Source organism: Xiphophorus maculatus, chromosome 9, assembly GCF_002775205.1.
Source record: "Xiphophorus maculatus strain JP 163 A chromosome 9, X_maculatus-5.0-male, whole genome shotgun sequence".
Classification (NCBI taxonomy): Eukaryota; Metazoa; Chordata; class Actinopteri; order Cyprinodontiformes; family Poeciliidae; genus Xiphophorus; species Xiphophorus maculatus.
In genome coordinates this window covers 30,303,848-30,407,426 of record NC_036451.1, presented here as the reverse complement: position 1 = coordinate 30,407,426, position 103,579 = coordinate 30,303,848, and the positions used below count along the sequence as shown (strand labels likewise).

At 44.1% G+C, this 103,579-nt stretch overlaps 5 protein-coding genes across 8 annotated transcripts; 2 read left to right on the top strand and 3 right to left on the bottom strand.

The window, feature by feature from the left end:
• Window positions 1-10,069: 10,069 nt before the first annotated feature.
• Window positions 10,070-22,969, bottom strand: mettl11b (methyltransferase like 11B). 2 transcript variants are annotated; one of them, XM_023339035.1, is made up of 4 exons: window positions 22,576-22,969; window positions 17,289-17,461; window positions 11,681-11,901; window positions 10,070-10,761 (listed from the first exon to the last, which is right to left on the bottom strand). In XM_023339035.1, exons 1-4 carry the CDS (start codon window positions 22,772-22,774, stop codon window positions 10,458-10,460), a joined length of 897 nt encoding a protein of 298 aa, XP_023194803.1. In that variant the 5' UTR covers window positions 22,775-22,969; the 3' UTR covers window positions 10,070-10,457. The 2 variants fall into 2 exon arrangements, with proteins under 2 accessions (XP_023194803.1, XP_014327755.1); XM_014472269.2 differs by having other exon boundaries at window positions 10,072-10,761; window positions 11,649-11,901; window positions 22,576-22,774.
• A 3,294-nt stretch (window positions 22,970-26,263) lies between these two features.
• Window positions 26,264-50,258, top strand: LOC102230041 (kinesin-associated protein 3). 2 transcript variants are annotated; one of them, XM_023338965.1, is made up of 20 exons: window positions 26,264-26,442; window positions 27,230-27,361; window positions 27,865-28,010; window positions 28,081-28,139; window positions 28,229-28,370; window positions 28,456-28,555; window positions 28,751-28,875; window positions 28,954-29,052; window positions 29,131-29,309; window positions 31,158-31,320; window positions 34,257-34,357; window positions 38,208-38,313; window positions 38,463-38,575; window positions 38,654-38,819; window positions 39,520-39,645; window positions 41,877-41,975; window positions 42,099-42,184; window positions 44,882-45,062; window positions 45,140-45,230; window positions 45,754-48,440. In XM_023338965.1, exons 1-20 carry the CDS (start codon window positions 26,393-26,395, stop codon window positions 45,788-45,790), a joined length of 2,301 nt encoding a protein of 766 aa, XP_023194733.1. In that variant the 5' UTR covers window positions 26,264-26,392; the 3' UTR covers window positions 45,791-48,440. The 2 variants fall into 2 exon arrangements, with proteins under 2 accessions (XP_023194733.1, XP_023194732.1); XM_023338964.1 differs by lacking the exon at window positions 45,754-48,440 and adding an exon at window positions 48,708-50,258 and having other exon boundaries at window positions 26,266-26,442.
• On the bottom strand, window positions 50,034-78,050 carry LOC102230304 (protein Niban-like). Its single transcript, XM_023338963.1, has 15 exons — window positions 77,902-78,050; window positions 66,312-66,442; window positions 64,004-64,132; window positions 63,810-63,924; window positions 61,057-61,104; window positions 59,021-59,185; window positions 58,622-58,737; window positions 55,779-55,883; window positions 55,533-55,689; window positions 55,271-55,458; window positions 53,926-54,072; window positions 53,747-53,857; window positions 52,741-52,848; window positions 52,521-52,632; window positions 50,034-52,426 (listed from the first exon to the last, which is right to left on the bottom strand). The coding sequence occupies exons 1-15, from the start codon at window positions 77,954-77,956 to the stop codon at window positions 51,282-51,284; spliced, it is 2,832 nt and encodes a 943-aa protein (XP_023194731.1). The 5' UTR covers window positions 77,957-78,050; the 3' UTR covers window positions 50,034-51,281.
• A 1,133-nt stretch (window positions 78,051-79,183) lies between these two features.
• On the bottom strand, window positions 79,184-91,946 carry trmt1l (tRNA methyltransferase 1 like). Of its 2 annotated transcripts, none has more exons than XM_023338977.1 (16): window positions 91,436-91,946; window positions 90,496-90,600; window positions 90,341-90,403; window positions 87,063-87,176; window positions 86,927-86,991; window positions 86,239-86,395; window positions 86,047-86,167; window positions 85,892-85,971; window positions 84,297-84,549; window positions 84,011-84,223; window positions 83,035-83,225; window positions 82,061-82,127; window positions 81,821-81,984; window positions 81,691-81,747; window positions 79,654-79,780; window positions 79,184-79,572 (listed from the first exon to the last, which is right to left on the bottom strand). In XM_023338977.1, the coding sequence occupies exons 1-16, from the start codon at window positions 91,494-91,496 to the stop codon at window positions 79,380-79,382; spliced, it is 2,031 nt and encodes a 676-aa protein (XP_023194745.1). In that variant the 5' UTR covers window positions 91,497-91,946; the 3' UTR covers window positions 79,184-79,379. The 2 variants fall into 2 exon arrangements, with proteins under 2 accessions (XP_023194745.1, XP_023194746.1); XM_023338978.1 differs by having other exon boundaries at window positions 87,063-87,173.
• A 505-nt stretch (window positions 91,947-92,451) lies between these two features.
• Window positions 92,452-94,965, top strand: LOC102222495 (interferon-induced protein with tetratricopeptide repeats 1-like). The gene is made up of 2 exons (XM_005816823.3): window positions 92,452-92,798; window positions 93,318-94,965. The coding sequence occupies exons 1-2, from the start codon at window positions 92,569-92,571 to the stop codon at window positions 94,609-94,611; spliced, it is 1,524 nt and encodes a 507-aa protein (XP_005816880.2). The 5' UTR covers window positions 92,452-92,568; the 3' UTR covers window positions 94,612-94,965.
• The last annotated feature ends 8,614 nt before the right edge of the window (window positions 94,966-103,579 follow it).

Genomic DNA, 103,579 nt, shown 5'->3' with positions numbered 1-103,579 from the left:
CTCTCACCATAAAAAACATGACTGTTACGGTAATTAGCCTCTCTAAGTTTGTAGGTATGAGAGTGTGTGTGTGTGTGTGTGTGTGTGTGTGTGTGTGTGTGTGTGTGTGCGTGTGTGTGTGTGTGTGTGTGTGTGTGTGCGTGTGTGTGCGTGTGTGTGTGTGTGTGTGGTTGAGTCATGTAATGCTGGACAGAAACGCAGACAGGAGCTCTGTGTTGCCATTTAAGGCATCAATTTTAGAGCCAGCATGTTAACTCGATAGTTAACTTCGAAAAATTATGTCAATTGTCATAATTGACATAATTGTCAATTATGACATAATCAATGTCATAATCAATTAATTATGACATTGATTTGAATGCGTTAAAAATTTTCAATCAGTTTTTTAAACAAACAAATTTCTGGAACTTATTTATTCACACGTTTCTGGTACGGCCCTAAATCTGATGCACAAGCAGATCTGCAAAAAGCACAAATAGACGACAAAACTGATTCTCTTGGCCCAAATCAGACTCCTCACAAAATTTAAAAAAAATCTGATCTGATCCTATTCCAGATGTGGAAGTAAATCGTATCCAATAGTTTTCAAAGAATTGTGTCTCATTTTATCAGAGTTTTACATCGTTGATGTGAGACAAGCGTCATAATTCATAAAGCCAGACGGTAAATCTGGATGTAAACAATAATGAGATGAAAGCAGCCCGAGTCAGTGAACGCATCACGATGCAACCCTACCACTACTGGTCCGACTCCATGTCCAAACAGAACTGGGTCAGAGCCGGCTCAGAAGCTGCAGTCAATGCTCCTCTAATGCTGTTAGCTAGTCTGAAGCTCTGAATCTGATAGTTATCAGAATATAGGTAGTGCTGCCCTGCTGTTGGAGCTGCTTCAGGCATCTGGTTTGCTGAGGTGAAACTTAATCTGTGCAGACAGAGTGTCTGCATAGCACGACATGAGAGTAATTAACGTTATTAAGATCGTTGCTGCAGCATTAAATATTCTGTCATTTACTTCTGATTATCTGGAATTTTCTGACGTACTTTGGACCAGACAGAAACTGCTTTCCTCTCAGAAACTTTTTGATCTTCTTCCTGTGAAGAATGTCTGGAAAAGTCCTGATCCTGCAAATTAAATCGATCGATCGATCGATCGATCCGGCAGGTCAGTCAGCCGGCCGGTCGGTCGGTCCGTCCAACACCTTCGCTTTTAAAGTCACCTGGTTTCCTGAGGGATTTTCTCTTTTTATGGTAATTTAGCAAACAGCCAAAGATCTGGAATTGGTTCTGTGGGTCGGTGTGATGGGCCGTCCCAGATGTCAGGGTTAGCATGTGGTTCCATGTTTCCATCAGATGATCAGTCAGTCCAACCCGCCCAGTAGGAAAAGTCAGGCGTTTTTATGTGAAAAGGGTCTTGAACAAATCTGACTGGAGGTGTAAACAGAGAAAATAATAAAGAAACCTCATCAATCAAAGTCGACTGTAAAGTGTTAGAACTAATTTAAACCTGATCGTTAAATTCACAATTAGCGCCAGGTATTATTTTAGCTGCACTCAAATTACCTCCAAATCTCCTCCTGCCCCTGAACGCCACATGAGGAGCAAATTACTATTAGGTTTGACTAAAAATGCCGCCCATGTGAATCCAATAAAGCTCGCCCTCAGATCCTAACCGCCCGGGTGTTTCAATGTTTCCCTTGTATACAAGGCCAGCAACACGGCTGAACAATGTGTCCCTGCATCATAAACCTCCTCAGTGCGCTCTTTAAAGTTTACATCCTGTTTTCCTCAGAATGCAAACCAGTCGGGTTTGAGGAGGGAAGAGAAAACATTTGGAGTGGCTGCAGTGATTTGGGTTAAGAGAAGCGATTACCGTCTCTCCAAAAACACTGAACTGATTGTTCAAAGCTCCAAAACCTGTTCATGCTTTTCCAAAAAGCGACATCTTGTGGTTTGGTGAATCAAGACTTCAAAATGAAAGAAATAAGAAGAAACAGAGGGAAACGTGAGATGTGACAGCTAATAATCGCCCACAGCCATCAGCGAATTTAGACTGTCACAACCAGAGAAAAGTTATGAAACACAGAAGAGAATCCTGCAGTGCTGGGATGAAGAAAAGCAGATTTTCATCATTTCATATTCAAATTTACTCAGTTTCTGTTCCCTGTTGACTCCCCTTGACTCTGGATAGAGACGCTGCTGCAACGTTGGTGGACTTAAGGTTAAATTAAAACTGCTTCACATTAATTATGATGAGCAGTGGAGGCCTTAGAACTCCCTGATGATGTTCATATATATATACAGTATATATACAGTATATATATATATATATATATATATATATATATATATATATATATATATATATATATTTTTTTTTTGTTTGTTTGTTTTTTCTAAAACTGAAGGCAGCAGTTTCTTGTGCTATAAAATTGAACAATATGCCTGGAAAACACATGATACTGCCCCTTTAAATCATGAATATAAATTGATCATTTTTCAGATTGATTCAGATGTTTACAGCAAAAGTTTGGAAAATAATATTTTAATTTTAACAGGTTAATGGAATGAAATGAAACCCAATCCTGCACTCTGCACCTGAACCTGGCACTTTTCTTAATGGTTCCTGCTTCTCCTCTTCCTCCTCTCACTCCTCTTCCTCCTCCTGTCCCTCATTTGAAACTCTGTCCTCATCTGCTAGTTAACAGCAACAATGATTAACTCTTCAGCACAGCTGTATCAAATACAATATAAAAATCAACTGAAGAAAATGATAAACACGTCAAATGAATTAGCTGTATTTTTCTTGAGATGGTAAAATTAAAAAACAGGACAACTATAGATGTCTACTCTGTATATTCAGACATTATTTCACATGAACAGAAGAAAAATATGGTAGGATATTGGTAATATAGTATGTATTTGTTGACACTTTGCTCTCTGTACTTCTGTCCAGGTTCAGTAACTCAGTTATATTCTCATTGTAACAAGCTGAACTCTCCAACATGCATGAAGAAAGAAATACTGCCAAGTCTCAGCCGTGCGTAAAATGATACCCAGCTTTATAAAAATAACACTCCATCTGAACGTTTCTGTGGTTTTAACACTGCTGTGAGCACAAGTTCATCTCCAGGTACCCTGGCACAGATTTATGAGGAAAAGTTGCAAAAATCTAAATATTAAACTGATACACTGACCCAAATGATGCAGCATTGACTCCATATTACTACACTATGCTGGTGCTCAGTCAGCGCTGCTGAAGAATCACTTACACATTCTGAGCTGACTAACAGATTAGGTCGGCTGATAATTATCTGACCACTAGGAGGCACTGATGGAACATTGAACTTTATTTGCCACAACATCAGCTGATCATTAGAAGAAGAAGGAGGAGAAGAAGACGCCACAATAAAACTACATGATTTTCATCCTACATCCATACATGAATTGTGTTTCAAAGATATTAAGAAATTTCAGGATTCACAAAATACGTTTTATTTCCTGACACCAAATGTTTTTATTGCTAATATTTAAGAAGCTTTAATTTGAAAATAATTAGATTTTCAACGACTAAATTCATCTGTAGCTCTGAATCAGACTGAAAAAACTCAAGAGGTTGGATGAAAACATCAGTTAAGCAACACTTCATTTTCTCCCAACTGAAGTTACCACCCTCTCTCACACTAAACTCTTTACTGCCCCCTAGCTTTAGGAGTCTGCATTGCTGCTGCAGTTTGTGACATTTTTTAAACTTTTACTCCAGTTTCTATCCAATGTTTGATGTAAGATGTGGTGTCTCCATGTTGATTTAATTTTAAAAAGCAAATATTTCTACAAATTGAAACAGTTCTGGTGCATAGCTGCAGACAGAACCATGCTAGATCTGATCCAGCAAATCGTGTTGCTGCAAAACGTCTTGTTGCAAGTAGATCAGCAGGACTCTGCAGCTTTCCTGTGCTGCTAAAAGCAAATCTGGCAGCAGAAGTTATTGGTTATCCCTGCTTCACCGAACACACCTCCAGGGATTCAGAAACAGATGTTTTACATGACATACATAGCTGTCTAAAACTAGACCTGAGCCAGCCCTGAACTAGAATTGAACCAGAACTAGAAACAATTTGATCAAATGAAAACAAAACAAAACAAAAAACAAAGACAAAACAAATCCGGGGATGGAAAACTAAACTCTCGGATTTAATGTGAAACATTTATTTTTTGGATTAAAAGCCAGTTAGAGCAGCTTTTTATTGACAATTACCAAATTATGCTGTGGTTGTTTTGTTGGACCATTCATTTTTTAGAACCGGTTGTAAATTAAGAAGCATTTTGCAGTTTTTCTCATGTGTCGTTTAATAAACTAACCCAGTTACAGGAGCTGGCTGCACACACTTCCCCCCCAAACACCACAACACTTCACTGGGATCCACAAAATGTAGCCGAATAATAAACTGCTGGCATCAAACCTCTACTTATTATGCCGGCCGAACCCCCGCCGGCAAGAAACGAGCTCTGCCTCCCGAGATCAAGAGGCAGGAAATACCTGCAGCCGAAAGGCCGAGGCGCTCCGGTCCCTGCAGATTTACTGCAGAGGCTAATGGCTCCGAGCGGGGCCCTTTCCCCTGGCCTCCTCCTCATGAATGCATCACATGTCACTCACAGAGGGCCCAGACACACACACACACACACACACACACACACATTCCTGCCTCACTATCCTTGTATGGACTTGCATTGACTTTCATTAATTTCTGTAACAAAACCCTGACTTTTTCCCTAAACCTATAGCCACCTCGTGTATATACCTAACCCTACCACAAAAGTTGTTTTGTTTTTACTTTGGTGGACATGGCAAAATGTCCGCACAACAAACATTGTCCATATAATACTGGTTGATAGAAACATAGGAGCTTATTTTAAGTAAATAATATTTAAATAATGATTTTAAAAAGTACAAGTTCCACTTATAGTGTGACATTTTTCCTATGTAAAGTTATGTGTCTACATTGTGTGGACATGGCAAAATATGCTGAAAACAAGTAATGTTCAAAAAATGCTAGTCGTTAGCTTTTTGGCAAAGCACTATGAGTAAGTAATTCATACATATTGATTTAAACAAGTACTACTTCCACTTATAAGAAGTCATTTTCCCATGTAAAGTTATGTTTTAAAAATCCTAACAACATGTCTGGTTGTACAGTGTGTGATGTGGAGCCACACGGCAAAGCTAACACACGAACAGGTTTCACTCACCAACATCCAGACGTCAGGCGGCAAATCTCGCAAAGCCTCTCGAGATCAACCGCGAGTTCAGAGTGCGAAGAAGAAGCGATGGCGACTGAGACAAAAACGATACAGAGACGTCTCCTTTCTGGTAGGCCATGACGGTTTTCTGTCTTTTGTGTATTTTAGATTTTCCGTCACCTCGCTTTCTGATTGGCTACCAGTGGCGGCGTCAGAAGCAACGCGTTGGTATTTCTGCTTAAGTGTTGGTTTTGTTAACTATCTACCATACTTTTGGGGTAAACCCATTTTTGAATTCAACACTCTTGTTCTCCATGGCATCATGACCGCTCCAAAAGCTGGAAGTGGACTACGGCGCGGGGCATTCTGGGTAAATTCAACCAAAACAAACATGCTAGTCTGGCGCTAGCAGAAGAAATGGCTCCATTTTTGGCCCGGTCCGAAAGCTCAGTGGCCAGCCCACGGCCCTCCATGAAGTGTGGATTAAGTCACTGAAGGGTTCAAGTGCGCAGGTTATAAACGGGAAATATGTGAGAATTGGGACAGTACGCCGATGTGTTGTAACTTAGACATTCAAAATGGCGGGACTAGTCACTGTTTAGGTATTTGTGCTACTAACAAAGTACTACAACAAAAAATATTTTAAGTGCACAGTAAGGGTATTTTTGCTTTCCTACACCATCGCTGGAGATATTTGGCTGTTCAAGTGTGTTTTGTTATAACTTGTTGAATACAGAAAATTCAATGTAATCATTCATGTTCAGTTAAACAAAAAAAATTTCAATACTTTACTTTTGAAAAACTGGTTTTATTCTATTTTTTTGCAACAACCTAAAGGAACATTTTCTCCATCTTTTTGCTTCCCGTGGAGAAAACAACCCGAGGTGATCTTGTCTAAACATGAGCAGAACCAGTCCTGTGATGAGAACTCACATCTCAGGACCGTTTATTTTTGGATATTTATTGGGATCCAAATGTGCAGCAGCTCTGATCAAACTCATCTGAGGTGAAAACATAAATTTATGAACTCGCTCTGTGTCTGTGTGGAGATCTCCTCTGATACCATGATTTATATTCACATGGAGGCAAGTAAATCAGATGCTGAATAAAAAAGGAGCAGCGATGAAGATCAACAGCTTTCTCCATTAAGACGCTGCTGGGAATTGTTGGATTCTTGGAAAGCTGAAGGACACAGTGGGAATAAACAGACTCAGAACGAGACAGAGAGGAGATCACAGGGACAGTCAGGATTTAAAAATGTTCACGTTTTCCTCAAGAAGTGCAACAGAACAGCCTAAAGTTCTGACTTTGACTGGGCCACTGTAACAGCTTGGTTACGGATTAAAGCTTTAGTTGCTGGGCAGATGTTCATACTTTAACTTAAGGTTCTCTGGAGGAGGAGCTCATGCAGCTGCAAATCAATCCCGCATCACCATCCCTCCACCACCGTGCTTCACAGTCAGAATGCTGATCTTTATTTGTCTCCAAACACAGTTCTGCTTCTGTTCGTTTGGGTCAAACATCTCCACATTGGTCTCATCTGGCCCATCCATCCAGCCTGTCCACCGGGCCTCCAGATGGGAAGGATTTCCTCCATCTTGTGTTGTGGTGAGCGGATTATCCGTCAGCCGCTGCTCAGCGGGAAGGTTGGAGTTTGAAGCCCAAGTTTTTCTTCTTTTCTTCGGTTTTCATTTTTCATGCGGGTTCTGCTTGAACATTGGTCTGTGAGCTGTATCGCCGTACGTCATGGTTTTTATTCAGCTCGCAGATTAAAACCTCCGCAGTCAGCAGCACCTGATCCCGGCTCAAAGCTGCGCTCACCGGATGAAATATTACATGTTCAAAACCGAACCGGGTCAGGGGAAAGAAAGTCGAATCCGTGCCTGGAGGCCTGAGCGGAGCTGAGAAGAAACGGCGCAGAAAAGCACTTTGAGAGGCTTGACAACATGCTGGGAGAATGAAGAGGCAGCCAGTTCATCATCATCTGATCTACTTCTCTGCATTGACATGATTTACTGTGAGAACTGAGGAGAAAGCGCATTCCTCCAGCGGAACCTCCTTGGAAACGCCGCTGCTCGCCTCGCTGGAAGCTTCCCAGCTCCGGAGTCGGACCGACCGAGTTCCTCCTCACTCCGGATCCCAGAGAGAATCCAGCTGATCCCCCGCTGCTTTCTCCCGGAGGTGTTTACTGTCCCCACGGGACGCAGCGAGCCGCAACACGGAGGCAGGCCGTCGGCCTGCAGGGCTGCTAGCGGCCTCTGGAGGCCGAGTGGGGCATTACAACCCGAGAGCTCACTGCAACATCAGAGCTTTAAGGAAAGACCTCAAAAAAATTAAAATAAAGACAAATAATTTACAAATACACCATGAAATAATACATTTCTATAAAATATAATTCGATATTAAGATGGCAATATTAATGTAGAATTAATATGGCAATATAATTCTTATATATATATTATATAAAATATATATTTATTTATATACATCTATATGTGTGTGTAATAAAATAAATAGCGCCATAGACATGGCAAATTATAATACAAATGCTGAATAAATTTATAATAAAATACCAAATATTATATTTACATAATAATAAAATGAATTTAAAAGATTTTAAACAAAAGACTTCAATAAAATGTATGTTAATATTTTTTTTTAATTATTTAGAATATGCAGATGATGCCTGTATCTTAAAATAACATACTTTTCATAATATCAAATAGAACGTAGGAAGCACAAAAATTCTAGAACATAACGAAAGGAAAGATGCAAATGGAAATAATCCACTGATGACTTGAACTGGTAAAACTTATTCATATTTAATTTTTTTCTTTTAAAACAAATTTATTCCCAAACTAACAGCAAATTGTGTAGTCTTGTCCAATCAGATCGTTTAGAAGCAAGAATTAAAACCCAGTGGGCTGAGAGGAGCAGCTTCATCGCTGCTGTGAGCCGACGTAATTTATGCGTCAGATTTACTGACGTACTTGAAACGCGCAAATACAAACGTTCCAGCCGGAACCTTTGAATGTAGAAAAGGAAAATGCGACTAATTGCCTTAAAATTAAAATGGATGTAATTATTTGATCAAAATTAAAGTCTCGACCCTAAGTAATAAAGCTAAATGTTTAAATAACCCTGGCAGTGTGTTAAAACACACCAACTCTGGTCAGTAGAGCAGTCGTCTTAAAATGCAAAGGTTGTGGGTTCGATTCCGGCCTCTCCTCTGTTGTTGTAGACTTCATGTGAGATTAGAAACTGATAGCAGAACCTTTTTATTCTGTCCTGTGACAACAAAATATCCAAACACAGTAAAGAAAAGTCATCCTGTTAGAATCGAAGCACCAGGATCTGCTGACAGTTCCTGGGATTCCAAGCAAAGCGGATGAAGCCCAACAGTTTTCCTGAACAGTGTCATTGAAGGAAAGCAATCATTTGTAATTTGCTGCATTTGGATATTATGTTTTATTATATTTTCATTGGGACAGTCAGCGTTTCATGTGCGAGCCGAAGCGTTCCCAGACACGAACTCTGCATTTGATACGCTCGGTGTGGGTTTGAAAGGCTGCGCGCCGCTGGCGTGACGGGACAAATTAGTGTTACTGCAGCTAATGTATTCAAGTGGCTGCAGGCCGCGCTGAGCTCTATTAGAAACGATAGCTCTGACTGTCAGCGACGCTAACCGCTCCTGAAAAGGTGACGGCACATTTGGCTGCCATTAGCCGCCGCAGCTACAAGTTTAACTTTGGGCCATTTTGATCTTTAATTCATGCTGGATGTGGAAACGCAGGGAGGGTCATCTCACGCCAGGCAGCCCGGGCCTCACAGGAGCGGGATGGATGTCCGCTGGACGGGTTTCATCCAGACAGAACCTGACAGAACCTGAAGACAAGCCAGCGCTGATATATGAAAACAGGCTCTGTTTGTTCAAACCGGGCCGGTATCTGATCCACCTCAGGCTCCAGCTGAAAACCATTAAACCAAAAACAATCTGCTGCCTCTGCTGTTTATACAAACATAATAATCCTGAGGAGAATTAGTCCCAGGAGGGGACAAGATCTTCCTCACCCCGCAGCTCGCCCACCGGGGCTTTTATGCTTAACTGTAAATAATTTGTTGCTTTTAATGATTTATTTAAACGGCTCTTCTTCCAGAGTGGAAAGGTTATAGGTTTAAACACAGCTCTGAATTTATTATGGATTTTCTCTATTCCATGCTGCGGGGCGCCGTTTGTAAAGCTACACAGACAAAACTTAACAGCAATTATTAAAATTTTTTTTAGCTTTTTATCAGAGGGAAACAATGGAGATTCAATTTTCAGTCATACATTCACCTTATTGTTAGTCTTTCATTTACAGTTAATTAAATATTGCTTAATTAGCAAGATAAATATTTATTTTGAAGCTAAACATTTGCTATATTAATCTAGCTTGCTAAGTAGCTCCAAACTAAATATTTCATACTATTTGGTAGTAACTAAATATTTAGCTCCAAACTAAATACTTAGCAAGCTAAATTAGTTTAACAACTAATTGTTTATTTTGCATACTAAATATGATGAAGCTGATGCTCCTGTGATCTGCATTTGGTTAAAAATGATTTTGTCAGCTGTCAGTGTTGGGTGATCCAAACAGAAAATTATGGCCAACATTTTAATTATCAAAATAATGTAAGACCGTCATGTTTCTGAGTTTAAACCGCAACAATAAAATATTTCAGTTTCTATAGTTTAATGTGATTAAGCTAAAGCAAATGTTTTATTCATAAGAAATGCAGAAACTGAAAGACTAACAGATAGATACTCACCAAATAAATGCAATAAAGAGTTGAAATTGTTCATTTTTTAATAAATACAGTTTATTCATAATTTTATTTGCTCAGTGTTAAGAAGCTAGCTGATTGAAGCAAAATTAAAATCCCTTTATATGACAGTATCTAATAAATTATTATAATTTTCTCAGTTACAGGATGGAGGATGAGAATAAAGTTTAATTTTCAGCAGAACTTTAAATGTCGTTAATGAGCAACATCATCCATAAAAATATAAAACAAGTTCTTCCATTCAAACAGAATATTTACATCTGATGCAGCTCTTCACTGCAGCTACAGGCGGCCCTGACGATAACATGAACGGTCCACATTCACCTTCACCTCTCAGACAAACCGGACCAGCATGGACACAGAACCAGAACCACGATCCGTGTTCTTCCCAGCACCTTAAAACCCATCTGGTGTCGACTGAAACGTTTCTGAAAGGAGGCTGTTCACTTCATGGCCATCATCCAGACGGGCATGATGACCTCTGGGAATCCTTCCTGCCGCTCCACCGCCAGGATCTCCAGGCCGGCCTTGGACACGATGACCTTCATGATGTCCAGGTGGCGGCTGATGCTGCTGTCGATGGGGTCCAGCTTGCAGCCCTGCCGCGCCATGTTGTCCTTGATGATGAGGACGCCGTTGGGGCGGAGGCTCTTCTTGCAGCGAATCAGGAAGTTCAGCAGGTCTTTGTCTGTCAGGTGGCCTGGAGGAAGAGAGGCCGAGCTGTTAGCCGGGTTATTTCTGACCCAAAATCTCTGAAGTGGTCTTGATCAGAGCCGGCCCAAGGCACATGCAAGCTAAGCAACTGTTTAGGGCCCCCAACACCACCAGGGGCCCCCCAAGAACATTATAAAAATGTATATATGCACTTTAAATAACATTTCATAATATCCACTAAATGCTGTCGCACATGGAAAAATGATTCCCATTGTTATTGTTTCACAAACTAACAGCTTCTGCCACTTTTAGGAAACTATAAGATATCAGACTTGTTATACTACTTACTGTAAATATAATGTTCATCAGCTGATGTTACTTTTAAATAGTTAAAATAATATGGCACACTTAAATACCACTCTGCCTTTCAAAATCCAAATATTTTTTATAGTTTGTTTCTTCTATCAGGCTAAAATCAGTCGCCATAATAACACTGGACCGGAGTCGGGTCACAGCGGACCGGAGTCGGGTCACAGCGGACCGGAGTCTGGTCAAAGCGGACCGGAGTCGGGTCACAGCGGACCGGAGTCTGGTCAAAGCGGACCGGAGTCGGGTCAAAGCGGACCGGAGTCGGGTCAAAGCGGACCGGAGTCGGGTCACAGCGGACCGGAGTCGGGTCACAGCGGACCGGAGTCTGGTCAAAGCGGACCGGAGTCGGGTCAAAGCGGACCGTAGTCGGGTCACAGCGAACCGGAGTCTGGTCACAGCGGACCGGAATCGGGTCACAGCGGACCGGAGTCGGGTCAAAGCGGACCGGAGTCGGGTCAAAGCGGACCGGAGTTGTGTTGGTATGAACTGCTCTTTCAGATTTCTCCGTGGATCAGTTCTAAGTTGGAATCAGGGTAATCTTAGTGAAAACCAGGAAGCACTTACACGCCACCCACTGCATCCAGATGACATCGTACTTGTTTCTGGGAGGCGTAAACTCCTGCAGGTTGAAGCAGTAGTAGGTCTCGATGCGGTCGGCGGCGTCGCCCAGATACTCCTCGTGCGCGTGGAGGAGGAAGTGCTCCATCATGTCGGCCATCTCTACTTTCTCAAACACGGGAAGAAGGACGCCCTTGGAGACGCGTCCGATCCCGGAGCCACAGTCCAGAGCGCGGTGTGTCCCGGCTTTACCCGGCCCCTGTTGGGAAAGTTGGAGACCTTACCTCAACGATGCGTCAAAATACAACTTCAAACTTTGTTTCCTAAAGGTTTTGATATTTCTGATCGTTTTATCTCCTGTTTTTGATCTTCATCTCACAAAATGTTTGAGATTTAGGAACTCAAATAGTTAAAAAAATCATCTGTTGTAAAATTCTCTTGAAACGTGCTTGAATCTGACATCAGGATGGGTGTGTAAAGTTATTTTCCATATTTCAAATCTCCAAAAAGCTCTGTGCTTGGTTGCCGAGGCGTTTGGGTTCAGAAGAGCCAACAGTTCGACTCCTCAGGGCTTCAAAGCAGTGAACTTTACCACCAGTCAAAAACTAAAAGTCAGCTCGACTTGAATCACGGCGGCTTTTCTTCCCTTTGGTTTGCTGTTCTGACCTCAGCCCAACCCTTCTGCGTCGGGGGGCCCCCGGGTGTGATCTGATGGAGGAAGGGGCCCCTGAGGAGCCCCTGGTTTCAGTGAATTACTGCCACATTTCTCTGCTTGTATTTAACATCTGCTTAACACGGACGGATTTTTCTGCCACTTCTCATGCTCATGAAGGCGTTCCTATTTCTAAATCCTGTCTAAATATAAAAATGATGGTTTTTTTCACTAACAAGTTAATTGTATTAAAGTGAACAATTAGCAATTAGCTGTACTTTCTGTGTTAAAGTGGCTTCTCAACTGCGAAAGGGAAATTTCTGCAACCACAGACTTAAAGTTTAAAAAGTGGAAAATACTGGCTGGTTTTCACATTCTCAACCATGTGGTCATAATTTAAATAGAAAATGGTCAAAGTAAACAAGTAGCTTCCTTTTTAACTGGAAATGAACATCCAGGGAATACAAGAACATTTAGAGGTTTTATGGTGTTTTAAATTAAAAAGCAAACATTATAAATCATGGCCTCTTTGGGAAGAAATCCCTTTCCTGGTTTAGAACAGAATAAAATGATCCGACATGTTAGCAGAGACAGCTAGGATTATTGTTCTCTGTTATTTATCAAATCCTAATAAAATACATGCAACATTTTTATTAATTTAGTTCATTTTTATTTATATGCTAAGGTAATTGTATTTATACAGCACATTTTGAGCAACAAGGCAGTCCAAAGTGCTTATGAAGCCACATTAGAACATCTCATCTCCAGGAACTTTACAAAACAAGTCAATTTAATCCAATTAGCAGTGGAGGCTAACAGGCTAGCTGTGCTAAACCTAAAGCGCTGATCGCAAATGTTTGTTGCTCTAGCACTGAAGCGATGCATTAACATGGCATTTAGCCGTAGCTAACGCTAAAGAACTGCATCAACTGTAGGAGCCTCAATTCAGTTTTAGTTTATTCAATTTGGGGATAAATTAAGTTTATATTCCTTATGATAATTCAGGTTTATTAGGATAAAAATGACTATTTACCAGTTAAAACTCTCATGTAAGAATGTATTACATTAGTCACTAAGGCTCTCTTGTGAATGTACATATGTACTGATTAATTATTAAGCAGTGTTTGTGTGTAGCTACGCAGGAGTCAGTTGGAATGGAGACAGTTTTCTGACCTCATTATTCTTTTACTCTTTATGGTTTTTGTGGGTAAATTACATCTGTAACATTTTTACTTTTGAAGTAAACAGTTGAAACGTATGAAGAGGATCCACTCTGGGTTTTTGTCATGAAGTGGACTGAAAGGGAAATATGGGGAGAGTCAAGTTTATGGTTTCATTAATTAGGATGCTACAGCAAGTCATGATTAGCAGGCGCTAACAGTAAAGCGTTAAATTCAACCATGTTGACAGCCAGTAGAATTAGTTCTTGGAATAAAACCCATCAGTTTGTGTTTATGTTCTGACTGTACTGCAGTGTCAGACAGTAGCAGTGCTGCTCTGTTTATATTAAAAGCTCTTTAGAGCACAAAGTGTTGCCAGTTTATAATTAGAGCAGCTGTTTAACAGATCCTGGATATAAGCAGGTCTCTGGGCCAAACATGTCCCCAGAATTAGCAACAGCATCACCCCCAGCAGCTAAAACTAACCTCCTCAGACCCGTCATGTGCCGCATGCCTGCTCCCCGCCGCATGATTATTATTTATATTCATCTAGACACATTTGCCTCTATCAAAGACAAAATAAAGGACGTTTTATCAGCTTTATTAGTTCTTATGAATCTAATTTATTACCAACAGCAGCTTTTAGTACATTAGTCATAAATGTAATATGCAGAATCTAAAAGCATTCAAATCTTTAGCTTTTAGATTCTGTAAAATCTTTGATTTTCTAGAAAAGGTGCAGAGCCTTTAAAAATACCGCCTTAAAATCTGAGACATAATGTGCATAAAGCCAGAGGACTGATGCCAGAAATAATCACCATTTATTGTTGCTTTAAGAAGCTTTAACGTTCTGGTGGTAAAACAAAGACTAGACACACGTCATCATATTAATTATTAATTATCTACCAAAATCCAAATAAAAGCATGCAGTTTTATGATCTTATTTAAAATAGATTTACTCAGAAAATTGACTCAAATCTTCCACTGACCGGTTGAAATTCATCTCAGCTGTAACATTTACGTCATCCAGATAAACATTCAAATCTTTAGTTTTTAATAAAAAATCAAATCAATAAGTCTTCCTGTAGAAGAACCGACAGTCCTCCGAACCCGACCAATCAAACCCGACCAATCAAACCCGACCAATCAAACCCAACCTATCAAACCCGACCAATCAAACCTGACTTTGATAAGAAAAATGATTGATTTTGAAAAGTTAGGTTTGACTGTCTCCGGCTCACCATGTTGTCTTTTTGAAAAGCTGCGTGTCACTTTAAAGGAAACATGTCCAGCACTGCTTACTGACTTATGAAGTCAATATGGATGATTCTATAAGATAGTCGAAGCTGCACTGCGTCCTCTGCAGTGCCTTCCCCCTGTGCCTGTTCTCCGACTCAAAAAAGGAGGAATTTACATGTGAAACACAACCAGGAGAAAAGGAAACGAGGATTGGACATCGATGACTCATTTCTCGTCGTTCCCATTGTTCTGGACATCAAAACTCTACCATAAAATAAATACTGATCAGAACCAAGTTTGGCCCAACTGACCCGGATTCTGATGAGGCCCATTTAGCAAATATGTTTAGTAAACAGAAAAAGTTTTGTCCTTGGTACAGCTTTGTTCAGGGCATTTTGGTATTTATTTTAAATTGCTGACTTGTTTCCGTCTAGTTCAAACAATAGATGGAGACTTAATGATGGATCAGCTTCAGTTGGTTTCAAACCCTTAACCAGTAAAATAAAACCCGACTCTAAAGTCCAAATGGGAGAAAGAAGAACTTGTTAGAACAGTCATGGAGCTGGCAGCTCGATCGGTCTGGATGTGTCATGATATGTGGCTTTGGTTTGGATCTTTTCTTTGTTCTTTTATTACCAGATCTTGCCATTTTACTTTATTTCTAGATGTGTCATAATATGTGGCTTTGGTTTGGATCTTTGTTGTTTTATTACCACTTTTTGCTGTTTCAGTTTATTCCGTTGTGCTAGCTCCTTTATGCGTATTCCTATCTGCATTTGGACTTTTCTTCAGATTAGTGTTCTTTCAGTTTATTACGTTACCTTCAGGTTCGCTCCGTTGCGTTTATCGCTCACCTTTCGCTCAGTCTGTTTCCCTCCTCAGCTGTTTTTCATCTGCTGATTTCCCGCTGCCTGCGCTCTGCCGCAGCTGTTTCCACTCACCTCTGATTAGCTGCACTGGTTTCTTTGTCACTAGCTGTGTTTCCATTACAGATGTGCGCAAACCTTTGTTGATATTCCGCTAATGTCGAAAAAACACAATTTCGCAATTGCGGTGTTTTTCATTAAATAAGAAATGCAATTAAAATCTGACGTAAATAAGTTAATTCACGCAATAATCCGTTTCAGCTAAAGGTTTTCTACGTTTTTCATCACGAGTTCTGGTCTGCGTTTTGGTTTTGCATCAAACTTAAACATCGTGACGGGATGTTTAGCTAATTTTATCTGCTTTTAGGAACGGTGCATGAATCTAGGTGAAATTATTTCTGCAGAGACGGGATGATGAATTTCTCTCCCAAAATAGACTCTGGTATTCAGCGGCCAGCAGCAGAGAAACTGATCCAGCAGTGGGGAGAAACCAGAAGCTGCAGCAAAGTGCAAAGCTGACGGAGAAGCAGCAGAATTATCAGGTTTACTCTGAAACCAGCCGGTAGAAACCGATGATGTCTCACAATGCAGGCGTTCACTGGTGGCTGAGGTATTTCAGTAGTTATATATTTCAGGCTGTCACCTCTTCATTCAGATAAAAACCCACAATGGAGCAATAAAAAAATATCAGATCCATCCAGAAATATGTTAAAAACAGCGATAAAGTGAATTAAACTCATTTTAATTTTTACATTTTATTTATTTTTTAACTTTTCCAAAAAAGAAAAAAAAAACCACATTGTTTTAAAACCACAAAGTAAACAATATTTAAATTCCTGCCAATGTGTGGCTCATGGCCCCTTGAGGCTGTGCAGGCTCCTGATTGGCTGCCTGGAGGAGAACAGCCACCCCATTGGCCCAGCAGAGATTTGCAAGCCAATCAGATGTTGACGAGCCTCACCTGCACCCTATAAAAGGCACCTGAAATCATTCCTCCAGTGGGGCAGCTAGCAGGAAGAGGTTTCGTGAAGCTGACCCCCATCGTTGCTGTTTGACCAGTTTGAACTATTTTGTTCTTGTTTATTCTGCTAAGGAGTTTGAATCTGCTGTAGATAAACTTTGTACAAGCCAGAAGCTCGGGTTCTGGAGGTTTGGTACTCCCTTTTGTCCTTCCTTATGGGTTGTTTTTTTCAGTTTACTTTAGACTGACTTGTTTGAACATTTTTGTAATTTAATTTGCACTTAACCATTTTGAATTTGTTAGCCCTTTTCTTTTGTTTTAATTGGGTTAAGTTGTATTGTGTTTTGCGAATCCATATTTTTTGTAATAAATCATTTTACATTCCACTTTTTCTCTGGACACAATTTTATGTTGCTGCCCCTGAACCCTTAGACCTTGGGGGCATAACAAATGGAAACAACACAAACTGTAGAAGTGAAGCTTATTTTACTTTCACTTTGTTTTAAATAAAACATCAAAATCAAACGGCAGAATCTTTCCTCTTTGGTCTTATAAAACATATTGTGGAATTTCAGATATATCTGTAGAAAAACTCAAAATAAAACAATCATCTTGATTGAATTTATTAGGAAAATTATTTTCATTCATTTTTTAATTTACGGAGTGAAAACCAGTTTTAGCTCCTCACAGCTGCAGCTGGCTGTCGTCCTGACTTGGGGCTAACTAAGGTGCATGAACAGAGTGCTGTAGTGCCGTTGAGCAACTCACCACAAACCTCTTCAGAAACTGACGGGAGCTTTCCAGATCAACGTTGGAAATCTCAACGAAGTCTCCCATCATGCCCTCCTCGGAGGCCGGAACGTCTTCGTAGAACTTCTGCGCTCGGTAGTAGAACTGCTTCTCTCCCTTGATGAACTCACAGGTGACTGGAAACAGCTTCACTGCGGAGACCGGAGAGACACCCAGGCTGAGCAGCGAGTCACTGTCAGCTTTAAACACTTTGTCTTGCCAGATTAGAGGAATATCATGAAGGGAGAGTTCAGCGCCCCTGAAGGGACGAGGGGACCACCAGAACCTCAGAATGCAACCCGGTCCGTGTTGCTGACCAGTCCAACCTGTACCATTCCCCTCCTCACCTGTGGGGGCGCTGCACCAAGAACCACTGAGGAAGACACTGAGCACAACGTCCTTCTTCACCAAACAGAAACAAAATGAAGGCATCAGATTTTAGTGATTGGAGGATTTCTCTTTTGTCTTTAGCTAACAACCACCAGCCATTTCTCCTGATAGCGCTAGGCTAACACGTTTGTTTTGGTTGTATTTACCCAGAATGCACTGCGCTGTAGTCCACTTCCTGCTTTTGGAGTGGTCTCCGGGCCGCTTGGCGTTCACATATGCATGTGGGCAGCAGCAGAGTTGTGTTGCCAGGTTGGCAGCTTTCTGCTGAACTTTTGAACACATTTGGCTGGTTGTTAAAATTTGGGCTGCTTTTCACATAATTTTTTTTAAATAAAAATTTTTTCTAAATAGTTTGCGCAAAAGCACAAAACTTCTAAAAAATGCAGAGCTACTACATTTATTTTATTAGCTAATTTATCTATGGAAATCTCAGGGTAACATCTTAATTTAAGAGAACAAAAACTCAAGTCTCATTTTGTTCAGAGATTTAAGGTCTTTGCAGTCCCAATGGGAAACGGTTCTGGTCAGAATACAGAGCAAGCAAAATGTATGTGAATCACAGTGAATTACATATGGGACTATCAACAAGAGTTTTATTTTTGGTTGAAATTTGGGCTGGTTTTTGTTTTTTGTGGGAGTTGGACGGGTTTTATGTTTTTGGCTGGAGACGTTCAGTCAGATCTGGCAACCCTGCACCAGAGTTCACTTCATCCGAACTGAAACCGGGGTTTGGAAGCGGACCAGAGTTCCATTACACATTCATACCGTCCCAAACGAACCGGACTTTCTAGACAAGAGGACTGGAGTTGGATTAAAACAGACTGGAGTTGGATTTAAAAAGCCCGATGTGAATTTATGATGGATGAATTTTCAAATTCCCGGCTGTTCTCTCGTTCTTTGAAGCAGGAAGTAAATCCTCCTCCTTGACTGTATGTCAGTATTTCTGGCCCTGGAGGCACCAACAGCAGCGTGAACCCGTTAGCCCTCGTGTTGTTGCCGTCCTTCTCCAGGGTTTATGTCCGCTCAGCAGATCAGACGCAGCAGCAGGCCGAGACAGTTTGGGAGGTCAGTTGTTGAGTTGCTTAATTTCAGATGTTTGCTTTGGATGGCTTCCTGCTTCGAATACATTTTCTCATAAAACCATCTATAAATGCTCATCACTGGTTCTAAGGACTTCTGTTATGTCATTTAACAGCTGAGGAGAGCCAGGAGGAGTCGCTCTGCGCCAAGCTAAATATAGCGCTCTGCTAATCTAATTACCATCCAACATTTCCTTTGAGGTGGAGATCAGTGGTTCAGAGCAGCCGGCTGTCATGTAGTGAATGTCTCCTCCTCAGCTGCAGCATCCAAACAGCATACTCTCATACTTTGTAGCTTCTTACACTAATCACTTGATGCCAGCTGCTCTCCAGAGGAAATCCTTCATGATTTTGTTCGTTTTTAAAGTGCAATAAAAACTTTTGTCCATGTTTTATTGGCTGAAACATTTTATCTAAAAAATGCTTTTAAAGTGATAAATGAATTAAGTTTAAAAGTTTAAAAACAGAAAAGATCTGTTGATTTTTGGGCATTCAACAATCAATTGCTCAATCTGTACCCAGAATGCATTGCTCCTGATCTCCTGCATGCTTTCCAATTGTGGCTAATAAAACAAAACCAGTAACAGAGTTATTAATATTCAACTATAAAACTGAAACTCAGGGAAAGTTCTGTTCTGAAGACCGACTTCCTGAAGTGCAGCCGTTAAAACAGATCTGTAGTAGCAACTGTGATCCTGTTGAGGGCGATATAACGCGTTGTGTCAACACACAGGGGTAGTGATATGTTTAACACCTTAGCAGAAATAATGTTTATGATTAGGGCTTGTGGGTTAGCGCAGCTAGCTTCTTAGCTAGTGGCATTTACCGCTGGATTTAGCAAAGGTTGGACAGATTATTGTGAGAACCTGGACCAATATAAATATTGTTTTTATGGATATTTACCGGTATTGCATACATTGGTTCTCTGGTTCAGTTAAACACTACAGTCAATGTCACATGACCAAACAAACACCACATGACTGACCCTAATCATAAACATTAGCCGTGCTAGCGCTAAAGCACTACACCAACAAGACATTTAGCGGAAGCTAATGCGCTAAATCCAACCCTGTTAAATGTCCTTTAAGCGCCTCACTACATGAAGACTAAACAGCTGATAACGCAGACATTGAACTTTATTCTACTGAACAAAACCTCAAAGTAAATTAGCACTTTAGAATTTTTCTAGAAAAAATAATTAAGGGAAAGCCAAGTGTGCTAGGTGTTTTCAAAGTTAGCAAAACCGCTAACTGAACAGCCACAGGCAAGAAGAAAGCGAGACACCTGCTTCACTTCTGATGTCCGTGTGTTTCCCTCTCAGGACTTGTTTCGGTTCTAAATAACTAACATCCCAGTGAAAAGATGTCCGACTTGGATCTGAACGTCCTCCAGCTCAGGAAGCACGTGTTTGTTTGGACCTCCTGTAACTTGATAATCACTCGTCATGTGATACCTCAGAGGGAGGGTAAGTATAGAAAGTTCGAGCAGGACAGAAACGAGGAGACGACAGCATGACGACACCCGTCTGCCAAGGAAGTGTCACCTCAGAGCCGCCGTCTTCATCTTCCTCCCGCGTTCAGAGCCCGGCTCATTAGGTGCTGACCTTTCAGCTTCTCAGAAAGAAGCTGTTCATCAATGAAGGAAAATATAAATGTGATGTTTCCAGTTTGAGCTTCGGTTCAGGGAGTTTAATCAGGGATATTTGGTTGAAGGTAGAAATGTTTCGTTAAGTTGTAAATAATAAGCGGGGCCCCGTTACGGTCATGTTTAGCACCAACTGACATGAGTTATTGCTTTCATGCCTGCCATGCCAGGCCATTAAAGGGCTTCACAGCGGTTAGCGGCCGAGGCGCGGATCATCTCCTGTTTCTGCAGCTTCTGATGACTGACAAGCTTTAAAGAGAGAAGAACTTTGCTTAGGGTGTCACATTTAAGGTGTGTTGCTTTGTTTTGTGGCTGAAGTTCCTCAGGGTTCTGTGCTGACTCTCCTTAATTTACTTGTGGTTGACAGTTCACTGCAGAGCTGATGATTGATTAGAGATTTAGTGCTTTAGAGCAACCACAGAAAGCGTATTTCAACCATCAGGAGGTCTGATCGCTCAGCCTGTTCACTCTGGGATGTCAGGACGGCCGATTCTCCAATTTGAGAAGTGGCTTCACCTGGTGGACCTGCTGAAGGGGGAAGGCTGTCCAGTCCGCTTCTCTTTCTCACCTCGCCCCAAAGGCATTTCCAGGGAATTGCTACAGGAATTTCTGTCATTACTCAGCAGCTGTGTTCATTTCCAGCCCAGGTTGGACTGGACCGGGACGCTCAGTGTCTCTCATCCTGTTTGTCCTTCAGCAGGACAGGAAGTTGCCTGTAGAGGTTGCCTGGTGCTCTTTTCAGATGACGTGGTTCTGTCGGCATCTTCAGCCTATAAAGTCTGTGAACTAGTGGCTCACAATCTGAAACGGTTGAAATGAGATTCAGCGGGATGAGTCTCAGCTGCAAACGTTCTTCATGACCAGGTCCGTCTTCTCATCTGATCAAGTATGAATTATGACCAAGAAAACCGATTCCTGCGCACAAGCAGCTGAGATGAGCCGCCTCTTCAAGGCGCCTGAAGCCAAAGTCACGTCTGACTCTAGGCGGTTCATGTCTAGCCAAGTTGGGTGTGTCTTCATTGGCAGTGTGTGGCTCACTGTGTGGGGGTGAATATTGACAGGAACGTGGGAGCTGCGGTCTTCCATGTGTAGCTTTGAGGGTCAGTTTCTCTGAAATCACTCCTCTGCTGTAGTAGGTAAAAAGATTTAAACCTCAAGACTAGCTACTGCAGTCTGGGATTGAAAACGGTGGTTGTGGCAATATTCAAGGAGTTTTAAAGTTCTCCGTTTGCTCATCCAGAGACGTAAATCCATGGACCAGTCAACGAATGGCGTCTGCTGCCAATCAAATCGCCTGTGCACAATTCTGTGGCTTGTACCGTCCGTAAGGCGCTTCCAAAAACCGGAGAGGATAAGGCGAGGCTCTCCTTCATCTGGGAGGAGCTGAGAGTAGAGCCGCTGCTCGTCTGCAGCCCGTTGATGAGGTTCAGCCTTAGGATCAGTTCAAAAATATCAAAAATATCGCCCTATCAAAGCCATAATTGCTGGTGCTATGACTAAAGAGCTAATGTCTTGTGTAGCATCTTAACTGAGATTAATTTTATGACGTCTAATTCAGTCAGAGAAACCGTTTCTTTTGGTTTTAGAGAATCTCTTAATGTTCTGAAAATTGTTTTACTGATATGAAGGTGATTGTAAATTATCCATTTAAAAACAAAACACAATGTACAACACAACATAAATGTCACCATTTGATGCACTTTACTAGATTATTATTATAGCAAAAGGTAATTAGCATCTGGAAAAATGGATATAAAATGGAATAATATCCATTTTTGTAATTTGTCAAGGGACTTCAGATGCAATTTAGCTTTTGCTAATTTTTGGAGATTTTAGAATCAAATTTTTAGTTCTACTTTGTCAGAAGCTTTTTAATTTGTGTAAATTTATATTTGCTTTTTGAAGGTGGATTAATTCTGCTGTTCTACAAAAATCTGAAAGTCAGAGTTTGAATTTAAGTAACACATTTAAGTAAAATATACTGTCAACATTCTCTGAGCGAGTTGCAAAGATTCAGGTGTTTCATTTAAATCTTTCTAATAGATGTGAAGGAGCGATTACACCTTCTAAATAAATGTGTTTCCTTAGACCTTGTGTGGATCTTAAAGCTTCAAAGGGAGCGAATAACCCAACCTGCGAGCGTTGCCTCTTACCCAGAGGAATCTTCTCCAGCAGGTACAGGTAGCTGGCGAAGAAGTCGCTCTGAAGTTTGTGGTGCAGGTGGAAGGACATGCTGTGGCGACACATGGTGTCGTCCGTCGCCTTCCAGCGGTCCCTGAACGCCTGATGAGCCGCCTTGAACTCAAAGTTTCCTGAAGAGTTGTTGTTTTCATTTTCAACCGTAATCTCCATGTTTCTTCCACCAGCGCTGGTCTCCAGAAACACTTCGGACTCTGCAGCTCCTGTCTGGGACGCTGCTATATCTGTCCGGCTGAGTGATCAACACGCCTGTGGTGGTGTTCAGTGATCAGCAGAGATCTTTTTCACTCTGGACGTCCTTCCAGATTTACACATCACCTGCTGGGCGGGAGGGAGGCTTAAAGCCCGGAGCTGAAACCTCTCCTGGCCAACAGGCAAGCAGGAAGACGTCACTTCAGAGCTTAGAGGTTTGAAATTCCCGTCCAGAACATGAGAATCCGACAGTTTGACCTGAGAGTCATAACTTTAATCTGGACTTAAACTTTCACACGCTGCTCTAACCAGCAGCTATCACGTCTCTCCAGTCATTAAACGGTACGGAAGGAGATGTTCCAGATTTAAATGCATCATCTTCACTCTGCAAACTGCACAAAGATCACGATACATGATACACTGTTTATATTATGCCAGAACACTTACAGTAAGTCCCAAATGTGTGAAAATCGTTTACCTTTCTGATCCAGCCTGCCCACCATGCTGAGCTCTGACTGGTTTCACTGACAGAACTGGACCAGCGCCGCAGTGGGGCTCATTTCAGCTCTGGAGTTTCATGCCTCAGATCTGCCCACCGCCTATTACTGTTAATCATGTAATGATAATCTTACATATCTATAACAGTGCACTGCTAGATAAGGTCTTTTTCTAACATATTTATGTGTTTATGTGATCAATCCACCGTCATCATGGCTCTCACAGGACAGAAATGAAAACAAAAAAAAGAAAGAGGAAACCGGCCCACCGGGAAACGTCCCAGTTCTCCCGATTGGTAAAAAGTCACCAATAAATGAAAGCACTAAAAGCCAAATAAAGCTCTTCTCCTGAGGAAATCTATTACACACAAGAGTGAATATTAGCATAAACTTTCTCAGTAGGTCAGTAAAATAAGCTGTTTATTTGTCTTTAACATTTCTAACAAATATTTTGTCTTCTGGATCAATTTGTTTCCTCTGAAGATCTGTTAGCTCAGTCCAGCCCAACCATCCCAACACATTCATATATTTTTATTGCGACTCGGGGAAACTTCAGTCTGAGGAAGTTTAAATTTGTCTGTTGAACACAGGAGCGACTCAGGGCGGTGTTCTCAGCCCGGCTTTTTATTCTCACATCTCTAGATAAATAAATTTAATAAGTATTCACAGTACATAAATAGTTGTATTGACATTTAGTGTTGAGGTTTTTACCATTATGCAGTGTGCTCACAATAAGAAAACTAGAGACTTTTATTCTTTTGCACTTTGAATCTCAAAACAAATCTGAAGCTATAAAAATTAAATCTAGAGATACTGCAGTGGGAATAAATCTGTTGTAAATCATTGTTTAAAAATTATAAATGAATTATTTTGGTGAAGAAATACCAAAACTAAACTTGAGAGATTTAAATTTCACTCTGATTTTGCAGCTTCATTAGAAAGCTCGTCTTCCCAGTTTGGGTTTAGTAGATCAGCGAAGCATCGATGTGAATTCTCTAACAAAATAACTCATTAATTACAAACTGAAGTAATTAATGAGTTTTTCTCTTTGCAGTTTATCTGCTGCTGCAGCAGCAACAGGCTGGAGCCAGAATATGAGTAGATCTGCCTGAGAAACGTTCTGCTGTGTTTCTGACCCTTCACACAGACGTCTCTGCCTCGATCCTGACAGCCAGAGGATAAAATTAGAGCGGTGACATCAGCAGCTGCTGAGACAAGCAAATGTTTTCAGGAGAGCCGATCCGCCGTGAGGCCGGACCGGTTCCACCTGGTGACCGTCTGTTTCAACAAAACACATCAATGATTCAAACTAAATTTAGTTTTATTTTGCTTGGTTGGCTTTTAATTTCGGATGTTTGTTTTTGTTTGATAGGAGATGTTTTATGTTTTAAGGTCACAGACGCCACTCTGAGAAATCACCTTGACGATTTTGCCTAGCAACAAGAGCCAACGACGTACGACCCATCCTGCACACTGGAAACAATCGAGTACAAGTGGCAGAGAAACATCCCACAGCATGATTCTGCCACCACCATGCTGGACGGTTTGATTATTTCAGTCTCAACTTGTCTCTGAACCAATAGATCAATCTTTGTTAAAAAATAAATTTTTATGGTCTTTGTTCTTTAGTTTTCAGACTTTCAGTTCATGCTGATGTGAGGCTGGTTTCCGTTTCAGGATTTTTAAGAACTCCGGTCTGAGGAGGACACTTTCGGTCAGTTTGTTTTCTCAGATATTGTCAGCAGCGACTGGTTTACTGAATCCATAAAATAGAAGTTGGGCAGCAGAAACTCCAGCCATGAGCAGCGATCCGTTTTGACCTTTCCTCAGGTCAGCCGCTGTGTTGGCTCTGGTGTTGACCTCCTGACCTCGGTCTGCAGCATCCACCATCTCTGCAGACGCATTTCAGTCTAAAAGAGGAACAGTTTTACAGAATAACATCCAGGGCCAGTTTCTGCTTTACTCTGACATCCTGCCACTGTCCTGTCGCTCATTAATCCTTCCCACAGCTCCTTAAACAGTCCATCCATCCAGAAGGCCCCACAGAGCAGATATGTATCCTTTCCTTTTTTAATATTTTCTTTTTGACCTAGACAGAAATATGGACACACTGCCCTCGAAACATCAAACTTAATTGAAAATAAACATTTGGTTTAGTTTTGGTTCGCCCTGTCAAACCTAAAGTTATATAATCTAATAATAATCAGATCTTTACCAGGAACTGAAATTATTTAATCTCAGCTTCCAGTTTACAGAAACACTAAACAGATTGCTCACCATCAGACTGTAAAGCACGGTGGTGTAGGGCTGATGATGCGGGCTTGTTGAGCTCCTCTCTGTAGCAAAGCTTTCTAGAGTCAAATATGAGACCAAGCTTCACAACAATACCTGAAAAAGAAAAGACTCAAACTGGAGCAATGGCCTAGTTAAAGTCTAAACCTCAGCCTGACCTTTAGAGACAAGAAGAGGCCAAGATTCATCTGGAGGGTGAGGTCTGTTGAGTGTTTTTATATTATCGAGATTAAATTGAAATAATTTTCGATTCTGGTAGAGACAAGATCATTTTCATGATGTCTCTTAAGTATTCTTAAAAGAGGGTGTACTTTTTTTTGAACATGGTGACGTGGGATCCAACAGCCAAATTCAGTATATCTTGCTGTGCTACATAGGAATAAAAAATGGATGATGTGAAATTACTGCTGAATGTCCTGAAGAACAGTTTCAAGCCAAGCAGAAATGTTTACTTTTGCTCTCACTAAATAAAGGTTTCCCTAAAACTTACAGGAAACTGTGAAAAACTATAATTAATCAAGTTATTTTCCCTACTTTGTAGATTTTCTCGTTTTTATGACGCTGAGTCATGTTTTTATTCTGTCTTTAGGTTTCTGACCGCTGAGGTAAAGAGGTGTTTATAACAGCCACACCAGCAGGGGGCAGCAGCGGCCACTCGCTCTGTTTCCGTTGGTAACCGTCCTGGCAACAGGCTGAGCTGACAAACAACATCCGCCCGGGCTGCGTCCTCCTGCGGCTCCTCATCACATCCAGGTGAAACTAGTGAGAGGATTTTCTCCTCCGCAGCTTGATGTCTGACATGGAGAACCCGCCGACCGGAGAGCCGCGCTTTGTGAAGAGGTGAGACCGGAAACATCACGTTACTGCTCGGCTCGGTTCGGTTCGGGTACCGCCTCACAGCAGTTAAATAAGATGTTATTATATCTCAAGCTTCACGGTTACAGGTCTCTTTAAATAAATATGATTAATTTTTTTACGTGTAAAAGTTTGTTTTGGTCCGTGACAGGCGAGAAATTGTCTGAAACATGTTGCCATGGCAACAGCAGGTGTAATCGGTGGCTGTGGTTCTTCCTGCCTTCCTGATATTTAATTGGTTCTTTTTGCTGTGTTGCTGCATCTGAGAATAATAATAATTTACTAATTTAATTTGCAAATAACTTTTCTTTAAGTTTTTTATGATCATCTCAAACTAAACCTCTTTAAAATGTTACTTTTTTTGTTTTGTCATTTATTGTAAATCTACAAATTTCCATACTTTATATATAATATATATTTTTTATTATATCTGTATCTTGTTTTATATACATTTAATTTGTTTAAATACAATAGAAAGTAATTGAAATTAATGTTGCTGCCAATTTTTTTTAACACATGGATTAAATTTAAAAAAATTTTTTTTGCAAAAATGTATTGATAGAATCAATGAAATAGGGATGAAACATTTAATAAAACCCGTGAGTACTGAATATTAGCATTCGTTTAATTGAACATATGTTGGTGTATAATATTTCTACGACAGTAAAATAATAAATACTTTTGGGGTTTCGTTTAATATTTTAACTGGCAGTTAAAATCTGAGACCTATTGGATTTTATTTTCTCCATTTTCTGTGTTTCTGGGCCTGCAGGAGGGTGAAGGGATGCTCTCTGGACGTCCACCCCACTGAGAAGGCTCTGGTGGTCCAGTATGAGGTGGAGGCGACCATACTGGGAGAACTGGGAGAACCGATGGTTGAAGAGCGAAAACACTGTCAGAAGATGTGAGGAAATTAAAGCGCTGAACTGAACTGATCCACGTATTTCACTTCTGATACTGATATCTGAGGTTTAGTATCGGCTGATCTAAAATGTTTTAAGATGAATTTACTTAAAACATTTATTTTTTTTAACTGAAACTTAAATATGCTGAATTACAAATTAATCTGATAACTCTGCACCAGTACGGCTCACTGAAACACACCAACTTTACACAACTTTAATTTGTTCAGTCAGTGAAATTAGGAGCAGAGCAGCCAAAGTAAAAGAAATAAAAAGGAAACTGAAACTGACAGAAACTGCAGATATGTAAAAATAAACAGTAACAATCTTTGTAATGATTCAAAAATCTGAATATAATCTAGAATAAATAATAAAGAATGACATTGCAAAAAGTATAGAATGAGACTGAATAGATTGGCATATTACCGATAATATCAGGACGATACAGATGTTAATATCTCATCTCTAGTTTTAATAGCTTTAATAAGTCGAGTATTTGTTCCAGGATCCGTCTGAAGAGCCTGAACGGCAACACGGACACGGCTTCTCTGGCCCAGAAGGTGGTGGAGGAATGTCAACTCATCCATCCGTCCAAGCTGGCCGAGGTGGAGCAGCTGCTCTTCTACCTGCAGAACCGGAAACAGAGCAGCGGTACCAACCCGCCTCATTTCCTGCTCCCTGTGTCTGGATCCCGCTCTCAGCTGATCCATCTTTTCCACAGACAACCAGGAGAAGAAGAACATTTTGCCTCGGGACTTCACACTGTACGCTGGAGTGGAGGTAAGAGCCGCCCGTCTGACCGCCGCCGTTCCTCTGCAGCGTCAGGGTCAACCGGGTCAGCTGGGTCAACCTGTTCCCTTCTGCTGCAGCTGGACGAGGAGGCAAGCATCGGCAGCATCGACGAGTACGTGGAGCTGCTGTACGAAGACATCCAGGAGAAGATCCGTGGCGCCTCACTCATCTTCCAGCTGGCCCGAAACCCGGACAACTTGGAGGAGCTGATGCAGCACGGTAACGGTGACGCAGCACGGAGACGCGGCACGGTGACGCGGCACGGTAGCGGTGATGCAGTCGCTGTCTGCTGTTTGTGTTACAGAGGTGGTACTGGGAGCGCTGGCCAGAGTGCTGAGAGAGGACTGGAAGCAGAGCGTTGACCTGGCAACCACCATCGTTTCCGTCTTCTTCTGTTTCTCCAGGTAAACGCAGGAAAACGTGGCGCTGCTGTCAGATATGAATAATTTTAGTAATTCTGACCGACCTGGAACAGGAGAAGTTTGGTCTGATTTCACTTTTTGAGATAAGAATGTGTCTCTTTATCTAGTGTATGTAAACTTGTGGTTTCACTGCAGCTTCCAGGTTTAGATTCCTGGATGCTTCTCCTGTCTTCCCAGCTTCTCCCAGTTTCACAGCCTGGTGACCCACTTCAAGATCGGTGCCCTCTGCATGAACATCGTGGAGCACGAGCTGAAGCGCTTCGAGTTGTGGCAGGACGAGCTGCAGAAGAAGAAGAAGGCCGATATCCTTTAGTCCCGCCCTGCAGCCGCGCAGCTGATTAACGTTCCGCCGCAGGTCTGAGCTCCTTAACGAGATTCACCTGACGAGTTCCCCGGCAACCAGAGTCTGAGGAAGGATCACGACAAGTCGCTGAGGAAGTACCAGAGTCTCCTGGCCAAGCAGGAGCAGCTCCTCAAAGGTCCAAACCTCCAGCTGTGACCTCCAGCTGTGACCCCGCCCAGCCAGGTGAACCTCTGTCTGCTCCTGGTCTCTGCAGTGTCTCTGTATCTGCTGCTGAATCTGGCTGAGGACACGCGGACGGAGCTGAAGATGAGGAACAAAAACATCGTCCAGATGCTGGTGAAGCTGCTGGAGCGCGACGACCAGGAGCTGCTGCTGGTGGCCGTGTCCTTCCTCAAGAAGCTCTCCATCTTCCTGGAGAACAAGAACGACATGGTAACAAAAACCTAAAAAACAACAAAACACAACGACATGGTAACAAAAACAGAAGGATAAACAACCACATGGTGAGACGGAGGATTTCTCTTCTTCTACTGTTTTTCTTGTTTATTTTCAGATGTAGTCTCTAGAAAACATCTGTAATCCAGACTCAGATTAAAACCGAAATATTTGACCTGAAAGTATTTCTGTATTGAACATTAAACAACGTTGTAAAAGTGAGTGAAAGTTTACAGCCTGTTGGTTAAAGTTTGTAATATTTTTATGTTTATTACACCAAATTAAAAAACGACCTCATTAAGTTCAGATTAATTATGGAGGAACTTTGATCCACTCTGATTCACAGAATTGGTTTAATTCAGTCACAATCCAGGGTTTCAATGCAGGAACGACTGTTTAGAGTCAAACTACAGAGTCTCAGACTTTGACTAGGTCACTCCATAACTGTCTTTTTTCTTCATTTTTGTGTCTTTCTGTGTTTTCTTCCTTTCATTTTCTGTCCCTTTCTTTTGGTCTGTCTTTATTTCTTTCTTTTTTGTTTTGTGCTTCTTGTCTTCTGTTCTTTGCTTCTTTTCTCTATTTCTTTCTCTTTCTGCATTTCTCTCTCTGTGCTGTTTGGATCAGACACGTTGCTTTCTGAGGCCTACTTCATGCCGTCAGACGGGTCCAGGTCTTCAGCAGGTCATCAGGGTCAGGCTCCCTCATCCTTTCTCAGGGTTAAATCTGCAGTCGGATTTATTTCCCTGGTTTCCAGCTGCTGCTGATGCCCAGCAGGTTGTTGGTTCGATTCTTCCTGGTTTCACTCGTGAACCGGCCAATCAGAACACAGATCTGCTGAGAAAGCTTCACCTGATTGGCTGTTGAAGTAATTTCTGTATTTATTTGTTCTGTCGCCTTCTGCAGTGAATGTGGATCACTCCCAGAATCCACCTGGTTCTGATCAGCTGGCGGGTTTTTATCAGAACCAGACCCGGTTAGGACCCGATTTAATCTGCATCTTTGATTCAGAGTAAATGTCCAGCAGGAAGGTTCTGGTGGGTTAACGGGTCGGGTGTCTGACCGGGTGGTTCTGCTCAGCGGTTGGACCCGGGTCGCTGCTGATGGAAGCAGAACTCCGGCTGTAATTGATCCAGGCTGCAGCTGATTAAGCAGCTCTGCTGGTTTCCCACACAGTAGCAGCAACTGGTTTAACTGGGAGCAGGTCGGGTCAGAGCGACATCTGAACTGGTGGCTCCGCTCTGATCCGTTCAGAATCCGGGTCCAATTCTGAGCCGAGACGTTCATCAGCTCAACATCTCCACCTGCAGGACAGGAGGAACAGCCCGGGTTCTAACGCCGGGTAGCTACCACAGGGACCGGTTCAGGTTCTAGTCCCTGTTCTTGTTCTGGTTTCGGTTCTGGTTCCGGTCCCGGTCCCAGTTCTTGTTCTGGTTCCGGTTTTGGTTCTGGTTCCGGTCCCGGTTCTTGTTCTGGTTCCAATTCCGGTTCCGGTTCTGGGTTAACTGGTTGAAAGGAAAAGATGCAACTAGCGACAAATCTAGATGTTTGCAGAACTGAATCCAGAACCAGGAAGCAGCCGGGTCTCTGCGGTTCTTCGGTCGTTCTGTCCACCGGGTTTTAAATCTTTATGTTTCCAGTCTGTCGGACTCCCACCCTGCAGGTATTTAAACTTTAGGCCCGTTGCCCTGACCTTCGTCCTCCTCCTCCTCGGTTCTGTGGAGCCGTTCGGTTGGCCTCCTGGTGCTGCAGAGCTGAGCTCCTCCCAGCTCTATATTTTTTTCTAATATTTTTGGTGTTTGGACCGGCCCCTGCCGTGTTCTGACCGTCGCTCCCTGTCCCCCCCAGGCGGAGGCGGCCGCCGTGGAGAAGCTGACCCGCCTGCTTCCCTGCGACCACCAGGAGCTCCAGAGCGCCACCTGTCGGCTGCTGCTCAACCTGTCCTTCGACACGGCGCTGCGCGGCCAGATGGTCCGGGCCGGCCTCGTTCCCAGGCTCTCCTCTCTGCTGGGTAAGCGGTTTCCGTGGTTACGGGCATCATGTCTGGGCGGAGGCTCTGAAGCGTCTCCGGGGGCGGATCCGATAGCAGAACATAATTAACGGAATATATTTGTTAGAATAACACGGCAGAACCTCGGCGCTCAGCTTGTTTTTGTAGCAGCGAGTCGGAGAAGCAAAGGAGTCTTCAGAGGTTCGGGGGGCTTGGGGGGTAGAGGGGGGTCCTGCAGGAAGTTCCCTGAAATATCGCGCCGCCTCATAGTTGTGACACTGTTGGGTCGGCCTGAATCAGTGAGAGTCCGCTGGGCTCCGCACGCCAACGCCGGCGTCATCAATCATCCGCCGGCTTCCCGCCTTTCATCCACCGCGCGGCGTGAAGGCCCCGCTGCTCCTGAACGGAGAGGAGAGCCTTTGTGTCCAGGCCTGACGAGAGGTCGTGACCCCTGGAGATCAGATCCCCTCCCGTCTGGTCCAAACCGCCGCCGACCTGAAGGAAGACCTGAGCTCCAGTCCTGGTTCCTCCTGCTGGATTTTTCCCGCCCTGTATGACACCGGACCGATGTCCGAGCCATCTGCTGCCGCGGCTGAGCAAGCTCTGCACCGGTGGCAGCTTCTCTCCTTCATCCACAGACACGCTTCATTCACAAGAACAGCAGTAAAACTGGCTTACATCAAGTCAAAGAGCAGGGAGTGAAACGATAACGATGATAAAATGAGCCAATCAGAGCGGAGATGTGAAGGAACGTCGATGTGACTCTTTAAAAAGAAAACAGATCATTTTTTATAAAAATATCATCTATCATGTTTCAGAGAATCATAATTCTTTTAGGTTTTATAATCAAGAGAAATATGAACATTTTTGCCATAGAATCACATTTTTCTCTACAGGATGCTGATATAAAATTATTCAGAAGAAACTTTCCCGACTGGATGAAACAAAATATTACTGGAAATAAAACCTGCTAAAACTGCATTTATTATTATATCTATATTTTAAAACACTGGTGTGACTGTGGGAACCTCCTGTAAACCATTCCAGCTGCTAACTGGGAAACAGTGAGACTGACCTTTTCTCCAACCAGACGCTGCTTTAAATCACTGGTGGAACTGGTGCTCTCCCAGTAAACCGTCCGTCAGTTTAGGCTCCCAGTTCAGTCCACTTTAACCTGACTCCAGTCTGTTTGTCTATAAACCGGTTTTGTTGGTGAGGTGTGAACGCTAATTGACCTCTGACCTCTGGTCCTCCAGACCCCAGTCTGGGTTCGGTTGAAGTGAACTCTGGTTCGGTTTGAATGTGAACGCCAAGCGGACCGGAGACCTCTCCAAAAGCAGGAAGTGGATTACAGTGCAGGGCATTCTGGGTAAATACAACCAAAGCTAACATGTTAGCCTAGCGCTAGCAGCAGAAATGGCTCCTGGTCTTCAGCCAAAGACTAAAGAGAAATCCTCCAACACTAAAATCTGACGCCTCCATCTTGTTTCCATCTGGTGAAGAAGGAAGTTGCTCTCAGTGTCTTCAGAGGTTTTTGTGTCGTTTCTTTCAGTGGTTCTTGGTGCAGCGCCCCCACAGGCCAGGAGGGGAACAGGTTGGTTTGACTCAGAACCACAGCAGCTGGAGGTGGAGCAGATGATGGAGTTCTGGTTCCAGTAGTACCGGGTCAACCGGACCATCAGGGGGAAATCACCTTAATGTGTGTTCTGGTTCTGGTTCTGGCTAATGAGAAGCAGATGTTCTGAAAACTGAGACTGAAACTTATTAAAGGCAGTAAAATTGATGCTTCCTTCTGGTTTCCCAATTAAAGTGACAGCAGAACTCACCTTCCCTCCCTGGGCTCCATCTGGTTCTGATTCTGACCCGCCATACGGACAGGGACCGGTTTAAACCGGGCCAGGCCGGTGGGCGGGGCATGGTGGGGCGCTGGTTCTGTTTCGGTGATGAACTGCTCTTAACACATCAGACTGCACTCTGAGGCCCGTTAATTCTCCGGGTCAAACCCATAAAGCTGCCGGGTTCTCTACCGGTCCGGTCCGGTCCGGTCCGGTCTCTGTCTGCCTCCCTGCAGCTGAGCTTTAAACATTAAAGATTCTGCAAATCTAATGATAAATAATCAGGCACAAACTGGATAAAACATAGTCAGAAAAAAATTCAGCAGGAATTTATAACCTGTTTGACAATCCCAGGAAAATCCTGAAAGGTTTTAAAACGTTAAATAAAATCACAGTTTATGATCAAAGCTGTAAAATAAGAAAAACGATGTTTTAGACCCTGAGGTTTAATTCTCTGCCTGTTACGTAAAAATGTTCAATACACACAGAGTTCATTTTGGGAAAGTGATCTGGCATCGCGAGTCCCATTGCTTTTTAATAAATTCATAGTATTTTTACGTTTCAGTCTAGTATTGTATATTATTATTATTGTTATCATTGTTAGACTTGTTTTTTATATTCTGTTTTTAACTTTTAGTTAAAAAAAGACGCTGCTGTTGCACCTGAATTTTCCGTTTGCAGGACAATAAAGGCTGCTTCTATTCGCCAATATTTAATTGTTAAATTGATGTTAATTTGATTATTTACCTGCATCTGTCAGATACTTGGAGCAATCTGCATCAATGAATCTAATTTATCTTTGATAATTCATGAAGAAAACAGCAACAAACATCAGACCTTTAGCACTAATGTAAAAATGACAGAAGTCCAAAGTGTAAAAACCTGTTTGTTTTGAGTCAACTCTAGTTTTCTGTTTTTCACAGGCGGCTGCAGAGCCTGAGAAGCTGCAGCCGCATGCGGTTGACCTCCGACCCCCGGCTGTTAAACAGTCCATTCAGGCCGGTGATATTTGTCCAGGAACAGTGGGCCCCTGCTGGATGTGGTCGGCGGCGTCCTGCGGCGCGTTGCGGGACAAGCGGTCATTCATGGCTGACCCGCCTCCTGCCTGTGTTTGTGTTGCAGCTGACGAGGCGCAGAGGCAGCTGGCCATGTGCGTCCTGTACCACATCAGCATGGACGACACATTCAAGCCCATGTTTGCTCACACCGACTGCATACCGCAGGTAAGACTGGCCAACGTCGAGGCGCCCGCAGTTAGAGACGATGGGAGGGAACTGAGCCTGACTTCGGTTCAGGTTCCGACTGGGTTCTGGGCCCGTTTTCCTCTTGACATGTTTGACATATCAGGTTTAAACTTAGGATTAGCCGTTTTAAGGGGGATATAAATGATTTCCAATGAATCTACAGACTCAGTGATGCACCAGTTCAACAACAGCAGTTTATATAGCAGCTTATAAAACCCAGCTTTTATTTTGATAGTCCACTTCCAAAAACAAATTGACAAATTAGCATTAATATTTAGCTCTGACCTAATATTTACAGCTAAATATTTAGCTTACGAGCTAGCTTACTAATTAAATATTTAGTTTGGCCAAAGATTTAGCTAGCTTCAAACTAAATATTTAGCTCAGTTTAAATTGAAGCACACCAAATATTTAGTTAGCAAGCTAAATATCTAGCTTGCTAACTAATTAGATAGTTTGCTAATTAGTTAACTAAATAGTTAACTAATTAGTTAGCATGCTAATTACATGCTAAGTAGTTAGTTTGAAGCTAAATAAATATTTACTTAACTAGTTAGATAATTAGCTTCAAATGTCAGTTTAAAACTAAATACTAAATTAGCAACATAGTTATTTATTTTACAAATTACATGTTTAGTTAGCAAAGTAAATATTTAACAAGCTGATTTTATTTGGTATGAAGCTAAATATTGATTTAGCTGATTATATATTTAGGTAGGAAGCTAACTATTTAGTTTCAAGTTGGATATTTAAAGTCATTCTAAATATTTACCTTGCTAAATAAAATTAATTTTAATTTGTAAAATTAACTATGTTTCTAATTAAGTTTTTAAAATCTATGACATTTACAAATGTATTAATAACATGGCAAAAGTTTGACTTTTAAAAATCAATCCCTTTTTTCCTCTTATAACCTAAATTATTTACAAACGGCCCCCACTCAGAGAGAAGGGACCCAACCTGATATTTCTCCAGGTTCTGTCTGTGGTTCTGATCCAGATCAGCCCAGAATCAGATTCCCTCTGTGGGAAAACAAAGTTTCCCCCTCAGGCTGATTTGCTCGCAGTGTTTGGAGTGTTAGCCGCTGCGTTGCGGGCGCTGCGTTGCGGGCGCTGCGTTGCGGGCGCTGCGTTGCGGGCGTTGCGTTGCGGGCGCTGCGTTGCGGGCGCTCCCTCCTGACCCAGCCGACCCGGTCGCCAGCCGACCCGGTCGCCGGCTCCTCTCCTGTCAGCCGATTGGCCGGCGCCGCGCGGCGTTAGCTTGCTGGGATTGGGTGTAAATGCTGTCCAGATGTGGATGTGAGGCTCTGCTGTTTGTTCAGAAGGCCGAGTCGGCAGCAGATCAGAACCTCGGCAGCGTGACCAGGATGTGACCTCTGACCTCGGCCCCGCCTCCCTCGCTCTCACTGATCCTGCTGAGAGACTTGGACTAAATGAAAGAGATGAATGTTTTTTCTCACATCCACAGCAGAGATCCTCAGACTTTTAGTTTTAGTCTGAAGCGGAAACACGGAGATTAAAATCAGACAGATATAAATATTCATTTAGAAATTATTGAACTGTTATAATAAAATAAACCTCCTTCATAATTAGTTTTTTTTATTATTTAGTTCTCTTCTTTGGGAAAACAGCATAAATGAAGATGAACACATTATCCTGAAGAGAGGATAGAACATGAATTTGTGATTATTGTATTTCTGTGGGTCGTTTGCAGCCCAACGGAAAAGGAAACGTGACCAGAACAGATCAGATCGCAGGACGTTAGCAGCTGATTGAGGCTCATTTACAGACGTTATGGGTTAATAAGTTAACTGTAAGTTTTAGATTCATTAAGTTTTATGACCTGAATTATTGAATTTTACGTGATTTTTTTTTCATGCCTTCAGAATCTGAGCTGTGAGAAATATGACATAAAGGAAAAATGGAGGAACTTCTATCTGGTAGTGATGATGACAGGTTTAATGTGAAGAACCAGTTTTTATTAACGTGGGAAGTAAAGCTCGGATGTGCGTTCGGCTTCCTGAATCAGTTTTCTGCAGATGTTTTCCTGCATCGGCTCTGTCGTCTGCTGAAGGTTCTGCTCCAGCGTACGTCCATCTGAAAACATCCGTTTCAACCATTTCTACTGATTCGCAGTGGGTTTCAGGTGAAAAGTGGACATTTATCATATCATTTAATTTTTTTCTAAGTATTTTGATTTATGTTTTTTTTGATAATTTTCAATTAATGATATTTAAAACACCCTTTAACTGGCCTTACTGTCGGGATTCATAGTTTCCTTTTTTTTCTTCAGTGTTTGTTTAGTAAAAGCATCAATACAATACCAATGAACGTAATACCAACTGGAAATGCAGTCATGTTGTTCAGTTTACTGATATAAACCTGACTGGTGTCCTAAAGAAACTCGTTACGGATGGGAACGTTTTTCAAGTGCGATGTTTGTGTTTGTGGGACTATAATCACTGTGACACACAGTCCTACAGTTACCTAAACTTTTATTGTAACAACAATGCCACAAAATATTGTGATAAAACTTCTGAGTCCATACCGCCCCTAATTAAGGTCTGGACTTTGACTAGGCCATTCTAATCCAGTCCATAATGTCTTTGACTGGATGTCTTGCTGGAAGGAGAGAAAGGAGGAAGGACACCCTTTTCCTTCTGTTTGTGTTTGTAATGTGAAACAAACATTGAGGTTCAAGGGTCATGAATACTTTTCAAAGCACTGTAAACATGTTTTCTGCCTGATTGTTGACTTTAGTCCCAGAAAGTCTCTGCTGACTCAGCAGGTCCGTCCGGGTGTGAAAACATCAGTAATAAACTTTTCTGTTCCCACCTTTCCTCCACCGAGGCTCCGTCACTTCTCACTGATCTGACCCCCGACCCCTTCAATGGGGTCACCGTCCAGGAGCAGCAGCGGAGGCGGAGCAGGCTGCGGCCCCCGGCGGCCGCCTGCGGTAAATGAGCAGACGCAGGTGCCAGAGAGTCTAGACGAGGCTGATTTGGGATCCGGGGCCCCCGGTATGTGATACCTAACCCCGGCCCCGCCGACGCTCCTGATGCTCAGCTCCTCACAGGGAAGAGCTGCACCTCCTCCAAACCTCCACCTCCTCCTCCACCTCTCAGCTCAAAGCCTTTCCTGTTTAATGTTAAATCAGACAGAGGAGATGGGTGGACAGATGGGAGGATTAGCATGAACTAGCAAATTGAACTAACATAAGGAAATAGCAACTTGAACTAGCAAAAGGCGCTAGCATAATAAACTAACATAAGGAAATAGCATATTGAACTAGCATAAGGCACTAGCATATTGAACTAGCATAAGGCACTAGCATATTGAACTAGCACAAGGCGCTAGCATGAACTGGCCGTCTCAGCTGCAGATCTCCAACACGTCCGGCTTTAATTATCACGTTTCTACTGAACTAGAACCAGGAACTGATTCAGTCTGACTGGTTCCTTTAGAGCTGCAGCCTAATGATTCATTAACCGGTAATTTATTAAACTGTGGAGGTTATGATCAGTTATTATTATAAATCTCTGGTATCTCCATCGTTGTTTTTTTATCGTTTGGATCAGATTACTGATGAGTCGTGAAGGAAGCCTGAACGCTGATTCCTGCTGGATTAGCGCCGCTAGCTTCAGCTGCCCTCAGCCTGGATTCATCCGTCAGACTCAGACCTGTTGGGTTTGTTCATGATGATAAAAACGAACAGAGCCGGGTTGAAACGAGGACGTCGGATACATTTAGCATTAAAGCAGATCAGATCGGGTTGGATGAAGCATCTACCTGACCTGATGATGATGATGGTGGTGGTTGTTGTCTGGCAGCTGATGAAGATGATGCTGGGCGGTGAGGAGCAGCTGGACGTGGAGCTCGTCTCGCTCTGCATCAACCTGGCCGCCAACCGGAGCAACGCTCAGGTGTTCTGTGAAGGTTTGAGCTGCACGACCATCAGAACCGACTAACCAGAACCAACCAACCAGAACCAACTGACCAGAACCGACCCATCAGAACTGACTAACCAGAACCAACTGACCAGAACTGACCCATCAGAACCGGTCCCAGCGTCTCCTCCTGCCCAGGGAACGGCCTGAAGCTGCTGATGAAGCGGGCTCTGAAGCTGAAGGACGTTCTGGTGATGAAGATGATCAGGAACCTGTCTCAACATGGCGGAGCCACCAAGAACCTGTTCCTGGTCCGTTTCCGTGTCCGTCGGCAGTGCTGCTGCGCCTGAGTCCCGGTTAGATGTTTTGTCCTCATCTGGTCTCTGCAGGACCACGTTGGCGACCTGGCAGCCCAGATCGGCGAAGACGAGGCCGAAGAGTTTGTGATCGAATGCCTGGGAACCCTGGCCAACCTGACCATCCCGGACCTGGACTGGGAGCTGGTTCTGAGGGAGTACAGCCTGGTTCCGTACCTGAAGCGGCGCCTGAAGCCAGGTTAGTGTCTCCAGACCGCCGTGACCTCCGGCTGCCATCGCTAAGGCCCGGTTATCAGCCAGGAGTCGACTGAGAAGAGGCACGACTTCCCTCCTTATCTGGAGCTTTGATGGTCGCTGACCTCTGACCCCGCCTTCATCTGTCCTGGGTTCATCTGAGCGCCTGATGGCAACCAGAGGGAAGGTCTGAAGGTCGCGCTGCGTTCGCTGTCCGGACGGTCCAGAGGATAACAAACGTTTCTCTAGTTTACTTTAACCAGAATATTAAAAAACTGAACAACCTTCTGGATTTACAAAGCTGGAAATTTTCCACACTGGAGGGAAACAGTTTCAGGTGAAAGGTCAGAGGTCAGGAGATGTGGTTCTGCTAAACCCAAAGCATCTTATCTAGAAAGAAATGTGGAGGAACGCAGTGGAGCAGAGGCTGCAGGCCTCAACCCGGCGGCTGCCAGTTCGATTTCCGGACCGTTTGCTGCATCTCTTCCTTCGTTCTCTGCTCTTCCTCCTCCATTCCTCCAAAATAAAAGCTGGAGGTTCCAAAACACTAAAAGCAAACCTGGAGTTCAGTAAATAGAAATGATTTAGATTTTGGTCTCGTTTACCAGAAAATGGAGCCGCAGCAGGAAGAATCAGACTCCAGGCGTTTAGCATCTGATGCTTAAAAATCCACAGGTTCCTGCTGACGCTGCGTTTCCCGACAGGTTCTGCTGAGGACGACCTGATCCTGGAGGTCGTCATCCTGATCGGCACTGTCTCCGTGGACGACTCCTGTGCTGCCATGTTGGCCAAATCCGGCATCATTCCTGCTCTCATCGATCTCCTCAACGGTGAGTCACTGACTCTTCTTCTTCTTCCTGTCAGGTTTCAGCTGCGTGCTGGCGCCGTGCTTACTGGCAGGAAGAGTTTAAACTCATGACATCTTTTCAGAAATTACAGTTTCCACTCAGGTTCTTACAAAGATGTATTAGAGCCAATGTAGAAAGAAAAGGAAGCAGTTCTTTGGCAGTAAATTTCTCCCAGAAAAAGAAAAATCCAGAGTTTGAAAAATCAAAAATTTGCTAGAAAAATCTCAGAAATTTTTAGAGTAATCCATCTATCCATCCATCCATCCATCCATCCATCCATCCATCCATCCATCCATCTTCTTCCGCTTATCCGGGGTCGGGTCGCGGGGGTAGCAGCTTCAGAAGGGAGGCCCAGACTTCCCTCTCCCCAGCCACTTCTTCTAGCTCCTCCGGGGGAATCCCGAGGCGTTCCCAGGCCAGCCGAGAGACATAGTCTCTCCAGCGTGTCCTGGGTCTTCCCCGGGGCCTCCTCCCGGTGGGACGTGCCCGGAACACCTCACCAGGGAGGCGTCCAGGAGGCATCCTGACCAGATGCCCGAGCCTCACCTGGCTCCTCTCGATGTGAAGGAGCAGCGGCTCTACTCTGAGTCCCTCCTGGATGACTGAGCTTCTCACCCTATGTCTAAGGGAGAGCCCAGCCACCCTACGGAGAAAACCCATTTCGGCCGCTTGTATCCGCGATCTCGTTCTTTCGGTCATGACCCAAAGCTCATGACCATAGATGAGGGTGGGAACGTAGATCGACCGGTAAATCGAGAGCTTCGCTTTTTGGCTCAGCTCTCTCTTCACCACAACGGACCGGTACAACGCCCGCTTGACGGCAGACGCTGCGCCAATCCGCCTGTCGATCTCCCGCTCCCTTCTTCCCCCATTCGTGAACAAGATCCCGAGATACTTGAACTCCTCCACCTGGGGCAGGACACCCCCCCTGACTTGGAGAAGGCACTCTACCCTTTTCCGGCTCAAGACCATGGCCTCGGATTTGGAGGCACTGATCCTCATCCCGGCCGCTTCACACTCAGCTGCGAACCAAATCGGATCCCCTCAACACCTTGGCTGCGCCTAGAAATTCTGTCCATGAAAGTGATGAACAGAATCGGTGACAAAGGGCAGCCCTGGCGGAGTCCAACTCTCACCGGAAATGAGCCCAACTTACTGCCGGCAATGCGGACCAGACTCTGACTGGTTGATACGGACCTGACAGCCCGTATCAAAGGGCCCGGTACCCCATACTCCCGGAGAACCCCCCACAGGGCTCCCCGAGGGACACGGTCGAACGCCTTCTCCAAGTCCACAAAACACATGTAGACTGGTTGGGCGAACTCCCAGAACCCTCCAGGACCCTGCTGAGGGTGTAGAGCTGGTCCAGTGTTCCACGACCAGAACCAGAACCACACTGCTCTTCCTGAATCCGAGGTTCGACTATCCGACGGACCCTCCTCTCCAGGACCCCTGAATAGACCTTGCCAGGGAGGCTTAAGAGTGTGACCCCTCTATAATTGGAGCACACCCTCCGGTCCCCCTTTTTGAACAGGGGGACCACCACCCCAGTCTGCCAATCCAGGGGAACTGCCCCCGATGTCCATGCGATATTGCAGAGTCGCGTCAGCCAACACAACCTTACAACATCCAGAACCTTAAGGAACTCCGGGTGGATCTCATCCACCCCTGGGGCCCTGCCACCGAGGAGCTTTTTAACCACCTCGGCGACCTCGTCCCCAGAAATTGGAGAGCCCAACCCAGAGTCCCCAGGCTCAGCTTCATCAATGGAAGGCATGTTGGTGGGATTGAGGAGGTCTTCGAAGTACTCCGCCCACCGGCCCACAACGTCCCGAGTAGAGGTCAGCAGCACACCATCCCCACTATAAACAGTGTTGGTGCCGTACTGCTCCCCCCCCCCCCCCCCCCCCACTCTCCGAGACGCCGGATGGTGGATTAATTTAGATTAATTTCACAAATATTTGAGAAAAAAACTTTGAAAAGTCCAAATTTTTCCATTTGTAAATGTTTTCTAGATAATTTGTGTTTTCAAACTCTGAAATGTCCAAGTTTTTCTAGAAAGTGTCTGAGATCTTTTGGCAGAAATTTGCTTTTTTTCTGTCCATCATGGTTTTGCTTCTTTGTAGAGGTGATGTGATCGTTTTTCTAGTTTTTTGGCTGGTCTAGAGAAAGTTTCCCTGGAGAGCTGAGAGTTGTTCCTGTTTTTGTTTCAGCCCAACAGGAGGACGACGAGTTTGTCTGCCAGATCCTCTACGTCTTCTACCAGATGGCGTTCCACCAGGCGACCAGAGACGTCATCATCAAAGACACGCGTATCCTTCCCGCTCCGCTGGAGTAATTCATCCTGACAGATAATCCATCCTCATCCATCCTCATTCATCCTCATTCATCCTGATGGCGTTCCAGGAAATCTTCTCCTTTACTCTCGACACCAGAGGCTCCGGCGTACTTCGTCGACCTGATGCATGACGGCAACGCGGCCATCCGCAGAGTGTGTGACAACACCCTAGACATCATAGCGGTGAGTGGCGCCTGCAGGGACGGCTCCCCCTGCTGGAGGAGGGCGGTAGTCTGTAAATGATGATCATTTAATCGTAGCTACTGTATGAGCTACTGATAGTTTCAAAGGTTCGGTTGGGTTATATCAGCGACTGGTTTCTATTAGGAGCTCATTTTCCTTCTGAAGGCTCTGAACAGAACAGAAAACATTTCATGATCTTTATTTTTCTGCTGCAAGCAGAACCAGGATGTCATCAACGAGTCCCCACCAAAATAAAAGCATGATGAACAGAGACTAAAGTAATTTCCCACAAGTCCAAGTCAAGTTTCTGAAGACTTAAACATTTTCATCCTTCTAGTCGACTTGCAGGCTGCATTACTGTAACTTCATTTAACCATTATATCTTAATCAATTTTTTCATCTAGGAATAATGAAGCTGCAGTAGAAAGAGATCGTTTTATTTTGCTCGGTTAGTAACTGCTCCTCCTGTTATAAATTCTGTAAGCTAATTCATTACAGTTTTTTATTGTGTTAATCGCAGGATCTGTAATTAATTAACTTTATTTTAATCAAAAACAATATATTGACAAAATAAGCAACATTTTAATTCAGACAATGTATGAAATAAATAGACATATTACCTGAACTACAGAGATATTTATTCTTTATAATCTGTTATTGATTATTTGACCATTCGATTTAGGCTATTATTTAGATAATTAGTGGTAAATATAAACTATTTTTATGGTTTAAATTTATGTAAACTATAAAAATATAAATATAAACTGAGGACTGACGATTCTCAGTCGTCCAGATTTTTTCGAGAGAGAAACAGGAAATCAAATTTTCTCGTCAGAAACGTCTTAAAACCTGATTTCATTTTGTTTTCTTAATAAATTCATAAATGTTAGATATTTTTAATATTTTATTGTATTCTCCTGATGTTTGACCATCCGTCCATCAGATGGCAGACCAGCTGGTGATTGACGGCTGCAGTTCGCTGCCAGCCGCAGCGTGAGCGCTGCCAGACCTCAGATCAGCGTAATTATCTGCAGATTAAAACCAGGCGGCCAATCGGACCGAAGGAAGTGTTTCATTTAAATTATCAGGGAGGCGATTTACGCTGCGCGCCACATGAGAGGCAGGCGAGGGCATCTGGAGTGTGTCAGGGGGCCGACGGCGCCGTCAGGGGGAAAAACACACACACACACACACACACACACACACACACACACACACACACACACACAGACTGCGAACACACACCGGGTCCAGGAGTCCTGAAAGACTCACCTTTGATCAGAGCAGCTGAGGACAAACGCAGATTCATGGAGAAATTTCTAGAAGCACCAAACAGGAAGTAGACGAGCTCACACTGCTGATCAATAACCGATTAGTGTCACTAACCATCGCCGCCGCCGCTGTTGGCTCAGCTCCTGATGATGAACTCTGCGTGATGAAGACTGAGGCTCGGCGTATTGAAGCTACAGGGAAACAAAATATTTCAGCAAAAATCCTTCATCTGTAGAAACAAAAACCGAACTGAGAACCGGAGGCTTTTAAAGATGGCCACCATGGCTGACAATGTTTATCACAGACGAATACTTTGAGTGTCAAATCACACGTAATAGAAGCCATAGAAATCATCCTCACAAATAATTTAGGGATTTCTCAAGATGGCTGACATGATTGTCGTGGAAAATGAATTTTCACACTAAAATCACCAATTAGATGAAAGTGTTTGGAGTCTCATCAGAGTCCAAACATTTTGAACTATAGCAATCATGTAGATTTTCTTGGTCTTGTGCTTCATTTTTCTGGTGGACATTTTTCAAAATGGCTGCCACAGTGATAATGGAGAATATATGTTTACGCTAAAATCGGCAGAAATTATTCCCAGTGGTGGGCAAAGCTAACCAAACAGTTAGCATCACTAACTGCTAACATGCTAAGGAAGAGCCTTAGCTATGCCCATGCTAACCCATTAAACATATAAAAATTAGCAGTAGCTACTGCTAAACCTCTAAGCTCATTTAAAAACTGAGCAGAAGCTAACCGCTAACCACTAACCGACTGTCACTCAGTTTCAGTTTTGACCTGTGATTTTCAAATTATTATTATTAACGTTGTATGAATAAGACGACCAAAAGTCAAAAACATATAATGTCACACAAAGTTCATCCAACACTGCAAAAACAAAGTCTTACCAAGAATCTTTGGCTTTTCGTGCAAATATCTATAAATACCTTAAAGCACTTGAAATAAGATAAAACCAACTTACAGGTACATTTTCAGGAAAATATAGGATCTTAATTTAAGCAAATAATTCCTTAATTTTGATGAAAAAGTTCTAGTTCCATTGGCAGATTATTCCTCTGATAACTGGGTAACATTTTATGGCAATAATTGGTTTAAAAGGCTCAAAGATGGTGGCCATCTTGAAAAATGGCCACCATCTTTAAATTCAAGTGGCTAATGGGAAATATCAGAAAAATATGATGATGCATATCTTCCAAGCTAAATATTTAGCTTGCTGGCTAAGCTTCAGGATACTGAGTTTATCTTTATGTGTCCAGGCAGCAGAGGAACCAAACCAGACTTCATCTGACCGAAGTGTTAAAACGGATCCTGATAGTTGAGCTTCCGTAAAGCCGTTGTCCTTCCCATAATTCCTCTGAGTTCATCTGCAGGCGTCTGTCCCGCTTCGTCTCGCCTCAGGAATACGACGAGGAGTGGGCGAAGAAGATCCAGACGGCGAAGTTCTGCTACTACAACAGCCAGTGGCTGGAGATGGTGGAGAACCGCCTGCTGGACGAGCCCTTCCTGTACGGAGACGACGGGGAGTCCTTCAGCGGGAACCGGGACCTGCTGGAGCGGCCGGACCTGTTCTACGCCGCAGGTACCCGGAGCCTTCAGAGCCCCATGTGGGAACGAACCCGATGTTCAGTTCGGGTCTGAGTGTGTCGTGTCGTTCAGACGGGATTCTCTCTGGAGACGGATCCACCAGCCCCAGTTTCTACGCAGACATCCAGAGCAGCGAGCCGGGAGAGGCTGGAAACCTGAGCAGGTATTCAACACGCCGAGCTGATGGTCCAGGACCAATACCAATACCTATATCCGATATTTATATCGCTAATCGATATTACCGATATTATAGATATTTCTCTACCGTTTAGAAACAATGAACTGTAGAGCTTCAGTTCTGCACTGCAGGGATTATATTAATGTCTATCAAACTACAGAGCTTCAAAAATCGAGTTTGAACAAATCTTGGAGTCACAGCATGGCCTAGTCAAAGTACAGAACCAGGAAGTGGAGGAGAGTAGAAGAAGTGGGTCAGGCAGGATGTGGTCGAGGAAATGCTGCATTAAAACACTTCAGGCTCACCAAGGGGGCGGGGCCAGAATGTAACTAATAAAGTAACTTGTAATCTAAATTAATTACTTTCAAAATGATCAGCAAGGAGTAATCAGTAATCAAAAGTTACTTTTTCAAGATAACTTGAAAAAGCCAGATCCAGTTGTTAATATTGGCCCAGTTTTACTTATCGGACCGGTTCCGATGTTAATGCCGATGTATCGTGTGTCCAGGCCTGAAACTCCGGGCGTGTTCGTCAGGAAGCACTAAACTCCGCCTGTTTCCCTTCATCCCGTCCTCTGACCGGCGCCGGTTCCCCTGCCGGCTGATCCGGGTTATCGGACCGGTCCCTGAAGGCATCGCTCCACCCTCTGAGAAGCTTTGAGAACAAACACTCTCCGGCCGCCTCCGCGGCTCCAGTGGATCTACCCACTCCATTCCCAATCCCTTTCCGACATTCCGGCCTGAAACTTAAAGCCGATGGCTGGGAATTAAAAACTCATTGCTGTTATCACCAGAACCGACCTTGGGTTTCCTGCGAGTCCCCAGAACCAGGCGGCAGCTGATGGGATCCACGGCTGAGTTGATGGATCGTTTGGGAAATCCAGAGTTGATTCAGAGAAATTTGTCCCATTATCGGAGCGCTGCTCGCGTGAGATGAAGCTCCTGTCGGCGGACTGTTCAGCAGGAATGTTTTCCTTGGCCGCGGCCGGGTCCAGAACCCGATCTGAGCAGACGACAGACGCTTCACCTCTGTGATGTTTGTGTTTTCCCGTTTTCCCGTCCGTCAGCCTGTCTCTGACAGCCCGGAGCGGCAGGGGAGCCGCGCGCGTTTCATTTGGACTCAGTAGAATAATCAGAGCCAGCTCGGCCGCCGGTTCTGAACCGCGTGAAACATGGTGTGAATCGGACCTCAGAGAGCCGGGCCGGAACATCAGGAACGTGTCTGAATCTCGGTCCACAGGAACACTGAGCATCTCCTGATAGAAACGATAAAATGATTTCCTGCTTTAAATAGGCCGATTTCCAGTTTCCTGAAGTTTCAGTTCAAGTATTGAAACAAAAACTGTTTAAAATGAAAAAATGAAACTATGTTCATCGTTAAAGGAGGGAGGAGCTGGTCAGGCTGGCTGTTGAAGCGTTTCACCAGGGTCTGTCATTCAGTCATTTCAATAAATAAATTAACATTTTTAATGAAAAATATGCTGCTAAATTACTGAATAGACATATAAACTGAGCAACAATATTTATTGTTTTTAATCTTTTATTTAGCTTATTACACCTGATAAACTAACTATGTTCAACACAACGGTTTTTTCCAGCATCCAATCAGATTGTTTAGAAGCAGAAATTAATACCGAAGGCCCGAGAGAAGACGCTTCGTCGCTTCAACGCTTTAATGCGTTAAAATGCATGTAACTAATCAATGCGGTTCATTTCTTAACCAGTTTTTCACTGTAAATAGAATCTGAGTCAGCCGCAGATTTAAACCGGGAAACACGTTTCACTTTTCTGAAAAATTCAGACTGCTTTCATTTCTATAAAATCCTGCATGTTCAGTTTATAACTGGGTGGATAGAAATTAAAACGACAAGAAATTTATATTGAATTCTGATTAACAATAGTAGTTTTTGTGGTTTCTCAGATTTTAATATCCTGGTAAAATGTTTGGAAGACCATGAACGACATTTATCATATCCACCACTGGGACGTTTTGACTCCATCCGCAGGAACTGCAGGCAAAATGATGGAAAATTTATTTCCTTTCTCAGATTTTCTGACAGATGAAGGTAAAACTGAGGCGATAAATTTCCTCTAATGCGGCTTCTTAAGGGGAACTGTCTCAGATTCTCCTCCTGGTCCGGTCCGGTCCGGATCAGAGCTTCACTGTTCCTCCTTTAGCCCAAATCCCAAATCCTGTCTGACAGCCATAGCGTGTGGAGAGGGAAGGGACATATTTCTGTCCCGGGACGGGGGAGGGGGTGGAAACATGGCGGAGGAGGAGAAGAGGCGCTGGAAGTGATTTAGATAAAAACTGGTCATGACTGCAGCGCGGCGGGGAAAAGCAAGCAGCTCGTATTTTAGCCGGACAGGAAGAGAAATGCTCCCACCTTCTGGAGAAATCCCAAAAGTTCTGGGTGTGATGTCACGACGATGTGAGGTCACGATGATGTGAGGTCACGATGATGTGAGGTCACGACGATGTGAGGTCACGACGATGTGAGGTCATGACGATGTGAGGTCATGTGGAGCCACAACCTCCCTCCCCCTTCTCTTCTGGGCCTCATCGTCCTCCGTTTCCACGGCGATCCCCTCCAGCCATGAACTCCTGGTTCCCACTCCCACTGTGGACGGCTGGAACGTTCCGGGCCTCTGCTGGTCCGGTTCATGACTGGAGGACGGGTTGGAAGTGGAGTGAGAGCGCCACCTAGTGGGGAGTCCTGTCTCTGCAGCTTCAATTATTCTGAACTGTGGAGGTTTAACCTGCGACAGACTGGCGACCTGTCCAGGCTGGAGAGGCACCAGCACCTCCTGACCCCACTAGGGACCAGAGTGATAGAAAATGGATGGATGGTGGAGGTTTAACCTTCAGGGTCATGAAGACGGCTCCAAGGTCGGCCTTCTGTCAGCTGAAGAACGTCCCGGGTCAGAGGACTCGTGTTCCAGAAGATCCAGAGAAACTGATCCATGTTCATCAGTAGTCAGAGTGATCGCTGCGCAGCAGGGCCGGGGCCAGCCCTCTGGGGCCCTGAGCAGACTTTCATTTTTGGCCCCCAACCAACCATAAGCTTCATCATTGCTGAGCTACAAGCTGCTAGCATTAGCATCATTTGTACTTAGCTTACATCATCCCAGTGTAATGATGGTGACTGATTTTAACTTTTACAGGAACAACAAACTGAAATAAAAATATATAAACTCTGAAACGCAGAGTGGTATTTATGTTTGCCATATTATTATAACTTTTGGAAAGTTACATCATCTCTAAACAATATAAAGTTTGATATCGTCCATTTCAACAGAGACAGAAGGAAGAGATGAAACATTTTTAATGTGGCTGTAAAAATAATAGAGAAAATATTTTTCCGTGTGTAACTAACAGCACTTAGTTTATATTATTGGATGGACGAACGGTTCTGGTTCTGGTTCTTACTCTGGTTCTGGTTCTCTCTTTGTCCTTCAACAGTTTGGACCAGTTTGTCCCGTCGGTTCCGGTTCCTGCGGACCGACCCGTCAGCGACCGGAGTTTCCGACCCGATGAGCGGTTCTTCTACAGCTACACTGCCAACGCTTCCCGGTAAACCCGGATCCTTCCCTGTGGTCTGGGACTTGGACTAGGCCTTCTGGTTTTACTTTGTGTCTCTGTAACAAACCAGAACCTGGATGGTTCTGGTTCCTTTTTAAACCTCCTGCATCAGAGGGACAGCGGTGGGTCCGGGGTCAAAGGTCATTCATGTTAAGGGTTTCTAAGTGTTTGGGTCTCATTCCCCCGGTTGGCCTCTAAGAGGCGCTGTGATCAGAATCATCTAATCTGATTCTCCAATCCCAAAAATCTCAAAGCCCACAGCACCACCGATTAAAATCGATTAAAACGTTTTAATCGATTTTAATGAACTCGATTAAAACGATTTCATCCAAACTGTTTGATCAGTTTAGACAAAATGAAAACTTTCTAATCCTGATTCTCCTTTTAGCTGAGTCTGCAGGATCTAACGGTCGGTATCCCGGGTTTACCTGATCCGTTACCATGGCAACTGCAGACAGGCAACTAAAATGCTCCTGATCAAAACAAGTAGAAGCAAAGATCAACGTTCTGAATGTTCGGCAGAACCAGAACCGGGCCAAAAGAGAACCTTTAAGTTTCCACAGGAGATGATTAAAAAAGTAGATTTTGATTTAGACAAATTGAAAATAAAATGATTTAAGGAATAAACAGCAGCTGATGTGTCAGACATAAATATATTTATTACATGTATTTAATGTTATTATTTTGGATTATTTAAATTATAAATTACATTTTGAATTAAAGAGGAAAAAACTCCAGCAGTGAAAATAAAAACTATTTTTGTTTTTTTCTTTGTTTTTATGGCTTCAATTTTTTTGACTTGTTAATATTTTGTCCAAAATGTCCCAATTGTGAGGACGATCCGGTCCACCGTCCTGTCCGGGCGGCGCCACAGGAATCCGATCCGGTCTGGACTGACCTGACCCGGCCTGATCCGGACTGACCCGGTTTAGAACTTTAATAATGTCTGGCTCATGTTTGTAACTCTTACCTTTCAGCCTCATTGGTTCTGATGTTTTATGGATGTCCAAAGTGCGGCGCGGGGGCCGTTTTGTGGACAGGTTGGTTGACAGATTCGTCACACAGGCTCTTGATGCAAGTGAAGAGTTTTTATTTTGAGTTTGGCCGACGATATTAAAACGGTTTCTGTTTAATGTGAAGCAGCTAAATGCACTTTGGCAGGAAAACACTGAAAACCACTGAGACTTAAATAAAAACGAGTCAGACTGAAACCTTCATGCTTTTATTGTTAAACTTTAATACAGATGTCTGTTGGTTCAGGAACTAGGAGGACATGTTCTGGTTCTGACCCAACCCAACAGAATCCTGCTGATTGGTCTAAACTGCACTGTTTTGCCTGCAGAGCTTCAGTTCATCTGAATGTAAAATCTGATTCATCTAGAACTGAAAAATGACTTCATGATTCCAGAAATAAAAACTCAGACATCGTCATCGTCCTGCTGCGTTTGCTTTACTGGGAGAACAGAACCGGTCCGATGCAGGCACTTTGGTGAGGAAGCTGCCCATACCCGTCTCCATGGCAACAGCCTCCCTCTAAGCCACAGGAGGGGCAGCGAAGGCACCACGTGTTTTAAATTCCCACTAAATCCAGTTTATCCACGGAGCAGAACCAGCTGGTCCCAGAATGCTGCACCTGAACCAGACGGTTCTGGTAAAACATGAATTCAGTTCCTGCTGGGATTCCTCATGTCGGATCCAATGAAACCAGCAAATCTGATCAACTTTATCCAGATCTGGAGGATTCAGTGGGAACAGCAGGAATCTGGTCCTGGAACGTCGGGAAGCAGGTGAGTGATGAACATTTCTTGGCTCCGGTCAGCTGCTGGTCCGACGGCAGTACAGGAGTACATTCCTGACAAAACTCATGTTTGGAGATTAATTTTCCAGAAAAAATGATTGAATTTGAAAATTTGCTACAAAGAAAAAGGAATTTTAAAATTAATCTCACAAATACGAGAAAAATCTCTAAATTTTCAGCAGAAATATTCTTGTTTTTTCTGGGTTTGAAAAGTCAAAATTTGATGGAAAAAACATCAGCAATTTTTGAGAGAAAAAACTGAGTTTCAGAACTCTGAAACTTTAGATTTTTGAATCAGAAATCTTTTCTTTTTTTCTTGAACGTTTCTGAGATTTTTTTCATGGAAATTTGCTTTTTTTCCCTTCTTCTTTTTTTCTATCAATGCCGTCGTATCCTGGAGTTCCGGACCCGGTTGGATAGAAAAGAATCACTGGGTTCCTGCAGAACTTCACCGGCAGGAACCCGGTGAAGTTCTGCAGAACTCTGTTTGATGAAGCCAAACAGTTTGGAAAAGTTTCCAGCATAAAAAGTCCAAAAGTTCCTAAAGTAGCTTCCAGCTAAAACCTGATAAATGATTTGTTTAAATAAGTTATTATATCTTCATGCAGGAGTTTAAGACGGTTCTGGTTCTGATTCTGGATCCCCCCACCATCAGTTCATTCCTCTTTGGGAAAGCGATCCATCGGCTCCTCCACCTCGATCACCTCCATCACCAGGTTGCGGATCTCCTTCACGCAGTCCGGCAGATGGACGTTGGGCTCGCCGGGACCGTTCCCGGCCGGCGGGGAGAACACAGCACCATCCGGTTCTGCTGGACTCTCTGCCGTGGCTCCGGCTCCGGCCTCCACTTCTCCGGTCTGAGCCTCGATGGACGGTTCTCCCTCTGAGGTTTGGTCCTCGGATGTCTCCTCTGGGCTCAGCGCCGACTGGACCTCCAGGAGCTCCGAGGTTTCTGAGATTCCTCCTGTGGACTCCGGGTCGGACCGTGGAGAGTCACTTCCCACTGAGACGGCCAGGGAGTTGGGATCCGAGGCGGTTCCTCCTTCCGCGTCCTCCGTCTTCAGCTGCAGCTTCAGGCCGACGTCTTCTTCTTCTTCACCACCAGGGGGAGCTGCTAGCATGGCTGATGGCTGCTGGCTGGCGGCTGCAGCCTGGGATTCGGGTTCTTCTGCTGGAAGATTCACGGGTTCATCGGTTTGGTCCAGAGTTGGAGCTTCTGAAACAACGGAAGGTTCTGGAGCTGGAGGCTCTACAGTTGCCAGAGGTTCTGGAGAAGAAGGTTCTGGAGCTGGAGGTTCTGCAGCAGTTGGAACTTCTGGAGGGTCAGCAGGAGGTTCTGGAGAAACAGCTAGAGGTTCTGATGAAGTGGTTTCTGCCTCTTGTTGGTCTGTTCTCTGGGTTCTGGGTTCTTCTGCTTGGACGGAGAGATTTTCCTGGATCTGTGGTTCTGATGGGTCCAGAGTCTCGGCTGACGGAGGTTTTGGGTCTGCTGAGCTGATCCCTTCTACCTTCAACGTTCGGTCGTTTTGGGTTCCTTCGCCTGCTGGCAGCTTTGCGTCCGGCCAATCCGCTGCCTGCAGGACTTCTTCTCCTACTTTCTCCCTCTTTAGCTCCGCCCCCTTTGTGGGACTGGGGGGCAGCCCGTTGGCGGCCAGGGGAGACGGAGGAGTCTGGGACTGGAATCTGACGGAGGAGGCCAAAGCCGGGGCGGGGCTGCTGGGCGTGGAGACGGAGGACAGGCTGGCGCGGCTGCTCTCTTGGAACAGGTTGTGTTTATGCAGGCTGGCGGCTTCCTTCACCACTGCAGGACCGGCAGAGAACACGAGAGGTTAGCAGGAGGAAGAGGAGGAGGTGGAGGAGGAGGAAGAGAAGGAGGGTGCAGTGCTGCTTCCTACCCTTAGAGACCTCCTTGTCCAGGATTTGCAGGAGGATGTTCTCATAGACGTTCTCCACGTGGATGAAGTTGGCGTAGTCAGTGTAGATGGTCTGTTCCAGACCCTGTAGCTCCTGTGGGCACACGGAACCGGACCGGCATGAGGACAGAACCGGACCGGCATGAGGACAGAACCGGACATCTGCGGCTCGGAGCTGCAGGTGCGTCTGGAGGAGACTTACAGGTTTGCAGGAGTCGACCAGGTTCTTCTTGATGAAGGGCAGCATGATGGAGACCAGGGCTTCCTGGAAGATCCTCTTCCTCACTGTGCTGCTGTCGTAGTCAAATTGCTGCAGGAAGAAGAGGTCAGAGGTCAAAGGAGTGTTAACTTTAGATGTGTAAGAGTGCAAGTCGTGGGTGAACAGTCTGGGCATATTAGCCAAGCCAAAGCTAACAACAGCACATCATCGCTGCTTCCAATGAATGTTAAAGGAAAAGTCGCAAATTTAACAAAATCATCATCAGGCCACACAGCTCTGTTAACACAATGCCAGGGTGGAAAAGATGGCAGCAATAAGTTCAGAGAAGTACGGTTGCTGCCCAGCAACCTGGGAAAAGTTCAAAGGTCATCTTCAAACCATCTAAAGTCCATCAAACTGATCCCCAAGAGAAGAACATCCCAGGCAGCCGCCGATCTGCATCCTGGCAGATTCAGAGAAATGACCAGAAACCCAAGACTAAAAACTTGCCAAAACTCTACAGGCCTCAGGTAGAAGGTTAAAGGTTAAAGGTTGTGACGCTGAACCAGTATGGCTGCTTGGAAGAGTTTAAGGAGAAAACCTCTTCTCTCTGGAAACAAGATGGCAGCTGCACTGAGGTTAGAAAAGCTGAATCTGGATGAAGGACAAAAAGGACAAGACCTCTGGGACAATGTCCTCTGGACAGACGAGACAAGGAAGAGATGTTGGACCATGATGGACAGAACCAGACCCACCAGGTCAGAACCAGACCCAGCAGGTCAGCCTTAAAGCACGGTGGTGGAGGGTGGATGATGTGGGCTCCTTTGGGACCCTGAAGACACTGAGTGGGCCGATGTCTTCTAGAGTTAAATGTGAGTCCATCTGTCCAACAGCTGAAGTTCTGACCCAACTGGGTCATCAACAGAAAATGAATAAATGTGTCGCAGTGATCTAGTCAAAGCCCAGACCAGATCCTGCCTGAAAACATGTGACGGTGTCCTGAACTGACCTTCAGGATCCTGTGCTTGGCCTTGTCCATGACGGCGCCGGCCGTCTCCGGGTTGTCCTCCATGGCTTTCTGCAGCATCAGCTCCAGGGTGTACGCCGCGTTCTCCATCAGCTGGAAGCAGCGAGAAGATCAGACCTCCAGCAGAACTCACCTTAAAACACGGCAGCTCAGCGTCGCACCTGCTGCAGGTCGATCTGAGCGCCGTGGGTCACCGCCGTCATGGTGCTGAACCCAAAGCGCTCCTGCAGGTGCTTCAGTTTGTCCTGCAGGGAGCTGATCTTCAGGCAGCAGTCCAGCAGGTTCGGTCTCGCCATCTCACCCAAAGCCTGGGAGGCGGAACAACAGAAGAACGGATTTAGACAGGAGGACTCTGCATGGTTCAGCCGATGTGCTGAAATCGATTCTCATTGTTGTGTGACGACGATAGGGACGTTTTGTTCTCAGCCTCACGTCGTCTGCCTCTTCTAGTCCAACCGCCTGGGGAAAGTTTGGCCCCCTCTGAAAGTTAAGCTGTCGTGTGATTGGTCTGAATTTTCAGGGTGTTTAAGCAGAAACAGCGATACTCGACTGTTGAATGGAGCGACTTCCATTGTTTTCCCAAGTTGTTTTTGCCGGTTTAGCTGCTACTTGTTCAAGTTGAGCTAATATGTCTGTAGCTAGCCTAGAGACAGCGGTTGTAGCTAGCTCAGAGACAGCGGTTGTAGCTAGCCCAGAGACAGCGGTTGTAGCTAGCTCAGAGACAGCGGTTGTAGCTAGCCCAGAGACAGCGGTTGTAGCTAGCTCAGAGACAGCGGTTGTAGCTAGCTCAGAGACAGCGGTTGTAGCTAGCTCAGAGACAGCGGTTGTAGCTAGCTCAGAGACAGCGGTTGTAGCTAGCTCAGAACCGCCTCCCTCCTGATGCGTTTGTTGATTCATCAGTTAATCACCATCAGGTCGTTTCTGTCATAAACGCCGTTTCCACTTACACTGAAGCAGACTTAAATGTCTCGATGCTAACCAGCTACATGGTAGGCTACATGATGGTGGAGCATTGTCTCCATGGTTACTAATGATTATACCTTCTCCATTATGTGCTTATGGATTTAATGACGTTAACTTGAACTGCCAGTCCTTATGATTGATGGCTGCTGTCCTCTGCCGTCTTCCTCCCTCATCAAAAGATTTACGATGAAACGACGCCGACCTTACGACTAAATAAAAGCGATATTAGGCTACCAACTGTCTGTTTTTTGGAAAGCTTCAGAGGAGTGCATTATTTTGAAGTTTAAGGCTCAGTGGGCCGTTTTCTGAAGGTTCAGCGGCAGCAGGAGATCGACTCGGCGCGTCTCATGGACCATGAAGGGTCTGAGTGAAAATGAACGTCCTGAAACCAGGTTTGGACTTGGGACCCTCCACCCTGGGCCCATCAGGGCTCAGCTCTCTGGAGAGAAAACCTGGAAGATCCAAGTCTTGTACAGGTGAAGTTCTACAGTGTGAAGGTACCGGATGGGGTCCGGTAGTTCCAGACCTGCAGGAGGAACCGACCTGTTTCAGGTTGTCGTTGTCTGCTCCCTGCAGGACGGCCTGGCACACCTCGTCCATCTTGGTCTCCATCAGCTGCCGGCCGTCCATGAAGCCGGAGCTGATCGGCTCCATCAGCTCCTCCAGAACCGAGCCCAGGTAGGGCTGGACGGACTCGGAGCACAGGTGCTCCGCCGGCGCAGAGACCTTGGCTGGAGAAAAGAGTCGGGCATCAGAACAGAACCGGCAGAAGCTCTGAGCCTGGTGCTGCAGGCGGCTCGGTTACCTCGGATCTTCTCCTCCAGCTGCCGCCTGGCGTTGAGGATCTGGTCCATGTCCATCAGAACCTCCTGCTGCCGGACGGACACCTTGCACTCCTCCTTCAGAGCCGTCAGGCCCTCCAGCAGATGCTCCTGGACCAGGATGTAGGCCGCCTCCATCGTCTGGGAGGCGGAGGAGTCGGAGCGTTTCAACCGCAAGCCCAGATTACAAGTTTTAGAAGGAAATTCTAAAAGGTTCTGATCGGACTCACAATGAACCAAGCCTTCTTCCTGTCAGTCTTCCTGGCTTTGAGGCGAGGCAGCAGGTCCTTCCCCAGCGACGGCAGCAGCTTCTCCATCACCAGGTTGGCCATCACCTGAAAGCAGAATGCAGTCCAGCTGTCAACATCTGGAGCATCAAACCCAAACGATTCCATCCGGGTCGAGTCAGAACTCTTCATCCATCTTAGATGATTTTAAGATGAAGCTGAAGCGATCAGGTCCTTCTACTGACCGACAGCAGCTGGAAGCTTCTCTTCTAAAGGCTGAGAGGGAGAGTGGCAGAGCTACACTAGTAGCTAACGTCCTTTGGAATCGTTTATAAGGTTTCTCAAAAATTAAAGGCAATAGTTTAGAGAAAAACTGGGTCATAATCTCACCGTATTACTCTTTCCTTTGTAAATGTCCATTTCTAGCTAAATATTTAACTCCAAACTAAATGTTCAGCTTGATAACACAGAAAGCTAAATATTAGTTTAGTTCAACTAACTAGTCACACTAACTTTGATGCAACTAAATATTTAGTTAGCTACTTAAATATGTAGCTGGGAAGTTAAATATTTAACTAGCCAACTAAATATTTAGTTAGCAAACTAACTAAATATTCTGTTTGTGACATTTAAAATATGTCTTTGAAAACAAAGCATTTTATGACGGGCTGAACAAATAAATTATTGCTGGTCATTTTTGATAATAACTGTAACAGTAATCCAGTATTATCAGATTATAGAGCTGCAGAGATAGAATGCACTCAGACGCCAAAGTGTGTGAGACGTTCTGATGAAAGTAAAGGGTTCTGAGGCTCCGGTCCGCCATGATGAAGCACAGACACAGCTGACCCCGACGACCCGAAGCCGGGTGACGGTCAGCTGATTGTTGCCTTTTAAAAGCTGCGACTGTGTGGAGCAGTTTGTTTCATTCTGGAAAAATAAGTGGAGCACGCAGTGAAAAATGTAACGTACTTTCTAAACAATGGTTCAGTGTTCAGATGTGGTGCATGACTCTGCAGGTGTGGAGTGACTCCCAGTCATCCCAGTCATCCCAGTCATTACTCAGCTCTGACTAAAGCAGAGCCTGATGCAGCAACGCTGAGCTGCTGGGTTCATTAGCAACAGGAAGCGTGCGTTAACGCTGAAGCTGCGGTGAGCTCAGCTTCCTGAAACAACAGCAGCACAATGGAGCGGCGGCTGGGCAGTTCCTGCCGGATCCAGAGGAAAACGCAGCTGGAACAGAACCGCTCTGCTCCGGGATTCAAACGCAAACCTGAAAACTTCCTGCAGACGCAGAACAGGACCAGAACCGGTCCTGAAAAACAGGCCATCTGGAAAATTAAACCAATTTGATGACTTTACAAAACATCTGCTGGGTGAAGATGAATATCAGGAAAAGCAGCTGCAGCCAATGGAAACGCTGGAAACGTTTCCTGTTCTGATGTCTACTTCTTGGTGTGGTTGAGTGCCTTTAGTTAATTTAGTTGTATATATTGTTATTATTATTATTGTGTGTTTGCTTATTTATACTGTATATATTTGACCTTTTGCACGGGAGCTGCAATGGAAATTTCGTTGAATTCTGTTCAATGACAATAAATGCTATCTATATCTATATTCAGGCAGTTTGTTCCAGAACCAAACGCTGCCTAGTTCTGGTCCTGGTTCTGGTCCTGGTTCTGGTTCTGGTTCTGGTCCTGGTGACCACCTGAGCGGTCCACATGGTGCAGATTGGACCATCTGGTTCTGGTGTTCCAGTGACCTTTTGGAACAACCGACTGATTTTCAGCAGGATGGTAACCTGCTGGTATGGAGTCACATTTCTGCCAAAAACAGTGAGGAGCGTGTTTATTAAGGCAGAAAATGTTTAACTCTGTCCCTGAACGCAGCACGCTGAGCCGTAAATCACACACACACACACCGTCTGCAGTGTTCAAGGCCAAATTCATCTCATGAAATTCAACTTTAACTCAGAAGAACGATGCAGTCAGATGCATCGTGCTGCGTTCAAGGACCAGAGAATAACTGGAATCGCCTGTGGTCAGAGGCATTTCTCTCTGGATTCTTAACTCTGCTGCTCTGGTTGCTTCCTGAGCTCCTCGGGGTTTTTGGCAGGAATGTGACACTTTCTGCTGAAAATGGAAAGACGCAGCAGTTTTTCTGTTTCCTGTTGAGACGTGAAACATTTTAACAGATTTTTACGGAGGGAGTCAGCAGATTCAACCTCCCTGATCCGGGTTTCACTCCTCATTTAGTCCTGACCTCCATCGTTTCCATTTTGGGACCAAAAACAAAGACCTGTGTTTTATTGTGAAAAGCTGCAGGAAGTCCGATCCACTGATGGATCATTTGGAGCTGAAGTGGTGAATCATTAGTGAGAACAAAGTTCATCTTCATAAACTGTCTGGTCTCAATTCTAGAGCAAATATCTTAATACACTGAAAATAAGACTAAACTACCTTATTAAAGTGACTTTTTAGCAAGAATTAGAGGCTTGTTAATAATTCCTTAATATTGATGAAAAGGTTCCATTTCAATTGGCAGATTATTTCACTTATAATATGAAATTCTTCCTTTATCTGTCAGTGGAACTGGAACTGGACCAGAACTACTTGGTAAGATTTATTGTTTTTGCAGTGCAGTCAGTGGAAGCTTATAGATGTTGAGTGAAAGCATCTCAAGAACAAAACCTTGAGGAACTTTTTGTTTGCTCAGAATTATGATTTAAAAAGCGACACTAAGAAGTTCAGAGCCGCCATCAAGATGATCTCAGTACAGAGCATTTTTCTTCTAAACTCAGACGAAGGAGATCTGAGCGCCTCGCCGCCGTGACGCCGCAGACCTACCCGCACGTCGCTGCCGATCAGCATGCCCCAGGCCTCGTACTGGCCCCGGTCCTGGCGGAGCAGCTGGATGGCCTTCAGGAACGCCTGGACTTCACACGTCTTCTTCTTCTGGAAGTCTGGCGGAAACGCAGCAGAGTTCAGGATCGGTCTGTCGGCTCATTCATCAGCCTCCGCGATCTGCATCATCTGCAGGTTCCCGAGGTGCTCGGGCGAGCCTGTCACCATGGCAACCGAAGGAAGCTAGTCAACCTTCAGCTGTGATGCTGCGCAGCAAACAGGGAGATAAAACTCCTCTCGTTTTTCTGCAGCAGCTAAATGTCTGGTTCTCATCTGATCATCAGGAAGTTTAAACTCTTCCTGCTCAGGGAGGAGCAGCGGGACCGAAGCGCCGTTTCCCACCTTGGTTCTGGTGCTTGATGCAGTCCGACAGGAAGGAGATGAAGGCGGCCTGCTTGGCCTCCTGCTTGAAGCAGAAGTAGGAATCCCTCCTGTAGGGCAGGCGCAGGTAGACCGGGAACTGCCCCGGCATCCCCGACAGAGGAGGAGCGAATTCCTCCTTCACGTCTGAAACAGAAGGAAAAACTCCAGGTTGGACCGAGCAGAGACTCCTCTGATTGGTCCAGCTTCAACAGAACTGATTAATCACTTCCTGTTTCTGTCGGTTAAACAACAGCAGTGGGTTATTTAATGTTTTTTTATATATATATATTATGTTTATTAGGTATTTTGAACATTTATACAAAAAGAGAAAAGGAAAGAACAATAACAGGACAAAACTTAAACAGCACTGATACAGAAAACAAAACTGGAGGCAAAAAATACAATTTATTCTTAAACTTAAACATCATTCGGATTCACATTACTGGTTTTTTAATTTTGAAGTATTCAAGAATACGTTCCCATCTTTTTTTAAAAGCAGAGAATTTCCCATTCATACAATATCTCAATCTTTCTAATACAATAACTTCAGAAAGTAAGTTTTTCCATGGCTGGATCGACGGGGCATCACAACCAACCCATTTAAACTTTATCAATTTTCTGGCCAACATCAACAGGAATTGCACAGCCTGTTTGTGAGAATCCAGATGACTGGGAATGAACCCAAGGAGACACAGGACCGGACTGGGAGAATGTTTGTTTCCTATAGCGGAGCTGGTTTCTCAGCATGCTGCTCACCAGAATGACTCCAGTTTTACTCTCCCAGAAACAGTGAATTCTGGTCCCTGTGATTACTTTACATTTGGGACAATTAGGAGAACTTCCTGGTGTGTACTTGCTATATATATATATGGAGATATATATACATTATGTAAAATATTATATTGCATTTCTTTATATTGGTTACATACCGAGATTCTGGAAGGCAAAGTTAAAATGTCTTCCCATGGTTCTGGATCAATTGGACTTTTCAGAGTTATGTTCCAGGTTGATCTTAAATTCTCCATATTATTATTTTTCTTTAGGGATTATAATTCAGCGTAGAATCTTGACACAAATCTCCCATGTTTATGACAATCAAGAATCATTTTTTCAAGTAAATAATAATCCCCTGGGAACATTATGTTTTTGCTTTAACGTAATGCCTTAGCTGAAGATATTTATAAAGGTCCCTGGAGACAATGTTATATTGTGTCCTTAAATCCTCAAATGTCTTGAATTTTCCATTATTCCATAGATCCTGTACCTGGTAATACCAGCATCTTGCCAAGACCGGAGATCAGGTCCAGCGCCCTCTACTGTCAGATCTGGGTTGTTTACCAATGTTGTCAGAGATGAATTTTTTTATTCTGACCAAACATTTTCCTCAGAATGCCCCACACCTTAATAGTATTAGTAATTAGAAAGTTATCTCTGACAATGAGTGGGAGTTCTCGGTTTTATTTAACATATTTATAGGGCGACAAGGTTTACAAACACTTTCCTCGATCTCAGGCCAGATCAGCGTGTTTTTGGGCCCACAGTGAGATAATCCTTGCATGTATAGCCAGTACATAGTTCTCAACCTCAACCATCCACCCAAAGTTCTGGGAAATTGTAAGACCTCAATTTTAATTTTAGGTTTCCTGCCTGCCCAAATAAATTCTGATATTGCTTTATTGATTCCAGCTAAATCTTTAGAGTCAATAAACAAAAACAGCATAGACACTGGATAAATGAACTTAGGGAGAATTATCATCTTAATGAGGTTAACTCTCCCCAGAAAGGATATGGGAGCTTCTTCCATCTCACCAACTTCTCCTTAATATGAATAATGATAGGATTGATGTTTTCAGAGTACAGCTGGTTAGTTCTAGGTGTGATGTGTATTCCTAGATATTTTAATCCTGTAGTAACCCATCGAAATGGCTTGATGAAAGTTGGTTCTCCCTGGTCAGAGGCATTTAAAGACATTATTTCTGATTTTCCATAATTTACCTTAAACCCAGATATCTTACCAAATTTGTTGACACAGTCAATTAGAGCCGGGATAGATTTCACAGGGTCTGTCAAAGTTAAAAGTATATCATCAGCGTATAATAATATTTTATAAACTTTTTTTTTCTCTTAACAAACCTTTAATATAACTGCTTTGTCTAATTGCGGCTCAATAGCCAAATAGAAAAGGAGAAAGAGGGCGTCCCTGCGCCGTCCCCTACCGAGTCCAAAGGGAGCAGATAGGAGGCCATTTGTCGATGCTGTGGACTTTTTATAAAGAAGTTTTACCCAATTTATTACATTTTCTCCAAGTCCAAATCTTCTAAGCACTTTAAACATAAACTCCAGTTCGACACGGTCAAAGGCCTTTTCAGCCTCCATTGAGACAATGATGCTGGTATTTGTGTCTGGTTAAGGTGTAGAATGATATTGATAAGTCGTCTAGTGTTATTTGATGACAGACGCTCCTTTATAAAGCCGGGTTGGTCTATATTGACTATGTTAGAGACTACATTTTCCAATCTAGTGGCCAAAATCTTGGATAAAATCTTCATGCATGCTGATTGGTCGATATGACGAACAATGTTCTGGGTCTTTATCTTTTCTTGGGATTACAATATTTACCATCGGTTAAACAGCAGCAGCAGATTATTTAATGTTTCTAACTCAGAGGATGATTAATAATCCTTTCAGAATCATATTTGTTGTTGGAAGTTTTTCCTCCATCAGGTGTTTGATGTTTATAGTCGAGTCGATCTCAGGAAAATAAAAACTATTTGACCTTTAAGTAGCAGCAGTGAAAAAATGGTAGTAGAAGAAGAAATACTGCTGCTAAAAATGAGTTGGAGGAGAGGAAGTAAAGAAAGAAATAAAAAATAAATAGTTTAGTACAAAAAACAGTAATAGGAGAAGAATCAGCAGTAGCCAGAAAAATAGTGGAAGACAAAATAGTAGTAATAATAATAGTAATAATAATAGTAATAATAATAATAATAATAATATTAGTAATAATAACAATTGTAATAATAATAATAATAATATTAGTAATAATAATAATAGCAATAATAATAACAATAATAGTCATAATAATAGTAATAATAACAATAATAATAATAGTAATAATAACAATTGTAATAATAATAGTAATAATAATAATATTAGTAATAATAATAATAGTAATAATCATGATCTGCAGAGGATGAGCTGAACACAAACATCAAATCCATTTCTCATAGTTCATCCTGCATCATCCATTTATAACCAATGTTTACGTTAAATATGCAAACAATGAAAACTAAGTTCTGTTTTTCCACAGAACTAAGTTTCTTCTCTGTTCGGTGTGATGCTGCAGGTTGACCTCCAGATACCAGCAACAGGATCTCTGACTGATTAAAGGTTCAATCCAAACTCAGCTGCAAAGCCTGAGTGAAGTCAAAAGAAAACCTGAAGGAATCCAGCAGCCGGTTTGTTTTCAGAGCAGAGATTGTTGCATCATCGATTCCTGCTGAGTGAGACAAACTGTCACTGAGTCAGCTTTAACGCAGAGACTGGATCAGGCAAGCAGCAGGGGGTCAAAGGTCAACCAGGCAGGTTAGAACACATTAAACTGTTTCAGCTTCCAGTAAAACTGACTAATGATGGAGCAGAAAACTGGAGCTCACCTGATCCTGATAACAAAGCAGCGCTGATCTCACTGAGACGAAGGTATGGAGACGAGAACGAAATCCAAAAAGCTTCAATATTTGATCGTTTTGAGGATTAAAGGGTCAAAAGGTTCATAATTTACCAACAAATCATAGAAGATTGTTTCAAAATGGAATAATAACCAAGGCTGTCTGACATCCGAGTGTCATAGAAATAATCCTCATCATCCTGATGGGGGATGAGCTGGCCTAAAGGAATCATGGACATAAAGGAAGAGAGGCCCAGAAAACATCCCTGAGGCACAAACAGTTCAGCTGAGGTTCTCAGACCTTCACAATCAAAACATGTCTGGAGGTTTCTGTTGCTCTCAAAACGAGTTTTTTATTGTAAAGACCAAGTAGATCCGGTTCTACTGGAACCAGAACTTCACCATCTGCTCCACCTCCAGCTGCTGTGGTTCTGACCCAAACCAACCTGTTCCCCTCCTGGCCTGTGGGGGCGCTGCACCAAGAACCACTGAAGGAAACGACACAAAAACCTCTGAAGACACTGAGAGCAACTTCCTTCTTCACCAGATGGAAACAAGATGGAGGATTTTAGTGTTGGAGGATTTCTCTTTAGTCTTTGGCTGAAGACCAGGAGCCATTTCTGCTGCTAGTGCTAGGCTAGCATGTTAGCTTTGGTTGTATTTACCCAGAATGCCCTGCGCTGTAGTCCACTTCCTGTTTTTGAAGCAGGCGTAAGTGAGCTTAGCGTTCACATTCAAACTGAACCAGAGTTCGCTTCAGCTGAACCTATATGGAGGAATTTTCCTGCCATAACCCAAGAGCACACATGTTCAGTCTGAAAGCAGGACTTCATATGTTTGGTTCTCAAAATACTTTTGCTTACATTTTTATTTTAAAAGCAGGATTTCATATCTTTCTTCTCAAAACTTGTAATTCTCCTTGCACTTGGTCAGTTTAGAGTCTGGTCTGAAGAAAAGTTTCTCCACCAAACAGTTTTCTGTAAAACTCCAAGCTAATGGCTAATTGCCACCAAGCTAAAGGAATAGCATAAATATGGGACCCATATGGGGGAACAGAGCAACCTGAACAAACAGCAGCGTCTGATGAGTTTTTCTACTCACTGCTGTCATCAGGGTAGCATTTGTCCACCATCTCCATGTACGTCTCCTCTGTGGTCAGAACAGTGCCCCCTGTAGGCAGCAGCTTGTAAAATGCGTTGGCTCCTTTAACATAAGACTGACAGCAGAACCAGAACCGGGTTATGAGCAGAACCTTCCGGCGCAGCAGGTTGGTACCAGAGCAGTTTTTCACCCACCTGCAGGCTTTCATGACACTCCAGGCAGTAGTTCGCTCTCACCACAACGTACCGCTCCCTCCACTTCCTGTTTTCATCAAAGTACCACACGGCGTCTTCGTAGAGGACGATGGCTTCCTCTGGCGCCTCCTGATGGTAGAAACAGTTATAAAGGAGAACTAGAAAATTCCTGAAGAAATTTAACCGGGGCCTGCCAAAGTGTGCCCGTCGGTTTGGACCCAGCGTTCTGATGCTACAAATTAGCATCAATGCTAAAGAAAGCTGCAATCATATGAATACAATGACAAGAATGTTTACTAACATTGACTTGCACCATTCAGTATGATAAAGTAAGTGTATCAGCTAAAATTAGCAAAAATGCTAATGTTAGCATGATTGCTGTCAGTAGCATGTGGGACATCACTGGGATGTTTTCTATAATGGTATTACTCCATTCAGTAGACTAAACATGGCTAATAAGTCAAATAAATAGCTAATAGCTTATATAAGCTAAAATGCTAATGCTAATGAACTGCCTTGCTGCGCAAGGCAGTTCCCTGACCTGAGAGAAAAAGATAATGCAGAATAATATTATTGCACCGCCACAGGCGGTGCACTAACCTCAGGGGCATGTTGAGGCTTTTATTTTGAAATTTTTGTTAAGCTTAATTTCAAAGGTCCAAACTAATCCCATGTCTAATAGTCATTGGGTTAAATCAGTTATTTATTGCTCAAAAGAGCAATTACCTAATGTAAGATTTCTCAAGGCTTTTATTTTGAAATTTTTGTTAAGCTTCATTTCAAAGTGCCAAACTAATCCCATGTGTAACAATTGCTGGGTTAAATCAGTTATATAATGCTCAAAAGAGCAATTATCTGATGTAAAAATTGTCAAGGCTTTTATTTTGAAATTTTTGTTAAGCTTAATTTTAAATTGCCACACTAATCCCATGTGTAACAGTGCTTTGGATAAAAAAGTCACATAAAGCCAAAAAGAGCAATTATCTGATGTAAAAATATTCAAGGCTTTTATTTTGAAATTTTCAGTATGCTTCATTTCAAAGAGCTAAACTAATATCATGTGTAACAATGGTTGGGTAAAACCAGTTATAAAAAGCCCAAAACACAAGTAGTTCTAAAGGCCAGCTCAGTCCTCCTCTGTAGTAACTGACAGTTCCTCCATGTTTGTAGTTCTGACATTCAGCTCAGACCTCTTTTGTAGGCACTCAGTGTCCGCCATGTTGTAGTTCTAACCTTCAGTCATTGTAGTTCTAAAGAGCAGTTCAGAGAGGCAGACTAAATTCTATGTCTATTTTGAGTCTAACTGACACTGTTTTGTGTCAGTTAGACTTTTGTTTTGAGTTAAATTTGGCTCGTTTTTTGTTAATTATGTCGCCACAGTTACTCGAAATGCCAACAACAGTAATAGCTCCCCTCACGGGATTGAGCCTCACGTTTTGATATATATATTGTGAGGGGGCATGCAGCGGTACGAGCCGCATTAACGGTAGTAGGAAGCGGCAGTTATTTTGAGGTGTAGAACAATAGGTGCCTGCCATGCAATGCATAGGGATTACATCCCTATGCATTGCTATGGGCAGGCCCCAATGAAGCCATGAAGAGGACCGGATGCTAACGCTGAAAACGCTTAGCGCACTTAGCTTCTCCTAAGTTAATATTTCTGTATAAATTCATAAGCGATAATTTTGTTGGCTGTCTTGTAAACATCCAGTTGAATAAACTGAGGCTCTTTGTTCTCAACTGTTAAGAATTCAAGTAGTTAGATATTTATATTCATGCTCTTATTTTGAAGGGAGACTGTTTACTTAGCAATTCTGTTTCCTGTCCTCATGTTCTCTTTTTTTTCAAACAGGAAACATAGTAACAAAATAAAACATGTACATTAAAGAGTAGGACATAAACATAATTATAATATCTAAGGACAATATAGAATATGTAAATTATTATGCTAAATTTAAATGTCAGCATTTAAACTAGATTTCATGATTTCATTTTTTTTTTTTGTCATTTTTATGTAGATATTAAAATCAGGTTTTATATGAATCTAGGAAAGGTCATAAGGTCATGTGGTGTGATGGCCTGGGCTGGTTTTGCTTTAATAGTGAATCTGCCCGTCTTCAATCACCCAATCAATCTAGAATCAATATGTTAGAGTGGTCTAGTCAAAGGCCAGCCCTTATCCTGGCTGATGCCGACCCTCAGGTCATCATTTATTCATCGACCTGCTTCTCAGAGGAACATTAACATCCATTAGCGTCCATCTGAGTGCCGACGGTCTCCATGGCGACGCCGGGCGAGGCGTCGTTACCTTCTGCTTGAGCAGCTGAGTGATCTGCTGTTGGTTCTGTTCCAGTTCGTCCTCCACCTGGGCGAACCGGGCCACCGAGAACTGCTTCCTGTAGTATGGAGCGAAGTCGTTCAGCTCGGCCTGCGCCTGGCCTGAACCACAAAACAAACACAAGAAGAAGAAACAAACATGGCGGTCAGCCTCCAGAGAGCCGATGGACGGATGACGAAGAGTCAGGAAGACGAAAACCCAAAAACGCTCCGAGCCGAGATCCGACTCAAACCGAGTCCAGACCAATCAGATTCATTCACAGAAACAATTAAACGGCTATCAGACGCAAAACTTTGTTGCAAGAAAATCCAGAGTGAAGATGAAAAATCTGCTAACATATAAAATATCTCTAAATAAATATGATTTATAGATTAATCAGAGGGAGGAAATGTTCTGATCCCGGAAAACTGTGGAAAATATCCAGATGTCAGAAAATATCATACTTAATATTGTATTTTTATGCCTTTAATTGCGAAACAGATTTTCTTTTCTTGCCAATTTCAGAACTTTCATCATCAGAGCAGGGTCTGGACTTTGACTAGACCACTGCAACACCCTGACTCTTTTCTATTACAGCGTTATTCTGGGTCACAGTTCCAGCCGGTGGACGGATGGTTTCCTGTTTCCAGACGGGTTCAGCCCACAGCATCATCCCTCCACCACCGCGCCGGACACTGAAGACCAGAGAACGTCCCAGTCAAAGCCCGGTTTCCTGGTTTATACTCGTTAACGGTGAGCAGGTGCTGCGCCGCCTCCTGGTTTTGTTTTTACAGCAAACATGTTCTGACCCGATGGCTGCAGGAAGACGTTAAATATCCGTGTTTCTCTGTAAGTTTCCAGCAGCCGGAGATTTTATCAGCTTCTGCAGAAACAGAGGAACAAAGAAACCAAACCGGGTTTTAACATCAGTACCTGAGCTTAACGCCAAACCGGGTCATTCCAGAACAAAGACTTTCCTCCAACCTGCTTCACTGGTACCAGACGCCGCGGTTCTGACAGATGTTTTGATGGCAGCCATTTTGGATTTGAAGTTTCATTAAACCTGCAGGCTAACGATTCTGGAAATGTTTAAAAATATATTCTAGTCTTTCCAAATTATGACTGAAAAAGACATTTATATTTAAATTTAATTTTTATATTTACTGGCTTAAACAGTCCAAAAAGATCAAAGAGTCAAAATTCAGTTCTTTCTTTGTTTGTTTTATTATATTAAGGCAAAACAAGTTACAGGATTCTGCTGGTTGTCCTGCTGTGGTTCCTGCAACTGGTGACTGACTGGTTACTGACTGGTTACTGATTGGTGACTGACTGTTAGACTGGTGACTGACTGTTAGACTGGTGACTGACTGTTAGACTGGTGACTGACTGGTGACTGACTGTTAGACTGGTGACTGACTGGTGACTGACTGTTAGACTGGTGACTGACTGGTGACTGACTGTTAGACTGGTGACTGACTGGTGACTGACTGTTAGACTGGTGACTGACTGGTGACTGACTGGTGACTGACTGGTGACTGACTGGTGACTGACTGTTAGACTGGTGACTGACTGGTGACTGACTGGTTACTGACTGGTGACTGACTGGTGACTGACTGGTGACTGATGGCTGGTAAAAACCCATCTGACCAGCCCGCCCATAATGATCTGCCTAAAACTAACCTATTTATTACTAACCAAAGAACATATTTTAAATAACAAATGAAACAAAAAATTCTAATTATAAATCAACTAGAAAATAAGCAAAAAATAAAAGTAAACTAAATAATCTAAATTTTAAGATTTAAGTGAAAATTGAGAAATAGCTCCTACATTTTTTATTATTGATAATAAAACAAGCAATTTTATCAACATTAAACAGCAATAATCATCAGTGGTGGGTATTGATTATAGCGATTTATTATTATTATTCCTTTAAATCAAGGCTAAAAATCCATCAGTTGAGTTGCTGTTGAACCACAATAACTGGAACATTAACCAATATATTCGATCATGTATTGATCATTGTGATCATCAAAATGAAATGCTTGTTTTTGAAATGCCTTCATACTGAAATGTGACACACTAATAATTTTTTCCTTGTCTAATAAATTACTATTATGATTATTGATTTTACTGTTATTATTTTTCCAGTCCGTCAGCCTGGAACTGCTGCCAGCAGATTTCAGAGAAAATCCTCAGATTTTTATTCTGCTGAAACTAAACCAGTGAAGCTGTTTCCTCCGGTTTGGCTCTGCTGGAGGCTCTAACTGGTTACACTGGGAATCATCTGCTCCAGTTGGAGGAAACTGGCATTTTAAGCCTCGTCTTCATGGATGAACATGCAGATGTTTCACTTCATCGTCGTCGTCATCTGGTGCCGAGCCAGAGCTGATGTTGGGTTTCTGATGGCGTCATCCCGCCTCCCAGTGAGAAACAGCCGGTCCCAGTTAAAATGGACGCCGGCGTCACATCGGAGGAAAACCAGAGAGCCAATCAGGAAGCAGCAAAATGTGAAACTAATATGATGATGAATTATTTATCAGGAAAATAAAACCTCATCATGAATCCAGACCTGCTGGTTTGAAATGATGCAAATATCGACTGTTTAATAGCAATAATCAATTATTGTCTAATAGCAATAAATGATCAGAAGAATCTGTTTAATATCATCTGTATAAAACATTAGATATTTAAAGGGCCAGTCTGCTTTTTCCCCAAGCAGCAGCTGCATTTTGAATCTCCTTGTTTTCTTCCTTTGGTTCTGAACAATACGGATCATAAAAGTTCCTGATGAATCCCTGAACGGCGTGGAAATCCTGCTTCCTCCTCCACCTGGAGGCTCAGCTGGAAAACGACCTCTGACCCCAAACAGCAGCAGCAGGACGGACAGAGCAAACTCAAGCTTTTAACAAAAACTGATGTTTACTTCAGGATCTCTCATTTTAATAATAATAATAATAATATAAAAAGTTAAAAGTAGAAAACACAGAGACGTTAGCGACCGTCGGACGTTAGCGACCGTCGGACGGAGGACGCTGCCTGCTGACCTACTTCTGCTCAACATGCAAACAGAAAATGTGCAGCAGGTTTCAGACCTGATGAATTCTGCAGCTGCTGTCGAAGAAAAACATATTTTATCTGTCAGCTGGCTCTCTCTCTCTCTCTCTCACACACACACACACACACACACACACACACTCTGCTGTGATGATCTCATCTGTTTAAGGCTGGTCGAGTTGAACTCTGTTCATGCACTCACAGGAGATTTGAATAGAGACGACGTAGTTCATGCAAAACATCTGCAGCTCTAATTTGTTTCTTCTTCTCTGTTTCAGGTTCGATCATTAAACCAAAACGGAGAAAAGAACCTGGAGATGAACTTTGAGAGAAAGTCTGAAGCTTTTTCAGACGGTTTCTACTCAAACATTAAGAAACTTCTGCAGATCAGGGTTTTAGTCTAACAAGAGAAAAATAAAAAGACTGAAAACAATCGGCTGATTTTCTGTTGTTCACATTCATCAGCGATGACCCGCCGGTCTGCTGAGTAACACACTAATCAGATCCAAATGAGCTGCAGACGGAGCAGAAATCAAATAAAGTGGAGAAAACAAAGCATCAGAGCTGCTTTATGGAGGAAGGAACCACAGAGACGACCATCGCCTGGAAAAACAAAATCACTGAAGGAGGAAAAACATCAGTTTGGTCCAGATACAAAAATAAAAACTTGTTTTAGTCTCTAGAGCTGGAAAAAACCGGTCAGAAATGATCGGATCTGGGTCCAGATGAGAACCAGGAATGAACCGAATTAGAGGCAGTTACCGAAGCAGCTGACAGAGCTGTGAATAAAGCATCAACTAACAGGCTGAGTTTCCATCCAGAGTCTTTAAAGCTTTTCAGGATGTTTTCCCCCTGATGGTCTGGTCGACCCGGTTCTACTGGAACCAGAACTCCATCATCTGCTCCACCTCCAGCTGCTGTGGTTCTGACCCAAACCAACCTGTTCCCCTCCTGGCCTGTGGGGGCGCTGCACCAAGAACCACTGAAGGAAACGACACAAAAACCTCTGAAGTCACTGAGAGCAACTTCCTTCTTCACCAGATGGAAACAAGATGGAGGCGTCAGATTTTTCTCTTTAGTCTTTGGCTGAAGACCAGGAGCCATTTCTGCTGCTAACGTTAGGCTAGCACGCTAGCTTTGGTTGTATTTACCCAGAATGCCCTGTGCTGTAGTCCACTTCCTGCATTTGGAGCGGTCTCTGGTCCACTTGGCGTTCACATTCAAACTGAACCACTTCAACTGAACCCAGACTGAGTTTTAGAGGACCAGAGGTCAGAGGTCACACCTCACTAATCAAACTGGACGTTCTGGACAAACGGGCTGGAGTTGGATTACGGCTGATAAAAGAGGGCTGGTGTGAATCCAGCCTTAGAAACTTCAGCTCGTTTCTTATGAATCCTTGAAAGTTTAACAGGAATAAATTTTAAAAATGAATTAAATGTTTATAAAAACAACAGATTGTCTTAATTTTCCTATAAAATTCTCATCCAGCATGAACTTGTGTCCAATCAGAGTCTGACCCAGTTAGCTAAAAACTAAAAACTGCAGAGCTGATTCTCTGCTGCTGTGCCCAGACAGGTTTCATGTGACCTTTGACCCCAGAGTAACTCAGGATTGTTTCCTCCAGGCGATACAAAGACCAGCCTCTTCACCTCTTATTTAAACCGTTTTATTTTCCTGGGGAAACAGGTTTGAATCTGCAGGATTCGGATCAATGACTTTGATTTTCCTCTGATCCAAAGGGGTCAGATATTTACATACGCCCCCTGGTGTGTGGAACCAGTTGGCCCGGTTCTGGGCCGGCTCATGTCTCTGGTTCTGGTGGTGTTTCAGTCTGGATGTGAATCATCATGTAAAGCTGGGAGCTGCTCTGCCAGTCGGACCGGGCCCGGCCCAAACCAGAGGCATGTCGGAAAGCAGGTCTGTCGGTTTCACATGAGACCTGCATGTGAAACTGTTTCCATAGCAGCACTCTGCTGACCTCACATCCTGCTACCAAAATAAAGGCACAACATTCAGACATGGATGAAAATACAGCAACTTTATTCAGTTCTGGCACCAATTATCTCCAGTTTCTATATTTATGAAGGTTTTATTTCCTCTCTGTTTAAACTGGAAAATGACATCACCGCATTTCCTCCTAAAATCAGAGCAGAAGCTTCATGAATGAGCAGAACTCTCCAGAACCTTTAAAGCTGCACTAACTTTAGGAAACATATTTATTTTTACATATTTGTTCAGAATCACACCTGCCCCCGCCCATCCTCAAGACGTTCTACAGAAGCACCATAGAGAGCATTCTGACCAGCTGCCTCTCTGTGTGGTGTGGAGGCTGCAGCGCCTCCTACTGGAAGAACGTGAGGAGAGTGGTGCGGACAGCAGAGAGGATCATCGGGGCCCCCCTTCCCTCCATTCAGGACATTTCATCCCAGCGCTGCGTGTCCCGAGGCCGAAACATCATCAGTGACCCCTCACACCCCCACCATGGACTGTTCTCCCTGCTGCCCTCTGGAAAGAGGTTCTGCAGCATCCGGTGCAGGTCCACCTGGTTCTGAAACAGCTTTTTCCCACTTGCCATCAGACTGCTGAACTCTTAACTGGACTGCACTCAAAATCTGGTCTCCACTTTATACCTTGCACATGTACAGAGCTAAATAACTTCTATTTTACTGTCAGTCCTGCACTTTATATTTTATATTTAGATTTATATTCATATTTTATACTGTATTTTATTTTATTCTGGAGTAACCTCACAACATTGGAACCTTAAACATTGTCCTGAGCCGTATGCAACGAAATTTCATTCTGTATTCACCCTGTGCATGCAAGATGACAATAAAGTCTAAGTCTAAGAATCTCACCAGAGCTTTATGAGACAAAAAACTCCTCTGATTTCTCCCAGTGGTAACTAGAAACAACCAATCAGAGCCAGGAGGCGGGTCTAAGGCGGATTGTCAATCACAATCTCATGTGGTGTTGCTCACTCCCCCACTCTCTGCTATGCTACAGCTAGCATAGCCTGTAAGTAATGCTAAAGCTAGCTAGCATATCCACCTGTGCTGGCAGATAAACTGTGAGTTGTTTCTCTGCCATTAGCGTTCAGCAGCGCCTACATGAGCTTGATTGAAAGCTAAGCCCCTCCTCCTGGCTCTGATTGGTTGTTTTGGTGCATTTCTTCAGACAGCAGCAGCTCAGAGATGATCCATCTGTTCACAGACTATCTGTCTCATAATAAACTGTCTCAAAATGGTGACAGTTTGAACAAATATGGAAAAATAATTTTCTTTGTAAAAGTTACTGCAACTTTAAGGTGCAACATAACAGCCAGGTTCTGATCCACCAGGGTCTGACTGGTTCTGGTTCTAGACTCAGTTCCAAATGAAGATGCTGAGAGTTTTTCCTGCTGTAGGTAAGATAATGATGACTCAAAGACTCTCAACGGCAGTGAAAGGAGGGTGAATCTGCAGCCATTAGAGGCTCCGGCCCAGAAACATCTGCAGAGCCACAGCCGGTCCGGGTCCAGTAAATCTGAGCCGCTGCTTTTCTGCCCGTCTAAAACTGATCTATGAACAGATGAAACTTTTTACCTTCTTATGACTCAACGCTTGTCACAAAGTCTGAACCCGAATGAATGATTTCAAGCTGCAGGCGTAGTCCGAGGGGAGCGCCAACATGCCGCCGCATGTCACACGTTTCCACACACACCGACATGTAAACAGGGGGGAAGTGGGAAAGTTTCCACAGTGGGAACCGGTTTGTCCACGGCGTCGGTCCACAGGACAAACTTCCCAAACAGAAAAAACGGCAGGAAAATCACGGATTCACGTGGATTGGATCTCAGTGGAATTTCACTGGACTCAGGTCCAGAGTTTCTGGGTCCGGAAAAACCTGAGACCAGAAACCCAGGAGAGAGGACAAGTGTTTGAGTTTCAGGAGAAACTCTCCTCATCAGTTCTGAATCCTCGCATTAAAGAAAGATTTCCTGTAAAACTGAGACTAAAGTTTCTCCTGAAAGCTGGAAGTGTGACGCATTCCTGTAATTCCTCTGCAGATGAAGCAGATTTCACGGCTTTCCGTCCAAAAGCTGCGTTTCGGCCGCATGATCACCGTTTGACATTTTGAAAATAAATTTGCTATCGGAAATGCAGTTAGCAGTTAGCTAACAGGAAACTGTGAAACAGCTGCAAACATCCAGAAAAGTTTGTTTTCTGTCAGAGATGCAATAAATGTGGTGGAAAACAAACTGAACAGGGAAAAAGTTTATTTATCCAGTTACTGAAAACCTGACAAGAGGAAAAACTAATTTAAAAAAATCATAATTTCGACCCTTTTTTCTTTCTCCCATCAACTAAAAGGCCCCATTTATCTCCCAGTCCATTTCAGCTGTACATTCTTCAATAACTTTTATATTTATGTTTAAAAATGAGCAAAATCAGGATCCGGATTGTTCCAGCTCCAGACATGGATGCTGGAGTTCAGCACTGATCATTTTTCTGTTTGGACCAGAACATTTGAAACATGAACTCTCAGATTCAGCAGCTCTGAGGCATTTTAAAACATTTTTCTGGAGTTTAAAGGTCTGGCGCTGGTCCAGCAAGGCGTCGCTGGGAGCAACAGAACCGGTCCGACGTGGAGTTTTAAAATCCTGTCAGCATTTCTGCAAACATCCCTGCAGCTGACAGAGGAAGGTTACGATGCCGCGGCGCTTCGCTCACACTCTGAGGTGAACACTCGAGTCGGGCCGAGCCTGGAGCGTTGGGTTTCCTCTCCGTCTGCATGTCTGAGCGGTGGCGTAATGGCAGCTGGAGGCAGAGCGGCTCGGCGGGGGAACGGGAGGAAACGCAGAGCGGGAAGGCCAGGATGGAGCCAGCTGCTGCAGCCAGGTCCAACAGTTTCTGGACCTCCTGGGCTTCGCTCGCTTTAATCTGCTGGAGTTCAGATTTTACACCAAACTCCTGACTGCAGCTCCTCGCTTCACAAAGAAGCTTTTAGAACAAACATCTGGATTTACATGAATCCTAAAAAACAGATAAATCCAGTAAAATGGAAACTTTTCCATCTAGAACAATAAAAAAAGACAGTCAGGGATTCTGAAGTCTCAGTCCAGAACAGAACCATCACATGTGGCGCTGACAGAGTTTCTGCAAACATGATGAGAATAAATGTATAAAAATATAAATAGATTTATAAATCACTGAACAGCTCAGCACCAAAAACACCAGCGCAAAGTCTAAATTAACCTGAATTATCTGCCACCAAACCACTTAAACATCAAATGATTATCAGAAAATCGACGATCAGTTTGTGATTAATTCTCAGACGATCAGTTTTGATTTCATCACTGAGCAGAAAGCTGAACTTCCTGATGAATCTCCTGTATGAACTGAATCAACGCCTTCATGTTATTATTGTTTTAAGTGAGAACAGAAAACCTGGAAGAGGAGGAGGGCAACTACACTGTAAAAACATTTTTCTGGGAAAATTTGACTCATTTGAATATTTGGGAATTGAGGATAAAAAACAAAAATCAAACGAGCAAAAACCCAAAATATGTGAAAAATTACTTCATTAGCTTTAATGAAGTAATTTTTGTTTCTTATATGCGTTGATTGTGTTTCCTAGTTATCAGAGCTTTTACATATTTTTAAATGTATGTATTAAAGATCTGCAGCTGGACCAGAACCTTCAGACCTCAGAGATTCTGGAAACGTCTGGAACCTTCACGGAGAAGCAGCTTTCAGCTTCTATGTGACACAAATCTGGAACAAACTTCCAGAAAACTGAAAAACAGTCGAAACACCGAGTTCCTTTAAATCTAGACTAAAACGCAGCTGATTAATAATAACTGGAGTATTGATCAACATATTTGTTGAGTGTCTGAAATATTTTATAGAAATAAATTAAACTCCAGGTTCTACAGAACCCTGATCCAGGTCCAGTTTCATCATGTATATAATAAACTCTCAACCTAAAGCCCAAACATGTCAGCAGAACCGCCGGAATCTGTGAAAAGATTTTCTGGATTATATACCAAAAATCAGGTTGATCCGGGTCGATCCGGGTCGATCTGGGTCGATCCGGGTCGATCTGGGTCGATCTGGGTCGATCTGGGTCGATCTGGGTCGATCCGGGTCGATCCAGCCCATTAATCTGAAAGAACTGCCTCATGCATCCCCACCCAGCCTGGAAACCACCCTGTCCCACCCTGTCGGAACCATTTTGGCCCAGTCGGCGGACCGACGTTCTGAAGCTCTTCAGGGTCGACGGGCCGCAGCGCCGGATCAATCGCTTCATGTTCCCCCAATCTCGCACCGTAACCATGGCAACAGCAGCGGCGGTGAGCTTTGTGTTGGCAAAGAGTCTCTAAAGACTGACGTCAGTTTGAACTTTTTCTTTGTTTTTTAAACACCAACTTGGAGTGGCTAGCCGACCTTTGACCCCTGGGGTCACACACCACCGTGCAAAACAGAGACTGAAAGGCTTGCAACCAGAACCAGAACCAGAACCAGAACCAGAACCCGAAGTAGTGAAAATACTAGAGTCATGATCCAAACATTTACAGCTTCTGATGAGATCTGGTTTGTTTATCGCCTTTCATTTCCTGACAGCTGCAATAATAACAACAATAACAACAATAACAACAATAACAACAATAACAATAATAACAACAATAACAACAATAGTAATAATCCAAAAATAGCAGCAGAGAAATGACCAAACCCAGATCTAATTCCTGTTTGACAGACGGTTTGCAGGCAGCAGGAAGTCTGGCTGATCCCAGCAGGAAGTCTGGCTGATCCCAGCAGGAAGTGAGAAACAATCCAGCAGAGCTGAAATAAAACCTGGTTGTTTTGTATCAAGGTCATGTTTTGACTTGACCGTTTAGCGAAGCAACCTGAAACCAGAACATGTGATTACACCTGGAACCTGTTTGTCAACATGAGGCTCCAGATCTCCAAAGTGTGGAGGAGGGGTGATGAAATCTTCTGTTTCCATTAAAACCTCAGAAAATTCACAGCCATCCATGTTATGAGGCTTTATGAGAGATGAATCTGCCGCCTGCATGACGATGAAACCTCAACGCTTCGTTTCCTCAGAGCCGCTCGGTTTGGTGTCCAGAAGTTCAGCGGATTCATGAAGAACCCGGTCTGAGTCTGGAACCATAGATCTACAACACTATTTCTATGTCATAGCTGGTTTATTCATGTACTCCAGCCTCAGGTGGCTTTGTCTGAAGTTTCGCTTAAAAATACATTTAATGGAATCGAGAAGCTCAGACTTCCAGCAGCAGAATCACATTGGCTGAGTTTTCATTACAAATGGGTTCAAATCTTTGTCCAAAATCTGTTCATGTCAAAAATCACAACTTCACAAGTCTGGTGTTTCTATTAAACAAGAAATGAAACTAACATCAGGTGTGAATACCGCGGTTCACCCAATAAGTCACTAAAACTGGCAGCAACGATGTAAACATGAGGTGCATTCATAATTCAGCCTCATCATCTATCAGCCAATCAGAAGAGACAGAGAGACAAGCTCCGCCTACTTGGGAGCAGCTATAGGCTTTTACAGAGCGATGGATTCAACATGGTGGAATTATAGACCCCGGAAAAAAGAGAAAGAATCATCGTGCTGCCACTTCCTGTGTCTTATTTGTGGTTTTTGTCAGTAGTAACATCCGGTTGTTGATCATGTGACTCATTTTGTAAATTAACTTATTTTAATGCTGCCGAAAAAACATCAAATCATAGCGCAAAAACATTTTCTAGGAAAACTGGACTTTTTCTTTTGAAATTGGCTTTTTATTAAACAAATTTATTTTTTCAAGGTTTCAAGTTGCAATTTTCATCTGCTGACCCAGCTGACCCTTCCGGTCCGGATCCTCTCCATCTGGGTTTCTCCTCTGACCTGCAGTCTGACGGCCGCCTCCCTTTGGAGCTATTCCAGGCATGAGCCACTGGAACCAGAACCAGAACCAAAACCAGAACCATACCAGAACCAGAACCAGAACCAGAACAGAACTCCCTCCCAAAAAGAAGTCTGTTTCTCTCCTGAACATCTTCTCCACAGAAATGTTCCGTTTTCACTGAATAAGTTAGAAAAAGTCTCAGAACCGTGAGAAGACTGAATTGGGTCAAATTATTTCTCTGCAGCAGAACCGCCAGAATGGACCGCGGAACCTCCGAACTCCTGCAGAGATTCTCCCAGTAAACCCAGTCTGATCCGAACCGGAACACCTGCTGTTCCTCCACCTGCGGCTCAGGTAATCCGCACAGAAAGCCAGCCGTCACGCAGACACGCAAAGAGCCACGCACATCCCCGCAGGAACCCGGACTGACCCGCTGCTTCACCGCAGCAGACCCGCGCGGTTCGGGAAGTTTCTCCGTGGAAAAACACAAAGCAGACCCAGAACTGATCCAGTACTCTGATTACACCGATCCGCGCAGACCAGAACTTTGTTCTTAGTGCAGGCCGGTCCAGGTTCCCCTGCGCCCGGTGAGAGTCCGCGGCCCCCGGGTCTTACCTCTGATGTAGTCGGACTTGGCTTCATCCAGCAGGCTGGACGCGGAGACCCCCATGCTGCCGCTGCCGCTGCCGCTGCTGCCGGATCCACAGGTAGACTCAGGCCGCAGGTGCGAACTGGATCAGCGGCTCTGCGGAGAGGAGGAGGAGGGCGGCTCCTCCTCCTCCTCCTCCTCCTGCTCTTCCTCCTCCTCCTCCTCCTCCTCCTCCTCCTGCTCTTCCTCCTCCTCCTCTTCTTTCAAGGACGCGGAAAACCAGTTTTCCTTTTCAGTCCCTGCAGGTTCCTGATGGTCACCGCAGGTTTATCATCTAAATTATTACTCTACATAAAATCAACCTTCTTCATCCTCCTTAAGTCCAGAAGTTTACATACACTAAAACCTGGAGGCTTTAAACCGTTTGGGAATTCCCAGCTGATGACGTCATGGGTTTGAAAGCTTGTGATTGGTTAGTTTACTATGTGAGTTAAATGGAGGAACACCTGAAACTCTCACCTGTTTCTACTGAATCGATCATTTAATGGACGATAAATTGTCCCAATAATTGTTGCGATAAATGATAATATTGTTATATTAATATTGATCATATTAATCTGATAACATCACAGTGATTTAAGTTATTTAACTTTAATTATGAAATTGATCGATTGATTAAAACACTGAATCGGAAAATATTTTAAATATACAAAATAAACAACTAAAAGCTATAAATAAAAACTAAACACAACAGAAACCATAAATAAAATGGATTATGATGTTTGAACTGATTCTCTCCACTTTTAAAAAATAAATGTAAACATGTTTGTAGTTGGAAATGTAACGTTTGTTTTTGTGACGTCAGAGCTGCAGCTTTAAATGTTTCTAATTATTTTACTAAAATTAAACCTGATAACTTAAAACTACAGAAGATCATAAACTGAATCTGTCCGGATACATAAATAAAAACCCTGCAGAAAAACATAAAGCAGGTTCGGCAGGTTGCATTGTGGGAAATGTAGGAGCTCAGGTCTCTTCAGCTTTTAACCATTTCCTCTGATCTTATTTTCAAACGATGAAAATTCTGCATCCAAACATTTTTTCCAGTTATTATTGTTAATGTGAGGAAACTCCTAATATTTACCTGCATATCAAAATATTTCATATCTGCACATTAAAAATCGCTCAACAGGCTCAGTTCATTTGTTTGAAGCCATTTTTAATTTTAATGCTGGAGAAGAAATCTGTTTGCTCAGAATTGAATTATTTTTGGTTCTTCACTGAAATATAAAACAGCTGCAAAAAAAATTATTCTCAGAAAGATTTTTATTTTGGTTCTAAAGAGACAAATAAAGGTAAAAAGGAGAAACGCTTAAAATCAGGTTTTAGGTCAATTAAATAGATTCTCATCAGTTTGTGCTCTAATAAAGGTCCATCAGCGCCGTCAGAACTGGGTCAGAACTGGGTCAGAACCGGGTCAGCCAGTGGAGCGGCGTTCCCCGGCTCAGACCGCCTTCTCGTTGCTCGTGGCGCTCTGGCCGGCGCCGGCGGCGTTGGTACCGGTCGGCACGCTGTACTTGGTGAGGACGGACTTGAACTGCTGCAGCGTGGCGTCGGTCCGGACCCCGGTCGGGTCGAAGTGGGTCCGGCTCACCCTGAAGCCGGCCTCCGTCAGGTACTGCAGGAACTTGTTCAACCTGCGAAGGCAGAGCAGCAGAACCGTTGAGACGGGCCGGACCGGGTCGGGTTCTGGTGCGATCCGCCGGCCCGGGACTCACTTGGGCATGTTCATGCTGCGGATGCTGTGGCGGTGGATGCTGTAGTAGAACGGCGGATGATCCAGAGACGCATCAGGCTTCAGCTTCTTCACAACGTTCCCACAATCCTCCACGCTTTTCCTTTTCCCTGCAGGAAAACACGAACCTGTTGCTGCGGCTCATTTATATCCACATTATTATTAGTAGATTATTATTATCTTACATAACTCAGATTATGAGGAATTTATAGATGCACATTGGCAAAGACTTGATAATTATTTTGATGCTGTATTTTTTTTACAACTGTCATAAATAGTTTTTTTCTTATTTTGTGTCTGTAGAGTTTCTTGTCTTTTTATTATAGTTTGTAATAATTTTATTTAGGTAATATGGTTCTTTAACAGTATATTGAACAGGCATATGAATATCTTAACATGGTTTTATTACAAATTTCTGATAATTATTGTAAGTAATATATTTCATTAAACTGAGGAAAGGCCTCGGATTGAATCAGTGTTCAGAAGAGAAATGCGACGCTCATTATTTGTTCTGGTTCTGGTTCCTCCTGTCCCACTCATTACTTGTTTTAAAAAACCTGCTTCAAATAAATAAAATGAAATATGTTAAGTATAATTTACAGGAATTTAACATGACTGTACATGATTACAAATTGGTAAAGTAATCTAAGTATTAAACTGTTGTACGACTGAACCTGTGAAACTTAAACAGGCTTAAGAATCACAGCATCGATGAAACGGCTTGTTACTTAACTAAGGTTAACTAGAGTTAACTAGAGTTAACTAGGGTTAAATAAAGAAATGTGCAACTGGAAAGAACTGGATATCTCAGCTAAGATCAAAGCAGAATGTAAAAATAGATTCTAAATGAAAAGATTTGAAACTTTTCTAGATGAAAGAGCTCTACGTGTTGGAGGACTGCAGATCTTCAGAGTAAATCTGAGCCATCAGTTCAGTCGAGTCATGAAAAGTTGATGCATTCTGCAGTAAGAGACACATTGACTCGAGTCAGAGAACAATGCTGGATTGTGAGAAGGAGTCAGATTGTTTCAAGTTGTTTCGTTTGCAGAAAACCAAAGTTCAGCTCAGCAGATTCACAGAAACAGAATCGCCTCGTTTGAAGTTGCTGCTGCAGATTTGGCTGAACTTTTCTGTTCAAGCTGAGGAAACATGAAGCGAAAGACAAAAACACTGGAGCTGGTTTTCACTTCAGTGGAGACAGACAGACGGAAACAATGAGCAACGTGAGCACAAGCTTTTACTTGAGCCAGTTTTTTATGATTGAGCATTTAAATATAAAGATGTTTGAGTTCTTATAAAACATAAAGGAAAAACTTTTTAACGTCTTATAAACTTGTGTTGAACCGCTGCAGTTTTTCATTTTTATCTCCACTTGGTAGCTGATTTCAGACCAAATTACTTTACATTTATATTTATTTCATTATTTTATATTTTTATTTGTTGCACAAAATATAGTGTGGGATTTTGTTTATATATAAATATTTTGTATTCTAGTGACTGTTTATAAAGGAAAGAAACACATTAATTTGGCCAAATAAAAAAATAAAAAGCAGAAAATGTGGAAAATCATCTGTCATTTTGTTAGAAAAATTTTAAAAAATATGATATTTTGGACAATAAAACCATCCAGACTGTAGAGGTATTTTAAATAGAAGGTCAATCCTGTACAGATATTCACCAGGCAGGAGGATGTTGTGACTTATTCACAGTTATGTGTTAGAAACATTATTTACATGATTACTATTATCATTCACTGAATGATAATAATCATTTAGTTTGGTTGTCCAAACTAAACAAATTAAAACTGAACAATTAATGTCCAACAGTCTGAGTTATGATTGCAGAAGTTTTCACTAAGTAACAGGATCAATAAAGTGTTTTGGTAAAAACTTTTAGTTTGCAGGAAAACATTTTGCTGTAAATTCTCTCACACTGCCCTCTACAGGACAAACAGAAGCATGACGTTTAGGTCACAGCTGCTGTTTTCTGTGCAGACGGAGCTAAAAGCAGAGAAACTGACCAGCCTGATCTCCATCCTCTCCGCTCTGCAGCGTCTTGATGACGACTCCACACTCCACTGCAGCACAAACACAACATTTAGCGTTTTATGCTGCAGGTGCAGCAGGCGGCATTAGAGCGGAGGCGGTTACCCTGGTTACTGAGCGCTGATGACCCATGCACTAGAGACTTGAGCGTGGTGCACTCGGACTCGCAGATGAGCGTTTTGACGAGCGGCTGGACGTCGTCCATGCTGTGCTGCACGGCGGCAGACAGCATCCTCCTCAGGAAGCCGGTGTTGAACAGAGGGCCGGCCCTGCAAACACAGCCGCTAACCTGGGTTATACTTAGAAATAAGCTTTCAGTTTTAATTTATGGTCCCTGATTTTTACCACAGAGGTCCCAGCTGCACCGCCGTCTTCCCAGGCAGACTTCCATGACAGTGACAGGGAACAGTGTCTACAAGACAAGAATTTAGCCTGTAGGTAAAAAGTAGTTTCCTCCTAATGCAGCAAAAACTGTGTTAAAGTAAAATAAATTAGGCGCCACATGACAATGTGCTAATAAAGTTTCACTAAACTAAAGTATTCCAAGAAGTTAGGTTAAGATGAAGCAAAATTAGAAACAAAAAACTGAGCTTAAAAAAGGCTAAGCTACACAAAGCTAAGTGAAGTTAAAGTGAAGCTAACTTAAACTCTGCTATGGTAATGCTAATCACTGAGCTAAGCTATGATACTCTAGATGCTAATAAAAGAAACTAAACAACACAAAAATCAAACAAATCAAGTCAACATAATAATAATATAAGTTGAGATTAATTACAATAAGTTTCCCTAAAATGGAGCAAGTTAAAACAAGCTAGCAGGCACAGCTTGTGCTTTGGTTGTTAGTTGACCCCCGTTAGAGAAAAGGAGGGACAAATGTTTGTGCCACTAAATAAATGAGAAATTATGTATTTTGCATACAGTGTGACTGATGTCATTTCTCCATTAGCATAGATCTGTAAGCTTAGATTCTAAAATAAGATAGATTATAACAGGCTAACATAATCTAAACTAATCAGAGTAAATTTAGCTGAACTGAATAAGTCAAGCTAACTTATACTAAGTAAACTAAATATATTTCACTAACAGCAGATTAGGAGGAAAAATGTATTTTATACATATAAATATTAATTTAACATCAACAACATTTTTCCAACAGCAGCTACATCTCGTTTTCTGCACAATTATATCCAACTCCTTTTTGAGTGAAATGAGATAAAACAATAATTTTCTACTTAGAGCAACAGACGAAGCTGCATGGTTTCATTTTTCTGATTTATGGTGTGAAGTAGCGAATCGTCCCCAGTTTGAACGCAGCTCACCGTCCACCATGTTGCCCAGTTTCAGGAACATTCTCTCCTCACACCACTGGCAGTGGACCAGTTTGCGGAGTTTCTTGGCCGACTCGTCTGCTTGAGTCGGGCCCCTGAGGACCCTCACCACCACCAGCACAAAGTGCTCCAAAGCCACGGCCAGCAGAACCTCGATGCCTTTGTTGCAGCGCGCCGCCGCCCTGCAGGACGTCACAGGAACATCTCACTAAACGGCTTCATTAAAAACAGTCAATTAAAAAAATGACTCAGATTAATCACACTGCAGCGCTGTCACTAATCACTATGCCTAATTTGGTAAGCTGGAAATATAAATACGCACGCAGCGGAGCAAGACCTTCCTGTCGCACTCCGACCAATCAAAATTCAATTATCTGATTTTACAGCAGAAAACAGGTAAAGTCTCCCAGAACAGCAGCGAAGGGAAACTTATTCCACGACTCAAGCAAGCAGTAGCCACTCAGAGAAGAGACGTCATTCTGCCGCCCCTTCCTGATGCCGCCCTGGGACACTGCCCATACAGCCCGTATCAAAAACAGCCAAAATGTTTTATTGGCTTAAACACATCTAAAGATTCTTGGTTTTCCAGGTTTTCATATTCAGGAAGGTTTAAAGGCAGCCATTTTGTTTTAAACGTTAAATTAGAAACTCTCCATTTATTTCCTGTGGAACTTGAGCGATGAGGCGAAAGTCGCTTGTCCTCATCCAGACGAGCGACTGGCCAAATTTGTGCATGTGAAATTGTGAGCTAGAACATTAACATGAACATGTGGGCTAGAAAAGCAACACAACACCAGGAAGATTAAAAATGTTAAACTTTTGTTGCTGTCTGCTGCCACGGAAACCGGATCTTTCGCTGTTCGTCGATCCATAACGGCTGCTGTGAACTTGGTAGCCAACTGAGAGGCTTAATCTGAGTTATGCGTTGAAACGCTCAGGTTAATCTGCGTTAGCGTTGACAGCCTACCTGGCTACCGTGGCTACCACCATGCGGGCTGCCAGCTCTTTGTAGTACTCGGTGCGTACGATGTGGCAGCCGTAGTGGCGCAGCGTGACGTTGGGCGACTTGGCGTAGAGCGAGCCCGTGTCCGTGGACGTCACTGAGATGATGCCGAGGTTCCGGACGTTTCTGAAGGCAGCATCCAGGTAGTTCACGGCCGTGCCGAAAGGATCCAGGTGGCTGGAAGGTTAAAGGTCAAAGCATTTTACGACTGACATCAGACGCTTCAGGATGGGTTTAAAGGTCAACCTACATGTAGTCAAACGGCCGCAGATGCATCATGACATTAGCGTCCATCTTGGCGACCTCCACCGTGGCGACGGGGGCCGTCTCCGGCTCGCAGCTGGCCCTGTCGGGGCCCCGCGGCCCTCGAGAGCCGCCATCGGCCCGGATGTTGTTCAGCTCGCAATTCTCTCTGATCATTTTGACGCAGGTGTCGCTGATGTCTGTAATCGTCACTCTGACGGTGCTGCGGAGATGTTTGGCCCACTGGAGGCCCATGATGCCTGAGGAGCAGCAGAACCCACTCAGTTACTCCTCCGTACTCCGACCCAAAGTTCATTTACTCCAGAACCTTACGTCTCGTTCCACTGAGCAGTTCACTGTTTTACAGTCCAGTGTATTAAAGGGGCAGTAGCTTTTGTTTTTCAGGCCCTTTAGCAACAATGTTGCTTTAGTTTTTTATAAAAATGCTATTTGACTTAAAATAATTTTGACTTCCTGATTGAATGTCTTGAAATTGGGCCTCTGTCTCTTTAAGAAGCTCCTGCTCTTTCTGAAACTCTGCCTTCAGAAAGTCATCATATGGTTTTCCTCTCCACTGTCGCTGCATGCATGCTCTGGAAGACGGATTGTTAAAGTCAAGGACTCACAGCTGCTGATTGTCTGGCGCCCCCTGCTGGTCCAGGAGGAGTGAATGCTGCTAGTTAACGACTCGATGCTCTGCCGGGTTTCCCTGGAAACGTTTTAAACTAATTTGAATAATAAACTGACATTAATGCACTGGTGTGTGATTGGATTGAAATGAGGTTTTTTATAAAGTGCCTCCAGACATTTGTTGTGAAACGGCGCTTATAGAACTAAATGAAATTGAGCTGAACAGTCTGACTTAAACTCTCCAAAGTGGCTGAATTAAATAAGTTCTGGAAAACAGAAAGAGTCGCCGTTCCTCCAAAGTAAAAGACTTATTCCCAGTTATCACAAACAGCTGATGCTGCCAGTTTTCAGGTACTTTTTCCAGCTAAGCTCAGTTTGGTTTGGATGATAAATTTTCCTTTAATAAATAAAATAATCATTTGAAAACAGTTTTTGATTTACTCTGATTATCAAACCAAAAACAGGAAATCTTTCTCACAGATCTCAAAGTTTGATTAATGATTAATTCTTCACATGCAGACAGTTTGCTGGACATTAAACTGAATCCTCTTTATCAAGCTGCGGTCTGCAGGCGCCCTCTATTGGTCCGCTAGGTACTGCATGTATTTGTTGTGTTTAAAAGTAATAATGGATAAGTGGCTTAAGACCGGCTCACTCAAAGTAAAAGCTGAAGATATCAGTGGGAAGAAAAACACCAGAAATAATTAGATGAACAGAGGATTCATGGCTGCAGGAATAATCTTCAGTTTCTCAGAATGAATCGCAGAAGTTTTGGTTCCATTACGACAGCAGGTCTATCCTCACCATCAAGTCGTTCCTTCAATAAGGCGTTAAGTAAACAACAGTTTCAGTTCAGGTTGTAAAGATTTTGTTATTGTGGGGCATTTGTACGTTCGGTGGTGTGTGAGTGTTTGTTAAATGTGTTAATCCATCAGAGTCTTCTAGTCTCAGTTCAGTTTCATCTCGTCTCACCTGTGGCTCCAAAAGCATCCAGACACTCCAGCGGGTTCCTCTCCTCGGCCAGAACCGCGAGCGAACAGAACACCAGCTGCCTGCGACACAAACACGCAGCGTCAGCTTCCGTCGACGGTTTTCACTCAGAAACAGACGGGACGCCTCGTCTCCACCTGTTGGGCTTCATCTTCCGGTTGAAGTACGTGTCGCTCTTCAGCGGGGTGCTGTGGTTCGGCAGCAGCTGGACGTTGGTCCCCAGCTCCTTCAGGATCTCGTAGGCCTGACCCGAAGGCGCTGTGGATGAGAAACGGGATGGTGAGCGGAGCGCCAGCCTCCGTTAGCCTCGCTGTGACGGCGGCGCTCACTGGGCTCTTCCGTCTGAGCGTCGGAGCCGCCGGGGTAGCTGGCCTCCGTCTCTCCCTTGTTGAAGTGGCGCTTCAGGTGGCTGACCATGTCCGTCTTGCGGGCGATGGTGACCGAACACACCACGCAGTGGAAGTGGGCCATGTGTCGACCCGACACCTGGAGGACGGACAGAACCGAGTCCGCTTCAGGAACTTCTCAAAGTTTTAATTTAAATTGTGTTTCTCTGCAGCAGACACATAGATCGCTGCGTCATCAGCGTACAGAATCACTTTTCTCTTAAAGTTTGTCATGACACAGATAAAAAACATGCTCCTGTTTACTGGGCAGGTTTTATTTAACCTTCAATCTGCTGACAGTTTTCATTCTCTGCCTGGTCCAGTTTGTTTAGGTCAGAAGTTCCTAACCAAACTGGATCAGAACTTCCTGAAACCCTTTGCTCCAATCTGAAGGCCGAAGAACCTGAAGAGCTGAACTGGAAATATCTTGTTTAATTGGATGTTTATCCAATAATTTAGCAGCAAAATGTTTTTTGAATGGAAAATGTTGCTTATTTTGATTATTAAAATTAAATTAATTCCAATTGATTAATACACACCCTGCAATTAATATGATTAAAAATGAAAACGGCGTCCCAGCGCCAGTTTAAATGATTCTATTGCTGATGATGAGTGGAGGGAAACGCCTCACCTGATCTCCGCTCAGGCTGGGTTTGGGGTTCCTGCAGGCCAGGTGGCAGATGCACATCCTGCTTCCTGCAGGGAGATGGAGGTCAAAGGTCAGCATCAGGCTGAAGCCGCCGGGCTGCGTCTCTCTGCTGTCCTACCTTTAAACTCCACATAGACCTTCCAGTGGAGGTTCTGCAGGTGTCGGCGCAGCTTGTGGCTGTAGCAGGCTTTAAACTTCTCCTCAGGACACAGAGGGCAGGACTTCCGCCCTGCTGGAGGACAGAAATGGACAAACCATCCGGATTCAGCTGGGAAAGTTATTCTTCATCCGCATTTTATAAAATATGTTTAGATTTGAAGAAATTAGCATCATTAAAGGGGCAGTGTCATGTAAAATTAATTTTTTTCAGGTTTCCATCATGTCAGAAAGTTTTTCCCTCAGCAGAAACAAACCTGGAGTTTTATTTTAGAATAGAATAGAATTCAACTTTATTGTCATTGCACTGTCACAAGTACAAGCAACCAGATGTAGTTTGCATCTATCCAGCTGTGCTCTATGAGATATAAATATTTATTTACAGATGTACAAGACTATGTATGTATGGACTATAAGGGGTTATAGCAAGAGATATAGATATTGTGTATAAATATAAATATGGGAGCTATATGCACAGATTATACTGATTATACAAGAATGTTAGGGAATGGATTATAGATAAATAATGGCAGATAAAATTTACAGGTTGTATGTGTGTGTGAAGAAAACAGTCCGTGATGTGTGTGTGTGTGAGGATAGTCCATGTGTTATTGTTGTATGAGAGGATAGGGGAGTACAGTCCTTATAGTTTATGTTTTATGTCAGGAGGCGTTCAAAAGCGTGACAGCTGTGGGAAAGAAGCTGTTCCGGTGCCTGGTGGTTCTGGTCCGTAGGCTTCTGTAGCGCCTCCCAGAGGGCAGGAGGGAAAAGAGTGTGTGTGCTGGGTGAGTGGAGTCCTTTGTGATTTTCCCGGCCCTTTTCAAACACGGCTTCCTGTAGATGTCCTTGATGGCAGGGAGCGTTGCCCCGGCGATATACTGGGCAGTTTTCACCACCCTCTGCAGCGCCTGCCGGTCGGAGACAGAGCAGTTCCCGTACCAAGCTGTAATACAGTTAGTGAGGATGCTCTCAATGGTGCAGCAGTAGAAGTTCGTGAGGATCTCTGAGGACAGGTGGTTCTTCCTCAGGGTCCTCATGAAGAAGAGGCGCTGATGCGCCTTCTTAATGAGTTTGGAGCAGCTGGTCGTCCAAGTCAGGTCCTCGGAGATGTGGACTCCCAGGAACTTAAAGGTGTCCACACGCTCCACCACTGTCCCCTTAATGTGGATGGGTGGATGTAGGTCAGCGTTCCTCCTGAAGTCCACGATAAGCTCCTTGGTCTTCTCGGTGTTCAGCTGCAGGTTGTTTTTGTCGCACCACTCAGCCAGACGGTCTACCTCCTCCCTGTAAGCGGCCTCGTCATTATCTCTGATGAGGCCGATCACCGTGGTGACGTCTGCGAACTTGATGATGGCGTTAGAGCCGTGGACATGTCTGCAGTCGTAGGTGAAGAGGGAGTAGAGGAAGGGACTCATCACACAGCCTTGTGGCACTCCGGTGTTTATGATGATGGTGGATGAGAAGTGGTTGTCCAGCCGGACATGTTGAGGTCGACTGGTCAGGAAGTCGAGCAACCAGTTACACATGAGTGGACTGATGCCGAGGTCTGTGAGTTTGGTAATGAGTTGTGATGGGATGACAGTGTTGAATGCTGAACTAAAATCTAAGAACAGCAGTCTGGCGTAAGTGTTCTTACTGTCCAGGTGAGAAAGGACAGAGTGCAGTGCTATAGAGACTGCATCCTCTGTGCTCCTGTTCTGCCTGTATGCAAATTGGTGGGGGTCTAGTGTGGGGGGGAGACTGGATCTGAGGTGTGCTAGGACCAGCCGCTCCAAGCACTTGGTAATGATGGGGGTAAGGGCTACCGGGTGGTAGTCATTGAGTCTGGTTGGGTTGGGATTCTTGGGGATTGGGACGATGGAGGTAGACTTGAAGCAGGTCGGTACCACAGCGCGGGCCAGGGACAGGTTGAAGATGTCTGTCAGCACTGCTGCCAGCTCCCCAGAGCACGTTCTGAGGACACGTCCAGTTATGCCATCAGGACCCGCAGCCTTGTGGGATTTAATCCTGCTCAGAGCCGCTCCTACATCAGTGGGGAGGAAAGTCAGTGGCTGTTGGCCTGGGGTGGTAGCTGCTTTGGTTGCAGTTGTGGTATTCCCTCTCTCAAAATGAGCATAGAAGTTGTTAAGTTCGTTGAGGAAGGAGACAGTAGAAGCGGGGGTGGTATTGGGGTTCTTGTAGTCTGTGAGAATCTGAAGGCCTTGCCACATACGTCGGGGTTTGGCGTTAGAAAAATGATCCTCCACCTTCCTTTTGTAGTGGTGTTTGGCCTTCTTGATTCCCTTCTTCAGCTCAGCCCTGGCTGCACTGTAAGTCTGTGCATCCCCTGACCTGAAGGCGATGTTGCGGGCCTTCAGCAGGAGACAAACGTCTCGGTTCATCCAGGGTTTCTGGTTGGGGTACATGGTAATGCGTTTGCAGGTGGTGACACGTTCTATGGGGGTGGAAATATGGTTCAGTACAGATGAGGCGTACTGATCCAAGTCTGTATGGTGGAAAATAGTCCAATCTGTATTCCTAAACCGGTCCTGGAGCACAGCGTCTGAGCCCTCTGGCCACACCTTTACTGTCCTCATGGTAGGTTTCACACGTTGGATGAGTGGTAAGTACCGAGGTGTGAGGAACAGGGAGAGATGGTCTGATTGTCCGATGTTGGGGAGGGGTGTCACATTGTAGGCTCCAGCCAGATTGGAGTAGACATGGTCCAGGGTCTTGTCTCCTCTGGTGTGGCAGGAGACATTCTTTATTTCTTATTCTTTTATGCATGTTTCAGAAATCCTTTGATCTCCATGGCAACCATTCAGCTGTGCTAAAGGCCAGGGTGGACGTAGCCCCGCCTTCGAGGCAAAGCTCCTCCCCCACTCAGACCTTCAGACTAGCTAGCAGCAAATAGCAAACAGCTGATAGAACTGCTGAGCTCATTATAAGAGACAGAGGCCAATTTCAAGGCGTTAAATCAGGAAATAACATTTGATACATATAGCATTTTCATAAAAACTGAAGGTAACATAGTGACTTGATTTGCCGAGTGCCTGGAAAACAGATAACGCTGCCCCTTTAATTCTTGAGTTAAAGCCTGAACATGATTATTTTAGCATCATTTTCTCTATTAAACCCCTTTTATGATTCATATGTAACTTTAATCAACTTCTAATATTTTATCCACATCCAAATGTTTTTTTTCCTCCATAGAGAATAAAAAGAAGAAAGGCAGAGAAATTCCTGAGGACCTGAACTCACCACCATTAAGGTCCACCAGCGTCTCCAGTCCTTCCAGTTTGGTCTGGATGGAGATGTGTCTGTCTGCAGGCAGGAGGAAACCCCAACACTCCGTTATGTCCTGCGTCTGCAGCGTTCCCAGCCGGTTGGTGAAACCAGACGGTTGGCTGACTTACCGGAGGTCGTGGTTGAAGGTTTGGAGTCGCTGTCAGCAGCAGCGTCGCTCCGCTCTGCAGCGGGGGCCGCGCCGGCAGAGTCTTCCTCTCCGGTGTCTTCATCACCTTCACTCCCGGATTGGAGAAATTAAAATAAAAAATAAAAATAGAAATACCAGGTCATCATATTTTAAAAATAAAACCTGAATGAGAGACTCTCAGCTGACTGGACCTGTTAAATGTTAAATGTTGAGAATTTTATCATGATCTGGAACGATGACATCTAACGGTTTATGGTTTGAAACTGAACAATAAGAGGAAAGCAGAGATGAACAACCCCCCTCCCACACCTGTTGCTGCTAAATAAAGTTAGTAAATACAATAAAAACGGTTGTTTATATTTTAGAATTGTAATAATTAATGCACAACTTTGTTTTTTTGTGTTTTAATATCAGAATTTCATGCCAACCAACGATCTGGATTAAACTAGGAAAACACAGATTTATTTTTCTAGCATCAGTCCCTCCAGTTCTGTTTATGTCAAGTTTTTGTGCGTAAACTGGAAAAGGTGCGCACTTTTCTGCGCAGCGGCTCTGCGGTCCTGCAGCGCAGCTCCGTGGTGAGGCTGCCTCGCATTAAATATTCATAATAATAATAATGATGACAATAATAATGATAATACTATTTGATTTGATCCTGGGGAAACCGCTTCACTGACGCCTGCAGCTGCAGATCCGCTGCTGGCCGTCCGGCTCTGCGCCTCCAGCCTCCTGTTGTTGTTGACTGTTTAGGCCCAGTGGCGGAGCTCCGCGCTGAGGCCCTCGTCCCGCTCCGCACTTAAAAACTCAGATTCCTTCCAAATTCACCACGCAGCAAAAACAGCGTCTAACGCATTCATTTAAAGCGCGCTTTTCTCCGCAAAATGAGCGCACAAACGATAAAATGGCGCAGTTTTACTCACGTTTGATGCCTCCGTCCTCCTGGTGCTGCTGAGAAGCGTCCGCCTCTTTCAGCTCCGCCATTTCCAGCTGCAGCAGCAACCAGGAAGTGCTCTGACGTACGGAGTTACGTACGTAAACTGCGTAACTCCGAAGCGGAGTCCGCTGCAGAACGTAAATAAAGACTTTCTGCCTCAAACTTACTTCCTAAATTAGTAAAGTAAATGTGATGAAAGCCGAAATTACAGTAGAGATATTATCTTGAAATTAACTTTATCAGGTAAGGCTTTATTTTAAAAAAGAGGCGTTTCATTATTCAAGCGGAGCATCAACAGCGCGGGCTTCTAAAGTGACCGTTAGTTAACGCGAAATGTTAAGGCGCCAAATTCAATTCAAAATTCCAGACAATTTATGAGACTTAAAACTAAGATCTGAGAATACAGACATGAGAACAGCTCTGTGGAAAATTCGGCTTCATTACATTAAATGTCAGCACAAATAAGAAAAGAGAAGGACAAGCAAGTACAAAGACCCGGCAGAAAGCTACGTTTACACTCGACGTGATGACGTAAGACGCACATCCCCAGCAAAACAAACAGGATATGCTGCTCATGTCACTTGTCTTACTTTACTCTCATAAATAAATTAATATCATGAAATAAAACGTGATAAAAACAAGTTTTGTATAACAGTTGAATATCGAAACAGTTAAATTCTGACAACTTATAAAATTTGTTGTTTTATAAAATACATACTCATAAATGTGTATATATTCATAAAATGTACATTTTTGCAATGTGAGCCAGATGTGGTAAAGTCTATAAAAAGTGTAGCATTTTTTAAGTTATAGATGTATTTATTTTCTAAAAATAGCCTTTTGACTTTTGACCATCACAGCACTTTCTTTTATTTCTCCTTTTTTATTTGGGCTGGAGCTCAACACCGCTGTGGCGATTACGACAATAAAATACAAGGACTAAACTCTTTGATTAGTTTGTTTTGTTTTTCCATCTTTGTTTCATAAACTGTAATAGTCAAAACATCCACGGACCAGCCGCCATGTTGGAGCTCTGCAAACAATCCGACCAGAACAGGAAGCCAGAAAACCTGCTGGCCCAAAGTTTCGTTTCAGCGCTGAAGTTTCAATCCCGGGAAAATGAAACTTAAGGTTCGCCTGACTGAAGCGACGTCGCTCTTCTTCTCTATAAACTTGCTCTATAACCTTCGCTCGTCATCGCGTGACGTCATCCCTACAATAAACCTCCGTGCGATCATTCTGCAGCTGCGCCTCTTACAGACCGCCGGAGAAAAACCTCCAGAAGAGACACAAACCTCCAGAAGAGACACAAACCTCCAGATCTACAGAGAAAACAGCTGGAAGATGAGGTGAGTGATGAAGTTAATGACCATAACCTCACATTTTCACCAATAATTCCTATTTTTGTGTTTATATTACTCCGAGATATATAAATTCCTTATCGTTTCAGATGGAGAAACGATAAGGAAACATTCATTTTAATTACTTTAATTTATTATTGTTATTTTTTTACCAAAGCTAAATATAGAAATACATTGTCTTAGAAGATTATAACCAAAACCATGTGATGCCAGCAGCGTAACTAAACAGTGCGAGGCCAGAGGTTTTATCAGGGGGCTTCTTTACTCTGTTTACACATAAACCTCCTTTTGTTGGAAAATAGTTAATATATCTTCACAGAACAGCAGAGATGCCTACTGCAGGAAACTTTTAGATGTAGTCATTTATTTGTATTTTAGTTATTGTGTAAAATAATAATCTTTTTAAAAAATAGCGGAAAGCACGAACAATACTTGTTGAATTTTTAATTCACACTGTCTAGGGCTGTCTTTAACTTCATTAATATTTGTTTTTATGACTTTTATCAGTTCTCCTCAGAGTTTGCAGTCCAGACTGAAGGCCTTGGAGAGCCACTTCACCTGGGATCTGACCCCCAGCAGGGACAAACTGTCCCGTATCAGGGATAAGCTGGAGGACATCGGCACTGAGGAGGGGAACTTCTGGCTGGGTCACGTCTACAACCTGCTGGGCTTCATCCAGTACCAGCTGGGCTCCTCTGAAGACGCCCTGAACCTCTTCAACCGGGCCGCTGAGACCTTCCAGAGGCAGAAAAACGCTGATGAAGGTCCCTGGTTGATGGTGAACTTTGGGAATCTGGCCTGGCTGCACCATCACCTGGGAGAAGATGAGAAGAGTGAAGACTACCTGTCAAAGGTCGACGGTCTGATGAGGAAGAAGAAGGGAGATCTCTACCCAGAGGTATTAGCTGAAAAGGCCTGGACCCTGATGAAGTTTGATAAAGAGAAGGAGCAGCAGGCTTTAGAGCTCTTCCAGAGAGCCATCCGGATGCAGCCGGACACCGTGGAGTGGCGGAGCAGCCGTATGATCGGGCTGCTGAGCACCTTCAAGCACAGCTGGGTGGAACCAGAGCCTGACATCTGGGAGGACCTAAGGGTAGCCAGAGAAGAAGATCCAGAAAACTTGTACCTTGCTGCTGTGGACCTGAAACAACGAGCCAAGAGAGGCGAGCGAGTTAAAGAGGAAGCACAGGAGTTGTCCGAGAAGATTTTACTGAACCCTGTCAGCAGCCACAGTGGCATCAAACCGCTCCTGAGGATCTACAGACAAATTGAATCCTACGACGATGCGATCGACGTGGCAGAAAGGGCCCTGACGAAGGATCCAGATTCCCGGTATCTGAAGAGATGTGCTGCTCTTGTCTACAAATGGAAGATCGTTTTTTCCAGAGATGGTCGCCCAAGCCAAAGAACCTTTGACCGAGGAATCGGCTTGTTGGAGGATGTCATCTCTTGCTACCCTTCTTGTTTACCAAAGAAGTTGGACTTTGCAAGTGTGTGGGCCAAGTCCGGTCGTGGGCTGATGAAACCAGATCAGATCTACAAGGAGTTGCTGCAGAAATCTTTGGATCCTGCAGACCAACAGTGTGTTTACAACTACTACGCCAAGTACCTCCACTTCGACCGGCAGGAAAGGAACAGGTCGATTGAGTATCACATGAAGGCTGCAGCCATTAACCACGAGTCTTTCTCCCGGATGAACAGCATTCAGGCACTGGAAAAGATCCGAGACCGCGGACGGTCCAGAATGTGCCCAGAGATCCAAGAGTTTCTGGAAAACCTGGAAGGTGTCCAGACTGTGTGAAAGCCAGACTTTCAAAGATCAGATCCAATGATCCTTCTGACCGTCGGAATAATATTCTAGTTCTAACCCCTTAATCCCTGAATTTATATCTAATTGTGCATAAATTTAATTACTGGTGTTTTTGCTGTCAGATGGATGTGAAATTACTTAGATAACAAATTTTAACTTTGCACCTATCAGAGTAAATTTAGGTACGATGCTAATTAGATCTATGAGGAACTTAAGGAATGAAACAGATTGAGCATTAACAGATTCAATAAAATCACAGGAAAACTGAACAATCAAGATTTTGAAAAATCAAAATATGTTTCTGAACAACTGTTGCTTTTTCATCAATAAACTATTTCAAATACAGCTAAATTCTCCAGTTCTGTTCCTGTTCAGCACCATGAGCTCCTACATGAACTTTGCGTCACAAATTGAATTTCAGCATATATTTTTGAACAATCATCCTGCAAGGTTTCCAATAGAGCCAAATTTTAAAAAAATTAAATAAAAAATTAGTATGTACTTATGAAAATAATTATTAATCTCTATAGAAATATTTGTTCTTGTAATCTAAAGTAATATTTTTAGTCAAAGTTGCATAATCGAAATACATGTATGTTGACAGCCAATATGGCCCCACACTCTGTCCTTGGTACAAGGGAGAGCAAACAACTCAAAAACCCAAACGGAAAAGCGATCAGGCGCAAGGTATTTTATTACCAAAAAAAAAAAAATAAAAGTCACTAATAGTGGCACAATAAAACCGCCCTCCTGTCCTCAATAAAATCCAGGGCTCAGTAATTGTCTAAAAGTCACCAATCCGAGGCCACAGGCTGGGCTCCGCTTCTTAGGTTGCTTCTGGTGGAGGTAATCCGTCTGCAGCGCACTCCGTTGCCAATCCCCAGCTGCCGGGACGATGCTCCAGCACCGCTCCACTCTTCGGCGTGCAACGCCCCTCTTCCGCCCGATCCAGCTAAAAGAAAGAGCAGGAAAGCGCCAGCATCCCTGCACCAAAACTCCGCCGGAAGACGTACTTCCTGCTAATGGCTACTCTCTGATCAAAAATAGAGCGCTACTTACAGGCGCGGGCAGAGGTTCTCCTCTGCCCTAATCCTCTGTACTGGGCCGTTTGTCTAGCTCCCGGTCTTCTGCGCCTGACGTGCAGATTCCGTCCTCCCCTCGCTCTGCAGCGTGTCGGTTTCTGTAGTCTACCGAAACAAGTTGTTTGTTCCTCTCTCCTCCTTCCATCCAGGCTCCTTTTATTTTGGCTTTAATCAGCCTCTGCTGACACCTGTATCGGCGGCCAATTAGTGCGCTCCGCCTCCCTAGACAAGCACCTTCAGTCTAGTGCGTTTGGATTGTTAACGGGGAAAAAAAAGAAAAACAAACCCCAAGCATGCAAAGCACAACAAAAACACAATCATATTTTCCCCTGTACAACATGTACATAACTACATTTTTCTACAACTATAAAAAAAAAACCACACAGACTGGAAGTCTGTGTGGTTTTGGTTTTGCTGTCCATTCATGTACCAGTGCTACCAGTGTTGAACCCTTAGCCTTCCGCTCAGCTGTGCTGCCTGGGTTTTGGACTTTGTATACCTGGAATTTTCATTAAAATCATCATTTTCGCACACCAACCTGGGTCCTCAGTGTCTGCCTCACCACTGAGCATCTGTGCTCACAGCAGTGAGGCAAAAGCTACTCCTGTGCAGGAGACTTAAAGGGGGTCTCCTGTCCACTTAAAGGGGCCCACTTACAGGGGCAGGAAACCCACTTACTTGAGCAGAAAACCCACTTACAGGGGCAGGAAACCCACTTACTTGAGCAGGAAACCCACTTACGGGGGCAGGAAACCCACTTACAGGGGCAGGAGACCCACTTACATGGGCAGGAGACCCACTTACAGGGGCAGGAGACCCACTTACATGGGCAGGAGACCCACTTACATGGGCAGGAGACCCACTTACAGGGGCAGGAAACCCACTTAAAGGGGCAGGAGACCCACTTACATGGGCAGGAGACCCACTTACAGGGGCAGGAGACCCACTTAAAGGGGCAGGAGACCCACTTACATGGGCAGGAGACCCACTTACAGGGGCAGGAGACCCACTTACAGGGGCAGGAAACCCACTTAAAGGGGCAGGAGACCCACTTACATGGGCAGGAGACCCACTTACAGGGGCAGGAGACCCACTTACATGGGCAGGAGACCCACTTAAAGGGGCAGGAGACCCACTTACAGGGGCTCACTTAAAGGGGCAGGAGACCCACTTACATGGGCAGGAAACCCACTTACAGGGGCAGGAGATGCGGAGACAGCGGCAGCTGGAGGGGGAGAGGCTGTAGCGATGGCGAGGAGCGAAGAGACTGCTGCGGCATCGACTGGAGGTGTGGCGGGTGCAGGAGCTGGAGCAGGAGGGGGCCAGCCCTGGAGACACAGGAGCTGGGGTTGGAGGTGGTGCTGGTCCCAAAGATGATGGAGCTGATGCGGTGGAGCGGAAGTGCTGCTTAGGAGGCAGAGGGTCACCAGCCATTACGGCAAAGGCTCTCTGGCGTTCCCACTCTGCCTCTCGCTGCAGCTCCCCAACCCCAGGGACGGAAGTTGGGCGAACCAGTCCTCCAGCACCAGGAGTAACCTGATGGCGACCCCGAGGCGTCTGTACGTGAAACATGGTTTCGCTACAGTCGCTACATAGTCCTTGATTGTTTCTGTTAATTCCCTTCAGCGTGTAGGGTCCATGTTGTTGTTATTGCCTTTCTCATCGTAATCACTCCTGGCTGGGTCCTTCTGTCATGAATTGTGGTGTGAACAACTCATGACAGAAGTTGTTCACAACACAAGGGGCAGGAGACCCACTTACAGGGGCCCACTTAAAGGGGCAGGAGACCCACTTTAAGTCTCCTGCTGTCATGTTCTGTGTTGTCTGTGTATTTAATTAGAGTTTTCTGTGTCCCCGAGTCTTTGTGTTGTCCTGTCTTCCCCTTGATTGTTCCCAGGTGTTTCTTATTCCATGATTACCCCCAGTGTATTTAATGCCACCTGTGTGTCTGCGTCTTTGTCGGGTCCTTGTCGTTACTTGCCACCCTTGGCGTTTGTCGTTCTGTTCCTGTGTGCCCAGTCTATTTTTCGTCCCTCATTTACCGGTTGCTACCGGCGTCGAGCCCTGGCTTTAGCTCGGCCGTGCTGCCCGGCTTTGGGACTGTTTTGGACTGTGTGTTGCATTATTAAAATCTACTATTAATCTTACCTGGGTCTGCAGCGTCTGCCTCACCACATCCACTGCACCAACTCATGACAGAAGGACCCGACCAAAGGAAATACGGTGAGGCGCGCTATTTCACATCATGGACCCAGAGGGTGTAAACGATCTTACTTCAACGATCGAGGATTATGTGGAGGCGATGGCGAAACCCTACTCCGCCTGCCGACGACTGGGTTTTGCCACGCGCATGGTTCTGGTATTGGAGGACTGGATTTCGTGCCTTCCGCACCTGGGGTTGGTGGAGTTATGGCAGGAGGCGGAGTGGGAACGCTTGACAGCTCTGGCTGTCATGAATCGTGACCCTCTGCCTCCAAAGCCGGACATTCCATCCTTCTGCTCCACCAGCCCAGCTCCAGCATCTCTGGGACCAGCAACTCCAGCCTGCGTTCCATCTGGCGCACCCGAGGCCGTTTCAGCCGGCGTTCCAGCCGGCACCCCCGAGGCCGAATCAGCCGGCGTTCCGGCCGGCGCACCCGAGGCCGTTTCAGCCGGCGTTCCAGCCGGCGTTCCAGCCGGCGCACCCGAGGCCGAATCAGCCGGCGTTCCGGCCGGCGCACCCGAGGCCGAATCAGCCGGCGTTTCAGCCGGCGCACCCGAGGCCGAATCAGCCGGCGTTCCAGCCGGCGTTCCAGCCGGCGCACCCGAGGCCGAATCAGCCGGCGTTCCAGCCGGCGTTCCAGCCGGCACCCCCGAGGCCGAATCAGCCGGCGTTCCATCCGGCGCACCCGAGGCCGAATCAGCCGGCGTTCCAGCCGGCGCACCCGAGGCCGAATCAGCCGGCGTTCCAGCCGGCGCACCCGAGGCCGAATCAGCCGGCGTTCCGGCCGGAGCACCCGAGGCCAAATCAGCCGGCGTTCCGGCCGGCGCACCCGAGGCCGTTTCAGCCGGCGTTCCAGCCGGCGTTCCAGCCGGCGCACCCGAGGCCGAATCAGCCGGCGTTCCGGCCGGCGCACCCGAGGCCGAATCAGCCGGCGTTTCAGCCGGCGCACCCGAGGCCGAATCAGCCGGCGTTCCAGCCGGCGTTCCAGCCGGCGCACCCGAGGCCGAATCAGCCGGCGTTCCGGCCGGCGCACCCGAGGCCGAATCAGCCGGCGTTTCAGCCGGTGCACCCGAGGCCGTTTCAGGCGGCGTTCCATCCGGCGCACCTGAGGCCGTTTCAGCCGGCGTTCCATCCGGCGCAGCCGAGGCCGAATCAGCCGGCGTTCCAGCCGGAGCACCCTAGGCCGAATCAGCCGGCGTTCCAGCCGGAGCACCCGATGCCATTTCAGCCGGCATTCCATCCGGCGCACCCGAGGCCGAATCAGCCGGCGTTCCAGCCGGAGCACCCGAGGCCGAATCAGCCGGCGTTCCAGCCGGAGCACCCGAGGCCAAATCAGCCGGCGTTCCAGCCGGCGTTCCTGCCGAGACCCAGACCCTCTGTGTTCCTCCCGAGACCCCGACCCTCTGCGTTCCTCCCAAGACCTTGTGCGATTTCATTTGGGCTCACCTTTTCACCTTTTTTTTTCTTTTGGTGAAGCTGGTATGACCAGCGTAATAATGCGAACGGTGGCTAAACCAAAGATCATCCAATCAGTAAAACTGAACGAAAAGTCAAAGTATGTAGTAGAAGTAAATAAAGGCAACAAAAAATAACAAAACATCCGAAATAAGAAATAAATTGTGCACATATTTGCACAAAGGTTGACTGACTTGTTTTTATTTTGGCGGTAAATTTCTCTTTCATCCACAGTTTTGTATCTATAGTTCACCACCAGTGGCACAGTTTGTTCAGTTCCAGACTTGAAATTGTTTTCCTGAAAGCTAAATCTCTCCTCTCCTTCTGCGTATTTATCGTAGAAGTAGATGAATCCTCTTCTCTTCATGTCTTCTACACAGCCCTCATCTGCATCAGTTACCATTCCATCTTCAATTTTATATACCGCTTGTCCACATATCACATATGTATAAAAATTGTACATCCGGGAATTTTGGATTTCACAGCAGATGACCGAGGATAGACAGAACAATTGGGTTCCCATTTCTAACGGAGCTTCAATGGTTGCACTGGGAGTCAGAAGCAGTCCGCCGTCTTCATCACTGAGCTGTCGATGCAGGTACATGCAGATCACATCTGTTGTGTCGAGGATGCAGATGTTCTCTATTCTACAAGACCTGCAGCATTTCTCCAGAGAACTCGCTTGCTGAAGATGGCGTTCAAAGAGAGATGCTGTGGTGTCATTTGGTCTTGTGTTTTTCAAATTAATCAGGACGCCTATCTTTGTAGAGACCAGTTCATCTATCTCACAGTCTGCACAAGTCATAAACTGCTGCATTTTGCAGCTTACTTTGACAGCATTCATTTTTAACCAGACCAAAACAGCATTCAATAAAAAAGAGATCTCAACCTTCCGACCTGGCTTAAAGGTATTTAATGCTGCAAATTCAGTCTTTTTGTTCACAAACTTCATGCACTTTGTGATGTCAAACTGCTGAACACTGCGTGACTTTCGGGTCCATGGGAAATCTTCTTGCTCTGGGTCGTACCTGGAGGCACCAGATGGATATCTTGATGATGCTTCATAGGCCTGCTGAGCCAGATACTGAGCCATGTACTTCTTGATAACTTTCAGGTTCATAATGCTGTGCATCGTGACATTTGCCCATCTGTGGTTGAAATACTGGCAAACGTAAATGACTGGATCAAGATCACCGTTTGTTGGATGTTCCTGGTTCAGTGCATGGGGACTCGGCGTACTGGCTGTGCTTTCCCTGACTGTGTCTTCAGCCTCAGCGCCGGTGCTCTCACTGCTCGCTGTGGAGGTTTTTTCCAACAGATTGTCTGGTTGACTTGAAGGTGTCGACCCGCCACAATATCTATTCATCGTCCACATATCAGCTGCGTTTTCAGGGCCACAGCTCCTCTCCTGAGAGCTACCTGTGAGCTCATCTCTGAGTCCGTCCTGACCTTCTGAAAACTTCTCATAGACGTACATGAACCCGTTCTGCCAAATGTCGAACACACTGGTTGCTTCTGGGGTTGTGACCTTGTCATTTACAGCCTTAAACAGCAGGTCTTCATACACCAGATAGGTGTAAAAACCGTCAGCCTGAGAACTCAGCTTGTCCAGACAAATGACTGACGATAGACGGTACAACTGAGTTCCAGTTTTTATGGGGATGCTAATGGTTGTACTAGGAATCACGGTGTGTGGTGAGTCCGCCCAACCGCCGAACCATGGCAGATGCAAGGTTATCACGTCAGTGTCATGGAGGAAGACGTTTGTCGCTGAGCTGGATGAGGACAGAGAACAATCCTTTCCTGAAGCCAAATAAATCCAGTTGTTCAGGAGAGAAGCGGTGGTGTCCACAGGATTTGTGACTGGCAGGGTGATGATGGGACCAAAATTCAGGATGGCTGGCATTTCAGCACTTTCTTCACAGCTGTTATTACTGTATAAGATGCACGCGGTTTCAATCCCTCTCTGGTTCAACAGGTCTAACATAATCCTCAGAAAGTCTTTTAACTTGTTCCCGTTTCCTGAGCCCATATTTGGTTCATTCTCACTAATCTCTGTCAGAACTGCTTTGATTTCCTCTGAGATAAAAAGTTTCCCTAAATTTTCCATGCCTGTATGGAGAAATCTGGCGCGTGATGGAGTTGCTGAAAAAGCTCCAGAGATCTTCTCAGGATCCTCATCCACAAACCTTCTGGCTTCCCTGAGGTTCAGGATGCTGTGGATGGCGGCATTCATCCAGCTGTTGTCGAACGAGTTGGAAAACTCGTCTTGGTAGCAACGATCTGCCAAATGTTCCTCAGCCAGATCTGAGCTGACCAAAACACTCGCTGCTTCACAGTTACTGGTTTCCATTAAATCTCCCGTCGTTCCCACGTTGCAGCTGCTGTCTGCAGTGCCATGTTCGTTCTTCGTTGTGCTCATTTCTTTAGCACAAACTTCATCTTCAGGATGTTCTTCAAATCCAGAACATCCGTTTCTGTTCCCAAAGGTGGAAGGGATGGGTTCGCTGCTCTTACTCATATTATGCTCTTCAACAGAAGAGTCAGCAGGAACAGTGAAAGCTAAGCAGTCTTCTGGCGTTTCCATTTTACTGCTGTTCTCCTCTAAATCAGCATCAGCAGCGTACCAGCTGCTGAACTTCTTCACTGCAGTAGTAATTATATATCCAAGTCCGAAACCAATGTGGAAGAACATGATGTAGTATTTCTGAAGTGATCCTTAGAAATACTAGAAATTCCTGAGAATTTGTTTCTCTTTCGAAGTTGTCCTAATCGTACGAAGCGATTCGTCACAATGCCGACCTGATCCAACCGATTTGAGATGCAGAGTGAAGGAGAAGTTCTGCCTGCCAGTCATATAGAGCCTCTGTGACTGATGATGTCACAGAGGCTGATGACATCATCAGTCAGCTCACTCTTTTGAAAAACGTCTATTTTTCTATATTAGATGTTTTATTGACAGTAAGAGGTTTTGATATGAAGCTGTTCCTCGGAGTCACCAGCAGGTGGCAGCAGCGCCTCCTATCAGCTGTCCGGAAGTCTGGACCAGACTCCGCTGTTTCTCCCAGTAAACTGGTTCGTCTCCCAGTTTTCTTCCAGTTAACGGAGTTGAAAGGCGGCTTGAAGCGGGGACAGCCTGCCGGGATGGAAGAGTATCAGAACGGCAGCGAGCCGGTAGTTTACTTTGGTTTGCGGATGTTAAGGAGGAGTTAGCTGGAGAAAAATCAACAAACAACGTTTGCAAAAAGAAGTTGCATCGTATTTTCACTTAACCCTCCTGTTATGTTCGTTTCTAGGGTACAGCAAAAATGTTCGTGGGTCAATTTGACCCAGGGAGTGTTTAATCATGCAATAGTGTCAGAAACCAAAAGATTCTTCCAAAACATTTCTGTATCTGATTATTAACTCCAATACTAACCATTTCAATCAATATTTGTGCAATGATGTTTTATTATTTCTCAGAAATTAAGGATCAATAACAACAACCTGCTCATTTACTCATTTGGACATAAAAAATGGAATTTAGATTTTTAATGTCCACTGAAAAAAACCTAGACACAAAAAAACAATAATTTCCTTGAAGTTGACCTTTGGTAAATTATTTTATATTATACTTTTTTTTTTTTTACCAAAGGGTGATCTTTATAATTGAACTTGAGACACACATACTGTTCTGGGTCAAATTGACCCGCTGATTAAAATCAAGATAAATGAGTCATGCAGAGAGTATTTATGTTTTTCTCCACTTCTGCTGAGTGTCACTCAGAGTGGGTGGAGTTTGTCCACAGGAACAGAAAAGATTCCCGTCAAAGGTTGTGTGAACACTTTCTGCTTTCTCGCAGTTTCCTAGTGAAGTAAAGAGAATAGTGAGAAAGTGGGCGTGTGTGTGTGTGGTTGCGTGTGTTTGTGTGTGAGTGTGTGTGTGGTGAAATATGGTTCATAACTGCAAGGAAACATATAGAATTGGACATTTTAAAATCTTTTTTTGCACTTTAACCTGACTGCCGGGTCAAATTGACCCGAACAGTATCAATGTAAAAAGTAGACCTAGGGTTTGGTACAAATGTGTAACATGAATAAATTTTCAACTTATGTCTAGAGTGCACCTATTAAGACAAATACAAAACGTTTCATGCAAAAAAAATGCTTCTATTTTTTTTTTTTTAATTTGTAAATTTTAAAACGGGTCAATTTGACCCGGAACATAACAGGAGGACTT

Coding starts and splice junctions, on each gene's coding strand:
- mettl11b (XM_023339035.1), bottom strand. CDS start 22,774: ATGGAGATTACGGTTGAAAATGAAAACAACAACTCTTCAGGAAACTTT. Junction 17,462..22,575: donor GCTGGAGAAGATTCCTCTGG/GTAAGAGGCAAC, acceptor CGGTCTCCGCAG/TGAAGCTGTTTCCAGTCACC. Junction 11,902..17,288: donor AGTTTCTGAAGAGGTTTGTG/GTGAGTTGCTCA, acceptor CTTTCCCAACAG/GGGCCGGGTAAAGCCGGGAC.
- LOC102230041 (XM_023338964.1), top strand. CDS start 26,393: ATGTCTGACATGGAGAACCCGCCGACCGGAGAGCCGCGCTTTGTGAAG. Junction 28,011..28,080: donor GAACCGGAAACAGAGCAGCG/GTACCAACCCGC, acceptor TCTTTTCCACAG/ACAACCAGGAGAAGAAGAAC. Junction 28,140..28,228: donor CACTGTACGCTGGAGTGGAG/GTAAGAGCCGCC, acceptor CTTCTGCTGCAG/CTGGACGAGGAGGCAAGCAT.
- LOC102230304 (XM_023338963.1), bottom strand. CDS start 77,956: ATGGGGGTCTCCGCGTCCAGCCTGCTGGATGAAGCCAAGTCCGACTAC. Junction 58,738..59,020: donor CATCAAGCACCAGAACCAAG/GTGGGAAACGGC, acceptor CGTTTCCGCCAG/ACTTCCAGAAGAAGAAGACG. Junction 52,427..52,520: donor GGACAAGGAGGTCTCTAAGG/GTAGGAAGCAGC, acceptor CCGGTCCTGCAG/TGGTGAAGGAAGCCGCCAGC.
- trmt1l (XM_023338977.1), bottom strand. CDS start 91,496: ATGGCGGAGCTGAAAGAGGCGGACGCTTCTCAGCAGCACCAGGAGGAC. Junction 86,992..87,062: donor GGTCTATGTGGAGTTTAAAG/GTAGGACAGCAG, acceptor ATCTCCCTGCAG/GAAGCAGGATGTGCATCTGC. Junction 81,748..81,820: donor ATCAGCGCTCAGTAACCAGG/GTAACCGCCTCC, acceptor TTTGTGCTGCAG/TGGAGTGTGGAGTCGTCATC.
- LOC102222495 (XM_005816823.3), top strand. CDS start 92,569: ATGAAACTTAAGGTTCGCCTGACTGAAGCGACGTCGCTCTTCTTCTCT. Junction 92,799..93,317: donor GAAAACAGCTGGAAGATGAG/GTGAGTGATGAA, acceptor GACTTTTATCAG/TTCTCCTCAGAGTTTGCAGT.